The sequence below is a fragment of the Diadema setosum genome, chromosome 4 (assembly GCF_964275005.1).
Source record: "Diadema setosum chromosome 4, eeDiaSeto1, whole genome shotgun sequence".
In the NCBI taxonomy this organism is placed as follows: domain Eukaryota; kingdom Metazoa; phylum Echinodermata; class Echinoidea; order Diadematoida; family Diadematidae; genus Diadema; species Diadema setosum.
The window spans coordinates 397,507-541,685 of NC_092688.1; the positions used below are offsets into that span (position 1 = coordinate 397,507).

Genomic DNA, 144,179 nt, shown 5'->3' on the forward strand with positions numbered 1-144,179 from the left:
ACCCCGCACAACCATAGAATTACTTAGAATTTAACATTTAATATTATTACATCATTGAGAAAAAAATGCCTAAACCATTTTATTAGGTCTTTAAATGTAAGATTCTAAATGACGCACAAAGTTGTCAAAGAATATAAATCATTCATTGTTACTCACATGATCCACTTCTTCATTGTCACTTATATCGTAATCATCGATAGATAAATTGTTTACACTGACTGGTCCCGAGTTGTCCATGTTGACTTCAAGGCACCTTTCACCAGCTAGCAGTAGTAAATAACGTGCCACTACTGGCCGGCGGGGGCCCGGCTGCTGCTGCCGTTCGCGCTTGCACGGCTCGCGTTGGCTACAGTATCTGGGCCTCCAAAAATGTTCTCGCAATCACGCACATGGAAGAGCTCACCTGTGTATGGGGTGCCAAATGTAGTAGCACAGGTTTGCCAGTTGGCAGATGGGATACAATATTGATTGGGATGAAGTTTGATATGGTTTGATATCTCTGCATGACATCGTTTACTATTCTTTTTTTTTTGGCACTATAATCAAACGTGATATATTATATACATATATGCAACGTACAATTTCAACAATATTCATTACACATGCATCGGCGACATAGGCCTGTATGACAGTGTTTTGAATTTCCATACAGAACGGTTGCCAAAAAAAAAAATATATATATATATATATATATATGTTGAATAAGCTATTAAGCTTAAATTGTTAGACCCTTTTACAAAATCTTAGCAGGATTTACTCATCTTATCTCATGCCCCAATTTTCTAACAATTCTGGAAAGAAGGAAATCCCTCAAGCACCATAGTTGGTCCAAAAAGAGCAATCGGTTTTTGCAAACAAACTCTTCAGTTGGAACTACATGTACACGTATAGCGGTATAGGTTGGTGAAGTAAATTTCTTTGTTAAATTTGTGAAATACATGTACTGTTATTTGCATGTAGATTGTCTGTCTATCTTCTCTTTTCATTTTCCTCACGTTTGCATTCTCACAATAGACTATATTATCTTGTATATATTTCTGTGTCATTATGTGTAATCTACAAGAATTGCACTCACTGGTTTGTCATGCTGTTATTTATATTTGAATTTGAAAAACCGATAAGTCCATTTTTGAAGATTTTGAAGTAAGGTCTCTGTCATAAAGAACAAAATAATACCTTTAAAATGATATCTTGGTCACTACATAAAAAGGTATATTTTTGAAGTTATGGTCAAAAGAATCAAACATTTTCTTATTATTCTTTTTATGTTTCCTGACCTTTAATCGCAAATATCTCCATTTGGCAAATATGGACTTATCGGATTTTGTGAACAAACTCTTCATATTTTGTTTGCATACCCTCCGTATACCTCGAGAGGGGGTAAAAAAGTCAATAAAATTCAAATTCAAATTGGTAACCGATGATACAATAAATCAATGCAATAAGAGGTGCTGTCCAACATGATGTATATAATCGATTTCAAGTGTTTCATGCAATCTTTATTTACATGACTATCTACGATCCCGTGATAATTATAATGATAATGGTAATAATGATAATAATAATAATAATAATGATAATAACGATAATAATTCATAGAATGATATGTCAATATTTGTTTGTAACATGCTGTATCAGCCTTATTTTTTCTTTGTTGTTGTATTTCATTGTATTTTACAACTGCTGTTATATATAATGTCTGGATACATATATATACATTAAAAAGCAGGTGCAATACTGGATGTCATGGATGTATATTTTGTTACTGATTGTTAAGTTTCTCTGTGTTACTTTATATGAATTAATAATGAGTGTTGTTATTTTCTGTGCTTCATCCTGAAATGTGTGTTTTATATATGTGTATATCTACATACATTGTATGCCACTTGAATCACAAAAAATTTCCATTTTATGGACAATGAATAAATGATTAAAAATGATCAATAGTAGTAATAATAATAATCATAAACTTAATACTACTAATGACTAATGTCGTATAGCAGTAATAGCACATAGGTTCACCTTTCAGTGCTCGATATCAGTAATAACTCAAAATAACCAAGAATGGGCAAAGAATGGGTATAAGGACTGCCAATGTTTCCATTAAGAAATGCAAACAAAACTAAAAAAAAACTCAACTTTATGTCTATATTCCTTCAGTATAATATACCATATATATATATATATATATATATATATATATATAATATAATATAATATATATATTATATATATATATGTATATATATATATATATATATATATATATATATATATATATAACGATCAAATTTATGGGTGCATGAAAATATGATATGTATGGTTATAGATAAAGAGACAGATAGAGGTGTGTGCAGGAAAAACAGAATATTACACTGTACGACACAGTTTTGTTATATCACGCAGTAAGAGCAGGAAGATTTTGTCAGTAATAGTTAATTTTGGTATATATTATATATGTGTATATTGCATATGTATGTGCTATGTGCCTAGGGACAAGTGGCAACACTGACACACCATCCACTCTTTATCTGTGCCCGGGTTATATGCCTGATATTTTACACTTTGTAAACCAGCTGTATAGGATTTAAAGACCGGCAATGATCACGGGGATGCTCATTGTATAGTATTTTTAAACAATCCTCCACTGACACGCTTGTATGAACACTGAACCTAATTCTTTATAACATCGGACCCTACCCTACTCTTGCCTGACGTGCACCACCGCACACATACCTTCCCTCCCAATATCACATGATCACTCTCATCCTGCCTCAAGACAGCCACAAAACAACCCAAGAAACACACACACACGTCTGTTTAGCAGGTAACTATATTACTGTTTAGTTATGATATGTGTTTGATATCTTTTTATTGTATGATATGCCTGTGTGTTACATGATTATATCCATTAAATATCTACTTACAGTTATACATTGTTGAATATTTTGCAATTGCCAAATACGCTGCCAAGTACCGAGTATATGCTTTGAAGCTGTTAACCCATGCTGTAATGTATTCAATGTATTATGTTCATTACTCTGTAATATGATCTGTCATGCTCAAAACATCTATTTCATTTCATAAAAAGACAATAAAGCTGAAGAAGACCGAAGGTCGAAAGCTTCCCACCAGCCGGCTTCCTGCAACATCTTTTGTCATCCTTACTTTGTCTCAACTGTTATTGTTATTATCATTATTATTGTTATTGTTATTATTATTATTATTATTATTATTATTATTATTATATGTATATATATATATATATATATATATATATATATATATATATATATATATATACATATATAAATACTGATATCAAAGGGCTTAACCACAACATGGTGCAAGGTGCAAGGACAGTAAATCTATGAGACTGACACCCACGAGGATATACAGCCCATTAGCATGAGTAAGTTCGACACCTCGAGTTCGACACCATGCAGGCAATAAGTTAAGACATGTCATTAAGACCGACACTAGGCGAAGAAAGGCCGCGAAACTGTGACACTACAAGACCACACTCAGCACCAACACAGTAAGTTTTGTTTTGAGATTGTGTTTAGTAATAGTATGTCGGTTTGCTTTTTTGTTATAAAATGTGCTGAATTGAGGTATGTTTTATGTTGAGTATATTTTGAAATGTATAAGGTTAGTTAAGTTTAGTATGATTTTATATCTAGGTTGATTTTATTTATACGTTGGTGTCATTGACTGTGTAAATCCTGAAGAAGGGCTTTTCGCCCGAAAGCTCGATGATTAAAGGGGTGCTACCCAACACTAGCCACGTCTATGTATGTGCAAGATTTGCTGTATATATAATGTAATACAAAGGGGTCATCCCACGAGACTGACACCCACGAGTTATACAGCCCATTAGCATGAGTAAGTTCGACACCTCGAGTTCGACATCATACAGGCAATAAGGCAAGACCGACACTAGGCGAAGGAAGGTCGCGAAACTGACACTTGGCAAAGAAGGCCCACGAGACAGACAGGATGAACAGCGCCATCTATAAGCTATGTCATCTACTAGTACACTTGTATCTGTTCAGGGTGTTTCATTAACGTCATAAAAGGGTGGGGAAAATGACGAGAACGATGTGCACCTATAAGCATTGATAAGAGAGTGTGGCTTCAAGTTTAGGTCTTTTATTGTGACACCGTGTTAATTTTGACATTCTTTCCCAATTTCTAGCTAGAAGATAATATGGGCAGGACCTAATACGATTTTCCCCTTTTCTCGTCGCTCCAATAGTTAATTAGATATCCTACTCCACTGCTAAGAAGTTTGAGAGAACCAATTTGTCTCTGTAACTAATTTTTGTAACTGAAATTCAATTGATGAAACTTTGTATATCGCAGCAATGGATCCTCAACTTGTTGACTTGTGTTCGTAGCATTCTCCTCAAAACGGTAAATGTTGAATGTAAATAGCTGTTTTATGAATGCATTGTGGGTAATATGCTGAATCATAACAAATATCTTTATAGACGATTACGTTATTTTCTGTGAATTCATACTAAATGCACACCTTCACTGATTACTACACTGTTTGACACCCCCTCTGGATCATGTGAGCGCTGTAACATAGACCCCATTTACAGTGACTGAATTAAAAGGCCGGGCTCGGCCGCGACCGAGCCCGACCTTTGATTTTTCACTGTAAACGCGCAAAAGGCCAATATGCGGTACGAAACTCGGCCGCGCATTATTTTGGCCAAGCTCTGGAGGTAGTCTCGGCCTTTTATCACTGTAAACCCAAACTGGGCCAAATGCGGCACTAAGTTGTGACCGGCGCGCTCCCAATAATAGTCGTTTGTTTACAAGCAGAGCGCCACTACGACAAAATATTGAAAGGTCAAGTTAAATCAAAAGCCCGGGCCAAGCCCGGCACTGTAAACGGACAAAATTGCGGGGCCGAGTACTGGAGTATACCGCAATTAAGGCTGGGCTCGGCCCGGCCCTGCACGACTGTAAACGGGGTCATAGTGACATCTGGTTGACGGGCACCAGTGAAAGTCATGATTCAGTCAGTATACAAACGCTAGATATAAACAGGCACTTCCTTTTCCACCTTCTCTGATGATGGGCTCTTACACATTGGTTTTCCAACACGAGGGGAGAAGACATAAAGACCAATACAGGTACCACGAGGCAGAAACCTGTACGCCGCATGGAAAGAGGCAGTTCGACGTATTTGTAAACTTAATCTTGTTCAATAAGCCTTTCGTTGAGGAAAACTCTGTTCAGACGGATGTTGATAGTTTATGGCTGATTTCACAGATGAGCTCCATCGAATTCTAGATCAAACACTAGTCCGATACAAGTTTACCTCATGGACACGCTTTGAACAGTCAACAATCCATCAGCAGCCAACAATGAACGTCTATCCCTGTGGTCTATCCTCGCAGAAGGGAGAAGCGAGCCTTCAAGCAAGATCGGAGATTAGGAGACTGGACAGGATACAAGAACGCAAATATGCAGAGGGAGTGTATAAAACCATAAAATTTATTATGCATTCATGAGCAACATGGTCAGTGAGGAACCGGACGGTAAACCTGCAGGATGGTCTTATAGAAAAAAAAAAGCACTGTGAGCAGCCCGCTTTGTGTTGTCTGAATACGGACAGCAAAGTAATAATGTTGGGCCAATGTCGCAGAGGCTCTAATGGCGCCATCACTCAATGAATGCCGTGCCCGCAACAACCATGCTGTATAGGATCATGAACGGCCTTGTGGCTATATCTCAGTAGGCCCATCCTACTTATTCCCAGCTTTAGAAGTCAAGATAGGTCACCATCTACAAACCAGTCACTCGGTACCAGCATTGCAGAATCTTAGCATATCAGTTTCGCTTCTGATCTTTCTCTAGAATGGTCTCCCAGCCGAAGCGGTGTCAGCACCGTGAGGTTTTCAGACCCATCCTGTCATTAGTAACGGAGGCCTAATGTTGATACTTGGACCTCGTTTGCTCTCCTTTCTATTTGTGTGTAAGTTCACATTGCATTCTTCACTGTCCAAAGAATGATGTACTCTTACGTGTCCGCGCCCCCCGATCTCTGCCCTAAGTACGACTGTACTATAGAAGAGGGATCCTCTTTAGAAGTATAGTCTAATAGATGAAGATGAAGAAAAAGAAGAAAAAGAAGAATGGCAGGGCCCTCTGGCAACACTGAAGAGGCTACCCTTGATAAAGAGGATAATAATTTTTATCATTATTATTTTGTTATTATTATCATTGTTATTATTGTTGTTATTATCATTATTATTATCATTATTATCATCATTATTATTATTTCTATTGTCTCTATCGTCACAAGATATCTCTTGGAGATCAATGTCACGTCAAGTTTTTTTCCTGGAACCTTAGACTTCTATTAATTTCTTTTCGTAGGATTCGCACCGTCCCCAGCAATGCTGCCTTTTGGAGCGTTTGCACTCAATCAGGCACACCCACATCGTCCAAGTGCCGTCGCAGCTGCTTTGGCGTTGTTCCGAGTGCTCCAACGACAATAGGGATCACCTTCGTTTTCATATTCCACAGGCGGCGAAGTTCTCTGGCAAGGTCCTGGTATACTTAAAGATCTATCTTTTCCTTCTTCTTCTCGGCTACTCTGGAGCTGTCTCCCGGTACCGCGATATCGACGATCGTGCACATTATCTGTCGAGCCCTTTTTTCTACAACGATGATATCCGGAAGCCTATGCTGGATGACATTGTCAGTTTGAACGTCGAATCCCACAGGATTTTATCTTGGTCATTTTCAGAAACTTTCTGTGGTCCGTGCATATGCCATTTGCTCTCACATGGTATTTTATGCTTTCTTCTCCTAGTGAATGACTTGTGTCAGTTTGTCATGTCGTCTGTTGTACTCTTTTTGGGCCAGTTTACTACAGTCACATACGATAATGTTGCACTGTCTCGTCTCTTTCTCGGCATATCCTGCATGCGGCATCCACAGCTCTCTTGAATCTGTACCTTGGCTTTTAGAGCATTCGTTGACAGTGCTTGCTCTTTGGGCAGCGATTATCAGTCCTTCTGTCTCCTCCTTCAATTCTCCTTTCTTAAGCCATATAATGTGTCATTGTTGCTGATGTTCTCCGTCTCTCTGTAGACAACTGCCTGTGTAGCTGCTTTGCGGATCTTTCTGTTCGTTTCTGGCTTTTGAAAGTATAGTGGATCAATGACGTTTACATTTCCACTTTCAACCAGAATGGATTTTAAGATGAAACTTTTCCTCACTGCTGTTTATGTATTGTTGAGGCTGATTTGCTCCATTTCCACACAATCTGATGCACTCACGAGCCCTCGGCCTCCTTCTTTCCTTGGCATGCAGGTACAATTTAACCTGTCGACACATCAACACTCATCTGGTGGGTTTTGTAGATCGAGAGCATCTTGCTTGTCTTTCGATCCATAACAGCCAGTTCCGCCTTCGTCCATTCCACCACTCCTGTGTATCTCAAATCTGCTACCGCCCAGGTGTTTAGAGCTGTGATCACGGGTCGTGTCCACCATTTAAATGTGATTTTTAATACACTTTTTACTCGTGAGAAGTACCCCTTCGTCACAGACACTTTGATAGCATTGGGATCGAGATATCAGATTCCAACACACCAAGGTATTTGTAATTCTCTCCTTCCTCCAAACTCTGTAATATTTTTCCATCAGGGAGTGATATTCCTGCACTCTTCACTTGTCTCCCTCTCTTCATAACCAGGGTAGCGCACTTATTATGATTATGATTATTATTATCACTATTATTTTTATTATTATTATTATTATTATTATTATTATTATTATTATTATTATTATTATTATTATCGTCGTTGTCATCATCATCATCATCATCTCAATAATTATCATCATTACTTACTGCAAATTACTTCACTTGTGTTACACTTGGCGCCCCATAGGTAATAATACCTGTCCTTTAATTCACCGGGGGGGGGGGGGGCGAGTGCATGCAGCTGCTGTGATCGCTATTACTCAATGTGGATTGAGTGCATGCAGTGATGTTGCAATACAAATTGTTGAAGTCGTGATAGTTAACTAGTGCCAACTTCAGCTAGCATAGCAGCATCATCAATCACGGGGGGAAAGGGGGCAGTGCGCACCAACCAGGGTACTTCCGTCGACGGAATTTTCGGAGGAACTGAAGAACTCTGCCTTTATCTCGCTTCAACTTTGGCGGCACCAACCACTGCACCGATTCACCACACTGTCTTGTGCAGTACAGTGGCACCTCACCTCGGAGTGGCGAACTGGCACAGCCAGGGCTGTGGCTAGGTCGCTGTATGGAAGTCGCATGAAATTGCTGGTAGTAGTAAGGGGGTACCTTCTTGGTAGTAGAGGGGCATCCAACGACACGCCCCTGGCCCATCACCTCACCACGATCTCACCCCACCAAATGCTCGCACGGCCCGTCCGGCGCACCGACCGGCGGCAACCGACCATCATCATCACACACACGAGGCCAAGTGAATGAAGACCCAAGTGTAAGCAAGTGAGGCCAACACATCATGCTGTCTGATTTTTCGTCATCACTGTGGCCTGTGTAATTACTAAGTTTGGCCTTGGCTTGGATTCCATCCCTGCTAGCTGCTAGCTGCTAGCTGCTAGCTGCTGGGCTGGATCAATGTCACATCATTGCCATGTCAAGTTCAGGGGCCGCGGGACGTTTTTCAGTGGGGGGGGGGGGGGGGGGAGGGGGGTGTATCAAGGTCACCCTCGATCCCCTCCTGCTTAGACGCACCGACGTAGCCTGGATAATGATCTTGTAATCTTTGGAGGGCGGCGGCGGTTACTATGTGAGGGAGCCAAGCGACCGACCCCGAGCGAGCGGAGGGAACAAGGAAGAGGGGGGGGGGGGAGGGTGTGGGAGAGGGATGTTCCCCCTCCCACATGGCACAATGAGGAACTTTTTGCATTTTTATGTTGTAAATGATGTAATTTGATGCATGTTTTTGTGTTTTTTATCGACTTGAAACGGCCCCACTTGTTTAAAGTACCGGTAGCAGGATATTTTGATGTGGATTATTATTGAACAATTTGCCTATTTGAGAGGTAGAAAGGATCTAGCATTTGAATAAACTTCTTGTATTGTACTATTAATTTATTGTTACAATAATAATTTCATGAACAGAAAAGGCATGCACACGAAGGTGATTTTACATTTCAGACCTGAAATTCAGCGATCTGGTGCAAACTTTTGGTGCAATACTTTTAATTTTTTTTTTAGCTCCCCCACCCCCCCCCCCCAAAAAATTATGGAAATAATTTGGACTTTTTTAAAGGAAAGTGTTAGTAGCAAAATCACGGCATTTAGCTCTTATTCTGCGTGTGCATCATCTGTGTGTATGTACAACGTCTATTTGAGGTAGAGGGGGAGGAGCTTTTGCATTTTTAAAATCAAGATAAAGCGATCTGAAGTACACTTTTTGTGAGAAATTCGGGTAGTGTGATTTTCCCCCCAATTTTCTCCTTTCTTACTTTATTTTTTTCTTTTCTTTTTTTTCACAATCAAAAAGTGTGTGTGTGTGTGTGTGGGGGGGGGGGGGGGGGGGCTGCAGCCCCCCCCCCCCCCCCCCCCCTGAAGTTGGCAAGACCTGGCGGGCCTGGCTTGGTCACAAGTTGATGATGAGTGTTATACTATAGACATAGTTGAGAAAGTTATACAATAGATCTTTAAGTTAACCGTTAGTTGTAACAATGTTAGTCTAATAAATTCATACAAACATTCAGGTTAAAACTATGGATGGAGCAGGGAGGTGCTAGAGAAGGAGAGGCAACTAAAGCTCTCCTTTGAAGTCATGCGCGGCGCCGCCGAGAAGTTATGCGTTCAACTACAGGTGTTACCCATGTGCTTTGACAAAAGAGAGCATCAATAATCGGGACTAGCGCTCTCACATCTAGAAATATTTGCTCCTGCTGCAATTCGCTCTCTCTTTCAATGTGATGGCAACAATGAGTTTGTGTACCTTGAATTGGAGCAGCGAATCAAAATGCAGTGTAAAACTCACAATTTTAACAGCAAATAGTTTCAAAACACGCTGGAACACGCTTTAACGGAGTACTTTATTTAAAAGATCAAAATATCCCCTTATCAACAGATAGAAAATTAACATGCAAAAATGTGCGCATTATAGAAAAAATTAGGTTTTTGAGAGGGCCTAATTTTCATTTCCTTTCGATTTGCGAATTACGAAGAAACTAGAAATACATGTTAATGATACTGAATTCTTTCCTAAACTATACTTAATCAATTCAAGTATTTCATTTAAAGTTTTGTGGTGAAATAAAGCTTGTAATTCAACGAAAGGTGAAATGCGTTCTTCGTCTCCGAACTTCGTCTTGCAACTAGAGCGGTGCCGAGCATGACTTCAAAGCGTAATAGAATGCTAGACATCCCATTGTAACGCCTTGAACCCAAACATGTGTTTGCATGAATTACGAAGAGTTGCCACTCCATCTCTGTAACACCTCCCTGGATGGAGGTTTGGGAGGCACCAAGGCCTATAGTTTTAACAAGAAGAAACTTGAAATTGTTTTGTTAGAAATTGATACATTTCATACATGTACAGAGTGACGATACGAGCAGTGCACAATGTCAAAGTTGCTTTGTGGCATCACATTCACAATTCTTGGTATCGCCAATACCTAGGTGCCATGCGCAGAGCAGCATTTTAGATGCATTATGGGCTAGCACAAGGGACAAACTTGCCCCAGTTTTGGCTCCCCATGCAGGGAATAATTTTCCAACTCACATTTGATTAGCAATTTCAGATGATGAACAATAATATTTCAAATTGTATCTTGTACACTACTATGGAAGAAAATTGCTTCATACAAAAATTAGTTTGTGTAGCAGTGGTGTAAAAATGCATAGCGAATTGCAATGCTATATACCAGAAAAATTATTCCCTGCCATGCACTCATATCACACTCTGTCTTTGTCCAGGAATATATTTTGTTGAAGATTTCTTCGCTTTCCATCATGTGACCAGCACATTGAAGCCTTGCAGTAGTGAACCATGACTCTAGTGACCCCAAATCAGTAAAATTTAGAAACTTTCAACTCTTTTAAGCTGTATTATAGCCAAGGAAAAAAATAGGCGTAACAACAGAAAAGTAGACAACTAGCTCCATTGATTTGTATAGGAACTGCGACTCGCACAAGACAACTGGAAGCAAACAATGGCACCGAGGAATCCCACAGTGCATCTACTGTATGACAGGGCTCTCCAGCGTGCGCAGAGGTCTTCTGTGCATTGGCGATACCAAGAATTTTTTTGTTAGAAATTGTTACATGTCACAGAATGATAGTACACGGTGCAGTGCGCGATGTCAGAATTGCTACCTTTTATAATTACATGTATAGTCTCAGTAGAGAATATTAATAGACTGACATTGTTCACATTTTGTATAATGTATCTAACAATACTTAACATCGATTATACTGGTTCAAATTTTTACATTGCTTATTTCTCTCCCTACATGCAACTCAAACTTCAGAACTATTTTAAGTTTTTTTTTTTTTTTAGCAGTTAGCAGTCCTTGAAGAGTGAATCGTATTATAAAATGCATTTATGATAGGTTGATGATGTCATCACCTTACAATTTGCCATAGAGTCTGCAAATGTATTTTGATATGGTTTGTAGTAAGTAAATCTTTATATTTTCAGTTTAGGCTACAGTCTCAATCCCTGTCTGATTAATCATTATTTGAAGTTTATTCAAGTCAGGAATAACATGTATCACTATCTAGTGTAAACTTTTATGGCAGGAAAATATTTCTTTGTACATGATTCGTGGAAAATATTGAGATGATGATGACATCATCGATTCACGCATTTGTGTACAAATTGTACTACGGTATTAGACCTAAATGCATTTATATCAGGTGTTTGAGAACTGTTTTGCTAAAAGTAGCGAATCTTTGAAATAGCATAACTTTCTTACCTTTAATCTGATTTTGATCAAATTTTCACAGTTGTTTGTGTAATATTTTTATGCCTCCGCCACGAAGTGGTGCCGGAGGCATTATGTTTTCGGGTTGTCCGTCCGTCCGTCCGTCCGTCCTTCCGTCCGTCCGTAATGAATTTTGTGGACAAGGTAACTATCGAAACCTGTTGAGGTATCCTAATGAAACTTGGCATGTATGTGTATTAGGGGTGAAGTTGTGCCTATCAACTTTTGGGTGCACATGCTCAAGGTCAAAGGTCAAAAGGTCAAGGTCAAATACATAAAATTTCACTATTTCCACCATATCTATTGAATGCCTGAAGATATTTTCTTGAAACTTAGTGTATACATGTTTTACCCAATTAAGATTCTCTGGTGAAAGTTTGGGTCATGAGGTCAAAGGTCAAAAGTCAAAAGGTCAGGGTCAAATACATAAAATTTCACTATTTCCACCATATCTATTGAATGCCTGAAGAGATTTTCTTGAAACTTAGTGTATACATGTATTACCCAATTAAGATTCTCTGGTGAAAGTTTGGGTCATGAGGTCAAAGGTCAAAGGTCAAAAGATCAAGTAAAAATATTAAAACTTCTTTTTTTTTTTCTCCGTACCTTGGAAAATTGTTTAAGGTATCTTCATGGAACATAGTATACACACGTACTGACTGGAAGTGATTATCTAGAGAATGTAGGGTTCATGGGGTCAAAGGTCAGGGGTCAAAGGTCAAGTGCAAGTCTTCAAAATTTTACTATTACCCTCATATTTATGCAATGCCAGCAGGGTTATTTTTTTACACTTGGTGTATGCGTGTGTAACCTAATGGAAATTCTCTGGAAAGTTTTTTTTTTCTCTTTTTGCCTCAAAGGTCAAAAGGTCAAAGATCAAGTGAAAGTGCTGAACTAACTTTTTCCTCCATATCTCGGAAGTGGCTCAAGTTACCTTGAAACTTAGTACATATTATGCATGTTCTACCTGAAAGTAATTATCTTATGAATTTTAGGGTCAAGGGCCAGATGAAAATGGTAACAATTTACTATTCAATTCAGAAATTGCACTTATTCTCCACACCTGTACCTTGAAAATTACTCAATGCCTAAATGTATGAATGGGTCAAAGTCAAGTTAAAGTCCTTAAATCCCTAGATACATGCTCTCCTATTCACCCAATTAAACCTACGTCAAGGAAGGTGAACATTCAACACATTTGTGACAAACTTGTCATTCCAATATTTTGCCAATTTTGTGAAAATGTAATCACAGAGTGTCCACATGTACTATCTAGACCTATTGGGAAAATCATGCATTATGGCGGAGGCATACCAGTCGCCAAAGCGACATTTCTAGTTGTAGTCATTTTTCTCAGACTAACTTGTAACTGGCCTGGAGTTTTTCTTTTAAATTTTATAATAAAAAAATATCATTTTTGAAGTTTCATTAGTTATTTCAAAACACACAAATTCTGTGTATACCTACAAGTGTAGATGTTATTTAGAAAACTTGAAAATGAAAAAAAGATCATTGATCCAAACATTTGTGGCATCATTCTGTCTACATGAGTACCATGTGCTGTATGGGCTTTACATTGCTTTAAATGTCTTTATCTCTAGACTGTCATGTCACTGTTTTAGCTCCCCTCATTCATTAATGACTTTATTTACAAGGACAGAAACCCCTGAAGTCAGTCTTTCTCTGGAAACAAGAAAAATCCATATTTTTCAGTCTCAACAGTATTTGAGTCAGTGTTGTAAAACTTGAGTAAAGAAAAGAATGTTTTGGGAAAGAAATTTATGTAAAATTCTGATAGTTTTAAAACAAGGGGAGAAAACCAATTCTATCAAGTGAACAAACTGAACTAGGGTCACCATGTGAGATGACATGTGACTTACTAATTGATGATGACGAATCTATGTAATAAAGCTCAGTGGGTGGGAGACATTTTGTTACCAATTAAAGCTTCTCTGTTGTATTCAAAGAAAACTTCTTGAAAATATTTCTCTTTTCTTTTTGTTCTTTATTTTTCTCACTGCAGGTTCACCCACTGTAATCAAGGCTGTGAGGCTTCAAGGATTGTATTCTGTGCCAGTCTATTTGAGATAACTGGAATCTTTGTTTCTGTCTTTCTCACACATCGTGTGTGAGGAGAGGTTTATCTGTGGCAGGTTTAGCAGTGTAAGGCATCATAATGCATCCCTACAGGAGTGCCTCTATGACTGTCGCCTTCAGCCTTTGTGATGCTGTGTTAGGCTTTTTGTTTTATATACATGGAACTAACATAGCCTTGTTTGGCAAAGATGTATTCCAGTATGACTTTGCACAGTGCCTTTTTGAGTTCTGGTTGTTTTCTGCCTTGAGATTGGCACTGATGTTGGGAGGCAGCATTGGACTTCTCTGTAACCATAGTGATGCTACAGAGCGCATTCACTCAGGCAAAGTCTTCATAGGAGCCATGACAACGGTGATGTTTGTCGTTGTTATAGCAAAGATCTTACTTTATACTGAATATATAAATGGTGACCATAGCGACGACGTCTGGTTCTGGACATCGGCTGTGTGGTGTGGTATAGCTTCTCTCTGCATGTATGGCTTGTGGGTGTATGTCTTGGGAAGCAAACAGGCTACAGAGAAGAAGAGACTTACCAACAGTCTCATGAACATCTCCCTCAACAGAGAGGAGGAGGAGGAGGAGGACAAGGAAAGTACCGGTAGTGAAAGTGAGAGTGACAACAGCAGTGATGATGATGAGGAAGATTGGGATCGTGAGCTCAAGATTGGTATATTGAAGACTCGAAACAAGAAGAAGAAAAGCAAAGGACAAAAAGGTGGATCTGCCTTCCTGAGGCTTCTATCATACTCCAAACATGACTGGCTCTATCTCCTGTTGGGATTTATAGCTCTTCTCATAGCAGCATCAGGTAAACACCTACTCCTTACACACATCTTGTTGTACCAATTGCATCCCATTCAAATGTAGACATGTACTGTACAGTTTAAAACGTAATGATGTGCATTATCCACGACTGCTTAATTAAATTATTTAATGACATTTCTTTACTGCATGCATTCAAAGTAGTCATCAGACCGATGAGAAGAGAGTGTAGTGATGCGTTGTTTTCTTTTAACAGCAATCACAAGACTTCTAAAGCATGTTTGGATCAGAGAATATTTTAGGTGTTATTTTGTTTATCAGTTGTAATACCGAAATTATAACAACAAGCACTTCATTGCTTACAGATATGGGCAAACTAACATGCGATAGATGGCTTTGTAAGTTTCCTCTAGAAAGGTCTCAAGGCAATGAGGGTAAATTGCCTGTCCTGTCAAAGGTCAGAACCTCTGCTGCTAGTTCACTGAAATGGACCCCAGGATTGAGCTAACGGGACTCTGGTCATAAAATGAGTGACAGTAGCTAAAGAACATAATCCTGGAATACTCATATAATTGTCTGTTATAGTGTGAATGAATGCTGTATTTTTCATGGTTCATGAAGTGTGGATGTATGGAGAGTACTGGAACCGTTTTCCTCGTTTCATATTTCAGGTGAGGTTTTCCTGCCATTGTACACAGGCAAAGTGATCGATGGAATAGTGATCACAGAAGACAGGCCAAATTTCACCAAGTCACTTATTATCATGACGCTCATCAGTGTGGGAGTGTAAGTATACACTTTTATTTTGTAAGATGAAACTGCACTGTGATCATTGACTTGAGTGGAATCAGACATCTTATTCTAGAACATCAAAGAATTCTAGTTTAGTGTGCATGTATGATAAATGAATCAATTTTGTATCAGTGGTATGGGATGCAGTAAAGTTTGAATTGACTTGTATTCCAGTAACAAAAACAAATCAGCATACAAAATAAACAGTATCAGATTTAATCTGTTTGTATCTAGGTCCTTTATAGTGTGAATATTGTGATGGCAATGTTGCCATGAAGTGTCTTAATATTCTCCACTTTTATGGAAATGGTAGAAGTCCTTGAGATGTGGTGTCCACTCTGAGATAGTACCCGATGAGAGATAGAACACACAGTCTATGAGTATTATGTTGACTTTTAAAACATGACAAGAATTGTCTGAAACCTGAGATAGTACCTGATGAGAACTTGGAGATAGAACACAGTCCACGGTTGTATGAGTATTATGTTGATTAATAGCACATTTAACAAGAATTGAATGAAACCTGATAGGGGTCAAGTTAGATGGAGGAGGAGGAAGAGTGAGTTCAATGCTAGTCAAATTGATTAGGGTCTCATACAGGGAGAAATTCAGTCCAAAAAATAGGTGAGTCTGATAAAAAAGAATAAAATCTTATGAGTTCAACAGAAAAAATTTGACTGAAATGGGATGAAAAATTAGAAAGTTGTGGAATTCTGAAGTTTTGCTAATTTCTGCGAAACAATTTTTATATAGTGGATAAGAATACAAGTGTATATGCAAATGAGTGAGCTGACCATGTCACAACCTCACAATTTTCCATTGGTCATATACAAAAAATGACAAAAAATTCAATGTTACTGTCATTGAAGTCTGAAACATTAGTTATTCCTGGTTGAATAACTTAGAATAGTGATCAGTTAGATAGATGATGATTTGAGCCTCAGGTACAATTACAAAGGTTTGAATGAAAAACTGGAAATTTCTGAATTTAATGTACAAACTATATCATGGCAAGTTACGAGGGGATGACATGCTCACTTTCCCATTTGCATAGGCCTATGCCGTTCAAGAACTGTTTCCTCAAAAATGAGGGAGACTTCAAAATGTCATAACTTCCTTATTTATCACCAGATTTCAATCAAAATGTCGCCGTTTAATAAGTATTTTATTCTTTCTTATCAGACTAACTTATATCTGGACTAGATTTCTCCTTTAACATCATGCCATGCTGTACATGTTTGTGTTCATCCAAGGCTAGTGAAGCCCTTTTTCAAACCATGAGTACCAAGGTAGTGCTAATATCATGCTGAATTTCTTTTCTTTTTTATTTATTCTCAACAAGTCGGCTTGCAAGGACATTGTGCAATCATTTGTTGCCAAAACACATCCTGTGTATTGGAATAGCCAGTGGCAGGAGAGTGGAATATGTCTCGCGTTCCATTGTCAATTTACTCGCCCTATGTAAAGAAATCCCAAATTCCATGCTAAAAATAACTAGTGTGTAATACTATACACACAGTGATTCAAAAGCTTGTGAAAGGCAAATTGATACAAAAACTACTGTGCAGTTTCAATGTGCAGTCTGTGGAAATATGTATTTCACACGAGTAATTTTTCGCACGAGGCTCTGTGTGATCTGATGAGTTCATTGCATATTTATAATTCTGTACATGTAATCAAGTTAACTACGGGTGCTGGAACATAATATGGCAAGCAAAAATGTTAGCATGCTCTTGTTTTCATGCAAGTTTCTTCGTGCACAAATTTTAACACCACAAACATTTTTACTTAATGACAACATTTGAGTTTATCACAGAAATATGAGGTTGTTTGATTTATGAATTGCATTGAGAAAAGTACAAATGTACACACAAGTAGTTATGTTGTATGTATCAAGGCTGTATGCATGGTTGTTTTAATGTGTATGTACACAGATGGACCAGAATAATGGAGAACATTCTATATGATATAGATATAGTACATACAGGCTGACCAGATAAGTGGAGAATTTTCTACATAGTATACAATGTAGCTACAGTACATGTATGCATGTGACAGGAAATACATTATAGCTCACTCAATCTAGAATGATTTAACCCATTCCAGAAAATTCTAGGAAGTGCTGGCTGAGTGAGGCACTGCCCTTGTAGCCCAATGTGATTGGTAGTTAATTTTGGCAATGATGTTATGCACATATTAGGCAGTGAGTCATCCAGGATTCCTGGAATTTGGACTTGCTAGTATGTTCAGGTATGTAGCCCCAGGTTGGAGAAAATTACAGAATGTACTAGAAAGGGGTGAATGGATAGTATATAAGCTGGAGAAATTCTGCAGTAGGCAGAGTACCCAACACCTCTGCTCTAAGAGTTACGTCACTTCTGGCTCTGAAGCGACTTGTTATAGTCAGTCCTGTGTTACCTGCTGACCTGCTATACAAACTGTGTTTGTGGAGATAAGGCCTGGGAGACATTTTGCCTGCAGAGAATTAATTTGCCTACATTGGAGAGAGACTCCATATTTTAGTGTCAACGGACATTATTACGGCAAAGCTGTGACGGGCTGGATTCCTTGCTGGACATTATAAAGTGAATCATCATTCAACGCATCAACTGGACGTGGTCGTCATAACGTTTGGATTTTGCACGTTTCGCCGTGGACATACACCTTGTTTATCGTGGACTTTACCCTGGATTTATAAAGTGGATTATTGCAACCAGTGCCTTTGGAGTTACGTCGGAGGAACCATTCATCGGTGCGTCAAGGATCATTCATCGGTGCATCGAACATCGTATCTGGACACTGTCAAAGGATTACTTGCTTTCAAATTTGGCTGTAAGTGATTTCACTACCGATTTATAATTGTTTTATTGATCATTATTGTACTGATGTGAAAACCGATTACGAGTCTGTACCCACAATATCACTGTTAATAAACCGCCTGAACATTAGTTGATTGTTTCTTTTGTGCGATCATTCTCAGAGTGATTTTGGTCGTAACACCAGTAAGTCATAAAATCTTGCCATGTGTTGTATAAGACTGATCATGTTCAACCCTTTTCTCTCTTTCTCTTCATCTTCACCGTTTCCAGGGCGATAGCTGAAGGTATTAGAGGAGGATTCTTCACCCTGGCGATGGCTCGTCTCAATCTTCGCATTACCTCCTTACTCTACCATAGCATTATGGGACAAGACATGGGATTCTTTGACAAAACCAGGACTGGTGAGTCTTTATTTCATTCTTATGATCAGGTGACATGCTGCATTAAGAAATGGAGATTTCACTGCAGATCTTGGGGGCCGTGCAGCTCGTGAGAAGAAAACAAGTCAGAATTGTTGATTCGGACATTATACTGTATGCCTGGTTCTTTCTGTAAACAACCTGTTGCAATGTCATCAAATTTGAACTTTGAGTCTGCTGTTGTTCTTGTGTACACATTCTATTCACATAAAAACGAAAGCAAGTTTTTATTCACATACTCTACATGACTAAGGAAGCATTGAAGTCAGTGGGATGCCTTTAGATAGTCATGATCAGTAATAGTCTTTCCTTCTATAGTGATGTTATAGTACAGCCTTGTTGCAAGCCTCCTGGTTATCTCGAGAATTATCCTCCTTTTATCTTATCTATTTATTTTTTTATTATACCCCTGCCACACGTAGTGTGAAGGGGGTAGGAATCACCGTGATGTTGGTCGGGCGGTCTGGCTGTCGGTCGGTCGGTTGGTCTGTTGCAAGAAAATCTTGCGTCGCGAACTCCTGCAGTTTTAAAGCAATTTAAATGAAACTTAGGGTAAATGATGATATTGAGGTATAGATGTGCAAGACATGTTTTTTGTGTTTGTCGGACAATGCGTTGCCATGGTAACCATAATTTTACCAAAACCTTGTGGATTGAATAACTTCATAGTATTCAAGCAATCAAAAAACATTAAAGGTCTCTCAAGACCTTTAATGTTGCAAGGAAAGATTTGTTAACTGTTTATGCAATTTTTGTTCGACCTTTGCTTGAATATGCCTGCCCTGTCTGGCACAGTGCTTTAACTCAGTCTCAACGAAATAAAATAGAGAAAGTACAAAAACGTTCACTCCGAATAATTCTGTCGTACAATTATCTCTCTTATTCCCAAGCATTAGAACTCGCAGGACTTCAGTCACTTGAGGAAAGACGTCAGTACTTGTGTCTAGAGTTTGCCCGGAAGGTTTTCAAATCAAATATGTCAAATCAATGGTTTTTGCCTGCAAATCTATCGAGGAGTCTAAGAAACAATCGACTGTGTTTTGAACCAAAGTGTCAAACTGACCGCTATCGAAACAGTTGTGTCCCATACCTCACGAGATTGTTGAATATGCACGGTGTATAATTGAATAATTTGTTGTTTATGATGTAATTATCATGTTGTTTGTTCGTCGTCGTCGCCGTCGCAGCATACTCTTGTCAGAGCGTAGCTTCCTTCACGGCAGCATGATACAAACGTCTGTTTTGAGCCATTCTAGTTGCTTTCTCCATAGAACCAAATGTCTCCCTCACCGTTCTGTCCCATCTATATCTGGGTCTCCCTCTACTACGCTTTCCAGGGAATTGGGCCATAAGGACTCTCTTTTTCATCCCACTGTGTCTCATGATATGCCCAAAATATCCCAGCTTCTGTTTCTTTACATACTTCAGTAGCCAGTCATTAGGTATACATTGAGTACCTTTCTGATGTCTTCATTTGTTTAGTTCTTATCGATCATGTTACATCTTATTTCCAGTATGTTCACGTTAATGCTCATTTTATGAATTTATGCCTTTACTGTTTGATGTTTTATGTGAATTAGATGGTGGTATTATGTTGAGATATAATGTGTTTCGCAGTTATGGGATTGGATTGTACATGGAGTTGTATTGTGGAGGAGATAGTAGGGATTATGAAATAGGTGTTTATATGGGGGAAATAGGTGAAATATATTTATTGTGAGATGAGGCTTTGATGGTATGATATGTAGATTTACAGATTGGGTATGCTGTACACATTACATCATAACAAAAACACAGGTGATCAGAGTTTGGTATTCACACTCTCTCTTTCAATACCTCACTTGCACTCCCTCCCCCTCTTTCTTTTTTTTTTTTTGGCATTTTCACTTGCTTTTTCTGTTATGTTCTTTTTTTCATACACACCATTACGCCCACACAACATACTGGTGCATTATTAGTCCTGCTGATTTCCCATTTTTGTTACCCACCAGTGATCACCCTCTATAATGCAAGATAGAGATCGCATTTTGCCATTATATGTACAGGTATCCTATGAGTAGTATACTCACCCTCATGAATTTATATCATACGGTGCTCGTGCAATAAGAAATAATTTATTAGTTTGTGTATTTGTATTGTAAAGTATTCTTTATTTTGTGTTTTCTGTAATAACTGATATGAGTAATTGGATTTGGGGAATTGACGTTAAGTTCAGTTAAAAATGAATGTAAACACAGTTATTTGAGTATTAAAGTGTTAATGGTTAATGAGATTTTTTTTATTTTTTAAAACAGATGATATGTATAATATATTTATTGAATTTTTACATTGCATTGAATCAATCATAGGGAAATGTGGTGTATTTGTTATTGTTACAATGTTTATATAATGTCTGTTGTTTGATGTAATTTACACGTTTTTTATGTGATGCATTATAATTTAGCCTTCGGGCTACTACTTTGCATGTTTGCTCCAATAAACCATTATCAATCAATCAATTTCAAGATTGGTATCTATGATGATCTATTGACCGATTCGGGTTCGTTGAAGGCAGCAGACAATTTGTGGCACTGGGCGCAGCCATTAGCTCAAATTGCGGTGTCCCAGCTTACCCCCCCCCCCCCCCCCCTCTTCTCTCCCACCCCCCGGGCAACATGTTTATCATGCACTTGTACCAAAGGTTCGCGCATTTAGCAAGCATTCGCGCACTCAGTACGAGACGCCTATTGGCTAAAACAACCATGCATCAGTTTTTCATTCCATGCGCGTGCTAATGAAGGGAGGGGGTGGGGGAGAGGGGAGGGGGGGTTGGCTGGGACACTGCAGTAATGGCACTGCCCATGCCGATAATACACAAAGCATGTCACAGAATCGGTCAATAGGTGTAGTTATGCAAGACACTCTTTGTCTTTGTACTTGACAAAGGGTTGCCATGGTAACCGCATGTTTTCTTCAAAATCTTTTGGAGTGAACAACTTCTCCATAGTTTTGAAGCAATTGAAATCAAATTTGGTAGGCATTATCAAATGGCCTTGAGGCATAGATGTGGAACACATAGTTTTTGTGTTTGTCGGACAATGCGTTGCCATGGTAACCATAATTTCACCAAAACCTTGTGGATTTAATAACTTCCACATCATTCAAGCAATTAAGGTCAAATTTAGTATGTATGATGATCGGGAGGTGTAGTCATGCAAGACACCAATGTGTTAATATAAGAAAAATGTGTTGCCATGGTAACCACTCATTTTTGCATCAAAGAGAACCATTTAATCTATAAAGGTGAAATTTGGTGTGTATGATGTTCTTTAAGTGTAGTTTTGCAAAATGTCCTTTGTATTTGTATTGGATAATGCATTGCCATGGTAACCGCATGTTGTTTTTTTTTTAATCCTGTGAAGTGAACTTCTTCCACAGTTTTCAAGCAATTGAAACCAAATTTGGTAGGTATTATGGCCCTGAAGTATAGATGTGGAACTCATAATTTTCCTGTTTGTCACACAAACCGTTGCCGTGGTAACCACAATTTTACCAAAACCTTGCAGATCGAATAACTTCCATCATTCAAGCAATGAAAGTCAAATTTAGTATGTATCATGATCTAGACGACTTATAGTGTAGTTTTGCAAGACACTAATGTGTTAGTGTAAGGAAAATGTGTTGCCATGGTTACCACTCATTTTTGTATCAAAATAAATCATTCAAGCTATGAAGGTCAAATTTGGTGTGTAGTCCCTTGTGTTTGTATCAGACAATGCATTGCCATGGTAACCACACTTTTTACCCAAACCTTGTGGGACTCGGTGTCAACTCTGTGTGTACATTAAACTAAAATTATTCTGTTTCCAATTCGACAAGTGCACAAACTTGGTATTAACGTCATTGCCCTCATGACATCATATACTACAGCTGTATAAAGTAACACTACGGGCGGGGGGTATTAATCACCTTCAGTGATAATTCTAGTTTGTTATTGTCACATTAGCTTGCAAGTTGTAGGTACTTGTCATTAATGTCATTAATCTTGGGTGCTCCCTACCCTCTGTTCTGATTGATATTGTGGAGTGTGTTTGTCACTAAGTCTCAAAAACAATGCATGAATAAAATGGTCTCTGCCAATGTGTTTTCCCAGAACATCTTCCCTGGTGGTTCTACCAGAGCAGCTAATCAAAACAATTTTTGTCAAAAGGATTGAAAGGAATAAGATATGAATATGAAGATAATGATTTGTCAGTTATGTGGTAAGGCTCTGTTGACTGCATAAATGAGTGAACGATTACTTGGACCAAGATGGTAGCTAGGGACCCAATATTTTTTTTTTTTTAAAGAAAGAGAGTAGCCTGCAATCAAGTAACAGATAGTTATTGGATCTATACTTCAAGACTGCTTGTGCCCCATTCTGAGCTAAGCCGTGTGAAACACTCTTTATTTCAAGGTGCCATCACATCACGCCTGACGTCTGATACTTCCACAATGAGCAACACTCTTGCTCTCAATGTCAACATCTGTCTACGAAGCTGTGTCAAGATGATTGGCTATGTCATCTTCATGCTGATTATCTCCTGGAGACTGACCATCGTTACTCTGGTCTCACTTCCTCTGATTGCAGTCATGAGTGATGTCTTTGGATCCTACTATGAGGTGAGGATCACCCTGACCAAGTGAAGGTCAAGCAGTGACATACATTATCTGATCCTTTGCTTATCATCATCCAGTGGTCTATCTGTTACAGACTATGCCAGTCATGTGCTTCCAATGCAGAAATTAATAATGTTTCAACCATGATAATGTAGCATTATGCTCAAGTTTATTCTATTAATTAATCAGGTGTAAAAATCATATCATATGGCAACAACATAGATTCAATACTAAAAGCACAAAAACAAATTAAAAAACGTTATGTGTTGCTTAAAGGTTAAAATGTTCGGCAATATTGCATTTTTTAGATTTTAAGCCTCATTTCTATACCACAACCCTTACTCTTTTTTATAAACTTAATTTCACTGAAACTGCTATTTTTCTCTAGTTTAGGCTGACAATCAGCCAGTTTTCTGGAGGTTTACCATAACTGGAATTCTCACCATCTGACATTCTCTTGACAGAAACTTTCCAAGGCAGTACAGAGCTCCCTTGCTAAAGCCAACATTGTTGCGGAGGAGACGATCTCTAGTATGAAGACTGTACGTAGCTTTGCTAATGAAGCAGGTGAAGAGAAAGAATATCGCAGGAGACTCGGTGTCACGTATCGTCTGCGCAAGAAGGAAGCTGTTGCATATGGTGGCTTTGTATTTCTACAGTCGGTAAGATTCAGTTAATCTGCTGAAGTTCAAGTGAATCTTAACCCTGGAAAAGCCTAACAATATTATGGTTCTTTGTTTTAAAATGGTACAAACCCCCCTTTCAAGCTGTACAAAAAACACATTCACCCCTGTCTGACATTCAGAATGGGAGTATGAAAGGACCATAGTGCTCAAGTATGACCACGCACTAACACTAATATCTTGGACCCTGTTTACAGTGCAGGGCTGTGCTGAGCCCGGCCTCAATTGCGGTACTCAGCCCCGCAGTTCTGTCAGTTTACAGTGGAGGTTTCGGCCCAGGCTTTTAATTCAAACCTTTCTATATTTTGTCGTAGTGATGCTCTGCTTGTAAACAAAGGATTGGTATTGGGAGCGTGCCTGTCGCAATTTGGTACCGCATTTGGCTCAGTTTGCGTTTACAGTGAGAAAAGGCCAGGCCGAGCCTGGGCTGAGCCCGGGCCGAGACTACCCCCAGAGCTTGGCCAAACGTGCGGCCATTTTTGGTAGCGCATTTTGCCTTTGAGTGTTTACAGTGAAAGGAAGGCCAGGCTGAACCTGGCCTTTTGACTCACTGTAAACGGGGTCCTAGATGCTGCAGAAGAATGCATATACCGATAGTGGTCATGAATGGAAGAACAGTATAAGAATGAATGAAAGTGGTACTAGAATTACATTGACTAATCAGCGTTATTTCATGAATGCATAAAAATTAAAGATAGAGAGAAACATTGTGGGGGTATTTTTCTGATAATTTATGAATTTAATTTCCACTTTAAAGCAATTGTCAACTTTGGAAGTTATTCTGCAGAATAGGTATGTGGAGAAATGAAGTAATTCATGAGCTCCCCCTGAATCCATGTGGTTTCATTCTGTAATTCTTATTATCATATACTGGGTATATAATGAACTATGTTGTACCATGGCTGTTCAATTATGAATTAGTAGCTTAGTTGTCATTTTATTCTTCATTTCTTCCAAAGCATTGCATTCAAATTCAAAGCTGATCACAAATACTTTACTGAGACAGTTTCCATGCTCAAGGTGTGTGATCTGTCATTACCAGAAGGTCTCTAATTAAGGTACTATGGCAGTACTCAGAATCAAAATAGGCTGTTTTGACTACCACCTGAAGTTAGTGCAATACTTCATAGCAAGTGATAATATGTCAATGTTGTTTTGACTCTCAGAAGCTTGAGTTATGGCAGAAAAAAAAAAACTCTTCTTTGTTATTACTTCGAAAGCTTCTTTCAGTCCTTTGTCTTATCAAATGCATCAGCTATACTTATGAAAGACAGTTATGAATACATGAAAAATCTCTTGGTTATTGATAATCATTGAGTTGTAAATGTCTCACTGATGTGCTCAAGATGAGACATTGTAAGATACTCCATTTCAATTAATGGAAAGTTGCCTGTTTGAAATGTCCTGGCAAATTATCATTCCATTGTGTTTCAAATATCAGATAACAGCTTGCTGGTAAATCAATAGTGATTTTGGATTGAAATTGTTTGAGGTTTCCATAACAGTAGAAATTTTAAGTGGTAGGTCACCACATATTCTTTCTTGAATTTGTACTGTAAAACAAGGAATGTTCGGGTGCATTTCAATTTCAGGAATTTTGCTAGAGGCACAAGATTCATGAAATTAAAATGCACGTGAAAGTTCCTTGTCTACACTATATGCATTGCACATTAGAGGCAACTTGCGAAAATTTCATGCCTCATAAAAGGCTGCCGGCTCCAAGTCGCAAAAATTTCATGCCGCGAAAAATATTGTGTTTTACTGTACATTGTATGTAGCCCTGAAAAAGGGATACCCCACTCCCGATGGTTCTGCATGCATATTCTTGCCAAAACATTGGGATTTTGGAATGTTAAATGCGCTTTAGGCGCTATGTCATAGGTGCTGGTGTTGATAAAGGCAAAAACTTAATCTGAAATGTGTATCTTTCCTGGTCCAATACACAGACATGTGACCTCCTGATGTTTGTTGTGACTCTCTTCTATGGCGGCCATCTTGTCATGAATAGCCTGATGTCAGGAGGCATGTTGGTTTCTTTCATTCTCTATCAGCTGGAGCTGGGGGAATGTCTAGAGGTGAGTTCTCTCTCTCTCTCTCTCTCTCTCTCCCTTGTCTGTTATGATAAATTGTGACCTGCTACAACAAAAGGATCCTAAAGTCACTGACGGCTGAGCCAAGAAAACCGAGTTTGAAGTCAGATCATCAAAATTGGTCAAAACGATCAGATTTCTATTTTTGGCTTATTTTTGTAGTCTACTGTATTGTCTGTCATCTGCAGAAATTTAGAAGCTAAATGATCAAAGGAAAGGCAAGAAAATAGCGTTTTTCTGGGCCATGAGTTTCTATTTTTCAACGGAACAAAACGCGTCCGAAGATTTTGATTTAGCGCCGCAGCTAGACTTGGCCCCTAGCAATGATGGAGTGGTCTTATTGGTCAGTTTGTGGCATCCTGATTACTGATTGGTTGTTTGTAGACTGCTGGCGCTAATCTTGAATGAACATCGCGGAAGTTCGCTGAGAGCATACCTTCTATTGTCAAGTGGTGAAAACTGTCCTGCCTCCCTTCGATCATGATAGCGTCAGAAGGAAAACTTTGAAGGCGGTTACGGGTTTCCTCGAAATTCTGATTTTCTACACCACTAGACTTGCGCTAATAAAATCATCAATATCTCGCAACCGAGTACTTTCATGTGTCTTGTGGTATACGAGATTAAAGTGGAAGAGTAAGGGAATAATGACGTGTTACTTTCAGAAAATTATCCTCCCATGACTTTTGGATCCTTATGTTGTAGCAGGTCACAATTTATGTCTCCTGGAAGAATTGTGTCTGAAACTGTCTTTGTATAATTAGTGCACTGCGGTGGAAAGAAAAAATATTGTCTACTTTTCAATCAGATTTCAAGAGTGTAGTTTGTTGAATGCCAAATCCAGAGACTGTGTCACGAGTCCTGAAAATGCCAGAAAATGTAGTTTTGAATTCCAACGAGATGGATTCTTCAGGGAAATATACTACCGGTACCGTAAAAGTGGATGTTTTCATATGAGTAATTATTTGGTCATCAGGGTAGAATGAGTTTGCATGTTTTCAATTCCACATAAAGAAGACTTTAACTGCTGTAGTAGTGGATATTTTCGCGCGACTAATTTTTCGCACTTGGCCGGGTAAGAAGAGTTTCGCGTGTTTTTAATTCCGTGGAATCAAGACATCCCACACAGGAACATATGGCAAGCCCAAATATTCGTGCTAGTTTCTGGTTGTGCGAAATACGCGAAAATTTCCACTTTTACAGTACCAATACTGGAACATACGGCAAGCAAGAACATTTGTGTGCTTTTATTTTTGAGCTACTTTCTGATTGCTCATCTGGAGCTGATTGGATCAAAAAAGATTCTACATGAACTCAGCACCTTCCTCCTCTATAGCAACTATGCATTTTGAATTCCAGATTAGTGTTTCAACAGTGGCCAGTCTGGTTGACAGTAAGATTGATTAGAATAGTCAGAATGGAAATATGTTTTTTATTTCCAGGTTGAGTGATATTCAAAAATTACTTCTTTTTGTTTTTGCCACAAATTGTTTGATGATGATGTTACATGTATACATGCCCTTTGGAAGTATTCTACATGAAAACTCATTGTTATGGACTGTGGTCATATTGTTCCAGGACATTGGTGAAGTCTACACATCATTGATGAGTGCTACAGGAGCATCACTGAAGGTCTTCAAATTGATTGACAGAAAACCTGCATTCAAGAATGAGGGCAACCTGAAGCCAGCAGAGTTCAAAGGTCACCTGGAATTCCGAAACGTGACTTTTTATTATCCTACAAGGCCTGATATTCCTGTTCTAAAGGTAGGTGTGCAGACGTAATCTGATACGTATGCAGTCAGACATTAGGATCCTAGGAAAGTTCCCCTTTTAAAAAGTCAAGCTTGAAAGGGAGGATTCCAGTAAAGAAACACTTTAATGAATCAGTTTGTGTTTATTGTGGTGTGAAGATGTACATTAATAATGCTTACTTGAGAAAAAAATGAGGTTAGGACACTAAGGAGTTATGAATGACCCACTGCTCTTAGCGGTTCTAATACAGCAAAGTAACCCTTTCTATGGTAAATTAACACTTTCAAAGATATAATGTCCATTGCCACATGATGGCATTGGCATGTTCATTTGAATCTTCTCTAGTTTGCTAACTTTTCTATTTATTAACAAACTAGGTATTCTTTGAATACCTTTAGCAGTATCACAGGTGCATGTCATTTTATGACTTCAAACATAACATTTGTTGTCTCGCTTCTCCATCAAGCTGGAGTATAATGTATTGGGAAGGTTTGGTGCATCAGGGAGGTTTTATGTATCAGGGAGGTTTGGTATATCAGGGAGGTTTGGTGTATCAGGGAGATTTGATTTGTCAGGAAGGTTTGGTGTATCAGGTAGGTTTGGTGTATCAGGGAGGTTTGATGCATCAGAGAGATTTGGTGTATCAGGGAGGTTTGATATATCAGGGAGGTTTGGTGTATCAGGGAGGTATGGTGTATCAGGGAGGTTTGGTGTATCAGGGAGGTTTGGTGTATCAGGATGGTTTGGGGTATTAACCTATTAACCTAATCCCGCCTGGTTTTTTTGAGGGACTTGAAACCGGAGGTGGGGGCTAAAAAAAGCCTCGATCCTCACGAAAAATTGCACCAAAGTAGAGGCCAACATAATCTACAAGACTGTATAGTTAGATTTTTTAAATTTTAATAAAATGTATTTTATATTAATTTATGCTAATCTAAGCAAAAATAATTTTTTTGCCTATAAATCAAAAAATAAATGCAAAATGCCCGCCCATGCTTCCACAGCTTATATCCAAGCTCATCTTCAGTCAGTTACTGTAAAGCAAGAAATATTCACATGATATTTTGGAATTGGAACTGATGGCCTGTTTTGATGCATGCAATTTTTGCAAATTCCCACTGGCATTCTATGCATATCCTGCAAACAAGAACTTTTGTGTGTATTTTGACTTCACGTATCGTGGCTGCAGTGAATTTCGCAAAATTGAAATGCATGTGAAAATTTCAGGTTTTACAGTAGACCTGACTGTGTATTTGAGTTGTCAGTAGTCTTTATGTGATATATCCCCACAGAATGTGAGCTTTACAGCCCACCCAGGAGAGGTGATAGCCTTGGTGGGTCCCAGTGGAGGAGGGAAGAGTTCCTGTATTAGTCTCCTAGAACACTTCTATGAACCAACGAGTGGTGAGGTGCTGCTTGATGGGATCAATGTCAAGGAGTATGACCACACCTACCTCCACAGCAAGGTGAGTAAAGAGAAAAACAAAATAATAGTAAAGATAAACAAGTGCAGCACCCCGTTTCATTGTTTGTGAGGGGTTGTTCTTGGCACCCCTTTGGTTATTTACTGTCAGAAACCATCAACACTAAACACTCATGTGTTTTTATGGAGGTTTTTTTAGCTCACCTGAGCCAAAGGCTCAAGTGAGCTATTGCGATCGCCCTTCGTCCGGCGTGCGTCGTGCGTCGTGCGTCGTCCGTCGTGCGTCGTCCGTCGTGCGTCGTCCGTCGTGCGTAAACTTTTACATTTTTATCTTCTTCTTGAAAACCCCAAGACCGATTTTCATCAAACTTGGCAGGTAGCATTCCTAGGGGGTTAGGAACTCAATTTGTTAAAATGGGCACCATGCCCCACCCAGGGGGCCCCCAGTGGGGCCCAAACCCCCCAAAATTAAGGAATCTGTAAAAATCTTCTTCTCTAGAACCAGAAGTGATAGAGCTAAGTTAATACTATGAGTTAGTACATTGATGACTGTAGTTTCAAGTTTGTTCATGGCAGAATCAGGGGTGCCCCCCTTGGGACCCAGGGGAGGGGGGTGGGGAGGGGTCCTAATGGGGCCTAAATTATACATTTTCATCTTCTTCTTGAGAACCCCATGACCAATTTTCACCAAACTTGGCAGGTAGTATCCCTAGGGTGTTAGGATCTCAATTTGTTAAAATGGGCACCATGCCCCACCCAGGGGCCCCAGCGGGGCCAAACCCCCCAAAATGAAGGAATCTTTAAAAATCTTCTCTAGAATCAGAAGTTATAGAGCTAAGATAATACTATGAGTGAGTACATTAATGACTGTAGTTTCAAGTTTGTTCATAGCAAATCCAGGGGTGCCCCTCTTGTGGGGGCAGGGGGGGGGGGGGGTTGGGAAGGTCCAAATGGGGGCCTGAATTGTACATTTTCATCTTCTTCCTGAAAACCTCATGATGGATTTTCGTCAAACTTGGCAGGTAGCATCCCTAGGGGGTCAGGATCTCAATTTATCAAAATGGGCACCATGCCCCACCCAGAGGGCCCCAGGGGGCCCCCAATCCCCCCAAATGAAGGAATATTTAAAAATTTCGGCCCTTATTGTACCTTTTCATCTTCTACTTGAGAAGCCTGGTCAAATTTTAGTAGAGCTGTGAATAATTTAGATTAGTGACTGCGTGAAAGGTGAACTTGCGATACTCAGGTGAGCGCTAGACCCGCGGGTCTCTTGTTTTTTTTTTTTCTCAGAATACTTTGACTATTTGTAGATAGCATGTAGACTGACTTCAGCTTTATAAAAAAAAAAATTAAAATAAAAAATGTAGGCATTAATGAAGGGAAGTGCTGTGAAGAATTAATTCATTTTATTCTGTTTTCATGGCAATATATTTATCATGGAGCTCCTTCCAAAAATGATTAACTGAGAAGGAAATTCATCTCATGATCAGTAAAATGACATAAAATCATCCTGCAGTCATCTGAGAGGAAGGGTAGAATTTTAGGTTATGCTTTGTTACTCCAAAGGTTTGTTATTCCAATAGTCCTTCAAAATAATGCCACCTATGTTCAGATTAATGGACCCTATTTTACTTCTGGGCTAAATTACATGTGGCTACACAAACTTTGTGTGTTTTGGAAAAGCAAACCTTTAGAACAAAAAACCTCCAGCATAATGAACATCACCCTAGTTACGGTACTCTTGTTGAATTATATCTGTCTTCGTAAATCATCATGATATGAAATAATGAGGTTACTGTTTGAATAATTCCTTTGCATGGAGTCAATGTGAGTGATAGTATGAAGAGATTTCATGATTTACTGATATCACGTCACTGGGTATTGTTTTACTCTACTCTCAGATAGCCCTCGTAGGCCAGGAACCAGTGTTGTATGCCAGGTCCATTCAAGACAACATTGCCTATGGTATGGAGGAGTGCTCTGAGGAGTGCATACAGAGAGCTGCGGAGCTAGCCAACGCCCACGGCTTCATCACTGACCTGAAGAAAGGCTACAAGACAGAGACAGGAGAGAAAGGCCTACAGATTTCAGGTATGACCAGCTTGGAGTCATGGGAAACCATGCAGTGACTAACATTCACATTGTCATGTTGTTGTGTAAACCAAACTGTTCAGAATGTTTTGAAGAAGAGTTTTAGCTGTGAGATGAATAGTAGTCTCTTTTTGGAACATTGCTGTGACTTTGCTCACTTTGCCATATTCTGTCTTCAGCTGAGTGTAGATGAAAGTCAAGGGAGTGAGGAGGGTACAGTGTATTTAAAGTGAAAAAAGAAATGAAAGACCAGCATATGTGTTCAGTCAACAAGAAGTCTTTTCCTAGTGATAAACAACTTTGCATTCTAGTTGATCTCTGACCATTTATTAAGACTCATTCATAAGGCGTCCTGTGAATCTTTCTCCTTGGTCTCAGGTGGTCAGAAGCAGCGAGTAGCCATTGCCCGAGCACTGGTCAGGGGGCCAAAGATGTTGCTTCTGGATGAGGCGACCAGTGCCCTGGACGCTGAAAGTGAACACCAGGTCTGTAAGCTCGACTGCATGAATTGATGCAAATTTTACTGTTAATTTTCATACAATGGGATATAGATATATGTAGCCTTGTTGAAATATGTTTGTTTTTGTCGAGCCCACCGGAGGTGCAGGGAGACTAAGGGATCGCGTGCGGCGTCTGTCCGTCCGTACGTCCTCTGTCCGTAACGCTACAAAAACTTCAATAACTCTTTACCCTGGGCTTCAATTGCAATCAAACTTCGAGGGAAGAGGTGTCATATAAAGTTTCACATGTTACCATATATGAAGGTCACCTCAAGGTCAAAGCTCACAGGCAGGGGTCAATGAACTTTAGGGCCCAATGTTAAAAGGGCATTGTACCGGTTTTTTATTTTTTTTTATATGTTGTTCTTTTAATTCTAAAAGACCCAGCGGTGCAAACAGAATCAAAGTTTCATTAAGATTTAGCCCGTAATTTCATGTTAAAAATTGAACTTTTTGGGTGAGAATTATGCTAATGAGCTGACAAGCCCGGATGTCGTGACGTCACAGGTGCCAAATATATCACTGATTACAAGCTCTCGCATACGCGTGCGTTAAATCGTACCGAGTAGCAGACGATGCTTGGGCCCAATTTAGCTAGCAGGCGGCACTTGTGTACTGTCTTATTCATGCAGCTGTCTCAAATTTCGCTGAACCAAATCGCACCAAAATTACAGGATATACTTCTAAGCATATTTCGAAATACTGTCTTATATTTGAACGAAATCGGTAATCGAGAAGTATCAATATTGACACCGACTTTCAAGTCGTCACTCAAAAAAAACTCACTCTTCGCGAGAGATCATGGAAAACGCGACATGCACAATCTAGAACTGAAGTTAGCCGACTAGTACTTTGCGAACAGGGAATTTATGGGGAACTAAACTAAAAAATGTCATGATTTTGGCGATTTGTGTGATTTACGAACTATATTTTTCATTCGACTTAGCTCAAATAATTCACAAATTGATTTTTTGCTCCCGATTACTTGAAAGATTTGTCTCATTATATTACATGGCTAACTTCAGTCTGTGCGTGCGCAGGCAGGTAGGGCCTATGCCGCGATCACTCTTGTTTAGTCGTACAGAGCAGATTATTTCTAGCGACGACAGGAAAGTCGACAACTTCACTTACGCTTCCCGACTTGCGATTTGGTTCCAATTAGCGTGAGCAAGTGGACATGAGTCATAAAGTATTTCCTGTGATTTTGGTGCAATTTGGTTAAGTGAATTTTGAGATATCTACATGGATATGGAAGTACGCTAGCACTATAGGGTCTACCTACACCAGCGCTTGGATCGCGAAGCGGCGGCACTGATAGTATCTACGTGGTCAGGCCACTCTTCCGAGGTATGGGTCCTACTAAAACTAAACTAGATCTAGATCTAGTCCTTGGTGTTAATACGACCACCATGAGATTTATCTCGACTACAAAAACATTGAAAATCCATAAAGCAGATACCTTACCAGCAAAATTCAGCACAGAAACAACAGGGCCTGCAGCACAAGGGCCTAGATCTAACGGCAACGCTAGACCTTGGAGTCTGGACTTTCGTCTGGACTTTCTTCAGTTCTGGCAGCAGGGGTATGTATGAACGTTTACGCTGTGCCTATTAGCGCTGTGCACGTACAGCTGTCGACGGGGCGGCAAGTGAGTGTAGGGCCATGACTTGAACTGCCACGTAACGTTAGAATCTACTCAGTCCTTGACTGCTCACTAGTGCTAGTCCTAGTTCTAGTCTAGAGTCTATGTGTACTGGGTGCCGTTTTCTTCTAACTAGGCGTAAACCGTGATTGCCGTTGACTATCACTCAGTCCTCATCTTCGTTAGATAAGTTTGAACTGTCGAACCATTATCGCTCATCATCAGTGCATAGTATAGTTAGTGCAACGTTACTTACACACAGTTTTCTATGGGCAGCACGTTCGGACAATGATGCCAATTTCATTTTGCATATCTGGAATATTCCCCACAAATTCTATCTAAATAAAAAGCTTTTGAAGAGATTCCTTTTAAAAATTAATTAATATTGTTTAACATGCTTATTTCAGCTCCATAATGCAATTTTATTAAATAACAGTTTTTGCAGTACTTCATGTGAGATTTCACCAGTAAATTGACATGTGTAGTTCGTTTTGCTAAAGTCGGAGGGTGGCACCTGTGACGTATGCCAAATTGTGTGGATTGTTCCTTGGCTCGCTCGTTTTCATTTTTTTTTCAAAAAATCATTACAGGCTTATCCTGGGTTTTAGAATCCTCTCTTTCCAGTTGTAGGCATCAAAAAATGTAGATTAGAATTATCAGACAATTAGAAAATGTCAGTACAGTTTGTGACCAAACTTGGATGGTAGATGTCCCTTGGGGAGTGGATGGTCACCACAAGGTCAAAGGTCACAGGCAGGGGTCAACAAACTTTTAGAGCCCAATGTTAAGTTTTTATGGCGCGTTTCTATTGTGGGTCATAACTTTTGATCCATAACTCCATTTGTGACCAAACTTAGATGGTAGATGTCCCTTGGAAAGTGGATGGTCACCACAAGGTCAAAGGTCACAGGCAGGGGTCAACGAACTTTTAGAGCCCAATGTTAAGTTTTTATGGCGCGTTTCTATTATGGGTCATAACTTTTGATCCATAACTCCATTTGTGACCAAACTTGGATGGTAGATGTCCCTTGGGGAGTGGATGGTCACCACAAGGTCAAAGGTCACAGTCAGGGGTCAACAAACTTTAAGAGCCCAATGTTAAGTTTTTATGGCGCGTTTCTATTATGGGTCATAACTTTTGATCCATAGGTCCGTTTGTTACCAAACTTGGATGGTAGATGTCCCTTGGGGAGTGGATGATCACCACAAGGTCAAAGGTCACTGGCAGGGGTCAACAAACTTTAAGAGCCCAATGATAAGTTTTTATGGCGCGTTTCTATTATGGGTCATAACTTTTGATCCATAACTCTATTTGTGACTAAACTTGGATGGTAGATGTCCCTTGGGGAGTGGATGGTCACCAACAAGGTCAATGGTCACAAGCATGGGTCTACAAACTTTTAGAGCCCAATGTTAAGTTTGTATGGCGCGTTTCTATTATGGATCATAACTTTTGATCCATAGTTCCGTTTGTTACCAAACTTTGATGGTAGATGTCTCTTGGGGAGTGGATGGTCACCACAAGGTCAAAGGTCACAGGCAGGGGTCAACAAACTTTAAGGGCTCAATGTTGAGTTTTTATGGCACGTTTCTTTTTTGCCATAAATTTATATATATTTATATCTCTTTTTATCTGTTATATCTCTTTTTTTTATCAGTTATATCCCATTCGCGTACAATTTCTTGTACGCGAATGGGCGAGACACGTTATGGCACTTGCCTTGTTTCTATGGTGTAGCTATTCGATTCAATCTTGAGATCCCATTATTATGTTTCAAAGAATGTAATACTTTCGGTGGTAATAAAATGATAATCATTCGAAGGTAGGCCTAATTTAGATACATAATATTTCCAATGTATTTTTTGCAAGTGAGTTGTCTCCTTGCAACAAGTTAATACCGTATGTCCCCCAAAACAATTACAACGGGACCTTCCACAAAGATTACTTTAAAAATAGCAAATCAATCCAAATACAATTTCAACATATGAAACTATAGCTCATTGCCCACATCCTACAGAAAACCGCATTCGATTTGATTTAGTGGTTAAAGAGAAATGAGGAATTTTGTAGAGCATGTCAGGAATCTCTTCCCTCCAAGTGCTGTCCATTGTGTTCACAGTCAAAGAGCATCCAAGTGCTAAACCTGGAAGAATCAGACTCTTGACGTACTTTACAACAAGCCACATTTCTCTGTGACCGCGTAACCAAATTGCATGAGGTTTTCTGCAAAATAGAGCTAAGATGTTATATTTTAAGACTCTGAAGTAGCATTTAGACAGTTTAATCATATTGGGAGTTTTCAATGCAAAAATCCGATTGTAATTTTTTGGGGGACATACTGTAGAAACCATATATTCACACTATGGTAACCCACTTATTTCCTCCAGGTTCAACAAGCTTTGACGCAAAACTTCCGTGATTACACAGTGGTCATCGTTGCCCATCGCCTTAGCACCATTGAGAGATCGGACCGTATCATAGTCATCGACCAGGGAATGGTGGTTGAGCAGGGCCGACATCAGGAGCTGATCAAAGCTGGAGGACTCTACTCTCAGCTGGTCCAGCGCCAGCTTCTGGGGCAGGATGAAGACAAGGAGAGGGAGCCAAGAAATCCTGACATCACTAGTCACCATGGTAACAAGGTGAAGAGGAAGAGAACATCTGTAGATGAAGCAAACCTTGACCTGAGCTCAGATTCTGAGTCCAGTTCAGGTTCTAGTTCTGATAATTTGAATAGTGAGGGTCATAGGTCACAAGGAATGACAGACGAGATCTCTCAGCAGTCTGTATCAAGAAATGGCTCTCACATATGTTGAGATATATTTATGATGTGATATCTTGAATGTGATGGAATTCAAATGTATGATTAATTTTAGGAGTTTTTTTATTTTCATCAGGTAGCCAGGTAACAACCAATTACTTATGAATATCACAGCTGTTGCTGTACTTGCAGTCAGTGAATATGTCCATGTAGTGGATCATGAAATCGGATGTTTGTATGACAAAGTAATATGACACACATGAGTCTAACAGCCAAGAGATTACAATATGAGTTTTTATTTTTCATCATGTTTTTACTAATGTCATGCACTGACTCGATAATTTCAAACCTCTCTCCTCATGGTGTACTGCCAGTTTGCTAGTGATTTATAATAAACAAGTTCTAAGAGAATTACACTCTTGTTTCTTACTTGAATGTTACCTGGATAAATAAGAATATACATCAATTAGTAATGTTTTGCTTATTTTCAGTCATGGCAAGATTGTAAATCACTTTTTAATTGGTTTGGTTTGTTTAAGCCATGCTTGTTGCAACTCCCTGCCCTAAGGTAATAATGTGACCAGTGCAATTCTCAGTACTTGTGCCGCGTACAGCTCTTTCTCAAACATTGAGGGAATCATATATGAGAGGCTATTCCCAGTTCCTGTTTGGACTGGAACAAATGGTTAATACCTCACAAATTGTGTTTTGTGGGTCTATTTTTATGCCTCCACTATGAAGTGTCTCCGGAGGCATTATGCTTTCGGGTTGTCTGTCCTTCCGTCCGTCCGTAATCAATTTTGTGGACAGCATAACTAAAAAACCGTCTGAGGTATCCCAATGAAACTTTGCAGCTATATGTATGAGGGGGTAAAGTTGTGCCTATCAATTTTTGGGTGCAGATACTCAAGATCAAAGGTCAAGGTCATATCCTCAAAATTTCACTATATCCCCCATATCTATGCAATGCCTGATGGTATTTTCTTGAAACTTAGTGTATGTATACATGTATTACCCAATAGTGAGAGTTTGGGGTCATGAGGTCAAAGGTCAAGTGAAAATGTTGAAATTTCACTTTTTCTCTAAATCTTGGAAATGGTTCAAGGTACACTATCTTCATAGAATGTAGTACATATGTATGTACTGACTGGCAGTGATTGTCTATGGAATTTTGGGGTCATGTGTCAAAGATCAGGGGTCAAAGGTCAAGGTTTAACTCATTAAATTTCACTTTTTCCATCATATTTATGCAATGCCTGCAGATTTTTCTTGAACCTTGGTGTATACCTGTATTACCCAATAGAGTTTCTCTGAGAAGTTTTCGGTCAAAGGTCAAGTGAAACTGCTAGATTTCACTTCTTCCTCCATATTTCGGAAGTGGCTCAAGGTATCATCATGAAACTAATATACATGCATGTTGTGCCTGACAGTGATTCTCTTGGGAATCTTAAGGTCATGGGGTCAAAGGTCAAAGGCCAGGTCAAAATGCTAACAATTTACTATTTAATACAGATATTACACTTTTTTCTGTACCTTGAAATTTACTCAATGCATAGAGACTTATAAAAGGGTCAAAAGTCAAGTAAAAGTCCCCGAATCCCCCAAATATACGGTCTCTTTGAAAATATAGCCATTCATCCAATTAAGCCTAGTTCAAGGAAAGTGAACATTCAACACATGATAACATGTCAACTTAATATTTTGCCATTTAGATGTAACTGTCATCACACATTGTCAAGACCGACTATAGACTTATTAGGAGAATCGTACATTATGGTGGAGGCATACCAGTCGCCATAGCGACATTTCTTGTTGTTTTTAAACTCTTTTTCTAGCACAAGTTCTATATTTACAAAATGTTTTTACTAAACTCTGTTTTTTGAAGTGAAGTTAAGAATAATCAACTTGTGTTCTTTGCATCAAATTTTATTCAAATAGCTTAGAAGTGATGAACTTGGGAAGGAACTACTGGATGTAACAGACCCGTAGAATGATTTTTGTGTTTCAACTCATAGGAGTGTTGTGAGGTGATGCCATTGGCTCATTGTCTTTTTTGCATGTTTGGTTAAAATCAGCTGCAACATTTCATGAAAACACATTTCGTGAAACTCTAAAGATCATGTGACTTTTGTGTTTCTCATCATGAATGAAACTTCCACCATACTCATTCCTATGGAAAGTCCAGTTTAGATAACAAGGTTAGATACGATAAGAATTTGCTTTTGACTGGGTTAATCATCAGATCCCGACTACTCGCTTATGTGTTAACCTATAGGAATTTAAGATAAGAAAAGCAAAGAAAAAAAATCTGTGGCTACAACTTGTCGCTTCAGAGTCAAACAGCAAGGAAAATCACACACCGTGTCAAAATCAGCAAATGAATGTTGAAGAATCACTCAAGATACTCGTGCATTATTGCTGTGTGCTTGCATTGAATGACAAGTGCCTCTGTACATGTGTGTGTGCTCCTTATTGTCTGAGCTCTGATTGGCTTGGAGGGTAAGATTAGTGTGGGTTTGCCAATGCTTGGGAGATATCCCTGTTGTAAAAGTATGATGACTTGTAGTTTCGCCAAAGTTACTTGGCACTGGTGTTTGAAAGATAAGCGTTGGGCTGCTTTCTCTCCATACCCAGTATACTGTGTGTTTATTCACTGAAACTTAATGTCGTATCATCAAATCAGAAACTCAAAAAGGGATTCATTATTCATGAGCAGAAGGAGCTCATTGTCACATACCATTTTTGGAGCTGTGTGTGTTTTAGAGAGAATAGTCTGTATTTTCCCAGTTGGTTTGCCTGTTCATCAGTGTTATGCTGTACTGGTGTGTAATTCCGTCGTAACAAAACATATTCTTAGTGTACATTTTGGATGTGTTCTATTATCGAGTGTACAGATAAAAGGGTTTGGATGTGTGGAGGTAAACCAAACTGACCCATCAACCTTGTTTTGATAGAAGTCTTCTGTAGTACCAGTAGTCTTTCACAGCAAGAATTTACCACATTCTTGCAATATTATGCAGTTGTACTTTGTATTTTAACTTTGATAAATGTTATGCAGGTGTACTGAATATTCTAACTTTGATATACAGTGCACTCCCGTTGTAATGAACATGGTTATAATGAAATAAAAATCCAGGACATAGCATTATCGGCTCTTATGCTTTTTTATTTTTTATTTGTTTGGTCAAAACTAAATTTCGATATAACAAAAGTAAACTGCCGGTCCCGAGGTTTTGTTATAACAGGAGTCCACTGTACAACTTTTTAAAAACATATGCATTTTTTTTTGTTTTTTTTTTTGTGAATTATTTCAGCAAATGAGGTGAGATTCTAAATTATTGCAATATCTTATTATGATCAACAGTACTGCCATGTACATGTGACATTAGAATGTCAATGTGAAATCATCTGGGTAATAAATATGTATGTGGTTGATGAGCACACATTTGTGGTTATTTTCTCTGTTCCCTTTGTGAATATTTGTTTTATTATGTGATAAAGTACTTTGTATAATCTCATTCTCACTTCTAAGCCATGTGTAGAAAAGCATACCCTTCACTCTATTCATCCCTTGAATGCATGTATTCTGCTGAGCTGCTACAGTGCACGTTGATTACTGAGGTAAATTTGATGAGGATGATCTTGGATGAATCGGAATATTAACCCAGGTCATTGTAGGCCCCGTATGTCTCCACACTACAGTGATCATCCCTATGAACACACAATTAAATTTTCCTCACTGAGCAACTTGGAAACATACGCTGGTTCTGACAGAAAATCTACATTTAGGTAATACAGTATGACACATACACACACACACACACACACACACACACACACACGACACATATTGTTTAACCTGCATGAAGATTAATGTATGTACACGTATTTACTAATTTACCGCACAACCTATGTCCAAAGTGTACACATGTGATTACAGAATGCACTCCTCCCTAATTTACAGCCTGCACAGAAAGCTACTTGCATACACACGCATGTTATTTTATCAGCTGTCAAAATGCCTGATTAAGCACATTCGGAATGTGCATGGAAAATCATGAAGATATTTTTGTTGGTTTTAGAATTAGGTAGATTTCTTTTCCCCATAACGGATACTGTGCAATCCTGTTACACAACGTATCGTAGTCTTTTGGACTAGCAGTTTTCTTTTGTTATACTGAAATTTTACTATAACCCAATAGTCAAGTACAGTCAACCATACCAAAGTCAAATTTCTTTGGACTGAAGAAGTAGTTTTGACTAAGAAAAAATTTGACTGAGGGATTAAAATCAATACCGCGTAAAGAGAAGAGGACTCGAAAAGATATTCGACTTAGTGCAGTTCTGGTTGAGGTGAGAATTTAGCTTTTAATGTTTTGCGAGATATTCAGAAACCACTCTATGAGATGTCAAAGAGCATGCAATTCTAATGGGTATCAAAAGTTTATTTGATGAAAATCGGTTTTGAAATGGCCGAGATATCCAAAAACAAGGTGAAACAAAGAGATCCTAATAAAAGGCGTGGCCTGTCACCTTTTATCATTATTTTTTTGGATATCTCAGCCATTTGAAAACCAATTTTCATCAAATAAATGTTGAATCCTTAAAATTACATGCTCTTTAATATTTCATAAGAGGTTTCTCATTCTCTCACTTAAGAATGTTCAAAACATGAATCCCCCTCAACCAGTACTGTACAGTTTATTTAATTTATGAGAGACCAACTTAAGGTTGACTGTACATATAAAAATAAGTACAGTATGTAGATGATAATTCTAGGACCTGTATTTTTACTTCCCTGTAACAAGAATATCATTTTAACCTTGTGTGTTCAACTTGTATAATGGGAGTGAACTGTAGCAAATATCCTTTTAAAAGCCAAGAGGAACACATTTAACTGCTGCCATAAAGACCAAAGTAAACTTCATCAATCACTGGTGTAGGTCCTCTTTCAGCCTTTCATGCAGTCCCAAGTCAAAAAGTACGAGAAAAAAAAAAAATTGTGTCTTTGACTCGTTGAGGACGAGTCCCGAGTATACTCCGGCAAGTGTCTATGGGAAATGCGAGTTGTAGCAAAATCAACCTGTCCTCCGTGGGTTATGGAGAACGTTTCACACAACCTACAAACAAGTGTATTTGTCCAACAAAGTGATGGCATTTACCTGTGGAACCACCAATTGTTATGTGACTTTAATGAAAAATTATGATTAAAGTACACATACTCATGAGCAATGTACAAATTTGTAGTTCCAACATTTATTGATAAAACAAAAACGTATAAAAAAGTAATGATATAATATAACATGTGATATAATATAGTGTAGGTTTAGCACAATCATGAAGGTTTATCAAAATAGCAAGGGTTGTAATCTACCATTAAGTTGCATTACAATGCTTGGACATTGAAATGCAATGAAAATTATTCATGAGAACATGAACCTTTCTAGTACCATACAAACACTATGCACAATGAGAAATAAGTTCAGTTTGTGTGACTTCATACTGTCATGCCATCTTTATTTGCCTGGCCAGTTATCCAGCATAGTATGAGATGATATCAACACCTTCAAGAAACAAAATTCAGTTGAATCCAGTGAGACCATGGACAGGACAGTGAAAACAACCAACCAATCAAAAAATGAACTGAATTCTCTCCGGCTACTGCCATACACGAGGCTGAATTCATGAGACCAGGAAAATGATCACCTCCTGTCATCTGTTAACGTCACTTACATAGCAAATGATAAATAGAATTTTCTATACAGATTTGAACTGGCCTTTAAAACAAAATAATAAATGAAATGAGGATGAAGCCTCTGAGGTATCAAAATTGTGTTTGAACTCGGTGGTAAGGTTAGCTACATGCATATTAAAGCTGAAACATAATGTAGTTCCCAGAACCCAAAAGGGTTTAAATTCATCTTACACCATTTGGACTTTGCTTGCAATATTGCAAAAGGGTCTGCCAGGAAACTTGTCTGACCGACACAATTTGCCAAGATAAGTTGTGTTATGGAGTACAATGTATTTGAAATCAAACATGGAAAATAATTTCAAACGTAAGACATGCACACAAACTTTTATTCCTAGGGTGCCCTGCCCCTTCAGGTTGGTACATGTACATAGAACATTACCAGTATGCGATGACTGACTTGTGCCCAAGCAACAGCATTGAATCAAATGCACCTAACAAGCTGTCTGTGATTCAAGCATATTGCTACCAATATATTGTAATAAAAATGTAACTGAATATAAAACATTACATGGCAACCACAACTAGTATGCTCTGAGATTGTACAACTTATCATCGCTGAGGTGACAAGACCTTGTATCTGAAATTTTGGTGAAAATGACTTTTTTTGATTAATGGTCAAACAATGGGTTATGTGATGTCCTGCCCAAATCCCAACTGCCTTACTCCAAAAATGAAGCCACCACAGCATGTAAAAGGAAAGGCTTTCCCATTTGCTATAGTGCTTTGGCCGCCATGTTTTTTGGCTCTCCTGAACATTGGACATTTTGTAGATATGAGGTCTTGTCACCCCAGCGACATTATGGCATAGCTTTCTTTGGTAATTTTTCACATTCCAGTCATTGCCTAACCGAAAGTGTGGAATCAAAGCATTACTTTGCACATTTCTTATGCATATGCTTTAATTATACAGAAAACCCCACATTTCTGCAGGCATACAACAACTATGTGCCGTCTTCAAACTTCTGATGTAACATATCTTCCAAACATATTGATCTGAATGATATGTGTAAACCTAATGATTCATTCTAGTTTCTCTTGATAAAGTGCCAGAAAAGCTCATAGCTTGTATCATTCTAAAGGCTTGGTTCATTGCTGTCAAGCTCCATATATCACTCTTTTTATGATGTGAGGCTAATTGAATGTTACCAGCAACATCCTGTCTACAGCCAAATGCCCATCTTGACGTATTTGTACCCTGACTGGCAATACACTACTGAACACATTAAAAACATTACTGTAAAAGTGGATATTTTCACAAGTAAGTTGTCACACTCAGTCGGGTATCGGTGAGATTCATGTGTTCTCATTCCGTGAAATCAAGACATGAATTACTTGAACACGTATCAAGCAAGAATATTTACGTGCTTTTATTTTCACACTGGTTTCTCGTTGTGTGAACATCGCAAATATTTCCAATTGTACAGTACACTGTGAACAAGTGGGCATCCTGAAGAGATTAAAATGAAAGTTTTCCTCCTCATGACACATGACTACATAAAAACTGTCAAAGTGTAAATGCAATGTCTTTGAATGTATCACACTTTGCAGCATAAACTTGCAATATTTCAAATCATGGTATCATGATGAAAACTTCACAAGAACTGAAGTTTGAACGCAAGCTCATGAAATCAATACATGTATTCATATGGTCAATGTTTGGCATGCTCTTTCAGTGTTAACCAATTATTCTTAATGTAAGGCAAAGCATGAATAATGCTGAAAAGGATATAATCAAAGTACATATCAGCTTTAACACTGCTACTAAAACATAGTCAACACACAAAATAATTAGCTAAGATATTCAAGAACAGCATTTATCATAAGGAAACCTTGGCTAAGAATACTTGTCTGCTAAATGTTATTTTCCACACTGAGGTCCAAATTCATGATGGAGGTACAATCTTTGTCCATGGTTTAAACCATGGACAAAGACCGTAGTTTTGTGTAAGGCGCCAAGTGTCGCATGGCCTATTTTGTTACAAAATAAGTCAGTTACGAAATGCTAACATTTCGCCGACGAAATGATCATTTCGTTAACAAAATGGTCATTTCATCAATGACTGATTTGTAACGAAATAGGCCATGCGACACTTGACTGTTGTCAATGGTTTAAACCATGGACAAAGATTGTACCACCTTCATGAATTCAGGACTGATTGGCCTCCATCTTATCACACTTACATCAGTGTGCCTACAAAGCATTGTCACCATTTATGACAACTGTGACCTGACACAGCCACTGGCAAGTTAAGTTTTACATTGTCCTTCATAAAAGTCAGCCAGAAAGGAATAATACTTGAGATTTTTAACATTCAAATCAAAGGCTTTCAGGAAACCAGTATCCCATAGTTTAACATGGAGGAAGAGATTTTCCGTTGGCTTTCATTCATCAAACATCACAGGATGAGGCTTACTGCTGACTGACAACTTGGCAGGACTGACAACTTTCATGAAACGGTGCCCTGGTCTGTTTTTATACTTGATTGTCATTGGCAAAATCATTGAACACCTTTGCATGAATAACTGAGATAGCAAAAGATGAACTTAATCTGATGAGTCTTGCTGACATTAGAGACCAGCTGGTCTGAAACCTCAACATGTGTACAGCCGACTTTCATTCAAACAACATTTCTCTGCATGTACACAAATCACTTTCGATGATCCTTGAGCTTTTTGTGGATTCAGCTTTTCTCGTGTTCATTTATTAGTTTTGACTCTCAACTATAGTCCTCAGGTTTGATCTTCATGAGAGTGATGTGAGCGTTTGTTTATTTTCTTTCATTACCACAAAATTTTAACAAAAGAAGTTGATATATTTAATATTTCTTACATTCAATGTTAAAATATCCATATGAAACAAACTATGATGCTGTAGTCAATCGAGATATCAAACACTTCATGAAACATTCTACATCCGGGAATATTCTTCAATTTTAATGAGTTGATTCCATGGAAAAAAAAATACAAAAACAAAAACAACTTGCCCTCCCCCCTCCCCATAAAAAAACAAAACAAAAACAAAAACATGGGAAATGGGCCAATGTGTAATGATGTGTTCGCAGGGGAATAATAACTAAAAATGTGCCCTCTTCTGTTAGCACTTCAACATTTTCTCAATCAGCAGAAGTAAAGCACACATGAAAGATATCTTGCTGATTTTGTTTCCACAAGGTTCCTGGTGGTTAATATCACTTTGGACATGTGGTCATCAACAGTAATTCTGTTCATGATAATTTGAAGGTGAAGTAACCAAGATCGATGTCTTCTTTGCTCCTCACTTTGTAAAGTGGTTGACATCTTTTGGTGCAGTGAACCAGTGACCGTATCCTTTGCTTTCCAAGTGTGAAATAAAGAGTCTCTTAGCTTGCTGGTAGCACCCACACATATCCTGAAAACAACATTTGCAAAACAAACACAAAGAAAAGTATTTCAAAGCTCTGACCTCTGTGTAGACAAAGAGGTAATATCACCATGTTACAACAACATCTACAGCAATCAACATTCCTACTTGCTAATGATTATACGTTTGCTATATATTTTTGTTGCTCTCTTCCTGGATTTCTTTGCATCACTATTATCATAACGATCATCATCATCACCACATCACTACCATCATCATAATTTAATCATTACTGTTAATACTAGGATTATGTCATGAAACTATTAATGAAGGTAAGGGAGAACACACATGAAACTTGACTTAAAGGACAAGTTCACCTTCATAAACACAAGGATTGAGAGAATGCAGCAATATTAGTAGAACACATCAGTGAAAGTTTGAGGAAAACTGGACAATCGATACAAAAGTTATGAATTTTTAAAATTTTTGTGCTAGAACCGCTGGATGAGGAGACTACTAAGGCTTGTGATGTGATATGAGTACAACAGTATAAAGAAAATGTAAAGAAAATTCAACATATTTTCACTTTTTTCGCATAATAAAAGAGCACTTGACTTGCCTCTTTCTAAAGGCAATGGGAATAATATTACCCATAACATATGTCAGTAACGAGTCAAGGGAACGTGTATCTTTTTCAAAAAATGAAATCTTGTGAAATTCTCTTTATATTTTCCTTATATTGTTGTACGCATGTGACATCATACACTGCAGTAGTTTTCTCATCCAGTGGTGACTGCACAAAAACTTCAAAAATTCATAACTTTTGAATGGATTGTCCGATTTTCCTCAAACTTTCAATGATGTGTTCTACTAATATTGCTGCATTCTCTCAATCATTACGTTAATGAAGGTAAACTTGCCCTTTAAGATTACTTTGTATAAATACTGTAAAAGTGGAAATTTTCGCGGTGTTGAAATTTTCGCGCATTTCGCGCAACCATAAACTAGCGCGAAAATAAAAACACGCGAATATTTTTGCTTGCCATACGTTCCTGTACGTGATGTCTTGATTCCGCGGAATTAAAAACACGCGAAACTCTTCTGACCCGGCCTAGCGCGAAAAATTAGTCCCGCGAAAATATCCACTTTTACAGTACTAGTCTTGGAGTAAATTATCACATTGTACTACTACTTTGTAGTACGTCTTTATAAATATGATTTTCTACCACACTGACCACAAAAACAAATGGATGATTGCCTAGTAACAAAAAAAAAAAAGTAAAAGCTCTGATACACATAGCAGATAAATGCAGCCCAGAAACTAGCCAATTATAGGAGCATGGTACTTAAGTGCAGATAAGATACATCCCTTTTAATCTGTTGTGATATAAATCTAAAAGGGGAAAATGCTGATGTGCTCATCTGTGTACATTACATGATTCAAACAGTTAAACAGGCACTATCAAACAAACCTACTGTGACTGCTACAGAAAGAGGTTAGTCAAGTCTGCTCAGCTAATTTGGTTTAGTCCTGGATAGAGGCACAGCACTTCTCTTCAACTCACTTACCTTTGCTTCTTGGTAGGTGGTGGCAAAGAGAAGGTCATCTCTCTTGGCAAGTGATGCTGTGGACCTGAATCGAGAGAAGAACGCTGCCTTGCACAGACGACTAGCTGCTTGACTGCCACTCTTGAACGGAGAGCTGTACGACATGTAAAACAAGGAAAAGTAGAAATTACGCGGTGCGTAATATATGTCCCCGCCGGAAGTAGCATTTAGTAGCAAAATGTACAATATAGGTAAAAAGATCAAGGTCAAAGGTCAAAGAAGTCAAAGGTCAAAATTCTGTGTGGAAGTTTTGAAGCCCTCACCTAGTGCCATCACATAAAGCAAACGGAATCAAAATCGGGTTAGAAATGGCGAAGGAGTAGTATTTGGTAGCAAAATGTACAATACAGGTCAAAAATCAAGGTCAGAGGTCAAAGAAGTCAAAGGTCAAAATTCTGTGTAGAAGTTTTGAAGCCCTCACCTAGTGCCATCACTTAAAGCAAACGGGATTGAAATCGGGTTACAAATGGCGAAGGAGTAGCATTTTGTAGCAAAATGTACAATATAGGTCAAAATTCAAGGTCAAAGGTCAAAATTCTGTGTAGAAGTTTTGAAGCCCTCACCTAGTGCCATCACATAAAGCAAACGGAATCAAAATCGGGTTAGAAATGGCGAAGGAGTAGCATTTTGAAGCAAAATGTACAATATAGGTCAAAGGTCACAACTGAAATTCTGTGTAGAAGTTTCAAAGCTCCCATGTAGTGCTATCATATAAAGCAAACAGAATCAAAATTGGCACATAAATGACAGAGAAGTAGCAAATTGAACATTTTGATCACACACGGACGCACAGACGGACGCACAGACGGACAGACAGACGGACACACAGACACACACACGTAGGCCTACGGAGCCCGTTTCATAGTCCCCTGCTCGAACTCGTTCGGCGGGGACAAAACAAAAACAAAACAAAGAACCCCGTCCCTGACCTGCTGCAGCTAAGCATACACACTCAATATCTTACACCGTACCGCTCCGCACGCATGTCGAATACATACACATGTATCCATGTATACACACAGCACATCGATCCATACTTTATCCATACACACAGCACATCCATACTTTATCCATGTCAAGCCAGAACTCCTTGGTCAACCAATCGCTGCTTTCATATTTTAGTGACAGGCCAAGTGGGCGGAGCTTGTTTGTGCGTGCCCGGCTGGCTGTATACTGTAAAAGTGGAAATTTTCGCGGTGTTGAAATTTTCGCGCATTTCGCGCAACCAGAAACTAGCGCGAAAATAAAAACACGCGAATATTTTTGCTTGCCATACGTTCCTGTGCGTGATGTCTTGATTCCGCGGAATTAAAAACAAGCGAAACTCTTCTGACACGGCCTAGCGCGAAAAATTAGTCGCGCGAAAATATCCACTTTTACAGTAGTTTTGTTCAATGGAGGTGGGATGGGCCTGGGAGAGTGTTTGTCTCAGGGTAGGTTGACAGAGAGGGCTACCGTACCATACCTATGTTGCACCATAGACATAGCACATGCACTAATTGCCACATTAGCGCATACATTCTCAGAACTACGTTTAACTACTAGTATTGATACAAATTCCATGTTCAATTTAGAACAAAATAAGAACATTATCTTCAAGCACAGACAAATTTGAATGTAAACACACACACGCACGCACACACAAACACACACACACACACATGCATGCAAATGTGCTATAATAATGTACATAACTGTGAGTCGAAAAAAAATTGACTCTCGCGAGAGTCGAAGTTCACTTAAGTCGACGCATTTTTGTCAGTCCCGAGAGCTTCGACTCATGCGAGGTTTACTGTATCATTCATCTCAAATTTTGCAGGAAATGGTATGATGCCCACCCATTATCACTTCTAATAAAGTGGACAGAAAGTAAGTTTCCACTAGTTGTGGCTTAAAATCATAGTACCTTAACAGTAATTTCTAACATACAGTCATAACTTTAGTTATCTGCCATGTCAGGCAGCCAGTTGGATACATGATATGGCTGGATAAGTGAGATATACATCAGCAAAACACTTTCTAGCTTTCACGTTGTGCTGGAGGTATTGACATGGCATTCAACAATTTACTACTAGTGTATATTACATAATATATAATATTTGAATGTTTACGATGCAAAGAAGAGGAGTATGAGTAAAAATATCCCTCTATGTGTCTTTGTTTTGGGGCTGACAAACAAAGATAAAAACCTTGGAGGTGGCACTCTCTCTCTCTCTCTCTCTCTATCCCATCTCCCTGATCAAACCACCAGATAAGCAGCATCCTCTTCCTTCTAGCAATAACACTGTGGTATTAGTATTCAAATCATATTTTCTTATTGTCTGGTATAGCTACAGCAAAATATCGCAGTTGGTTTAAAGATTATATTCATGTTCGGACTTTCTTACTGTCTGGTATTTGCTGCGAGAGAATGGTTGCTTTGTTATGATCTAGTTAAGTTTTGCACTAAAAATAGATGAAATGCATAGAAAACTGTATGCTAACCCATGTCCTGACAAAATACAGATTTTGGTAAGTGATGGCTAGATAACTGAGGTCAGACTGTGTCAGCTTGTAAAGACTCTATTGAGTTTCTATTAAATATTATACAAATAGTGAATGGTCACAAGTGAAATGGTACAAGATTTCGCACTAGGTGAAATATAGACGCGCTCTATTCAACGAGGCGAAGCCGAGTTGAATAGTGCGCCTCATCTTTCACCGAGTGCGAAATCTCGTTCCATTGCACGAGTAAAGACCATACACTATTTGTTTTATACAACATCCAAGTAGATCTTTGTTATTTGGTTGGAGGATTGTTGGGTAGGTCTAAGTAGGCCTAGAAGTTTATATATGTATGAAAAATATAGCCATACTTACATGTGGATCCACTGCGATTCTCTTTCTGACAGCTAGCACTCGTACATTAGCACTACGTAGGCCTACATACGCGCATCCGCATGCATGTACCGCACACGTACACTGCGCCGCGCTAGCTGCATGCGATCCTCAATATGCAACACACAGTACATGCAGTACCGTACACTTCTCGAACCGTGGAATAGAGCGAAAAAATCGAACCAAGTTGCACGCAAAAATAGAGTACTTATTGAATGGAGTACTTATTGAATATCACGTCACCAACAATCCTCCAATCAAATTACAAGGATCTACTTGGACGTTGTATAATATGAAGAAATAAGAAGCTGCACTTCACTGTTACGCATTTTCACAAGATCAATGCAAAAATCCTACAACATATCACCGTAATAGTAATGTTGTGTATTGATTTTCAGTCACCCTTGTGATTCACACTGCCTGGTGAAACTGAGGCCAAACTCACGTTTGGTGAGTCCTTCCCTTCTCACAGTCAATGACCTCATACATGCGATCATCGTTAGAGAAGTTAACACTGATCCCTGGCTGGAGGCCATCTTGAATGCTGGCCGGCCGAGTGACTTGCCACACCAGTGGGTGATGGAGAGCAAAGCCTGATGGCAGAGAACCGGTCAAGCTGTCGTCCACTCTGCAACACATGGCTCTTGTCAGGTGACCATGGTCATACATACTTCCTGCAAAATGAATATATGCATTTACACCATTTCATGATGATAGGATTCAATGAAAGACAGATTATACCAAGCTGTGGTAATGCATTCAATTCAAAGATTATGTTTCAAGTAAGTGTTTGTGTTTCCACACTGATTGCTGCAGCTCCTGAAATTCTGAGTTGTGAATGATTACCCATCTATCATGTGGTTTCTTAAAATACACAAATATATAGAGAATAACAAACTATTCATTTAATACAGTCATCAACTATTCTCTTAAGTCATTCAGTGCTTGAATGCTTAGTGCATATAAAGGAAAAACATTTTGACTGCCTCCATTCTTGAATGCCAACACCTATATATTCATTCAGTTATTTCTGAAAATTACCAGTAACTCTAGATTAAATGTTTGTGAAATATTATAATTGTACTAATTTTTATACTGGTTTAATGTTCTGTCCAGTAAATGTTTGCATCCATACATAATGTGTATGTTATGTGTATTAATCATCAAACTACTAATCCTCTTTAGAAAAAAGAAACCTGAAGCAATCAAGGATATTGAAAACAGTCAAATCATATTTCATGTTGGCAACTGGTTTCCTTCAAAACACATTGGTATTAATGAGCATGAGTATTAACACATCAATTTCCATAGAGAGGAATGGATGATGAACCTTGTATCTTACCTAACGTGATTGATTCCAGGTACACTGGGGCAATGAAATGGCTAAGTAAGGCTCCCTGAAGGCCGAGGATATTCCACCTCAACAACTTATCACTTGATGACATGAAATGTATTGCACCCTGCACAGAAAGATGTACAACATTTGATGTGAAAAAAAAAAAAATAAAAAAAAAAATCTTCACTACAATTTGATATGTAATGCAAGAATAATGGCACATGTTTCACCACTGGACAGCACAAAGATAAAAGGAACTCATGAAAAAATGGTGGGGCAGTTTGTGGCAATCTTTGGAGATTAAACTACTGTGACCAAATAATACGATCTATGGACATTGTCAACTACATTGTGGTTATACCCCAGAATGACACTCTTGACAAAATCAGCATGGCCTTTGACCCATCACCATTATTATGTTCATGCAACAAATTACTAATTCATTTCTATGCTACCCTGTTCACAAACTTGCAACATTACTTGATATTTCAAGCTACATAGTAATGACTGGAGATGTTTCTTATTTTAAAGAAATTATTTTCTTTCCATTTCTACCTTTCCTGCTGCATCATACTACAACTGAAAATGCTGTTTTGTTATTGCCAGGTTTGGGGAGTGGACACACCTGGCAAAGCAGGAAAGATGCATTTTTGATGGTACTCCAAAGTGAAGAATACAGTCAATGCTGGAATATGGCTGATAATTTCAGTCTCTTCATAGCTCTTGTTTATATGAAATGTCAAATGCTTTACTTTGTCTTTTTACCCGGTGCAAATTAGATTTATCTCTTACCAGAAGCTTCAAATCCATTAGTCACAAACACAATGTCAATGGTATCCTTTAATCAGCAAAAAAGAAAACCTTGTATTATATTCTGCACTTGTTTGCACACATGTAACACTCCTTACTTTAACTTCATAGAACACTTCAGAACTCTTTATTGCCATAAGATTCAAGCCATTGATGAATGTTAATCTAATCATACAGCATACCTCATTCCTCATCTAATCATAAAGCATACCTCATTCCTCATATATCATGCCAAATGAATAATCATCACTTTGATTGCTTAAACACTCTTGTTGTCCTACACTGGAGTTAGGCCAGAGAATATTCAAAATGATTTTAATACAGCATCATGCAAACTGCTGTTGCAGATTATGGTAAACAATTTCCAAAATTTCCTAGAGCTTCTGTACACAGTACTCACTACTCTTGTCTGACCATCAAGTCCAACATGAGAATCTGAAAAAACATCAGAAATAACAAAACATAATGTGATAAAAACAGATGCCAGCAAACAATAATACATTGTAGTGGTATTGATAAAGAAACTGGTTTTAATAACCCTGAACAGAGGAAATATGTACACATTAAACCATATCCCAACTAAAAGTTGTGAGATAGAGTAATAAAAGGATACCATTCTGAAAGTAACTATGACAACATTGGCAGAAAGCCCTATTTGAGAGTGCAATACACCCAATCTATGCAAGAAATTCAAAAGCAAATACCCATTACTTTTCAATGGAATGTTGTCTCACTTATTAATGGCATCAACAATTCTTGATGAATACTATATTACAGATATACATTATTTAACATTGAGCCCATATAAAGGCTATGAATGACTCTGGTACATAAAGTTTTAAACAGATGAAAATACACATGGTTTCATGCTAAGATGGCATACAAATTTATTTAAGAATGAACTACTAAAACAAAACCAAAAAATATAAAAAAATACACACTGCAATTTACATCTCAGAAAAGGAAGATGCCAGGGCTCTGTTTTAAGAAGAGTTAAAATTGATTATTTATAGTTGATTTCAACTGTAAGTCTATGGCAGCCTGTGTGGTAAAGAAATTTAAAATCGATTTTATCTTTTGATAAAACGGGCCCAGATCTACAAAATGATCTGCCTGGATTCATTTGAAGCAGACTGTGAGAAATGTAAAAGAGTGTTACTAATACCACAGGATACAACAGACTAATTGTAATGGACTGCCATGTAATATACTCACTCAGTGAACACAGACTGCCATGTCCACAATCCACCTTGAATGTTGGATAGTGAGCTCCACCCTGCATCAAATACATATCATCCTCAGACAAAGGGGTGTCATCTTTGGGTCTATAGAAATAATAATAATAATAATAATACATACAATATCTATAGCGCCGTTCTCCACTTTGATTAAATGCTCAAGGCGCTTTACAATAGGTACATCAAATCAAAAGAAAAGAGAAAAAAATGCAGAAACCCAATGCTACAATTTTTGTTACCACTAATACAGCACTACACATACTAATACCAGGCACAACAAACCCATTTGCCTGCTTACCTGCTTACCCGAGAAATATGGCAACATTAAATGCAACTACTCCCAGTCACAAGTGACTTCTAATGCTACTTGTAGGTGGGTTTGTCTGCCATTACAATAAATAATTCAAGTTCAGAAGAATTGTATTAATAAAAAGACAGATATATCCATATAGGAACTTGTCAAATTCACACAAATTTTCCACTTGTTAGCCTCGACTTATTATGCTCACCATTGTTAGCAGAGTTAGATGCCTTATCATATAGAAAGAAACATCAAAATGAAAATAAATGGTGAAATCAGGTTGTAATCTAGCCAAAATCTTGGTTATGTCTACGACAGGAACAAGAAAAGGGGTGTGTCCACAGTGACCAGAGTGTAAGAGACAAAGAGCTTGACTCACTGGTTGAGGAACCTGGCAGCATCTCCTACTGGAGCTTGGTTCAAAAATAGGTGGAATGTCACACCGTCTCGAAGAGCCAACAGAGGGCTCCTTTGATGACCGACAAAAATGGTCTTGGTGAAATCTCCCTCATAGAAGTACTTCAGCTGCTGGTACAGAAATCTTTGTCATAGGTGGATAATGAGATGTGGAAGAATGAAATCTAGATGAAACAGTATTTCTCATTTTTTTCTTCGACTGACATTGTACAGTGTGCTTATAAAATTCATTTCTAATAAATATTCATGACAGACATAATATATAATGATTAATATTGCTGGAGTACATTGTACTTTGAGCATGAAAAGAAACAAATATTATACAAACACACACAAGTATATGGAATGTATAACAAGAAAAACAGAAGTTTACATATGTCTGGAACACAAACTCTCATAAGAATAAATGTATTGGCCTTGGAAATCTTTCATCATCTCTTTCAATGACAAACATAAGTATGCCAATAGTCTTCATCTCAGACCCCTTGTCTCATACAATGGAGGCTTGTTGTTTTGGATAAGACGCTGTGAGATAATAAGTAGCTCTGAAGAAAGTGAGTGGAGGGCATACCACAATACTTGCCTACCTCTGGAAGCCTCTCCGAGCAACAGTCACACCATGACAGTCCAGCAAGGTCCGGCCATCCTGGCTGACCGTTGTCCCCGATGCCACTCCATTTCCAGTTCCTAAGGCGACCAGTTTACCCTTGCCCTGGGCACCTACCATACCATGGTTACACCAAAGCTCTTGCAGTTTTATCCCGTCATTCACTTGTCTTAATCTTTATACCAAAGTTTTTGTTGTTGTAAAGGATTTACAAATCCACATAATCTATCACTATGTATGATATAAAGGGTTGACAGGGCAATTACTTCCCTGAAAAAAAAAGAGTATTAATTGAAATGTTATGGTATAAAATCTGCAGTTGTATGTACTGTGTTTATTGCATCATTTACCACATCAATAATGATTGAATCTGTGTACAGTCAAATCAGCAACATTACTGCGCACTTGTTGACATCCGTTATTGACATTAAACCTTACGTCCATCATGATATATGTCTTGCATCAACAGTATGCAACCTTACATCACAAAAACATGCCATATTGCCAGGTAAAGGTTAGACTCTAAGCGAATTCTCAGTGTTTAACAATATGATGTAAAAGTCATCAAAAATTTGATGTACTGAAAACAGATGTTTGAAGTAGTATTTAAGCTGGATGCTAGACTTTGTACAACTCACCTAACTTCATGACAAAAGCTGCATATGAGGAAGACATGGGAGTAGTTGCAGAGCCTGGGAATGGGGCACCAACACGTGGAATGTTCCTTGCTATGGAAGCTATAATATCAGCTTCTGTGGCAGACACTTTCACTCCACCTGTACTGTTCTGCTGCTGCGGCTGATGTGCTGATTGTTGGCTCACTTGCTGAGGTTGCTGCTGTTGAATGTGTTGTTGGTGTTGTGAAACTTGTTGAGGTTGTTGTGCTGGTACCACAGGTCTGACTTGATGTTGCTGGTTAACAGTTGGAATGGATGGCTGACCTGTTAGCGTACCTGCAGTAGGAGGGTTGTGCATATGGGGCTGTGCTCCCTGGCTGGACCTGGTCCATGCTTTTCCAGCCATAGGAGAACTCTGAGGGACTCTCAAGGATCCAACTGTGTTTACTGCTGGACCAGATTTGGTGCTAGGAGGGGGGTTGGCCTGACTTGCAGGGGTCGTTTTCCCGGGCATTGCATCCTTTGCTTCACCAGCAGCTGTTTACAGGCAAAGTTTCCAATAATGGGAAAGAGCAAAAAAAAAAAATTAATTATGATGATACTAAAAATAACAACATAAAAAATAAGTACAGCTGTACCTTTAAGTTGACCAAATAGAAAACAAAACTAGATACAGGAGTCTGAAAACTTTCTTGTCCACATCTTACTACCATAGTACCTGCAGATGAATAAGCCCAACTATCATGAAGCTACACAAAAAGACTGACATTGTCAAAATAGCGAAATAGGTTGTGAATACTCTGAAAGTGAACCGCTATTCACAATGGGATGTAAATGAGCATTATATCATCCTTTGAATGTCAGAAACTTACAGTTAAAAATAAGCTATAGTCATTATTATGGTGAATTTTGTCAGCTAATCTATCACATAAGAAAAGAAAGGTGAAGGTCAATGGTCTTTGCTTCTTCCTCAACACTTTGAATCTATAATGCCAGGACTTGAGTAATGATTCGCAAAAGTAAAATGTGTTTGAAAGTTTTGTCTACACGATGCATTGAATGCCAGTCACTAATTCACAAGTCTCATACCACAAATGTTTCTTGTTTTAGGGTACTATACTGTTTTGTGTTTTCTATGCCTGTCATGCTGTACATACAGCATACTGAAAGTGTGGAAATAAATGAAATGAAATGTTAGCCAAGTCTTTCCCCTCAGAACAAATAGTTGATGTTGACCCAGAATGATACAATGATGCTTAGTCATACCCATTTGATTTGTGGTTTGAGCTTGTTTTCTCAGCTGATATTCCATATAAGACTCTTGCTTAGGGGCATTCCAGGCATTCTCTGAAGGCACTTTGGTAGGATCATAGCTCAGCTGGAAGTGACCTTGTCCACTTGGCCTAGTGGATGGAGGGCCAAAAGTCCTCATGGTGCTGCTCAGTATGTTCTCATCAAACTAGAAATGGTAAAAAGTCAATTTCATGCACAGTTAAGACACTGAAAAGAGCCATCTATTCAACGATACAAAGAGTATCACTCATTGCAATCAACAAAATAGCCAGTAATTCCATTAGAGCATCTCTCGTACACTCCTATATATTTGAATCTCACCTTAAAAATGGGTTAGTGCAGTCCTGGCTACAGTGACCCGTTTTATTAATCAGCCATTGCTGTGCAAATTCTTTGTAAAGAAAGCAACCATCTGCTTGTGTTGTGGATCATTACGCAAACTACACCGTAGAACAGGATTTTAAATCTCACAGCATAGACAATGCACTGAATGTCAGTACTATCTCCACTGTACCTAGGTACATGCTACACATAGCACAAGCTTATCATATGATATTTCTTGCAACCTGTAAGATACAGTACATGACAATGTGAGGTAAGCAGTGTCAATTTGTGAGTCACGAACAAGCTTCATGCTAGTCCCTTCATGGTGTGTGATCAATAGCTAATAGTTCAGCCTGAGATGTCAAAACAACGTATTTACTTCCATCATCATTTCCAGTAAATTGAGTTTCAAGTTTAGCAAACCTACAGCTCTTTTTCTGTTTCTGTTAAACACTTCCTATCTTACCCTAAAAGGACCAACAATATCAGTAATACAGTGCATGCAAATAAATTTCACTACACCCTTTATTTTTAGAATAATTTGCATTTAATCAAAACATACATTGTTTTGCCATCTCAACATATCCACGCTATTGTTACGGCCAAACAACGTAAGTCTCTATCACTGGCACGCATATAATGTCCAACATCATCAATATGCGCGCGCTTCTGCAGCTGCACGTGGCACAAGGCCTATTACTGCATAAACATGTAGATGGAAAACCAACCTATTGCATGTAGATATGTTGTTTTGCCAAGTTCATACCCGACGTGTGTTGATCAGGGGCAAGCGTATCAACGCTTACGTTGTTTTGCCAACAAAATTTGAACAATTCCCACTGGGACAGGGTATCACATCTCAGTGACGGAATGGGTTCTGGTTTCAAGATTTGGTCAAGAGTTAGATTATACAAAAATATTAAGCTAAAATATGTGACTAAGTCAATTTTCATGAATTTGTGCCATTCATTGTTTTTGCCATCTCACATCCGAGTTACCTGGATGGCGTTTGGTTGCTGAGCTCCTCTTGCATCCCGTTTGTCAGCCTCTTCATCCTCCATCCCTAGAAACGTTCTCATGGCGATCCTTGATGCAGCAGCTTTGGCATCTTTCTTGGTTCTCCCTTTCCCTACATAACGGATGGCCATGGTATCACACAACATGATTGTATTCAGTGTGATTGTCACCATAAAACTATATGAATGTAAGTATCATCTTGAATATGACATTGCTTTGTCAATGGAATACCATATGAATGATTGAACCAAAACAGATAATACCTGTTGCACTAATCTTACCTTGAAATAAAACCTGTACTATTATATAATATGTACAATACAAAAAGATATATATAATATATAAAAATCACTGATTGCATGATGCCAGTGTAGAGGCTATAAATGCAAAGAAAAGCACTGTTAGGATATCTTGATATCACATCAAAATCAAACAAATACTATTAGTTACCCCCTGCTTGTTCACGAAATACGGGCAAATATCTACGGTCTGGTGCCATATTCCATGAGGCCAAAAGCCGGATGGAATATGGCACCAGACCGTAGATATTTCCCGTATTCCGTAAGAACAAGCAGGGGGTAACGATTTTATCATTTTAAGTGTAAGTGCTAACCTTCTCGCTGATTTCCTCTTGTGAATGATGTTGAAATCGCTGGCTGTCAGCCATGTTGATTTACGTCTTGCGAGCTGATCACTGTATGCGCGCATACGTACACGTATCTAGGGGCTATCCAGGATTTGCATACAGGGGAGCTGCCTTTACAAAATTAAAGGGGGGTGCAAGAGTTCCCCTCATGTTTTACTTTTATTTCTTTTGTTTTAACAACAAATAAAGAGTGAGGGCGCATTGCACCCCCTCTGGATCCACCACTGAGTATGGTCACTCACCCTGAGGAAACCTCTGTCCATCCACTATGGCCACCATGGCATAGTTACATGTGATGATTCCCCCTGTGCCCTCTGGTGCTACTTCCTCAAATGTCAGAGTAAGACGCTGAAGCTGGCAGAACTCATTGAAGGCCATGACTGGGTTCTTTTTGCCCGACATAAACTCTTTGACAAGTTCTCTGGGTATATCCTTAGGCTTAGCCTTGGCAATGATGGGGTTAACACCGCCATCTGGGGATGCAGTCGGTTCAGCAGCCCTAGCCTGGAAAAGAAGCATCCAAATATCATATATCAATCAACTACAAATCACTCATACACAGAGTTCATACATTAACATCTGTATATTAAGTGGTTCCTAATTTCACATTCAAATTTCACACGCGTTAGAAGCACAGCATTTCACGACTATTTTACAGTGTTTGCAAGTTCCTGTAGACCCAAAAAATTAACTTTCAAATTACTAGTACCAGTAGTAACTGTCAGTACCCTAAATTCATGTCGTCCACTCTCTTCAACAAAGATTTGCCGTACATTATTGAAACTATTAAGACAGCATCAGTTTGATCTTTACACCTTCCTTTACTCTGGCAGATCAATCCTACTAATGTGTAAGCTACATGTATTTGATAGACAATGGTTATATCATTATAGATTAAATCTAAATGCCAAAATGAAGCAGTAAACAATGAAGTATGTGTGGCAGAAAAGAGATTTGGGATGAATAAATGGTTAGAATTGTTCTAATTTAATTGATAGATATACAGCGTAGGACCAAAAGCTATTTGGGTTTGATAGGGAGATATTGCTTAAGAGTATGTATCATGTATACCACCAAACAATCTTATGCTAGGTTGAGAGACAACTTTGTGAGGAAACTTTCAAACAACTGACTGAGTGAGTCACAGATTTCTGAGGATGAAGAAAATGAGATGGATTGACACTCAGGTAGAGGTCATTTGACTCAGTAGGTAGTGGGTCTACCTCCCACTCCATACAACCCAGGTTTGATTCCAAAGTCTAGCTGAGCAATGTTTTGTGTAATCATACTCTCTACTCTAGAGACAGTCAAAACAATGCCCCTCAGATAGGATATCAAATGGAGACCTGTCCCATGTATGAGAGAATCACAACTCATGTACCAAGTACATTTTGAAGGCTATCCTACTTCAATCGTTCATCGCAAAGAGCAGAGTGCATAACCCAGATATTAAGTAGTCCATCTCGTATCCAACAGGACCCCACGGAAGACCAGTTAGTGCAGTACAATATGGGCTACAAATGTATCCAGCCATCTTTCATTCTATTTCAATTCATTTTATTGTGTCTGCATGGTCCAAGTAATCGACTATGATCTTCTTATGAAAAATTAAACAAAGGGGTGTGTGTGTACATACATTTTAAAACCAAAATAGGCAATTACATAGACTGTTCACAAAATGCCATGATGCACTGAGAGATGGTCTAGACTTACCTGACCAATGACCTGGATCTTTTTAAACTGGTTTCCACTCATTGTTGAATCTCAAGGAACTGTGGAGAAAGCAGGTGCACTTTTTAAACATGACATAAAATTATGTAACATCCTATTATGAAACTCCAGTACAACTGCCCCTTTAGAAACCAACCCAAATTATCCTGAGTAATACACTCTATCACATTTAGTAGTAAAGGATTCACAACCCCATCAATCGGTTCTAAACTCATCAAATGATGTGTAAACATTTTCAAACACTGCAACTGACTGACAGATGCCCTTTATTACCTTAAATATTTAATGATTTTCCAGTGTTTGAGATAAGTCATGATAATGGGCATACCCTGGACGTGTATGGGACACAGACCCACGACCTTGTGATTGCTAGAGAGGCTGTAGCAGTCATATATTCATATCCACTACACAACCAAGCTTACGACCAATAACAAGTGGTGGTTCAGGGGGGTGTTTCACAAAGCCGTTCTTAAAGTTAAGAAGGACTTAAGTGCGACTGGTGATCAGTTCTTCCATGCTATATTTATTAGAATCTCAATAATTCAGCACAAGAACTGATCACCAGTCGCACTTAAGTCCTTCTTAACTTTAAGAACGGCTTTGTGAAACACCCCCCTGATCCCTTTATAGCAGAGCTGCTAGTACTGGCCAGTACTGTGACCTAATTCCTTTGCTGTCCATTTGAAAACCACAAATAGCATCCGGCAGCGAATATATCACAGTGAAGCATTATGCTCACAGGTAACACTGACAATGAATTCCAGTCAAGATTCTTTGAACCAATTAGGTGTGCATACAACTTGTACTCAACATACATTGTATATAGGCCCTAGGCTAGAGATCAATCAGTGCAGCATTGTACGTAAAGCTTGATAATCCATGAGAGCAAAGACAAGCGATTTCATGCAGTGTTCGATGTGTCAAAATCACAGGGAGAGGAGGGCTTTTGCCTTTTAGTGGCATTACCAGTAATCACTTGTCAAACAGTGTTCAATACAGTAAGAGCAGCTCGTCAGCTGCTCAGTGCGCATGGTGGTTCATGGGATATCACCTTGGCACATGCCGACATGGGGAATGAGGTTACAGTATCAATAATATAGGGCCGTCAAGTGCATGATTGCCAATTTACCACCAAACCAGACACCACAAACAGTCAAATGTGATGGTTGTTTTATGAAAGCAAAGACCGTAAAATTCAAATAAAGGGCCCTGGTCTTACATACTCAAGTCAGATGTGCATACTTTACTGCAGCCCGACCAGACGCCGAGCAAAGCACGGTCTGTCATGACACTTGTGATGAGTACAGTGACAGGGCTGTGTAAAGTGTGTATACTCTATGGTGTCCAACACATCAACCGTGTCCATGGAAACCGACCACACACACACATTACGGCATTGCGCATACAGAACGAAAATGTATGCATGGGCTAAGCGCAATGGTGTTCAATTTTTCACTGGGCTACGCTACTGAGTGAAATGGGTCAAAAACAAGTAGAAAATACCTAAATTTAGCAAAATCGAATTAGACCTACTTCTCTAGTGTAAGTCTACCTTTGCTGACTCGTTAAATGTAGAGTATTGATGACTTGATGTGACTCTGTCAAGAGGAACCTGGGAGAGCTACACTGAATTGACGGCCAGCGCATGCGCACACATCACATGCGCACAAATTTCAAATCCATTGACTGGATAAGATGTCTGTGTGCGCATGCGCTGGCCATCAATTCAGTGTAGCTCTCCCAGGTTCCTCTCGACCGAGTCACATAAAGTCATCAATTCGAACAGAAAGGGACTAGATCTAGAGTGTTCTAGATCTAGACTTCTATTGGCAGACCCAAACGCTGCACGAACCCTGGCCCTGCTGTCAATACTTCAACTTCACTGGTAAGTCTTCAAATTGAAGAAATTTTTCGATTATAAGTTGATATTTGTCTGCGATACTACCCTGTCATCTGGTCATGATCCTGAATGCTAGTACAGTAGGCCTACTACTACGTTACTAGTGGTCCGCAGCCCCATTACGCTATGCGTATAGGGGCTGCTGGTCGCAGTTAGCCTGGACCTGGAGTCTCGTGCATGTCTACGTCTGTCATGTGGAAGAGTCCACCAAGTTTGCGAGTAGGGTCTAATTAATTAGACCACTTTACTCTCAGGTCAGGTCAGGAGGTTCTGCACAGTCAGTAGACTATCTACAGGAAGAAGAAGATCTTACAATACACTACTCACTTGCACTAGTTCGCATGGTTAGTGGTGCACCAGCAACCTATCTCTTCCATCCATCACGTATTCAGGGTGCGCGCATATACGTACGTCGCCATATTGATTATGACGTAATCGAACTTGACAACATGAACAATTCGTCGCTGATGAGCTCTGCATTTTTAATTACCCCTGTATTGAATGGCCACTGGAAAAATAAAAACAGAATGAGGGTGGAAAGTATAGGTCTCCTCACTTCATGCATATTCATATGTTCAAAACACTACATTCGTAGTTGCAAGATCTTAATAAAATTTCCATATAAGTGTACATTTTCGTAACCCTAATTTTATGCATGAAATATGACTTTGTGCAAATTATTTATAGCCTATCAATAACATGTCAATAATAATTTTTTGACAATTTTTTGTATCTATTCCTTTTAAATTTGAATGAAAGAGGTCATGTCTACCTGTTTCATGCAGTCGGCTTCCATCCTACAGTTTTATGCTCATTGACCCATCCTCCCGATTTAGGGGTATAATAAGGTTTCGTGAACCCTGTAGGCTACTGAAATATGACCTGTTGCGTTGCCAGCGTCAGATTTTTATTATATTGAGGTGATATATTTATGATCTCGTGTCAAGTTATTGTTTCTGTTATAACGATCAAGTAGACTGCCCTTGGTATTGCATTTTTTCTCTTTAGCGGAAAAAATATTACATTCTTTCCTGACAAAATAGCCGCAGAATTTTATTTCTATCGGTGTGGCACTCGCACTTCCCCCTTGTGCGTAGGCGCAGCGATTTGGTCCCACGTCGTCCATTGTTCGATGCGTGAACGTGCATTTTGGGAGTTGGCGCATGCCTGTGGCCGCTGCATTATGTCGTGCTATTTTGCTGGTTTATAGGCTAGTTTGCATGCAGAATGCATGTTTTACTGCATGGTTCATTGGTCAATAAGTTTTTTATTATTAAAAATAGACCAGAAAGGACTATGTTCCTATGTGTAGCCAGCTAGAGTGCTAACAATCGCTACATTAGTCAGACAGCAGTCTGCCGTTGTTATAGGTCTAGACTTAATTTAAATCAGATCATCAGTAATAAAATAGTCGGCCTACATATCAAACCTATGGTTTTAATTCGTGCATTTACACATTGGCTTTGCAATATCTTGTAATGAGTGTAGCCTGTATATAAACTAGTAATAGTATTTATTTTAATAATAATATATCTACTAGACCCTAACAACACTGATAGATCTACGTGTAGGTTGCTACGGGCAATTTGCAACACATGTCTAATAATATACTTGCCATACATGGTGCATATCAGGTGCCAAAAATAAAATTTAAAAAAAAAAGTACCTGGTACATAATTTCTATATCAAATATACATGATACGTTGCGTGATATATGTGTCTAAAGTGACAGTGCATGCGGCGGTTGTTTACTTTGTATCTTTGTTGATGAATTTGACAAAATGCACAATAATAATGTGACGTGACCTGAAAAAGCACTGGTATTAGCTAAAACTGCTATAGTGATGTATTGACTTTCCATCCAGTGCATGCTCATCAAAGATACTTATTTAAACAGTGTTGCACAGAGAGATGTAATTTCCCGGTTCTTTGTTGAAAGTACAGATTTTCGCGCTGCAAAACCATGCAGTTAATGCAATGAAAGTTGGTCAAGTTTTTTGTTTCTTTTTATTCAGCGACCAAAGTAATGAAAGGTGATGGTGTTCACTATATTATATAGCGGTAGGAAAATAGTGGGGTACCCAGTGTTGAACAAAAGTTGCTTCTAGCAAGCTACTACCACACAAACAATCACAGTCAATGGGTTCAAATAGGTTCAATGTAGCATAGTCAACTGTTCATAAGTTGTTGAGATACTACTACCACACACAAACAATCACGGAATCAATTGGTTCAAATGACATATTCATGATATTTGTAGCATAGCCAACTGTAAAAAGTTGTTGAGATACTACTACCACACAAACAATCACAGAATCAATGGGTTCAAATGACATATTCATGATATTTGTAGCATAGTCAACTGTTCATTCGTTGTTGAGATACTTCTGCCACACAATCACAGAATCAATGGGATCAAATGACATGACATCTGTAGCATACTCAACTGTTCATAGTTGTTGAGTTATGTACGTACAATATAATGTGCAGCAACAAACAAATAATTTGAATTAGGTATACTCGTATGCCAGATGAAATTATATTGCACTGTATCTATTGATAAACAAATTAACCAAATGACAGCTACCAGTATTTTCTGTTTTCCTGTAAATTTTCTGCAGTCTCAATTTGATAGTGATGGTAGTGGTACCTACATATCACTTGTATTGTGATGACAATAATAACAGCATGGCAATAATGAAGTTATGATTTCAAAGTAGATTTCACTTGCATACAGAGTTGTGCAGTCTTGTATAGTGTCATGTGCAATCCAGTCTTTTTTAATTTAAGGAAGTTTGATTGATTGTAAGCTTGTGACGGCAGTAGCACAATATAGGAAGTAGTGTAACAAATATTGACACACTCCTTTGATCCATCCTCCCTCTGCCTGCCTGCGCCCAGCCCGGCCCGGCCGCGCCCAGCCCCGCTCCGCTACCCCGCGGGCCCGCATGATATCTGCACAACCCGTGTCGGGCGTGTGAAGCAGAGCCCGCGCGGTGACCATCTATTTGATTTGCCGTAAGCGTGAATCGATAGCCCTGAGCAGGAACACAAGGTCAAATGCAAGGGGCATAAATGATTAACAAAAAAACTGTAGGATGAACAGAAACCACAGATAATTGTCAGAAATGTCCTAAATGATGTCAAAAAGACGATCACATTTCACAAAAAATTGCAACTTAAGATATGAAAAAGTCAAGAAAATGTGTTGAAATCTGATGCTAATTACGATCCTGTCTGTGTGTCCCATGGGACCGACTCATGCATGATAGCGACACATGGTTAAAATATCGAGCATTGTGAAGTGAATGTTCACCTAGGAACGTTCTGATTTTTGTGAGAGATCGTGTATGTGTTGCTCCTCTGGACTTTAGTTTTAATATGTTTGATAACCACTCTGAACTTTTTTAATGACGTCAGATATTGAGTCATCATCTTCCGTTAGTGAGTAGTTTCGAACGGAGACCGAATCAAAGTATTTTTAATGTAAATGCTGAAGTGAGCCCTCTCTCGACGGATTGCACAATGGCCGCGCTCTACGTACGGCGATGAAGCGCCTATGACGACCCCACATACGTGCCATCATGATTGCCCCATCATCATCATCATCATCACGGATACACACAGGTCACAGCAACAGAATGATAATCACTTCATGTTAACAGAGCTACCAAGTCTCATGCATTCTGCATGAGACTCAAGCAATGATTTAGGGGCCATCTCATGATCTCACGCATTCATGGCACCCATTTTTCTCACGCATCGGGCGAAGTCTGCAACTTGGGCCTAAAATGAGCATAGCTCAAAAGATTAAAGGACAAGTTCACCTTCATAAACATAAGGATTGAGAGAATGTAGCAATACTAGTAGAACACATCATTGAAAGTTTGAGGAAAATCAGACAATCCGTTCAAAAGTTATGAATTTTTGAAGTTTTTGTGCAGTACCCGCTGGATGAGAAGACTACTGCAGTGTATGAATAACTTAGATGTCACATGCGTACAACAATATAAGGAAAATATAAAGAGAATTTCACAAAATTCCATCTTTTGAAAAAAGTACACATTCCCCTGACTCGTTACCGATAAATGTTATGGGTAATATTATTCCCCCTGCCTTTAGAAAGAGGCAAGTCAATTGCTCTTTTATTATGCGAAAAAGTGAAAATATGTTGAATTTTCTTTTATATTTTCTTTATGCACTTGTCAATTGAAGTCCCGGCCCATGGGTACCCGGGGATGGCCGGGACTTGCAACCAAGTTGGACGGGGATTTCAGCATTTTTTTCGCCCGGGTGGGTCGGGAATAGACCGGGCTTTGTAGGGGGAAATTCACTTAATTTGCCCCGGTGGGCCGGGGATGTACCGGGGTGTTGTCGGGGGAAATTCAGTTATTTTGCCCCGGTGGGTCGGGAATGGACCGGGGTTTGTCGGGCGAGATTCACTTATTTTGCCCCGGTGGGTGGGGAATAAACCGGGGTTTGTCGGGGGAAATTCGCTCCAACCAAATGGCAGGCATTTGGGGCGGGAATTTTGGCCGGGATTGAGCCAGATTTTGCTTGAGAGTTGATTATGACTTGTACCATTTCCAGTACGGTAATGTGACCATAAATTATTTCGCTTGACTAGCAATTCCCCGCTATTGAGGACTCCGTAACGTTGCCCAAAAGTTGCGTAAACGCATGAATCACGTAAAGAGCCTAGCGCGAAACATGCGCGATTTGCGCATTTCATGAATTTTTCTGACGTGGAACCTTCGATCGTGTTGTCCGCGGATGTGCGCCGGATCGGCGCTTTACGCGATTCCACGCGGGCGGGCTCGGTCACACTGCCCAAAAGTTGCATAATCGCATAAATCACGTACCGGTAACTAAGAAATTTGGTTTTGTGTGCTTGTCCGTCGAGAATTTTACCATTTTCGCTGATTTACGCAATGAAAAATCACCGATGAATTGCGCAAGAATTACGGAAAGATCACGCAAAAATATAGCGCCAAAATCATACGTGAGTTGTTAGTGATACATTAGTGATTCTTCGATCAGTATTTCGTGAGTATTTACCGTGTTCTGTTAGAGATACATAGGCCTAGGCCTACGCCAATTTTTTTTTCAGTGATTTTCAGTGATACGTAGGTGTTTCAAGCGCGAAACATGCGTCATTATTTATAGTTTGCTTTTTTATCAGTGGAGAGTCGTTGGTGAACGCGATAGCGGCAACATTTTTGCGAACAATCGCTGATATTCCACGCATATTTCGCGCATTGTTCGCGTAAGAACCACGCAAACTACGCAAAAATTACGTAAAACAGCGCAATACTGCGTAAAATTTTTACGCGAAGCCGAGTTTTGAGCTCCTCAAAACATGGAACAGCGTAAAGTGCCGATCCGGCGCACATCGGCTGACAACTACGAAGGTTCAAAATTGTAGACAAACTCATGAAATGCGCAAATCGCGCATCGTATCGCGTAAAATAAGGCTCGAATTTCTTACGTGATTCATGCGTTTACGTGACTTTTGGGCAGTGTGACAGGTCCTCAAAAGCCAGGTTTTTGAGCAGCTCAAAACTCGGCTTCGCGTAAAAGTTTACACACTTCTAGGCAGTATTGCGCTGTTTTAGTTTTTACGTAATTTTTGCGTAGTTTGCGTTGTTCTTACGCGAACAACGCGCGAAATATGTGTGGAATATCAGTGATCGTTTGCGAAAATGTTGCCGCTATCACGTTTATGTGCGATTCATACGCAGTTAATCGTGATAAAGCGCAGATTATGCGTGATTTTCCGTGGACCTCTGTCGTCAGGCGTCGCGCACAATCACGAATTCGCCCTATTTGGGGCCTTTGCGTGCCTATGCGCTGATTAGTGATTTTTGAGTGATATTTCCGTAGTTCTTGCGCAATTCATCGGTGATTTTCATCGCGTAAATCAGCGAAAACTCTCACCGGACAAGCACGCGCAAAACCAAATTTCTTGCGTGATTCACGCAAACTTACGCGACTTTTGGGCAGTGTGACCGGGCCTTGAGGGTCGGGACTTGGCCGGGGATTTCTGCACAAATATTGCCCGGACTGTCGGGGAATTGGCCGGGGATTTCAACTTCAATTTTGCCCGGCCTGCCGGGGACTTAGCGGGGGATTTCCGTGAAAATTTTGCCCGACCTGTCGGAGACTTGGCCGGGACTTGGCCGGGTAGTGTAACATGCAAAATTGCAAGTGGGATGCAAGTCCCGGCCATCCCCGGGTACCCATGGGCCGGGACTACAATTGACAAGTGCATTATACTGTTGTACGCATATGACTCACAAGCTGTAGTAGTCTCCTCATCCAGCGGTTCCAACACAAAAATTTAAAAAATTCATAACTTTTGCATCGATTGTCCAATTTTCCTCAAACTTTCACTGATGTGTACTACTAATATTGTTGCATTTTCTCAATCCTTATGTTTATGAAGGTGAACTTGTCCTTTAAAGTGATCATGGTGATAGTAGCAATTGAAGGTATATTTCCCTTTTGTCTTTCAAAATAAGTAAAAAATAATCACTTAAGTATGCACCTGATCGCACCATTAACTTTAACTAGTATAGTAAGGGTACTAGGTCTCGCGCAGGGACGTAATGATCGCGCATAGCGTAACTGCGTATAGCAAGCATTAATACGCGTAAGACTAAGCGCAAAATTTGCCGATACGCCCATGGAATAAACATACCTGACAACCGCTAAAAATGAGAAGGAAGCAGGTAAGAAATTTAGATTTCAAACAAATTTTTCACTAAATTTCGAATTTTTTTGGAACAAATTTTTCACTAAATGTCTAATTTTTTACGTTATAATTTACCTACCTTAGCTTAAAATCTTTTTTAAGGATGTTGTAGCAAAGACGTGTCGTCTCGCTTGTCTCGTTCGTATGATCGTAGCCGATAGAATTCGTATTTTGTTCGATCGATCGTTTATAATATTCTACGAAAGCCGAAGCACGTTCAGCCGCAGAGAGGGGCAGACACTTTCACGCATGAAACTACATAGGGCAGCTGCGCGATCTTTACATACCCCGAGAAGGTGAACGCATAAAAAAAAGTCCGACATACAAACGGCGACAGCGCACTACTCCGTCATCGTATCGTCAGGAGATTCTGGGAGGTGATTTTTCTGCATTTTCGTGATATTCATTGAGAAATTCAGGTACGATTATGGAATAACTTCTATTATAAGAGCATTTCAAATTTTCGTGCGCGATATCTAGACCCCTCAACCATACTAGTGTTAAGAGCTAAAAGTTGAAAAAGCTCCCTACGGTGGGAGGCCACAGGGGGAAAAACCTCTCCCACACCCTCGCTCGGGCGCACATTCGCATGCCGAGATGCCGGGTCATGAAAATCTCACTCAATTTTTTTTTTTTTAAACTTGGCATCCCTGTGTTAATCATGACGCTAAGCTGAGGTCGGGTGCAGATGCGATCCACTTACCCCTAACAACTCAATCTCATCTCACTCTGAGTCTCAGATACAAAACAGAGTAACTAAGAATGGAAAAAGCTCCCTACCGTGGGAGGACACAGCACGGGGGTAAAAACCCCTCCCACACCCTCGCTCGAGCGCACATTCGCATGCCGAGATGCCGAGTCATGAAAATCTCACTCATAAATTTTTTTTGAACTTGGCATCCCTGCGATATAACTACACGCAGCCGCTGTCGCACAGTGTCTGGTCAGGCTGCGCAGCACAGTGTCTGGTCAGGCTACCCTGCGATACAACCCCAATTGTATAAAATTTAAATAAGGAAAGGAGGGGATCCGTGAAGCCAGACGCAGTCTCCACGGAACATTTCCCCGACGACCAGAGAGAATTTTTTTTTAGACCGATCTTTCGGTCAATCAAATTCAATATAAAATTTATGCCAAGATTCAAAGAACACATAGACTCTAACAAGATAGTCTAGTCTACATAAACATGGCTTGGTCTTGTCTAAAACTAAGTTCTATCTAATTTGAATCGGTCTGTAACAAGTGGGTAGGCCTATCAAGAACAGGTGACACATTGACATGCGATCGCGACTGCTCGAGCCTTTATTAATTGAAAGATGTTACTCCTTGACAATATGCACCACTACTCACCAAGACGTTAGATGGGATCTTCTGTTGTATCGTGGTATGGAAAGAGTTGCGACATTTGCACACACAATCGGACCTCCTTGTGCAATCTCGGGCACAGTACGTGAAAGTGAACTTGTACAGTCGCGCGAACGCCCGTACGGTACCGTGGCCCGTCGTGTGAAGGCGCTAGGCTGTGAAAGTTCGGACCCACGTTGATAACGCATAAAGTACGACGCAACGTGCTTCCATATTAGTGAAGGTATCGATAAACCAAAGATACTAGTAAGCGTCTTTGCGAAACTTACTGTTTCGCCAAACTTAACTAGTCTGAATTCTGAACTGTTTTTCGTCGTAAGATAAAGTAGGCCTAAGCACTCCCTCGGGGTATGAAAGTACAATACTACAAACATACAATATATGAATACAAAAATGTACAGTAATAAAAAAAAAAAAAAAACCAGATATGAACAAACATGTTTACAATATAACATCAAGGGTGTTACCACCGTTCCCAACCCCATTTTTTATTTATTTTTACCTCGGAAATTGCAGTATATTACCATGGAGGTAGATACCTCCATGATATTACAGCTACCGGTTTTGCTTCATATGAATGACGCAATTAAAAACCGGTATTGCTCAGCCCCCCCCCCCCCCCTCTACAGAGGTGGGGGGGGGGGGGCTGAGCAATTGAACAGTGAGCCCTGAAAGTTGTACCAGGAGGATGCAACAAAATCGCTTGTGCCGAAAGGGTGGGTTGGGTGGTGGCGCGTCGCGTTAATGGGAACACCACCCTTCGTCCAAAGCCCCCCCGGTTTTGCCGAAAGGGTGCGTTGGGAGCGTTGGGTCGCGTCGCGTTGACTGGAACCCCACCCTTCGTCCAAAGCTCCCCCGGTTTTGCCGAAAGGGTGCGTTGGTACTTTTTCTCATGTAATATTAAAAGACGAGTTTTGAATTTATATTTAACCTTCAAACAACCATTTCAAAGAGGCTATCGTCCGGATCGGTTTACACTCTATTACCACTTGGTCTACAGCCAGCTGGTCTAATAGACTGTTTAATATCAGTTGGTCTAATAACCAGTTGCTCTAGTCATCATTTCGTCCAATTACTGTTTGGTCTAATTGTTATTTGGTTTAATTACTATTTGGTCTACAGTCAATTCGTCTAATAATACCCATTTGGTCTATTTTTGGTCTAACACCAATTTGTATCATCAAATACCGATTTGTTATGATTGCGGTCAGTATTCTCTCACTTTTCCAAATCCTCAGTTCCTCACTTTTGTCAAAGAAACTAAAAGGGAATTGTTCAGGGATCATCCTCAAAATGCGGACACCAAATACTTTCGCTTTTGCCTGATGGCAGGGATCATCTTCAGTGGTATAAAAGTTTTTCCTGCAACAGATTACATAGAAGTGTTATTGTTTTGTAAAGGGACTACGTATAGAAAAAGGAGGGGGATCCAGAAACGGCCAAAAAAAAACAAAACAAAACAACAGAGATATTACATCTTTGAGATATAAAGGAAATCGAAGAAATAGATTTACTGTAGTTTGGAGCATTCTGTGATAACTGGTTTTTATTTTTGCGTAAAAGGATAGCTGTCAATAAAGGCAATGTCTGTATATTCAGGTCTGAAAGTAGATCAAAGCTAATATTGATTTGCATTTAAATTCACATGTCAGCAATGAAATTAATAGAGTCATGGAGTGTGTGTTACTTGGTCGAATAATTTTAGTGTCATAACAGGAGAATTTCAAGGGTTGAATGTGTGAAATAATTACAATCGAATGCTAACAATTAGATTGCAATTTCGATAACTGAGTGTAATTGAAATCAACATTGTTTGTTACGAGATTCATTGAGTTGTGTAAGTTTCATGTTGAATGAGGCAAATCATTAAGTATAGGCCTTCTGATCTGTGGAGAATCAGGTATTTAGGTCGATATCAGCAATTTGCAGATGTGTCACAAATTGCATTGTTTTTAGGAATTCCTATATAAATTAAGGGATATGGTGTTTGATAAATTCAATTTGATTGTGATTGATATGATCATTGAAAATCAGTGCATAATCGATACTAAAAAAAGATAAAGAGACACACTTTCTCCCCACATCCATCGTGACTGGACATGTCATCTTTCTCCTCTACAGAGCCCACTGGATTGTGAATTCATCTACCGGATCATATTCGCTGTTGATGATTTGTACACTTCTGGACAACATCTCTAGCACTGGTTTCTGTCTTCTTGATCAGGTATTTTGAATAAACTATCAACATACAGCCACGAATGATACCAAAAATATCACTTTTAGGCATATCAAGAGGTGTTAGTATTTCAAAAGTTTGTTAAATACACGTATAATTTCAGCCAGTTTAACTGCATTCATTTAATCGCCAATTATCATTGCATTGAATACGTGATTGAGTTCCGAGTTACAAGCTGTACGGATTGCTGTATACACCTAGTGCGAGCTTGTCTGAATGATCTCACTGATTCATTGATATTGACTTTACATAGAATTCAACGGTAAATTGAATAATAGAATTACCATCAAAACAGTTCAGTGAGAATGATCTCACCGATTCATTTATATTGATTTCATATTGAATTTACCGGTATATTGAATTATAGAATTACCTTAAGTGAATACTGATAATTAATCAAAACAGTTATGGTGTGAGATACCAGTACATCATAATGTGTGTTTGCATAAAAATCTAGGTCTACATAGTTTGTTTTTTACTCAAATTGACAAAGCAGATTTATACATAAGTCTTAATGTTTCATTAGAAACTACATCACTGATTTATTTAGCAGGTACATCATTCTATATTGGATTTGCTTAGCATTGCATATCTTTTCAGTGAATGATACTTGCTGCACGATTAAACTAAGTATTGACCTACAGAGGGAACAGGGGTATCATGGAGGGAATTAAGTCGCGTTGGTCTCTGTGGAGGAAAAGAAAGCGGAAGGTAAAAGAACATATCGATATTATATCAGAACAATCATGTGGCAGTACACGCAGGCCTACTCGTGCAAAATTAACGGCTTCTACTTGTAGTGACAGTTACAGTGGTGATTCTAAGTCTGAAGATCAGCCAATCGGTTACAGTGGTGAATCTGAGTCTGAGGATCACCCAGTGTCGTTGCAGTCTGCAACAAGCCCCTGTGAAGAATCAGATGGCAATTATCACTTCTCTCATACAGAGTCATTACAAGAATCTAGAGATGGTAGTAGTGGCGGTGCAGGTGTAGGAGATGTTTCAGCGTCTGCTCAGTTATCAGATCAAACTTATGTGGATGGTTTTTCTGATGGGTACTACTCCCCTTCGTCTGAAGAAGATACAATCAGTGACAGTGACACAGATGAACAGCTTACCTCTGATCTTGCTGCCTGGGCAGCAAATTCCCAAATCCCACACTCTAAACTTAAAGGGCTCCTCTCTGTTTTGCGCCATTACCATCCCTGTTTACCCAAAGATCCCAGGACCCTCCTTCAGACTAGCACTGCTTACAACATAGTAGATTGTGGTGGTGGAAAATACTATCATTTTGGTCTTGCTTACTGTATTAACAATCTGGTACAATTTCAAGGAGCAGACAGAGGCAGATTTCAGAGAGACATTCAGAGGATACTGATTCAGGTCAACATCGATGGATTGCCACTCTATAAAAGTTCAAAGACACAGTTTTGGCCAATACTTGGTAGAGTTGTTTCTCCATTAGAAAGTGAACCATTTGTCATTGGATTGTACTGTGGAGAGAGCAAGCCTACTGATATCAACCAATATCTGGCACAATTTGTGTTTGAAATGAAAGAGCTTGAGTCAACAGGTGTTCGTATAGATACCTTGAACAAGATGGTTCCTATCTCAGTGGCATGTTTTATTTGTGATGCACCAGCCCGTGCATTTGTAAAACAGACAAAACCCCACAATGCCTACTTTGGATGTGACAAGTGCATTCAGAAAGGTGTCTGGGCAGGAAAGGTCACATTTCCTGAAGTTGATTCTGAACTCCGCAAGGATTCAGATTTCGAGGAAATGGTACATGAAGAACACCACTGTAATCAAACACCCCTTTCTCAATTATCAATTGGATTAGTGTCACAGTTTCCCCTAGACCCAATGCACCTTGTATATTTGGGTGTTGTGAAACGTCTGCTTTGGAGCTGGATCAAGGGTCCCATTGGAAATGGGTGTCGTATCAGTTCAAATATCTGTCGCCAAATTTCAGCATCCCTGACTTCATGTCACCCATATGTTCCCCAGGAATTTCCAAGAAAATGCAGATCTCTCAATGAATTTGAAAGATGGAAAGCCACTGAATTCCGCCAGTTTATCATCTACAGTGGAGCTGTGGTTTTGAAAGGAAAATTGCCAGAATCATTTTACCAACATTTCCTTCTTTTGGCTGTTTCTATCTTCTGCTTGTCCAGTCCAATGTTCTTGTCAACCCATTGTAACTATGCAGACGAGTTACTCAGACTGTTCGTGAAAAATTGGGCAGATTTGTATGGAGTGGACATGTTGGTTTACAATGTACATGGGCTTGTACATTTGGCTGACGATGCAAAATTGTACGGGCCTCTTGATTCATACTCTGCTTTTCCATTTGAAAATTTTCTTGGAAGGTTAAAGAAGATTGTTCGAAAGCCCAATAGATGCCTACCACAGGTTATACGAAGGCTTTCAGAAATGAAAATCAGGGGTGAAACAAGAGTGAATGAAGACATTTCTCTTGGTGCAAAGCATACAGATGGTCCAGTCCTAATACCTTACAGAAGGTTCTCTCAGCATCGGAGTATGCAGACGAAAGGTTTTTATCTTTCTACAAGTGATGGTGATAATTGTGTCCAGACTGGTTCTCACTATGGCTTAATCAGGAATATCATCCAGGACCCACAGGATATGACAGTGTTCTTGATGCTTGAACAATTTGAGGTGATTGAGAATTTCTTCCAGCATCCTCTGAAGTCTTCTGATCTTGGAATTGTGAAAGCTAGTAGACTGTGTGACAATCTTAGAGCTTTGAAGTTGTCTGAAATAGTGTGCAAACTGTATAGGATGCCATACAAAGAGTCATTTGTATTGGTACCTCTTGTTCATCAGCTCTGCTAATTAAATAATAGTATGCATGTGATGTTAACTTATTGAGAAATGCAAGTACAGTTGTACAAATGTAATGGATCTATGCTCAGTTAGACATGGGATCACACTCCGTTACTCAGATGCTCAGTTACGGGTTACGCCATTTCCTGACCCACTTTATCTGACACACTCTTTCTGACACACTTTTTTTGCCATTCACTTTGTACACGGGGCAGTTTTCATGAGAGGGCCTCTGTTATTGGCTACTGTGCTAATGAATATTCAAGACTATGGTATGGCTTGTCGAACGTCGCGCTCAAGGCCGGCCAATAAGAGGCGGCCAGGAGCTGGTGAGCTGGAGGCGCGCGGCAATTTATAACCTCATCCACATGTAGGCCTTGCTACTACGTGCGCTTCCAGTACCCTTTTTTCTTTTTCTTTTTTCAGCTGCTTAACCCATCCACGTACGGGCCTCTGTGTAATCTGTAATTTCGTGCCTGCCTGGTAAGTTGGCAGTGAACTTGGGCGCGTTCTTCCCTACGGCGCGATCTACACGCGAAGGGTATTCATACGTCATTGAAAATACTGCCTGTATCATTCCCACTAGACAGAAGGGATGATGCATGTACACTTGTGGGAATGTGCACTTAGTTGACTCAGTACAGCACTATTCATGTGAATTTTATGAAAAGAAATAATAAACTGTGAAGGAATTATGAAAAGAATATGTTTCTGTGTACTTTATTCATAAATCCTCTTCATTTCAACCCATCTGTAATCACATCGTACCCACTTATAAATCGACGTGTCCATAACATCCTGGAGCCGCCTCCCCCCCCCCCCCCCCCAACCCCGATAGCTCTGGAACATTCCATTCAATGACGGGGGTTTTATTTTGCAATGTTATCAAGTAACTCTCATGTAAGCAAATTCTTGCCATAGCTAATCTATTTTAGAATTAAATCGTAATCTATCTATGCTTAGATAACCTAATTCAAATCGACAGAGACATAGAAAAATATTTGTTTTACAATCGTGATACGTTCAACTACTCATCTGTGCTGAAATCCGCATGTCTGCTCCACACATGTTATCGCTATCGCTCAAACTTCGATCGCGGTGCCGGTGGCTTGTGTGTGTTTACAACATGCGTGCATATGGAGGAAGCATGGGGCTGAAAAAACAGCACCACGTGGTGAGGTAAAAAACAAATCGGACGTAAGAAGTCGTACATTCAAGAGCTAAACAGACAAATAGCGAAATCAAAGTCCACTGAAAAGGTCTTGACACTGTAATGTATGTTCCAAATTCATGTCTGGCTTAGTTTCGAGAGAATTTTCTACACTTGTGAAGGTTTTCTTTGCAAGAGATCAGGAGTGAGATCGGTGAAGTAGCTAAACGTGTACTCTATGTGACTGTTGCATGCATGCAAGCACGTGGCTGGGAGAGTGCGGCAAGAACGCTAGGAATGCACCACCAGCAGGTACGGTGGGCTGCAAATTCTTGGGGCAAAATTGGACTTCAGTGTTCAGCCCGTCTAGTATTTATATATTCATAATAATTCTAATTCTTCATGAAATCACGATAAAAATACTTCATATATTCATAATACATTTTAGAAGCGTAATATGAAATATTTTGACTTTTTTTTTGCAATCCAAAGAAAAAAATATTTTGAATAAAAAATAAATAATAAATAATAGTGCTTGACTCAAGTCTAAACTTCGTGCGTCTTCTTCATCAATGAAAAATATTCATCAATGAATGATACACGCCAAAAAAAAATCAAAATAACAACAACATCTTGCAGTTACCCCGCAGTTGCCCATGGATACGACGCATAAATAATCAGCTGTTTGCTGAGTCATTCCTACCCTACTGCCTCTGTTCAAATTGAGAGCGATTGTGATTTTATCGGTGGCATTTATAGTTTCATGACCTAATCCGATAAAACTAGACAAATTTAAACATCAAACGTTGTGACAGTTTTTCTCAGAATTCCCTATCAATATCACTTGTTGCCACGATAGTTTTCAGATTTCACTAGCTTCATTATCGAAGCTGTTCTGAGCTGTTGGACATTTGAAAGAACTGCTTTGTAAGAAATCACCTTTTATCTATTATTCATTTTCACACACAAGAATTTTGATGACTTACATAATCTTTTAAAACTATTCTAATGTCATTATATTTCATGATGGTATGTGTTCTGTCTTTACATGGCAAGATGGGATTTTTTTTCTTCCATCCAGGATCAAAGAAGGAAGTGACAGGAAGGAAACCAACACGATAGGGAGGAAATGAAAAGGATGCTACGGATAGAATGAAACACCTGCTCAGCGGGCTCTTTTTTATTGATTTTAACAATGGTGAATGCAGTACATCAGAATTTAAGTACAGTTCTAAATAATTTATTATTTGAAAAATGAGCAAAGAAAATAGGATATCATCAAGTTCTAAATGAAAAGTAAATTAGCATCGCCATTTAGATCTAATATCTACTAAAGAATAGCCCTGATGCAACCTTATTGTCAAGCTTTTGGTTGAGTTTCTTTAGAGAAACGAATTTTTGGAGCACTAACCCAAGTGAACAACCAAAAGGTTTTAAAAAAAAAATGATGAAATGCAGGTCTCTAGACCACTCCTGTGCATGAGCGAGCAACAGCTCCCGTGGACAGTGTCACTCTCGTCCTTGGCCTAGGCTAGGCTACTCGTGTCGTTCTCGCCATCATCAACGTCATGGTCACACGAAATAAATTGCATCATCAAAAGGGTTCGTATATCATCACCAGAATCATTATGATCATCATCACTATCATCTCAACCACAGCAAAACCCTGAATATCATTCCCACCATAGTCTAGTCACTCCCAGCTCACAAAAACACATCAGCAAACGTACAGACATCGCAGACTTTGTAGCTAACTACGTTAGACTTTAGAGCAATGTTAGTTGTACACAAAATGAAACGGAGGTGGAAAACTAGTAATGAATACACGGAGATCATCAACGATGGCATTTTACCGTAGAAAAAATACACTGAACATCTTGCACCGCAACAACAAAAAAAAAAAAAAAAAAAATGAGGTAAAAAACTACGTTGAGGAAAACTAGGGTGAAAACCCGCTGCTTGGAAGACGAACGATGAAGACACTGTACGGTAAAAATGCACACGGAAACAAACGAGTGGGTATAAAGTATGAATGTTCTCGCACACACGTAGATAATCTACATCGTGTTCAATCAAAAAACTCAACAAACACTCGAACAAAAACTCACCTCTAAATTGCTGCAAACGAGGTAATCACTTCAAAAAATGGGGGAAAAACACTTGTGGCAATACGATTGTACTCTAAGAATAACAGAGATATGATGATACGAAAGCAAAAGAGAGAAAAAGAGAGAGAAATGGACAGGAAACCTGCAGAAGTTATGCCGCACTCACTGGCACTAAAACGCAATTCGACACACACACGCTCGCTCACAGGTAATGAGATATCGTCATGGACCCCCTTGAGGAGATCGATATCACGATACCACGCGTAAGTCAATAGCTAAAAGCCAATCACAGACACAGAATCAGACCGAGTGACTCATTATGAAAAAAAAAATCGTAAGGCTGTTGAATATTCATTAGCACAGAAGCCAATAACAGAGGCCGTCTCATGAAAACTGCCCCGTGTACAAAATGAATGGCAAAAAAGTGTGTCAGAAAGAGTGTGTCAGATGAAGTGGGTCAGGAAATGGCGTAACCCCTCAGTTACACGACATCACCAGGCATTGGCGTGACACCATGTTGTGTCTTTATGACACCTGAAGCGATAATGACTTTCAAAAAAAATATCAAAAATGTAAAACAAACAAACAAACAAACATTGTATGCTAACACCTCTTCAATATATATGCCACTATCCTGTTTTTAGATGGCATCTTTGAGGTATGTTGTGGTTGAGTTCGAAAAAGAAGCTGGGAGTCATGAAACCAGTGTGGAAGTAGTCCCAGAAACTTGGAAGGACACTGAAGGACATCAATGTTACCTCTACCCGGCCCACTACTCGGATAACAGAATTTTAAAAGCCGCTAAGAAAGGGGAGCCCCCAACAGACCAGTGGACATCCTACCCTGTACGCAGAGAATGGCTTACAACTGGTTAGTTATGCATGCACTCATTTCAATATCTATCATCTAGCAGGAAGCCAATTGCACTGTGCATTGAATATCAATGCAGGCAAGTGCGTGAAGCTTGAATCTAACAAAGTAAGTTAATAATAATTAATTTCCATACTTGGCAAGCGGAAAATAGTTATGGAGGGCCCTCAAGAAATCATTGTGAGCAAAGGTTCAGCTTTTATCATTTCTACCACTTTTTGATTGTTCAATGATCAAGCACAACAATCGTGGCTTTTACTGTTGCTATTTTGATGATGAAAGTATTTTCGTTTTCTCATCATTTATCTTGTTTTAGCATTGTAAATTGCAATACTGGTACCGGAGATACAAAGCAATTTAGAGTGGTTAATATATTATTAAATACTGATATTGAATTAATAATATCCCAACAAAAATTAATTTAAGATGTATTTAGGAATCAATATTTAATATCGATCTTGCCATAAATGCATGCTTAATGATGTTACTGTTACGTATTTTCATGTACATTTATCGTTTAATTTTTGCAGATTCATGGGAGAAAGCAAACCGTCGATGCAACAAAATCGCTGTAACTTCCAACCCAAGTGATAGTGAAGGTGAAGAAGATGTTCCCAAGAAGAGGCGAAGGAGGTAGGTTCACAGTTCAACAATTTGAATCCCAATTAAATTTATAATGCATTAAATAAGCTGACACACGTTAAGTATATCCAGAAAGCAAACATTACGTTGTCATTGGTTTAAATCAAGTTCTTTCGATATCAATTTGCATACTTAGGATTCAGGTTATGACTATAAATGTAAAAGCTTTTGTACATTTTTTTTTTACTTTTTGATTTCTTTCTTGCTCCTCTCTTTCCTCTATGAAGAAGATTTTTGTTTTTTGCCTGGTTGAAATTTCAGAAATTCCAGCAGAAATTAAATGTACATTCCCCCTTATTCCAGACTCCCAGCTAGATATGAAGAAGAGGACTCAGACCAGCACCAACAGTCTGAGATACAACGTGTAGATCAGTCAGATGAAAGCTCGCCAGATGTACAGCCTGTACGCCGTTTTCAAAACTTGCCAGCGCCACCAGCCAGCAGCAATTTCAAGGGTAAGCTGTGGTACAAACATTTGCTACTTCTCCTATTGTCTCAATTTTTTTTAGACTAGATTTAAGGGCCAAAGGAATATATTCATATAACCTACAAACGGGATTCTACATAATGTATTACTCCCCTTGTCCTCCCAAGAAAGAGGGATGGGGTAGAAATGAGAAATTTAAAAGAAAAAATACATGAGGTGAGGCAAAAAAAATATTGTAAATTATTTTCATGTATAAATGAATGTTATTCTGCGTGAAGGAGAGCACCTTTGGGTTAAATACCATTGATTTATGTTATTCTTTGCTTTTTCATTTTTTAGGAAAGACCTTGTTCAGCAAGAAAGCCTCTACACCACCAGGAGCGTCTACAGCAACTACACCAAAGGGAATTTTCCCGAGTAAGTCAGGTTGATGCACAATCAAGGAGTGTTAATTCCAAGAACTCCATTTCCTTCTGCATAGAGTGTGGCTGTCATCAGTTTTCCCCATAAGAGAGTAATAATGTTTTTCCTCATGTGATAAATCTTAAAATTCTTTCTGTAATCGTTCCTTATGTGTGCTTTGCATGGGTTGGGTACCTGTGCTGACCCTTAACGTGATTCAGTCGACAGAGAGAACACATAAGAGAGAACACATAATATAATCCATTTTATTCCGTATGATTTTCCTGTAAATACACGAGTGATATTGATTTGGTATTATGTACAAATCATTTCCAGGAGGAATGCAACAGAAGCAGCTTACACCACCAATTAGAGCTGAGGCAGAGACTGCTTCTCAGGATCACAGAGCAAGTAAGTTTTGGATGTGTCATTATTGTGGTTTAGCACATCGTGGAAAGAAGGTGATGCTTCTCCTTAATACTTTACTTTTAGAATTTTCAGCTCAGACAAATGTAAACTGCCATTTCAAATAAAAAATCAACATTCTTCAGTTCAATTTAAGGTCATACCCATTACTCAATATTGTCATCCACTGTTCAACAAATTGTAACCATACGTAAATACTAATATACAATGTATGTACAAAAATCACTAGAAACGAATAATCTTTACAAATATGTGGCTACCTCAGTCAAGTATAATTCAAATCTTATCCTAAATGCTGGCTTGAATCTGACTTCTGCTTGCAAAGAGAAACAAAATATATTGTCTGTCAAATGAGTACACTACAGTAAGCATTTTGATAAGTTAAAATTATTTTTGACAAGTGTATCACAAAATTTTACATCTTAAGTTACATGTTATTTTTTTGTTGGTTCGTAACGCCATCTCTCTAAAATATATTTATATCTACATGTATATATATATATATATATATATATATATATATTTTTTTTTTTTTTTGGGGGGGGGGAGGGGGAAATCATCCTGTCCTCCATTAGAATTTTGAACATGACTTGAATAGAGTTGTTTGGCGCTTATCTAGATTATGGAATTGCAGTTTATTTACATTTGCATATACTAGTACAGTGTATATGCTTATTTATGTTCACATTTAAGAAAATCTTGTATTTTTGACAATACATGTATTATTTGTAAAGTTTTTATTTCCTAACATATTTTCAGATGAGAGGATGTTCATCCTCCTTGAAAAGGTCATTGAGAGACTGGATCGGCAACAGCAGCTGCTCATGCAGATTGCAGAGCGACAACAGGTTCCATTGCCCGTAGACACTGACGATGGTGAGGATGCACCCGCTCTGCCGCCATTACCTTGCGAAAGCAAGGAGGCTCTGAATGAGCTCAACACTCTATTGGATAGATCTCATACTGCCAGACAGAAATTGGTAAGCAAATACTTGAAAGCTGTATATGTTCCTATCTGTATACTGATTTTTTAAATCAAATCCATTAGATATAATTTACATGCTATTAAGTAATTTTGAATATGACAACATGTGCTGTGAATTAAGAATTCAATAACATAAAACCGAGACTAACGGTATCGATTGAATTAGGGTCCTACAGATAACAACTCAATAATTTGTGGTGTTGATATCTATATATAAAAGCTGTATGTATATTCACATGTACGGTATTGTGCTGATCAGTTCGCATATTTAGGGATGTGATCTTTTTCACCTCTGTTTTAGGCACGCATCATAAGCCTCGTCGGTGGAACTGGCCACGGAGTGTGCTTCAACTCTTTGAAAAGAATTGTTGGCCATGAGGTCAGCAAGACATTTAACTTCAGAGGAACAAAAGGCAAACATTCCTTCGCGGAATTAAAAAATCTCCATGCCGTACTCATCAGTAAGTCCAATATATTCTTTTGACAGAGGGTTTGATTTCATAATCATTTTGCAATTGACATGTCCAACAATATGTTTTCTCTTTGTTTCAGCAGCTATAGATTAAGGACCTAGTGCTGAAACCTTATCGTCAGAAAGAGAGAAATAGATAATTGTTTTAAGAGCTGACCATTATAATGCATGTATAAAAGAAATCCAGCATGATTGGTTTTGAAATCCGACAAGACCGTTTTTATCCCCTAACCACATCATCGCGCCAGATGCAATGTTTTATTTTGTTCATTTTTTGGCATCTTGTTTAACCATTTATCAATTGTAATCCATTAAATATTTTATTGTGCATGTATATTAAGAAAGCTGAGCAAGGGTGCTGTCCGTGAGAAATTGACAGATTGACAGAAATTGACATGCTTCCACTAATAGCTCTTGCTTTGATAGGCCATTTCCAACTTATCCTATATGGGACTTTTTTATTCTTCCTTAGTGAGGCCAAATGCCATTTAAGGTAATTGATAACTACACATTCAATTTTTATACTCCTGGTTTTCATTTCGAGAAAGGCTTGAGATAGACTTTTCCCTCATGAGACACACTCATGAGAAACTTCAATGGATTTTACTTCTCTTACGTCTAATACATATAGGTACTGTATATATGAGCAACATTGGCCATTCTGATATCTATGTCAATCCTTTCATGTGATAGTTTCACGAAAAAGACCCCAGAGTGTAATGTTCTGTACCCTAACAATACGTCATGTCTTTCTTCTTTTCTACATTATTGTAGAGGGAATACGCGCCAACAAAGGCATGAGAGACACCTCAGAGAGAGAGATCGCACTCTGGGCTGGTCGGTGGTTCACCAATGCGCGAGATCGCAGAGGAGAAAGGCATGTTAGGAAGCAGGTTGCAAGGACCATTCAAGAGGCCCCTGCCGCAAGCATCATTCAAGAGGCCCCAGCCGCAAGCATCATTCAAGAGGCCCCTGCCGCAAGGACCACTCAAGAGGCACCTGCCGCAAATGAAGAAAGTGATTGAGTATCTCATAACTTTGTTGTTCCAGACTGTGGTGGTGATGGTATTACTTGTTTTCAGTGATATTAGAAGACCTGAATATAAGAACGACCCAAGTCCAATTTTTGGCCAAATTCAGTTTGACATGGGAAATTGTAGCTTATGTATGGACTCATCTTGTGTGTCTAATGATCACAGTTGTGCTTATTGTATGCTTAATCAACTCACTATATCATGCCCATTTTTAAATTCGATGTTGTGTTTCCAGCTCATTTACGTATTTAGGTATTCAACGGCTCAACTGTGCTTGTGGATTGTCAATGGATGTTTTCTTTTCAACAGTTTTTTTTAATTACAACTGTATTATTATTCTACACTTGTACACATCTTGCCATGAAGGGAAAACACATAAATTGCCATTTCAGTTCCCTTATTATTCATGATTTGTCATTTGAACAGTTAAGAAGGGCAATATGTGTGTGCTTTGACCATTAGTACCATTATTCAAGAGTTAAATTCAATTCATTTTGATACAAATACTTGCATACCAGCTGACATTATAAGGAAAACTGACACTGTAGCTTTTGTAGATATAAATCAAGTCAAGTCAAGTTCTTTTACTTGGCATAAAACATGCAAAGATACATCGCAAAATAAGACATTACAAAGATCATGACACTTGTACAAAAGAATTAAAATTATGCAAGTGTAAGGAATCAGAAGAAAGGCCAAGGCCTAAAAGCTGAGGCCCTGATGCTGACTAAATGCGGACTTTTTAGCAAATAGCAATCAAGCATATTTAGTATTTTCACTTTTTTTTCCAAAATGCATATGTATAATGTGTGCAGTGTATTCAACGTAATAGTATTAGGTTGACTGAGCAAATTTGTATGAAATTAAAAAGGACAACCTTGCATGAGATGTATTTTGCTGCCGTTAAGCAAGAAAAGCAAATCACATATACCGTACATATATCCACAGACACATGAAACTAAGAATTATTTTTCTTGTGAGATATTATAAGACAGAATTATCTTCTATTTCGATCTACACATGTATTATGTAGGAATGTAAGAAGCAGCACAATGATATGATATGTATGTCATCTGAACAGTTAATGCTGCAGGTATTTGGCAATGTATACAGTATGCCCTAGTGCATGTGCTGAAGGATCTTAGCCAACAGAAAGTGTGTGAGACAATTTTTAGTGCGCTCATAGAGCAAAAAGAGGTGTGCTTATCGTATATATTTGCCATATGCATTTTGAAACCATTGTGTGTGACATTTCTGCAATGCACTTTTTTATTACTTACATACCCATGTACTCTGTTGTATTGTAAATATGTTTGCCGGTTTATTTAGCTACTAGTGACCAATTAAACGTTTGTAAAAAAGCGTTTTGCTACATAAATTACTCTACATGTGTACTTCCAATTGGGTTTGAGTCTCGTGTGCACCTATGTTCCCTAGTCTAAATAACATTTATTTTTACCTGGATCAGAAACATCGTAGTACATGTAATGTAGTATTTTGTCCTCATGACGCACCCCTATTTGTACCATCAAGACAGCATGTATTCCTGAAGATGTGTTGACAGGTGGTATAACTGGGTTAATGTGGAAGTTAGTTTTCTGGAGTGGAAGGAGAAATTTTCTTCCATGTAAATGTTTGCAAAGGGATTCAAAACATGTTACAAGCAGAATACATGTTACAGACAAACTAGACGAATATTTTGAAATGTCAGAACTACATAAATGTTTAATTCTTTGTGTGCCAGATATAATCTCAACATTTTAATATGTTTGCAACCATTTACATTGGGGTTATTTATGTTTCCTCTCCAGAAAAAAAGAATTTCCATGACCTAATTATATCCCGTGTGTAAAACCAGTATCTTCCAGACTACATGTTTGCCCTGATGATACCAATATGGGCCCCATATGGTGTATATGGGAGAAATATGGGAATGGGTCGGCAGAACCCATATAAGACCCACACAAAACCCATTTGGCCCATATGGGCCCCAGACGGGCTGTAGACCTACCGTGAAAAACATACATGGGCCCTATATGGGCACCAGATGGGGCGTATTCCAACAGTTCAAAACATACATGGGCCCCATATGGGTCAAATGGGCCATATAATACCATATGGGTCCCATATGGTTCATATGGGGAAAATATGGGTCTGATATGGCAAAGGCCATATTGAGCCCAGACACAACCCATTTGGCCCATATGGGCCCCACACGGTTTGTATGGTGCAAAAGGTATATGGCTCCCAGATGGGCAAGATGGGGCCCATATGGACCCATCTGGTACCCATATGGGAAGCATATATGGGGCCCATGTTCTTGCCCAGATGAGCCCTTATGAATCCCATATGGGCCCCGGATAATTTTGCTAACTGGGTGGTCTTTTATGAGTTGGTCTAATTCCATTTCGTCTAATCATCAAATGGTCTAAAATAAAACCAAATTTGTCCAATATAAATTTGGTGTACACATCATTAATTTTGGTCCATTGCCCAGTTGGTCTAGCCTCTGTCATCATTTAGTCTACACCCATTTAGTCTAATAATCATTGATCTTATTGTCATTTGGTCTAATAGCCAGCCTCCTGGTCTAATCAGGTACCATTTGGTCCAATCATCGTTTCGTCTATATGACCAACTGGGCTATTTTTTTTGGGGGGGTGGGGGTGGGGACCCTTTTTCATTGATATGTACACCAAATTTATATTGGACAAATTTGGTTTTATTTTAGACCATTTGATGATTAGACGAAATGGAATTAGACCAACTCATAATAGACCAAAAATAGACCAAATGGCTATTATTAGACGAATTGACTGTAGACCAAATAGTAATTAAACCAAATAACAATTAGACCAAACAGTAATTGGACGAAATGATGACTAGAGCAACTGGTTATTAGACCAACTGATATTAAACAGTCTATTAGACCAACTGGCTGTAGACCAAGTGGTAATAGAGTGTAAACCGATCCGGACGATAGCCTCTTTGAAATGGTTGTTTGAAGGTTAAATATAAATTCAAAACTCGTCTTTTAATATTACATGAGAAAAAGTACCAACGCACCCTTTCGGCAAAACCGGGGGAGCTTTGGACGAAGGGTGGGGTTCCAGTCAAGGCGACGCGACCCAACGCTCCCAACGCACCCTTTCGGCAAAACCGGGGGGGCTTTGGACGAAGGGTGGTGTTCCCATTAACGCGACGCGCCACCACCCAACCCACCCTTTCGGCACAAGCCCAACAAAATGAAGGTAATCAAACATATCAAAGTATATTTAATCAATGCACACACTAATAATAATAATGTAATGATAATTATAATAACAATAATGATAAACATGGGGTGGGGGACACTGACATGCGAAGGAGAGAAAATTGTATACTCATTGTATGTAGATAAGCAGGCATAGGCATATAAAAAGCACCACTAGGCCTAAAACAAAACCAAGTGTTAGTGCCTATATGTGTAGGTGGGAAAAGGTTGAATTGTATAAAAGAGACTCGGACTAGAGGAAGGAAACAATTAAATTGAGAATAAAAGGGTCTGCAATTGGGATAATATAAGCCACACCCACAAACATACTTATAGTAAACTCTAGACGTTTGTGACAAAAACTACCCTATACTTAGTAAACGATTTAAAGACTAGAACTTAGACTATGTTTGCAGGTCATCTTTAAACAGCAACAACATCATTGAGGGGAGCTGTATAAGCTGTTATTTTCGTGATGTTTAATTTTCGCGAATTTTGCGAATCAAAGTTGGAGCAACTTTGTGTTTCGATGCGCTTGGGCGACTTTAAAGAGTGCATTTAGGCCTCCGTTATTGTTAGCGTCGGTGTCAATCACGAGAGGGAACAGTGGTGCAGAGACTCCAACTCTCCCGTTTTCGACGGGAGATCTCCCGCCGAAAATCCATTTTTGCAAAATCTCCCGTTCTCCCGCTTGAGATTTAATTTCTCCCGCCCTGGCTCTTTGTCTCCCGTTGGAAAGGATTTCTCACTTATTTCTATCGTATGTTGAAAAAAAATAAGCCTTAGATAGCACCAGAGAGCATCTAGAACCCTGGGAATTTCGCGCTTCGCACACATCAACTTGGAATCTCCCGTTTGCTAGGGGTTTCAGGCGGGAGAATCTCCAGATCAGAAGTTGCTTTGGGTTGGAGTCTCTGGTGGTGTCAATTCGCGAAGACTCATCTCGTAAAATGTGGGCCTATGTTATATAGGCCTAGGCCTATGATAGCCTATGACCTCTATTTTTTTTAACGAAAATATTTCTACGCGAAAATACCAATGTAAACAGAGTACTATCAATATTATTGTACTGGTATAAAGAGAGTGTTCGGCTTATGAGTTTTGAAGCCTGTGATTGGTCAAAACCACAGAGGTCTACACAGAGAGTGTGGAGAATTCTTTGGTCAAAACAGGTCCTGCACTGTTCGGAGAGCTATATCGTTACTAAAGTTCCCTCATACGCAGTGCCTATAATTGTTCACTAGCCATATTACTCATATTACGTAGGCCTATTGGCTTGCTTTCATTACTATACGTCTGAGCGTACAGGCTACAGTAATCCTACGATGAGTAACAACAACTGATCAGGGTAACAATATGGCGTCCGAATTAGCAGCTGTCCACATCCCTTTGCTCCACACTCTCTTTGTACAAATGCATGTCAGAACCTTGCTCTGCACTGTTTGGAATGATTAAGATCTATTAAAATTTCTAATAGGTACACTTGTGATTATTTCATGATAAAAATGAGTCATTTCATACGAAAATGTTTCAATTGAAATCAATTGAAATATATATTCAAATAATATAATGGCGAAGGCTCGTCTGCTAAGTCTGCGCATGATCAACATAAGAAAGGGGGATTACCCAACCGTGGAAGTGTTGATGGTCGTACGTCGTGGGTGTGCCTTCCTCCTACAGATTACTAGTAACAACCACAGAAGTAAGAGTTCTGTGGTAACAACACAACCGTAACAGCTGGCAGGCAGTACCGTACAACCGTATGAAGACATTCTGGCTCCACATTCCGATCACCAGAAGCTGATCAAGGCAAGGGTGTTTTTATGGGGAGTATTCAGGAGGAACCCAACCAAGTACCATTACCAGTGCACTGGACAGTGAAGGTCAGTATTAACACTAACAGTAATAACACACAGCCCTGTCGCTGTACACAAGCAAGTACCACAAGTGTCGCATCGCGACAGGCCGTGGCCCGTGCTTCGTTCGCACGGCGTCTGGTCGGTCGGGCATGCAGGTCAGCTAACAGCTAACACTACAGCTAGCTAGCTGAGCTGAGTAGGCCTGTTGAGTACTGTAATACCATATACGTCACAAACGACATCGTACTGCTGTTTTTGCCGCAGCAGTTGTATTGAATGCCGCTTTAAGAAGACTGACAACAGGGCCTGGCTGATGGTTCACACAAAATTATTTCGTTGTTCGTTCAGTCACTTTGAAATTATGCCAGGATATGGTGGCTGTGCTGTGTGTGCCTTCAATATTAAATTACTTAATATTCTATTTTCAACAATCAAGAATGACACTATTGTCACTAATAATAGTTTTGAGACTTTTTCATACATAGGCATTTATAAGCAAAATACAATAGGAACAACATATTTTTTGGGGGTAAATTTTGATAACATTCAGATTCTCAATTTGAGGTTGATTCTGAAAATAGATGAAATTGAAAAGAGAAACTAAACCATGATTTTAATTCATTTGATCTTAACTTTAAAGTTCAACCAACTTAGATAGACGGTCCACATGCTCGCTGATGATGCCATTACAGTGCACTCCCTATAATGAACATGGCTATAAAATAATGAAATTCCGGCTGCAATGAAACAAAAATCCAGGACGCAAAATTATCAGCTCTGTGTTTTGTTATTGTGTATTTGTTTGGTTCTACCGAAATTTCGGTATAAAGAAAGAAACTGAAGGTCCCGAGGACTTCAATATAAGGGGAGTCAACTGTTCAGTGTATCTAGTTTATGATCTACTCAGATGTTGCATTAAGATACTACAAGATCTTGCCATATATGCGATGGCAACATAACAACGTGGCGAATGTTTGGGGGGGGGGGGGGGGGGCTTTCAGTATGTCTGTAACAAGTTGAGGGAAATAATGTGGAGTTCTCTTTCTTAACATCATTGTACCAATCTGCACTGATGTCACAAACTGTAAATTGTAGTCATCTCATCCAGCGATGGCAGCTCTGAAAATTTAAAAGAATCATGGCTTATTTTGAATGGATTGTCCAATTTTCCTCAAACTTTCACTAATGTGTTCTACTAACTATTGTTGTATATGGGCCATTCTCCGATAAAGCGTGCAAAACTGCGATTTTCGTGTCGCCAGCATGTTTATACAGTTTAAATCGATATTTTGTCCCTCAGAAATCTATTTTTTTGCTTAAATTCATCTGAGAGGTCGGACCTGTAAAATGAATACCAATAAAGCTATTGGGACGTCCGCGATAATATTAGAAATACGATCCGAAGTTTGATGTAACCCTAAAAACCCCATGTCGCCAGGACAGGAAGTGTTCATATAACAAGTTGTTACTTGTTAACATATCATTCAGATTGAATCTTTTGTACCTCATTACATTGCCCCTCGAGTGCCTGAATGAAAAATAATAGTACATAACAATATGATGTTTTGATATTTTTCTAAGAGATAATTTATATCATGTCGCCAAATCGCAGTCAGATACGTTACCCTTTTTTCAGACTCTTGAGAGAAGATCAAAGAAATGCCGCATGGCAGTGTAATTTCATGTGTTAAACAAAATCAACCTAACGCATACATGGAACCATGATTTATTCATTGAATCTCTTGTTACAAAATAAATATACTGATCCGAAGCCGCGGAAGCCTCATGTTACGATAAGCTGACATCAGATACGTTACTTAAACTTTGATTCATTTAGAAAAAAGTATGCTGTAAATAAAAACAAAGCTCAGATACTTTTGAATACTTAAGGCAATGATTAATCACACAACAAAATTTTTTTGAGAAAATGAATATTTTAGTAAATAATAGTATGAGAACGGTAACGGCACGTCAGATACGTTGCCATCAAAAGTGTCAGATACGTTACCAACAAAATAAAAGGTTATCCGCGCCGCGCTTTTGCGCGCGGATTTAACCGGTTTTACAACGGGCTCTCTTGTTATGACTTGCTAAAAGGATAGTTCTAAGAGGAATTAGGAGTTTATTTGAAGAAAATCGGTTTTGAAGTGGCCGATATGTCCAATATAAAGTAAAAGAATAAGTTTCAAACAAAATGTGGTGCTGATGGCTCATCTCCTTTTATTTGTACATCGTTCTTGTACTTTATTTTGGACATCTCAATCACTTCGGGGCCGTTTTCATGAAGTAAATACTTAATTCTTCATAGAGTTATATGTTGTAAAGTATTTCGTGTAAGTGGATTTCGATTATCTTGCAAAAGGTTAAAACCTATACTCATCTAAACCAGAAATGTACTATCACTTATTGTGGCATTTACAAAAATTGCCGTCAGACATGTTACAAATTCATTTTCTTTCTGCTTTGTTGTGTTTGTGTGTGTGCCTGAGTGCGTGTTATGTTCCACAATAACATAGAAAGACTTTAGAGGCTGAGTTTTGGTACCCACCTTTTTTTTTCAACCTCACGGCAAACGCAAAAACATGAACGGTCTACCTTTCATTATTACCTTTCATTATAATGTTGCATCTTATTTACATAAAATGGGGTTAGTATTATGGTTAAAGTCAAGATCACTCCCTTCGTTGCAGGTTTATGTTCTGAAAATATCGATAGGATTTGATGTCTAACAATTTCTAACGTTTTGCATCAGGTTTTTGAATCATATGTTTGAGTGATCGGGGTTTGATATAAATTGGTAGTTTATTATGTCAATAAACATAAATACTTTGTCAGATACGTTACCATCGCTTATTGGTTCTTCAGACCTAATTTATTACAGACAGGAAAAAAGGAATTTGAATTTATATTTATCACTTGCTTATATCTTTTCCAATTTCATTCTTACCGTCTTACGTGTATCATAATAACAAAATTTCGGAACTATATCAGAAAAGAAGCATAGTGGAATTGTGCCTGCTTGACTCGTATTTTACGTAAATCTCAAAGTTTTATGGAAGAATGATGTAATCTTCTATCGATGATGAGAACATTTTTTTACGTTTAGAAGTGCGGTGTTTTAACGAAAATAATCATATTGTGATGTTCTTACAAATTAAAATGAATATATTGGCATGATTGGTGTTGGGTTTAAAATTGTATACAAACGGAACGTCTGATGCGTCAGATACGTTACCACACACCGTTCTTCTTTCGATCCGAAATGTATTTAATCTGACAGAGATGTTACCTGGCATTTACTACTTATGAGAGGTATAATACTTGTTCATAAAGTTGCATGTACATAATCAATGAGATTATTGTTGTAATTCAAATGCAGGTAAAAAGTTAGATTAGGGAAACATATTTCAAGCCAAAATATGTACATGTTCTTGATTTTTATTTAGCCTTCATTTTATAGATTACGATCATTCTTATTACAGATTAGATCAAAGCTGACTCCAAAATGTTTCCACGACGCTTGTAGATGTTTAAGCTTGTAATTTTACATTATCATTGCCATTTTAAAGCAAGAAATAGGCAAACAATCAACAGTTTTGTGATGCTACCTCTGGTAACGTATCTGATATTTGGTTTTGATAATAGTGATTATGCAAAAAAAAAGGACTCTACGTTTGGAAATGTTTCTAGGAAAAGTATGGGCTCTCAAAAATCACCCATTGATTGTTTTGTATTCCTAAGGGATTGAAGTTTCTGAAATGGTGAAAAATAAATGAAATCTCTGATGTTGATTTTTTGTCATTTCTACAACGGTAATTGCACGCTTTATCGGAGAATGGCCCATATACTCAATCCACACACTGGATGAACCTGTCCTTTGACACCAATTTCAGAATAAATACCAATACAGATGAGCTTCTACTCCAATGATATTTTTACTGTTTCTAAAACACTATGGCTCCATTTTCTTTTTTGTCTTCAGTATGAATCCATGTACTTTCTCAAGTACTGTAACAACTAGCCCGACCAGACGCTGTGCGAAGCACGATTTATACAGTGACTGGGCTGTGTATAGTTATGTAGTAAACAACATGAAAACTCTGTAAACTAATGGGTTTTTGTCTTCATTTTCCCTCAGTCATGACTCGCAAAGAGAAGATCAAAGAGATTGACAAGGAGCTGGAAAAGACTCTAGAATTATGTCTTTCAGCTGGACTAGACAGAAATGAAATCAAAGCCTGTGCGGAACCACTACTTACCATGCAGGCCAAGTGGAAGCGTCAAGAGCAGTTCAAGTTTTGGCTTCTTGTCTCCATAGTAGTGTCAGTCTGTGCAGTCATGTATCAGTGTCAGGCAACGTCAGAATTCATTTCGGCCATAGCTAAACTTGGAATGGTGAAGCTGGTATGTTTTTTTGTTTGTCTGTTTTTTGTCTTGTTTCCTTTTTTTTTCAAATCGAAATATTATTAAGTTGAAATCCTGCATTATAAAATCCTTCCATATTTTCTATCCCATCCTGACTGGCATATAGCATCATTGTCTATCTTCTCTCAAATTCGTTTCCCCTTTCCTGATCTTGTATATCATATGAACTTGCAACCAGTCTATCATTGATACGAGGAGAAAAATAAAACCCTTATTCTCACCAGTAGTCCTAAAAAAAGAAAATCACACTCTACATTTCATGCAGACAGCAGAACATTTTCAGTAAATGACTACATTTTGTTAGCACTTTGAGACTTTTATAGAGCGTACTTGTGATTATAAACTAATGTTATACCTCTGAATAGATAGGAGTAAATGGATGGATAAATGGCCAGGCAGATGTGTACAGCATGTGACAATTTGCATGAAATTATTTGTCTTACAATTTTTCTCTGATATTATTCATACAATCAATCCAAGTTCCTCACATATTTCCTAAAGAAACATAATTCTATCTGGAAGCTGTTTACATTTGTCTGTTTTGCATACAAGTATAAGGCTAATCTATATACAGTATACACTTGGTGTATCTATGAAATACAAGTACATTGTATTAGAATGCTGAAGGCAAATACTGTACATGTATTTAGAATTTTGAGCTTTGAACAGAGCTAGATATTTTGTAAATATGTTATCCCTCATTTTACAGTATCTACATCTGCTATTAGATCATGAATTGAAGTAGCTAATGTAGCAGATTACCATACTAATTAGTGAAACCAACAATCATCACACTACGTGGCTCCAGGTGGATAGTGTTTGACATCCTAGAACTTTATCTACCACTGACTGTTTCAATAGAAATAGATAAACTCAAACCTTAGATACCATATGTCCCCCCCCCCCCCAAAAAAAAAAAAAAAAAAAAATACAATGGGACCCTCCAATGATATCTTTAAAAATATTGAATCAATCTAAATATAAATTCAAGGTATGAAACTATAACTCATTGCCCACATCTTACAGAAAACCCCATTCGATTTGCTTCAGTGGTCAAAGACAAATGAGGAATTTTGTAGAGGATGTTGGGGAATCTCTTCCCTCCAAGTTCTGTCTAATGTATTCACACATTAGATCATCAAAGTGCTAAACTTGGAAGAATGAAACTCATGACATGCTTTACAACAATCCACATTTCTCTTTGACCACTTAACCAAATCAAATGGGGATTTCTGCAAAATAGAGCTAAAATGTTTAATTTTAAGACCTTGAAGTAGCATTTATAGACAATTTAATCATATTGGGTGTTATAAATGCAAAAATCTGATTGTAATTTTTTTGTGTGTGGACATTTGCAGTATGTTCCAAAAAAATTGCAATCAGATTTTCAAATTGATAACACCCACTATGATTGACCTGTCTAAGTGCTACTTCAGGGTCTTGAAATATAACATCTTAGCTCTATTTTGCGGAAAACCCCATTCAATTTGGTTAAGCTGTCACAAAGAAATGTGAATTGTTGTAAAGCATGCCATGAGCCTGATTCTTCCAAGTTCAGCACTTAGATGATCTTGTGTGCGAATACAATTGACAGAACTTGGAGGGAAGAGATTCCCGACATCCTCCACAAAATTCCTCATTTGTCTTTGACCACTGAAGCAAATCGCATGGGGTTTTCTGTAAGATGTAGGCAATGAGTTATAGTTTCATACCCTGAATTCGTATTTAGTTTGATTCAATATTTTTAAAGATATTGCGGAGGGTCCCGTTGTAATTTTTTTTGGACATACTGTATATCTGTCTTTATTAAGGTACTGCCATACTGGGATTGGACAGGACTCCACCAGCAGGAATGCATCTTTTATAATCCATATGAAGCTGGCAATGAAATCACTGCAGAAGACTGTGAAGTAAGAAAATGTAAACCTGCTAAATGTCTCAGAAGTAAAACAACTTTAACAAGTGTAATAAATGAACCAAGTGTATCAAGATTTGTTTTAAAGTGTCAACAAGAAATGCAGTCTGTATTGTGTGTTTTAATGCATTCCCATGTCTTTTACGCAGGAGTCAATTATTCTTTTCCTGTCCCTCATTTATATTTGTATTTATGAAGACTAAAATGGAGATTGTCGATCATTACCAGAGCTGTGGGGTCTCCCTGATTCTACAAGATGCTCCCAAAAAACTTTGATGTTTCTGTCTTTTGCATTAAGAGAATATGAAGAATCCCAGAGTCTTTTACTATATGTGAAAAAAAAACAAGTACGTGTACCTTTCCGATTGATCTGTGAACTGTGGAGGTATCCCTGCATTTTGTGTTACTGCAGAATTTGGTAAACCCTCCAGATTGGACCTTGGTTTTACCTGAAAGTTGTATCATATTCCTGTGTCATTCAGTAGTTTATGACCTCCAAAGTACTTCATGCAGATATTGGAGAGCCCGTAGTAGCAACTTTGCCATAACCAGCATTAGTACATTGTATCTTTATTTTTTCTGTAGTAACCACAATTGTTATTAGAGTGATTTAATGAAATTTCCAGTCAAAACTTCAAAACTTCAAAACTACCAGTACATTAACTGTAAGAAATGTAAAGTACTTCATTATATCCCATCGTTAATGTAAGTGGTTTCCAGGCATCTCTCTGTAAGGCATACAATGTAGTAGATAAGGATAAGTGAGTCTGCTGCTATTATATCAAGATAATGCCACATGGACATTGCATGTTAAAGGTCAATTAAAGGTGACGCATCAACTGATTTCTGTTAGAAACTGCCATATCCTATTGTAACCAAGTATCTCCTCTTGAAAATAGTTTATAAGTGAAAAGGATCATACTTATCATGTATTCATGTTGTATAAGGCAGCAGATGAAAAATCATAAATGAAGAATGACCTTTCCATCCACACTAACCTACCTCAGTCTTATTCTGACAGCCCCTGAAAGGATTAGAAGTGATCAGCAGAATTCACTCAGTGGACCAAGATGTCATGGCAGAGGACTTCCTTTACTCAGCAGTCCCCATCATCATCACTGATGCCACACAAGACTGGAAGGCTGTCAAGGACCAGGATTTTAACTTCCAGTTCCTTAAAGATGTAGGCTTGAGAATCTCTACACAGGATTGGTTTCACATTAAAGTAACCTGTAGAGTATCTGCTTCTATAACAAGCTGAGATCATGATTCATTTTCATAGGCAGGAACCTCTTTTCAGACAAATGTCATTTGTATCCAAATGCAACATTTTTGATAAGACTCTATGTCTGATGTATATTAACTTTTACAACAAGACAGATATTGTCGAGCAAATTGTTAACCGATCTCATATACTTCAGAGCACAATCCAGGCCCGTAGCCAGGATTTTTCAAGGGGGGGTGCGGTCACTAAAAAAACGGACCTTCGGTACCAATACCAATGATGACACACACACACACACACACACACACACGCTATTATATATATATTTTTTTTTTCTTCTTCTTCTTTGGACGACCGAACTACAAAAGTTGTATAAGAATTTGCGCGCGAAGCGCGCCGCAAGTTGTGAATTTTGACTGTTTTAATGACGTTTTAAAGTCTCGAGGAAATTTGTATTTTTGTCTGTTGCATGCAATCGCGTTACGGTATTTCATCTAGGAAATAGTAAAAACTCATTTTGCCAGGAAGTTGCAAAGTTTAATTGTGTTCGAGACTCTGCGCGCGTAGCGCGCCGCAAAATTGAGAATAGTGATTTTCCTGGTGTTTTAACTTTTATTTTTTCTATTGTATACCCGCGTTAGCAGGCCTGAAGCCTGATATGCGAGTTTGTCAAAAACGAAAATAAATAAGAAAATTTTTAAAACAAAATGAATTGTAAATGTGAACCATTTATATTTTGCCTCCTTGTGGTAGGATATTTCCAGCATTTCCGAACTTTCAAATAATCATTTTAGATTAATAATATTAAAGGTAGTAGATCCGATTCGCAAACATCTCCAATATCAGTCAAATGTCATATTAACCATCATGCTAAGAAGGTTTTCTTTGTGAAATTTGGAGGTCAGTGAAATTCAAAAATTAAACATCCGTTAGCCATTGGAAGAAGTTGAGTGCAAATTCAGACCTCAGGCTTAGTGCTCAGATGTTTTCCTATTTGATTTGATCTGTCTTACTGTGCACACTAAGATACATACTGGAATGGTTATTTCTTATCTATTAAATTATAGTAGGTTATTTGGTTACTAGCTGTCTCTGGGCATTTTCGAATTGGGCTGCAAACAGTGGCGTATCTAGGGAAAACGGCGCCCGGGGCAAGCACGAAAATTGCGCCCCTAATTTCTGAAAAAAAGTGTTCAACCCCTACCCCATCCCGGTAGGGACTTTAAACAAAGTCCGCATGATGCTTTTTCAAGCACTTAAAAGGGATCTTTTTGAGGGTGATTTAAATGTAATGAATTTTGATAGATTTTGGCGAGCGAGCGCAGCGAGCGAGCCGAAAATTTTTGTATTTCAGCTTACAAAACATGGAATTTTTGTCATTTTTTGCTTACCAAATCTTACAATTCTAATCAAGATATAGTGACAGCCTTATAGATATCGATTTATACCAAAAGAACTGAGGACTTAAAAAAGTACTCTAAATTAGTGCGCGCGAGTGTGCTGAAATTTGTAAATGTCCTCGTCATCATCACGTATTGTTCTTATATTTTTTTTTATATGAATTTTGGCGAGCGAGCGCAGCGAGCGAGCCGAAAATTTTTGTATTTCAGCTTACAAAACATGGAATTCTTGTCATTTTTTGCTTATTAAATCTCACAATTATAGTGACGACCTTATAGATAACGATTTATACCAACAAACTGAGGACTTGAAAAAATACTCTAAATTAGTACGAGCGAGTGAGCCGAAATTTGTATATTTCTGCGTCATCATTACGTTTTTTTTTTCTTATCTTTTTTTGATTTTTTTCTTGCGCCCCCCTTCCCCGTATGTTCGAAACCGTTGGCGTCCTCTTTTGATCCAATCGGCGATCGCTTCAGAACGAATGAAATTGCAGTCACTGCTCCGTGTAACATTTTTCCTGCTAAATATAAAATGACATGAGTGAACACAATAGACATTATCATTTTGTCCGCGTCATCGTCACGTTTTGTTCTTATCTTCTTCTCTTTTTTTTAAACAAATTTTGGCGAGCGAGCGCAGCGAGCGAGCAGAAAATTTTTGTATTTCAGCTTACAAATCATGAAACTCTTGTCATTTTTTGCTTATTAAATCTTACAATTCTAATCAAAATATAGTGACGGCCTTATAGATAACGATTTATACCAACAAACTGAGGACTTGAAAAAATACTCTAAATTAGTACGAGCGAGTGAGCCAAAATTTGTATATTTCCGCGTCATCATTACGTTTTGTTCTTATCTTGTTTGATTTGTTGTTTTTTTGCGCCCCCCCCCCCCGTATGTTCGAAACCGTTGACGCCCTCTTTTGATCCAATGGGCGATCGCTTCAGAAGGAATGAAATTGCAGCCGCTGCTCCGTGAAACATTTTGCCTGCTAAATATAAAATGACATGTGTGAACACAATAGAGACTGCCATTTTGTCATCATCACGTTTTGTTCTTACCTTCTTTTTTATACAAATTTTGGCGAGCGAGCGCAGCGAGCGAGCCGAAAATTTTTGTATTTCAGCTCACAGAACATAGAAAGTTTGTGTGAACACAATAAACATTGTCGTTTTGTCCGCGTCATCATCATGTTTTGTTTTTATCTTGTTTGATTTGGTTTTCTGCCCCCCCCCCCCCTTACCATTCTCCCTCCCCCTTCCGGGCGAGTTTTTTTTTTCTTCTTCTTCTTCTTCTTCTTCGTTTTTTTTTTCTTCTTCTTCGTTTTTTTTTTTTCCGTTTTTTTTTGCGCCCCCAAGGAGTGGCGCCCGGGGCACGTGCCCCCCTTGCCCCCCCCCCCCCCTAGATACGCCACTGGCTGCAAAGAGATCCACTACCTTTAAGTTAGAAGAGAGATAAGTAAATAATGATAAAATAAACAAACAAAAAAGAATGAGTTTCTTTTGTAATACTATCTGACAAACTTTTTACTTTACCATTTTACTTCATAGCTCAGCACTTTCCATTCTCTCTCATACCCTCTTACTCATTACATTTAAATGAAATACAACTAAAATGAGTTTGCGTGCCTGCATAATACTCTTTGGAAATTATAAGTGAAAATTTTTTTAGGTTTTGGCTCACTTTAAAATGAGAACCAATAGAACTGTCACAACATGAGAAAATGTATAAGTAATAATCAACACTACATTTCCGAATTTGGCCTGCAAAGAAATCCGCTACCTGTCAGTTAGAAAAGAGATTAGTAAATAATGATAAAATAAAAAAGAAAGAAAAGAATGAGTTTCTACCGCTGTATCCAGAACAGAGCCTGAAACGGTGCAGGCTCAAGAAATCGTTTGTACTATAATACGTCTTGAAGTACTGTGTGATACTGTTGACTCAGACTTCTACAAAGCTGTAAGTGAGAATTGTAATCCAATCCGACTCATTTTGTCTCTCCTGATCGTTCGTAAGAAATGCTAATTCATGACCACCTTTTTCACAATTTGATTGGAGCATGCATTCATAATGGAAAATAGTTGACATAATAATCTATCCCCAGGCATTATCATGCCAACATGTACTTATATACATGTACTATATCTTTGTGAGACGTAGATATAAAATGTCTCAGGTTTGCGATTATAGTTATAATTTCGAGGAAATTTCTTTAATTCTTATCATAATAAAAACATTATACGTAAACTTGAGGCTATTAGATTTTCATCCACTTACCTCTGTTCCTGTGAAAAAATGCAAGTGTCAACCGCAATGTCATCCACGAATCGCACGTACTCGGGCGGCCAGTGGGAAAAAAACACCGGTCACACGCGCCAAGGGCCATGGCATGCAGTGCCAATATAATAATAGCTCGCACAAATTGATACATAACATTTGTGTTTGTGTGCATGGGGACGATCCGATGGTTCATACAACAAAAGGGTTTCGTACAATTATTTTTAACATTGTTAAACGTACTCTTCCACATTTACGTAGCATAATAATGTGTCTTTATATTTATTTGGATTGTTATCTTGAGAATTGCTAAAAACCGTTATTATGAAAAAGTGGACCTTTCAGAATTTGGGGGGGTGCGTACGCACCCGACGCACCCCCCCTGGCTACGGGCCTGCAATCTTCATACATAGTCATACACTGCAGCACAGGAAAACAAGAGCAGTAAGTTCCAACCCTATGCCAATTCGGACAGTCTGTTTCAAATTACCAGCTAAATCTTTCCCCTGCACCTTCCTTGTGGACCATTATCACAACATTCAATGTTAATCTGCTAAAGACTAGTAAATCAAAAAGGTAAGCATCTCCACAATATGCTAGTGAAGACATCCTGCTTACTGTAAACTTAGATTATGATATGCCATTTGCAGTTTGCTCCTTCTGTCTGAAAACTAGGGTGTCCAATGGCAACTGGAAAAAAAAAAATGTCTTATATGGATGACTGTCAAAATCATCAGATTTTGAAAGAACTTGTGACATTAATAAAAGGAAATCTTTGTAACAATATTTCATGAAAAGAACAGCTCTTTTCAATGCATTGATGTAGATCCTCAGTTCGTATTCACCAACATGACAATGATTGGTTTGTTTTGTCTTTCATTACAGTTATACCTCAAGGATCCAATCCTGTCCAACTCATCAGTGTGTTCCTTCTTCAGGCCAGAGTCCAGTCTACAGAGTCTCTTAGAAAATGCTTCATCTTTGGGAAATTTCCAGACATACTGGTAACATTGATTGATAAAATATATAATATTTTCTGTGCAAAAATGATATCACTTCCGTATAGTGTATCATTTCTGAATCCTCTAATTTTGCTCTGAACTGTATTCTTAGCATCACTTTCCCTAAGTCGCCAGTATCTTTTTTTTTCCTATTCTGTCTGTTTCTTTTTTTCTTTTTCAGCCTTATTCTTCTCATCCATCTTGCCTAAAATCCAATTCCTATGTTATCAACTGTCATATCATATCTTCTTAATCTTCACTCTAACTAATTAAAAAAAAAGAAGAAATTTGCAAGATTTTTCCTTTCTTTCCTCCGAAGGGGTAACTGTAAACTACCGTCTGCCAAGGTCTTCAGACGGTTCTACACTCGTCCCTACTTTCTGCCAGGTATGGTTGAGGCTGGATCCAGGAACTATGTCCTCATTGGGAGATTAGAAGACCCAGCCAAGCCTGTAGAGTACACTGTGAGTTAACACTCAAATACAGGATTGCTCCATAGTTACACTCTCATGATGCCATGCAAGAATTTGTATTGTTGACACCTTTTTGATATGGGAAGGATTAAAAAGTCTTACACACAGGATACACATTTAAAAAAAAAATAACCAAAACTGGGACATATTGTTCATATTATCGAAGATGTTTCTTAGTGTGAAAGGATAAAATTATTTGGCTTGTGTCAGAGAGAACAGTTTTGGGTTGTTTTTTCCCATATACACAAACATTGCAGTCAGTATATTAATACCTGCACACTGTGTTTGCTGAGCACTGAAGCATCAAACTAGTGGATTGATTTGTACTCAAAAAGGTGTGGTTACCATAGAACATGGCAGTAACTGTATCTTTTCTTTTGGTTTTTATACTGGTACAGTAAATATTGTTACAGGTATATCAGCTTTTTGTGATATACTTTTTGTTTACCATCAGTTTCATCAGTTTGACTTTTTCAGTTCTAATTCTGACTTTGCCAAACTTGACACTGTTCATTTCTGTGAGGTTTGGACCATGGGGGAGGGTTCTAGTATTATGTGAGAGAGAGTTACTGTATTTACATTTAGTCAAAATGCAGTGGTGCATGTCACAAAACCCGATTCCATCTCGGTTCAATCTATTGACTGGACCTACTCCTGCACAAGTTCAAGCTTTGTAATTATGTGTGCCAATGTGTGCTAGTGCAAAACAAAGAAGTGCTTACTGGAAAATATATGTTACATTATCCTAAGTGGCACTAGTCTGGCAATTTACGTGTAACTTGGAAATTTCCTATTGATGACAGAATTATGACCAGGTTTAATGGAAAATGGCAACTATTTAGATTTCTTTCTTTCTGAAAGATGAGGGTGCTTTCAATGAATGCGGCTGTTCACTTCCCTGTTTAGGTTCTGTTGTATGTCTAGAAATTAGACGTTGATTATGAATATTTTAGATGAACGTACAATGTAGTAAGATTGCACTAATTTTTCACAAGGTCTCTTGTGCAGCATTTTATTATAATAAATCATAAGGTGACATAATATTATGTAAGTATTGGCTCTCAATGTGTGTTTGATCAGTACCAGCATAATGCATAGCCTCAAATTGTTTACTTTGTTACAGCATTTTGATCCATACACTGACCAGATGACCTGGATCAGCCAAGTCAGAGGGAGCTTTAAAATTAAGCTGATTCCTCACAGTGTGTGCCAGGAGGAGTGCAGTGTACTAGAAGACACTCTGGAGAAGGGAGAAACTTGTGAGTACAGGGATTTTTTTTCAAGCATTCCACACAAGACATCTTTCCTCAGTATTTCTACATTTCTATAACTTTAACAGATACAGACCACAGTTTAAACTGAGCAGAGACAATCTGTTCTTTGTGTTTTGATTTCTTGATGTGTGATGTAAAAAAAAAACATGTGCAAGTGCAGATGCAGTAATAGCCAAAACCACATGATTTCTGAAATCTTGTTTAGAAGAATTTACTTTACGAGCATTTACTCTGCAAAAATCTGGAATAAGAAAAACCATAGTTTTTCAATTTACCATTCACACTGTCAGAAAAAGTAGAATTATTCCGTTCTATTTTGGGGCCTCTTTTCGTTGGTTTGTTTTTGTTTATACTTTTCATGAAAATGTGCATGCACAGGAAAAACAGGAATATAATTACAAACTTATATTCAAGTTTTTTTTTGGCATGTAGTGTGCATTCACAATTTGCAGCTGTTGTTGAGTAGAGGCCATTGATCAGTGATGTAGGCAGATGGGTAGGAGATCCCTCACAAAAGTTGGCCGTCACATGACCAAAAATTGCAATAAAACTGGCGAGATGGCGAGGGAGCATTTACATTTGCGAACAAAACAAAACAAGCAAACAAAAACAAAACAAAAAACAAAAAAACCTAAATGAATCTGCCAAGTTTAAAAGAAAAATAATTCCAGAGTAGGGGTTTTCATTCACATACTGGTAGCTACTCGGTAAAAACAGAAGAAAAAAAATATTCAAAAAAATAGAATGTGGGGGAAAAAAACTTGGGGTTGGAAGTGTAATTAATGCTCCTCTTGTGAGCAGTGTGATTTTTATCTGGCATACATTATTGTACTAATGTAATGATTACAGGAAAGCTGAATGTGTCTTCATTTTCTTCGTTCTTTCTGATGCAGTGGTGTATGTCAATGACCTGTGGCAGCTGCAGTATACTGCTGGTACATCAGAGGAGGCTGTAGCCATTAGCAGTGGGGGACTGTGGAATAACTGATTACTGCAAAATGGAACCTCGACTAATAAAAGCGAATTTCATTAGTTCACAATCAAAAATCTTTTACCTTGTGTGGACTGTAACACTGCCGATACCCCATCTACGGCGAGTCACTGCCAGTCTGAAAAAGTCTGCAGAAAACAGTCGGTGAAAGCTCAAACAAGGTAAAAGAGTTTTGAATGTGAACTAATGAAATTTACCACTCAGATGAACCTCTTCCAGGATCTAAGGAACCTCGCCTACTCTAGGCTTCTCACTTTTGACATGTATATGGCTAGGGTAAAGAATCAAGAGCCTTGAAAGTCTTTCATTTAAGTTAATGAGATAAACTGCAATGCTCCTTTCACTGATGACCTTTTGAATGCGGTGTAAATATGCCAAACATAAGATTTTCTTCTGTATTAAGCTTTAACACTTTCCATGTCTCTCTGAGGACCCACATGTGGAGTTTTTCTATTATTGTTCAAAACGTATTGTTACACCATATTGTCAACATTGCTAAAACAACTGTTCATACGTCTGCAGAATATGATTGTTTGTCTGTTTTCACTATCTGTATTTGAGAAGAATCTGTTATTTCCCTGGGTATTCTTACCTGTTCTTTTTTTTTCTATATTTTGGTGCTATGTTGCATCTGTGCTCCTAATCTGGTTCTTTCGGTTCAGAATTGGGACCTAAGCTCAACAAGCTTGCTTTTAAGGAGGTTCCATCATATTTCTTTAGCATTTATACATAGAGTCAAACTTACAAAGATTGACCACCAAGTTCTATGGCTGTATACGTTTACAATAATTTATTGTGAATACTAGCCAGATATTTTGATTCACTTTTATTTACTATATTTGATGTCTTTTACTTCTTTGAGAAATATGAAAATATTAAAATTGAATTTGTACTACATCATACATGTTTTCGGGCAAATGTAATTTGCCTTCTATATCCTTACATTGGACATGCTTAGCTGAAATTATGAAAGGAGTTTTCGTGAAGATGTAATGACCTTCCATAAGAGAGCATTTGGGTAAGAAGCCAGAGTGGCAAAACATGTTTAATGTATGTTTTCGTGTGTTGTGTTAATGCTATTGTGTGTCTAATGAATATATGTTTGGGTTATGGTGTAATGAAAAATTGGCTTCCTGGTGAAATATGGTGATGTTTTAAGTATGTTGTGAATTGAATATTAAAGAATATATCAAGGAAGTCATAAATACAGTACTAGTTTTTACTTAGATAATACATGCTCAAATAAATAAGATGATTTTTTTTTTTTTTTTAAGTCAATACAATTTAATGTTTTATTGGTCAAAATCCTGGAATAATTAGTCAATATCAATATTGCTTCATGAATGTAACACAGGCAAGCAATGACTGTTTAGGTGCATTGGTTATGTGTGAAAGAATTTTACTTATTTCAGTAAAATGTGATATTTTATTGTAACAGATATAGGATTAAAATGCCAAAATATAAAGATTTTTCTTTCTCATTCATATTGATCATTTTAGTTACTGTCAAGAATGTTTGTTACTCTTTGTCAAACAACTTTTGAAATGTTTTGTAATGCTAAATGGGTTAAACAGTGATCAAGTAGCTATACTGTCACATACATGACGAATGATTTCTCTGTACCTTTTCTTCAATGGGGGTTTTAGTTTTGTTTAACTCTTTCAGTTTTTCTATTCTTATAATAAACTCCATTGCATCAAATACCTGTAGTTTCTCTGCTGGCAATGTCCATACCATGACATCATGCATGTGTGTGTGTGTGTGTGCATACATAACATTGAATTGGAAAACACTTGTGAGCTTGGCAGACATTGTTACACCAATACATGCATTTATCTGTCAAGGTTTGTTTAGATTGCAGCAGAATATCAGACATGCAATAAACAAACAACAGAATACATAAATTTGGTACAGTGTAGATAAGAAGAAACTCAATACTGTATAATGAGAGTGGAACCGAGCAAGTTTTCTTTCGATACCCAGTATTTTATTGTACATGTGTACCTTCCAAGATCAGTCTACAAAACAAAACCCTTATACAATATTTTGATCTGTGATCGAATTACCCTCAACAATGTATGCATATATTCTCGCCATTGACCCAATAAGCCATTCTTCCACGATGAAATTAACGTATGATTTACAGAAAGAATGTGTGAAGCATTCATCAATTAATTGATGTTTGCATATAATGGAAAAGGAACTTCATCATCATGAGCATTGAGATTTAGACAAGATAATTGTGTTGTGTGTGTGCAGGTGTATGTATACAGGTAGCCAGTGAAATGCAAGTGATGATGTAGTATGCCTCACTGTTATGCATAGCAAATTTGTGATGTGTTTGTGGGTCTGCGGTTTGCTTGTGACAGCCAGTGGAGTGAGTGTAATTTCTATGACAAATAGCATTTTAGATGCATCTCTGTGGCTTTGATCTGGATCTTTGACTTTGACCTTAACTCAAATAAATCAATATAGTATAATATTTATTTCTATCTTTACCAAATAATATCACCATTGCACATTCATGGCCGTTAAGTTATTATGACTGTAGTAATGACAGTTTGGGCCAAGGTATGGCCTTTGACCACAGCCTATAAATTTAATGCCTTCAGCACCTCTCGGGGCAGGTTCATAAATTATGAATTTGTGTTCCTTTGTACATCAAATGTAACTTCACTGAAGCATTTGGCCATACATTTGACATATAGCATTGACTGCAAAGTACATTGCCAGTGGTGGATCCAGGGGGGAGCGCACCACCTCCCCCCCCCCTTTATTTTTTTGTTAAAATGAATGAAAAAAATGGAGGAGGTACGTGCCTCCCCCTTTATGGAATTCCTGAATCCGCCCCTAATTGCATTAAGGAGAGCTTAAAGGAGAAGTCCGGACGATTTTGAATAAATTTCACCAAAATATACATAAATCAAGGACCATAATAACTGAGTTTCATAGAAATATACCCTCCCAACTTGTCACAATCGATTTTTAGCATCACTAATTTTGAATCTTAACTGTTCGATTTCTGTACACCGGCGAGAAAGATCACGTGACGGCGTGACGTATTAGCCCCACATTGCTTTTTGTTTGGAGCATCAGCTGGCTCGGGAAGCCCTGCTTGAGCAAAGGCGATACGGGCCGAGCAAGCGGTAGCGTACCGCGTGGTTCCAACCACGCAGCGGATGCACGCAGCATGATCTATTGCTTCGCTTAAAAAATGCCGATGTGTCAAGTGTTTGGGTGTTCTAATAAACCAGGCGATGGCCAGAAGAAGAGTTTTTTTTACCATTCCGAACCCAGAAAATGAGCGGGAAAGGTGCACAAGGTGGCTCTCCAATACGAGTTTGTCGTCAAAACTTACAAATACTACTCGATGCAGCCTCGTCATATTCCCCATCGGCGGCGTAACTGCGACCAGCAGCCCCATACGCATAGCGTAATGGGGCTGCGCACTGTAGCATTCAGAATCATGACAAGATTGTATCGCGGATAAATATCAACTTAAAATTCGAAAAATTTCTTCAATATGAAGACTCACAAGTAAAGTTGAAGTATTGACAACAGGCTTCGGGCAATGCTTGGTTCTGCCAATAGTCCCTTTCTGTTCGAATTAATTACTTAATTTGACTCGGTCGAGAAAAACCTGGGAGAGCTACACTGAATTGACGGCCAGCGGTCTCGGACAAGAGAGGCAATAATTCTGAAATTGACAGACTGATTTCAGATTGTTCACACTCAGAAGTAGAAAAAAACGATCGCGGATTGTGATAGCTTTTGGCAGCAGCAGACGTAAATACATGCCTGAGCAGCCTGATCACTCTGATGGCAACAATAGCCAATGAATTGTAAATGATGGGGTGGACACTAAGGCCGCGTTCATGCGAATTTCGTAGCCAGAATCACAAACATGAATCATGATTCAAAACGGCGTTTCAAATCACGGTCTCAGCGGAAGAGCGTTCATGCGGGCTTTCGCAATGCTGATTCTGGCTCAGCTCATCCTTTGCCATTGCGCAGCGCACTGCGCAGTTTGACCTTGTCTCTGCAACTCGAGCCAGACCTCCTTATTTCAACTGTACAGGCCTTACATTTTTTTTTATTTCGGTGAATACTTTCCGATAAGCTGTGGCATTCAGGCTCTGCCCACAGATCGAGGAACAGATCGAGGAATAATCATAATTTTTCGTCTCTCCAATTGTTTCCCTTGGTAGACACAGCGCTGCAACCATTACTTTTATCAACTCAATCGGAGAGTAATTACATGTATTATTATATTAAACAGTTAACGTTAGATACGAGCATAGAATCGGTGTACTTGGTACCCAAACACACGATTCATAAGACGTACACAAGCGCGCGAACAGAAGTAGAAGCTGTGGGATACCCCATGAGACACGCATGCGCACAGCGCACAATGACGTCATAGAATCATGATTGAAATCACGGTTGCGTTCATGCGGTTTCTACGATCGTGATTCTGGCGGAATCATGATTCAAAACGCCCTTTTTTCCGCGTTTCAGATCGGCGTTTTGAAACGCGTTTAAATGGAAAAATCGCATGAACGCAACGCAACTAAACACGTTTAGCGACTAAACGTGTTTAGAAACGCAATTCTAGTTTCGCATGAACGCAGCCTAATAAGTACGGCAGCATTACAATACATAAATATTGCAATTAAATGAAAACGTTATAGCATTGCGACTATTTTACATTAATTTTTGACGGATATTATATAGATATATACCGAAGATAATCTGAATAAAGAAATACAGCATTTGGCAACAGCACTCCTAAATCGGTGTACGGTCTCCTGCGGTAGCGCCAACAAGGCACACCGAGGCAGGCATGCAGACACCGCACACAGTCAGCAGTGCAATGGGAGATCGATGCATAGCTGGGCTTCGCTCGCGGTGCTCTCAGCTGAGGAAACTGCGCCTGATACGTCACGCGCAATGCATCCTGGGACAGATAGTACGAAGGCCTGCTCGCGACGGATTCGAACATGAAGAATTACCTTATTTTAAAAAAAAAAAATAGTAAATGTATCTGATGGTCTTTTCTAGTCGGGAAAAGGGTACGTTTGAAATAGGTTCATGAAATATTGTTCTTTACACAGGAAACGGCTGATAATCGTCCGGACTTCCCCTTTAAAACATTGGATAACGCTCTACAAAGTACATGTACAATGAGTGTTGAATTACTGACCAACATCATAGCATTATCTACAAAATAGACGTTAACAATTGCCTCTTTGCTTCAATAAGATGACGCTTGATGCCATAGCGGCATTCAGACTATCTACACCAAGAGACATGGGAACATACACCATCTTTCCACCACTCTTCTCACACAATTCTCTTGCTTCTAAACTGAGACCTTGTGTCTCACCACCAATGACCAGGGCACTGCTTCCCACTGCCCAGTTCACATCAAAATAAGGAGCAGTTCTCAATCCTGGCCCAAGATCTCCACTACTGCTTTGTGGCCACCTGTCATGGTTGTTGTCATGGCTACATGGTGGTTCACCCTTCCTCCAGTGTCCTGTGTAGGTTTGATTTGATGGACCATTACTGTCTGCAGTGTTTGAATCATGCTGCATGTAGCAGTTTGCAATGTGAACTCTGGTGTCTGGTGTCAAGTAGTTTGGAAGACTGCTCCATGGGATGCTTGAGATGATTGGGATTCTGAAATGTGCACCAGCTCCAGAGCGAAGTACCTTTGGCTCCCAGACATCCACACACCCTAGCCATAAAAAGACAATACATGTTGTTTCACTTTCTCAACAGGAACTCTGAGAAAGAAGGTGGGAATGGAATTAATCCTATCCTCATGGATAAAATACAGGAATACATTTATGATCACCACTTTTCCTTGTATTAAAGTAGCATTGGTAAAAAATCAACTCTAAAATCTACCACCTCCTATATGACTTTACTTTATCTATTACTACCTCACTTTATACAACTTTAATTTGTCAATGTCAAGTTTACAATATCACAGAACTAACCAAGAAGCTATGCCTAATCAAAATCACAGTTTTGCAGTCTTTTGGCATAAAAGTTTGTTCCATATGATTTGGTTGGACACCCGGAAGTCTTTGTCTAATGTCTACTCACAAATCTTTTAAACCATCCCTTCCCAGGCTAATTGCACAGCCTTCTTCAATTACCACAGAATCAAAATATCTTCCTACAACTGTAGATGGTGAAGCTTAATGTATCAATTACAAGGTTCAAGAAGCCTGCTCCTCCCAGAATTTAAACCCCTGTCCAGATTTAGCTTGCTATGCATTTTTGTCAGTGTTTGGTGACATCCCCCCCCCCCCACCCCCAAACAACCTACAGGCTATCTTTAGAACTGATAGAGCAATTCAGCTCTACAGTCCTGTGAAAAAAAAAATAATAATAATCATGATACGATTAAGATTAGGAAGATTAGGCAAAGCTGGGTGAATTAACACTCAAGTTTTATTACATGCCAATAGGAAAAGCTGCTCAGAGGTGAAAAAGTGTTACTGTTTACCCTCAGAAGCTCATTTCTCACTGGCTTTCTTACTCTTTGGGGCTATCCTCATTCCCTTTTCTACCAATTTGTATTCTTAGTCTTGAGCAAATCTGTTCTATAGACGCTTATATTGTTACTCACTTTCAATATCACAATTCTACACCTGATACTAATCTCCATGCATGATGTAACACTGAAACATTTATAAGATAAACAGTCAATAGAGATCATGCAGGTTTTTAACCCAAGCACCCCCTCATCTTCAAGGTGAGACAGGAAATTAATAATGGGTATATATAAAATACATAAAGACAATATAACTGTGTACCAATACTTGTTAACCTAGTGTTCTGTGGTCTGTTCCCATTCTTAGCCCCACCTTTTGTGACTAAGCAACTTTACTGTGGTGACAACCCAATCAAATTGACCTGCCAGATGGTCTTAGATTAATGCCTTGGTAAGACCACTTTCCCAAAGGGCAGTGAGAACAGAAATGGGCCTGAGCTCTGGAAAAAGGGAAAAAAAATTGATGGGACTGGGGAGATTGGGAGGGGGAGGGAATCTCTCCACTTGAAGTTGCTGGCAAAAGCTAAGAAAGCCAATGAGAATGGGCTTTTGTTGTCTACCACAGTGCAAGGATGAAGAGTAAAATACAACACCAATGAATCAGCAGCAAACTTCCAGTGGAATTATTTTCCCCAGACAGACTACAAGGATTGATATGAGCACAACTAAAAACCAACAAATATAGAAGTCAGGCAATCTTGTGAAGGTTACTGGTCACCTTTTGTCAGCAAGACTTTGATGCAAGCTGCAGCCGCCGCAGAGCGAATGATTGTCCCAAGATTGCCAGGGTCCCTGACGTTATCACAAATGAGAACTAGAGGCAGTTTCTCTTCATGCTGACCATCCAGACACAGGTGATCATAGTTTGGTTGATGAAATATCCCTGTGTAAAGAAGGATCACACACGTTAAGTAAAAAAAACAAGCAACTTTTGCAACAAGAAATTTGCATGTCACTTCTTCACAATACTTCAAGACAATGCGAAAAAGAACTTTATTTGCTGTAATCATCTCGACTGATCATAGACAACTGATGTAAAATAGGCTGATACAAAATATGACAAATATAAGAGCTGTAAAACTAGCTGCTGGTACCCTGTAGTCTCCACAATTAAACTGGGATACTGTTCATTAAAACTCACCAATAATCCCCTGTGGGGTGCCTAATTCAGACCATAATGCGATGTCTTTGTAAGAGACCTTTAATAGGTTGATCTTTGACCCTGAGATTGGAAGTCCCTCGATGGCAGACACCTGACTGAAGAAGATGGTCTCTGCCTTGGCACCTGCAGCAAGGGCATCAGAAATGAGTCGCTTTCCCTCAAGGATGACTTTTTTCTTCTGTTCCCTGAATTTCCGAGACTTGGCCAGCATCACTGCCCTCCTGCAGAGAAATGATACCGAGTGTGATTTCAAGGAAGAAATTCCAGTGGTGGATCCAGAGGGGGGTGCACTGGGCGCACGCCCCTTGTTGAAACAAAAAGAAATAACAAGAAAAAAATGGGGGGGGGGGGGGGGGCACCCCCGCCCCCATAAAATTTGTAAAAGCACCTCCCTTTTACAGAATTCCTGGATCCACCCCTGAATCCTTCCTTTGAGTTCAGGGATGAAGAAGCGTGTGTGGCATGGTCAAATCAAAAAAGCTTGGAGAAAAAAACAAGCAATAAAACCTTGGTTGTCTTAATATTGGCATTGAAGTGTTGGTTGTCATGCTCTTAGGTGTTGTGTATGTCATATGGACTCGGCTATGTATAGGCTAAGCTGCTTCCCAGCTACTGTAAGACCTACACAGCCCTGTTGCTATACACCCGTCCCCCGGTGCGATGTGATGTAGACCGATAAATCTGCCCCTCAGAGGAGCCAACCGTATTACTGACCTTACTTTTTTCTTCTTCTTCTTCTTCTTCTTCTTTTTCTTCTTAATTCTTCTTTGTTCTGGGCCCCATTTCATAAAAAGTTGATATGATAGCAACTCTTGCTGGAATAGCAATTGTCATGGCAATGACAAGAATCCAGCTGCCTGATTGGCTGTTGTTATTGGAAGTTGCCATTCCAGCAAGAGTTGCTATCCTACAACCTTTTATGAAATGGGGCCCTGGTTAGCTCTGCTTCTTTCAATAAGATGAACAGATTGTAGACTGTAAGAATCTTGTCACCTTGCAGTTTAATAACAAGATGTCATCGAACAAGAGGCAGATTTATCAATCTAGGCATAATGCAGTGCAAAGCATGGTGTCTGGTTGGGTTAACTTCTCAGGGATTCACACTACAGCAAAGATCCTACACTATGTAGGACCTATGAAGGATCTTTGATTACAGTACAATGCACTCGTGTTATAACAAACACGGTTATAACAAATTCCGGTTACATTGAAATACAGTTTGTAAGAATCCAGGTCGCAAAATTATTGGCTCTTTGTTTTTTTTATTGTTTATATACAGTTATAAGGAAATTTTGATGTATGGTAACGAAAGAAAACTGCCGGTCCCAAGGACATCGTTATAATAACTGGAGTCCACTGTACTATATCGCCATTAACTCATTGTCCATTAAGTTTGGAAGGTGAGCACCTCCCTGATTAGGCCAATTATCCACACCGCCACATCATCACGACTTGCTGTACAGCAGCAGGTACGTACGTTGTGCTAGTTAATTGTGCACAAACTCTACAAGAGACTACACAGTATACATCGTACCGTGCATATTTGTTTGTTTGTTGTTTATTGTTTATCATTAAGCTGACAAGAATCTGAGCGGCTGAGGAATGAGGCAAGTTCATCATTCACTTTGGGATTCACAGACAGACAAGACTTCACACACACTTGAGATTAAAATTAAAATCCAGTGTAAATTTAGATTATCTTGATGTAAAGATGTATTTTAAAAGTTAGTACAGTAGCACAAACAGGGGTGGATCCACTCAGTAAGGAATTCTGTAAAGGGGCGCCTTTACAAAATCAAAGGAGGGGCACACGCCCCCCCCCCCACCATTTTTTTTCTTTTTATTTCTTTTGTTTTAACAAAATAATGAGCGGACGCAAGCCCAACGCAGTGCGCCACTGAATATAAAAATTTGCATATCACAGTAGGCCTACACGATACAAACAATACAAAAGTCAAAACCATACCGGTACTTTGTTTTGTGATCATAATTACCCTAGTCGTTTATCGTCTGGTCTGGCCTTTTCATAACTTGGAACATTGTCTCTCTTGGGTGATGCACGGCTGTTATACTTATAGGAAGTTCTTTCAGCGGTCGGTAGGCGGTTGCTGTCCGCAGCTGGATTTACGTGGTACGGGTCACTACGTGACTTCTGCCGGGAAACTCTACGGGTCGCATCAATCTCACAGCCGGCGGAAGCCGCTGACGGAGTGAATGACGATGGCGAGGTAGTCTCTCGAAACCGAGATGTTCTTGTTTTACGTGGTGTTATTCCCCTCTTTATCCTCGAGAATGAGGGAGGGTTAGTATGGAGCTGAGATGTCTTCATCCGCGTCCCATTGGAGATTTTAAACAGAAGCCGTGTACGTGGATAGAGTTTACACCACCACGTGGTAAACAGACTGTGCGCGGCCATGTTCTGCTGTTCTTTTCGCATGTACAGATATTTTCGCGCATGAGGAGGGAACGGATATTTTCGCGATATGTTGTTTTCGCAGTGCTATGACATCGCGCGGCGGCTGCTGCAAGTACTGAGTACACTATTTCTTCAATAAATGCGAAATTCGCGAAAATTAAACCCGTACGAAAATAACCAGCGGTCCCGTTGCATAAAACATTTTTAGCAACCTTCAAAAATTCAGGTTGGGATTTGCCCAGCATGAATTTTTTAAGGTTGCTAACCTAAGAACGTAAAATCCGTTGCATAAAAACTCTGGTTGGGAGCTTCCAACCGGAAGTTTGTGATTTCAACCGGAAAAAAAAATCCGGTTGGAGTTGGTCCCTCTCCCATCACTTTTCTCCGATTTTGTCTCTGTGTGCAACGTTTATTTCCTGTCGTAAACTTTGTGCACATTTTATTTGACTAGGCCTAAATGGTGCACAAAGAGAGTAAGTGCAGATGTGATATTCCATTTTGTCCAATATTATTGCATTTGGATAATGAATAATTCATTCATTCATTCATTTAATTTTTTCATTCATTCACGTGAACAATAGGCCTATTTTAGTTCTATTGAAGCAAAATTTAAGTCCCCCTCTTTTCTGATCTTTTCTTCTTCTTTTTCTTTTTCTTCTTCTTCTTCTTCTTCTTCTTCTTCTTTTACGTTTTGGAGAAAATGAGAAGTAGGCCCTGTGCAAAAATCTATATAGAGACATACTGTCATGGAGGCCTATATTGCAAACATATAGACAACGCCCGCTAAAACACCGAGGGGCCGTGGTGGGTTATAATTATGTAATGTATATGTAACACAACGTATCATACAGTAAAATTATATGGGAGATTATATACAAAGTACTTTTTTAATATGTTTTGTTTGAAGGTTTGCATGGTGAAGTAATTGAGGGAGAGAGATTTGCGGTGACACCCGGTAAAGTCCTTAACCGGATCGTTGCTTGGCAGAAGAAGAGCCTATGAAAGGGGGGAATTGAAGAGGGAAGCGACATATGGGGTTGTAAGGAGGGCAATAAGTGAAGAGTGGGAGCAGGGAGGTGGAAAGAGACAGTAATGGGCAAGAAGTTGAAGTTGCACTATTAAAAGTGGAGACGGCAGAGAAAAGGAACAGAGAGAGTGGTAAGGAAGAATAGAGTGAGAATCAAGTAAGACGTTCGGACATCGTTGGAAAGAGAAAGATGAAATAGAAGGGAAGAGGAAGAGGGAGGAGTTGAATGTTGGAAAATCATGGAGATCGGAGAGAGAAGTGAAGATTCATGAAACCAAGAGAAGAACGAAGTCGGCGAAGAATGTGGACTATGGAATGCGGAATCAATGGAGAAAGGACGAATAATCCCTCGAAGGAAAGGTAAGTCGAGGAGATGAGACTATATGTTGAGAGAAGGGAGAGAGAGAGAGAGAGGAGGGGGGGGGGGAGAGAAAACAAAGAAAAGAAGAAGAAAAAGAAAATTTAAAATTCAAGAAGTAAAGGAGAGGGGCTTGGGTGGATCCTACAAATAGGCTGCAGAGGGGAGAAAAAAATGGAGAGGAAAATTGATGACTGAAAAGGTTCCTGTGGGAGAAATGCAAAATGAGAGATAAAAATAAGGTTAAAGTGTAGTCCTGAGGCGAGAAGGCAAGAGAAATAACCTGTGAAGAAAACAATAAATCATTAAATACAAGTGGTCCTGAAAAGGACCGTTGGGTTGTATGGAAGGAAGAAATAAAATGAAAAAAAAAATAGGAAAAGAAGAGAACAGAACAGAAAAGAAAATATAAGTAGCGTATGAGAAACAGACAAAAGTGTAGGCGAGAGAGGAAAGAGAAATGAAATACTGAGTAAAAGGTGCTAGTGACGGTAGAGCAATATATCTACTTATAAGAATAACTATAATTATAGGAGAACCGAGGAACTTGACGTTTCGAGCACGTTGACTGTCCTTCGTCAGAAGTGAAGCGTGACCCGAGAAGGGGCGGGCTATTAGTGCGCGGGATTATTCGTCCTTTTGTCTCCATTGATTCCGCATTCCATATAGTCCACATTCTTCGCCGACTTCGTTCTTCTTTTGGTGTCATGAATCTTCACTTCTCTCTCCTATCTCCATGATTTTCCAACATTCAACTCCTCCCTCTTCCTCTTCCCTTCTATTTCATCTTCCTCTTTCCACGATGTCCGAACATTCTCACTCTATTCTTCCTTACCACTCTCTGTTCCTTTCCACTATAGTGCAACTTCAACTTCTAGCCCATTACTGTCTCCCACTCTTCACTTTTTGCCCTCCTTACAATTAACCCCCATAATGTATGTCGCTTCCCTCTTCAATCCTCCCCTTTCTAGGCCCTTCTTTTGCCAAACAACGATCCGGTTAAGGACTACATACACATGGTGTCACCGCAAATCTTTCTCCCTATACTTTTTAACGATTTGTCGCAGTATGCGAGGCGATATCAGACGTAATAAAAGGTTATGCAAATATCAGTGGTGATAAGTCATCATGGTCATGAGATTTGATTATAAATATCACTTCAAATGGCTACTCCCTGTAATGTGATCCTCTGGCCTTTTTGACTCTGACATTTCAGCTTTTGAGTTTATTTTTTTCTTATCCTGTATGTGGCATGTCCTCATCGAAGCCACAATAGGGACCTAAATCATCACTATAGAAAACATCTGACCTCACTGACTGATCTCTATATGATAAGCGTATTTGTAGAGGTCAGTGGATGCGACGTAAATGAATGAAATGCATTACGCTTACTTTTTATTGGTGACAATACAGGAGTAGGCCCTACCTGACTGTTGGGAGAATTTAGCCTCTTTTTGCACGCAAAAATGCTTACACACAATATGAAATCAACGACTCAAGATATTCGATATTCAAGTGAAGATCACCGTCTCGAAGATTTACTTCAAGACGGTCCGTCGCCTATTACCGAGTCTGCCTATATATAACTCTGAGATAATGTAGGCCTATATATAATTATACTGCTAGACAGACATTTATAAGGTCAACAACCAAGAAGACACAAATCATTATGGGAATATAGGAACATTCTCTTTAAAGTTCCCCTTCACTGGTGGAAGTCTTTGTTCTTTGTAATCAGATTACACCCGAAACCCCCCCCCCCAAAAAAAAAGAGTGCATGAGTCTGAGTGTGTAAGTGATAATAAATGCGTATTATAGAATGCATGTGTCGAAGCCCTATTTCTCCCATACACTGGAGTAAATTGTAAGGAGAGAAAGAAAGAGGGTGAGTGGTATCAGGGGCGGATCCAGGAATTCTGTAAGGGGGGGGGCGCAACTAATATTTTCCGGCGACACTTCCGGGTTTCATTTCATTTTTACTTTTTATTTCTTTTGTTTTAACGAAAAATAAAGGGGGACGTGCGCCGGTTACACCCCCTCTGGATCCGCCACTGGATATCATGGTTGGGGGAAAGGCGGGAAGAAAATAACGAAGTTTAATGATATGATTTGTTGTAAACCTAGGACCTACATGTATATATAATATTTGTAAAACATCTCCTATAATAACAACTACTGCTCATGGACTATCTTTGAACTTTTATATGACATAGAATGTAAGGGAACAATAATCTTGTGTCTTGCGAAGAAAATCGTAGAACTTACTACGATTTTCTTCACGATTTTCTACGAGAGACAAAAGATTATTGTACCCCTTATCATTATTGCTCTTCATTTTGTTGGCCAGACTCAAGTTCGTATAAGTGGCGTTTATGGTTTTTATGAATTATGTGCATGTTATTGCGTATTATAGTTTCTCATTTTGTGCGGATTGATAAACAGTGACGAGACAAATTTCAAAATGTACGAAAAGTAAATTTATGTCAACTTTACATGATGACAACCAAATGAAACACAGTAAAGACATATGCAGGGGATAATTCGTCGGCATTACCACGAACCGACGCTATTTCGTTTTTGAGCGAAAATGCAGTTCTGAGAAAATCGCGTTTAAAGATCTCACAAGTTTTAGACAACGTTTTCAATGACTTTTCCTGTCTTGTGTGTGAAAATTTTGACAGGGTGATGAGAGTGGAAGTTATTCTTCCTATCCATAGTGTAATTTTAGTGTGAATTCAAAAAATTTACGATATTTCTGTCTTCAAACTCACTGCGTCGGTTCGTAAATCCATCGTTTCTTGCGCGCACCATAGGTTATGTACTTAAGCGCGGGTCCCACGAACCGACGTAAGTTGTATTACGCCGGTTCGTGAGACCCGCGCTGTAGGGCCTGTACAATAGGTAACGTGCAATACGCGTGTATCTACGAACCGTCGCTATTTCATTTTCGTATGTGTTTACATACAAATACTATAAGGGCTATACCTGCTTATCAACAATAACCTTATTAATTGAAATTAAGTGTCATGTAATGATTGTTGTGATGATTACAATACATTTAGTGATAATTAAGATGATAATACAAGCCAGTTTCTCTTAATTGTTCTAAAAAGAGTGTTGTCATTGTTTTCATCTTCATTTAGTACACGCATGTATTGTTATTATAGCTGTGGTTGATCGTTCCAAAGATTTCTTTGCCCCCCCCCCCTTTTTCTGTGGATATATTATTATTTAACACTTTTGCATTTGGACATCTATGGTAATACATGTATTCGGTATACTGTGTTTCATATTTTTTTACTTTTTACCGTTTTTTTTTTTACTTAATTAACTTACTTTTTCATTTTTTCACATTATTTTTAATTCAAATTCGGTTCACTTCTTTCATAATACACTGTAATTATGAATGTTTGTTCTAAGATGAAGGATACCGCTAAATCTTGGGAAAAAGACGTGCCAGTCAGTAATAATTACTTGTATTTACTCATCTTTCATACTCATGCATGCACTCTGTTATTTCTTTCTCTGAAATAATATATTAATTTCTTTATTTCTTATCATTCCACATATTTGTGACATTTACTTTGTCACAATTTTTATCAGTGTCATTATTGTCATTTGGCTCGCATGCGAATTCACTCATAATTCCTCATTTTCCATCTTTCTCTTTCCTGCTCAACAGATTCTATGATAGCTGCACCTGATCATATAAAGACATAAACTCATCCTGCATGCACTCTTCGAAACTGATAAACTCCTAAAAATACATGAATATCAACACTATCAGAATTTCAAGCTTCATTTTAAATATATAATAATGGTCATGTTTTATTATGCCTTTTGCAGCAATATATTGAAGAGGTACATTATGTAATCGAAGAAACATAGGTCCTCAATAGAATATCAAATTTGACTTATTCAGAGATGAGTAATGACAATGGGAAGGATAACAATTGTGGAAGAGCTCCATAAATCAATACATATCCAATGGCAAATGGAGATGGAATCAAGATTCAAGAATATGTGTAATTCAAGTTCATTATTATATCAGTTCTTGTGTGTTCACAAAAAGAGGAACACAGTTCGAACATGCACACCAAATCTTACATCGTACATTTACATCTATAGAGTGCGGACGGAACATATACAAGAGAAAGAATAACATCCTCAAATTAATATATCAAGCATAACTACATGTATGTATATGACCACTCAAAGATGTTGCTGCATATGCATGAAGCTTGAGAGTGCTGCAACACCCATATGCTCAGATAAAAACTTGATGTATATCATACAAAAGAGAAGAGGTACTGCATGTACATGTAGTTACACTATTCACAGGACAGTAGAGAAAAAGCACGAGAGAGGGAAATGGGTGTCTAAAATAGGTCGATGTAAGGAGTGCCAAGCCAATTAAGTCTCTAATAGAAGTCATACATATATAAGGAAACAAATTAATCACAACATAAATGATCATGCTCATGTTAACCAATAATTAGCATCTAAAAATGTGTGTAGAAAGCCCATAATATCAGCCTTTCGCCCCGAAGGCTTGTATTATGAGAAAAGAGAAATTTTGGCCGACCCCCCCCCCCCTCCCTGTGAATCCTTAATCCACCAGTACTATAAACACATTCTGAGAATGTGTTTTAGTACATGTACTAGCAAATTCACAAGAGGGTTGGGGAAATTCAGCCAAAATTGTGTGTGGCTAAAATAATTAAAAAGAAAGGTCATCAGCAAAACTACGGGGTGGATGCAGACGAATTTTCATGTGATGACTAAAAAATATGCAGCTAAAGGAAAAAAAAAAAAAGACGGCGGAGAGGGGCCAAGGCTAATTTGACTCCCCTCCCCCCCCCCACCAAAAAACAAACAAACAAACAAACACCACTGTTTTACAGCACCTTTCAAGGACTCTTAATTTTTTGTTTGTTAAAAACAAACGTCTCGAAGTAAAGAATTCCATATTGTAGGCGAAATGTAGACCGATACAGTGTATAAAGTGTACATCCCAAGCTATTAAAGAAAAAAAAAACAGATTATGAATATCATTTAAAGTAAGAATTTCAGTGTGTTTAATCATCTTTAGTTGAGTTGCAAATGACATGTACATATTTAATAAGAGCAGTAAACTTCGAAGCGCCCCCAAGCCCTTCTATACTTAATTATTCATGTGTAAAGGTAGCGCCAGGGCACTCTGGTGGTCTAGTGGTTATGACGCTGGTCTAGTAATCCAGAGGTCGTGGGTTCGAATCCTGCTTGGGCTGCCTGTGATTTTTTTTTTTTCACAGCAGCCTACAAACTGCACACTGCAGTTGCGTGCGTTACTACGGATGGAGACAAATGAATAATCTATTATTTTAATATACGATGTTTGACATCCTTATTGCAGTCACTTTCTTTAATCGTGAATTTAGAGACATAATGAATTATTATTAAAAGAACTCAAATTTCTGTATTTTGTTGTGAGTTTGCATGGGAACATACACGTATCATAATTTACAATTTTAGTTAGATAAAGAACATCTTAGAACAGTCTAGTGATGGTTGAATAATTATGTCAATTTGTGAAAAGTCCTATCATTTACATGGAGTGCATGTTCCCATGTTTATAAGAATCATACGTGACACATTCAAAGTGGGTTGAAGACAACAAAATAATAAATAAAAGAATAAAGGAGAATAGAACTTAATCTGATTACAGCATCATCTAAATATTGCCAATGTGCACTTAGAAATCTATCAAGATTTATCACAAGGTTATGATTACCACACAAAACCTTCCAAGATTTATTATCATGAAATACATACCAATGAACACTTAAAAAAATCTAACATTCCACATCCACATGAAGCTTTCCTTGATATAAATGTCTCTCTGTAGTGTTATTAAAGTGTAGCAAACTTGTAATTATGACTTCACAGAATGGAATGCATTGTTTTCACCTTCAATCTTAGGATCTCCTTTCATGTTTCCACTTTACAATCACATTTCACTGTAGATATACCGTCCTTATGTTGTCGCCCTTCATCCCAATTTCTCCCTTCTATCCTATCTGTAGATTGTCTTCTTTCCTAAGCCATTGTATTCACATTCCTTGATGATCAGCACGATGCTGTATTTTTTTCTTCTTCTCTGAAACAGTCCAGCTCTTCGCTACTGCATGGCATCAGTCATCTGAAAGAAAAGACAGAAATTAAGAACTTTCGATTAAAATCAAACATCATGATACAAGATACAACTTTCATTTTGAGAAAAAGAAATCAGCCAACTAAACTGTAGTTGAAATTATTTTGCTCTATTTATTTAAACATATAACAAAACGGTATACAGGATCAAAGAATGTCAAAAAAAATACTGCTGTTTTTGATGCATATTCAAATTGTCTCGCCTTTTACATATTTTAATGATGCAAGATCTTATGTCTAGCACTTAGTAAGTCTCATGTAGAATTTAAATTATTATTCACATGAATAAATCTGCATGTCCTTGTAAACAAGGCATTGCTTTGAAAAAGCTGAATATTACTAATTGCATCTGGGAAAGAGTCTACGACAATCAAACTTGTTTATTATCAGAGACTTTAACATCTTAATAAGACCTAGACTCTACATTACCATTGTATTCACATCCGTTGGTGATATACACGACCCTGTACTTTTCCTTTTCTTTTCTGAGACAGTCCAGTTCTTCACTACTACATGGCACCAGTCATCTGAAAGAAAAGAAAGAAATTAAGAACTTTTGATTAAAATCAAACATCATGGCACAAGATACAACTTTAATTTTGAGAAGAAAAAAAAATCAGCCAACAAAACTGAAGTTGAAATTATTTTGCTCTATTTATATTAAACATAAAACAAAATGGTAGGCCTATGCAGGATCAAAGAATGTCAAAAAATGCTGCTGTTCGTATTTGATGCATATTCAAATTGTCTCTTCATTTACACATTTTACTGATGCAAGATATTATGTTTAGCACTTGGTATGTCTCATGTAGAAATTGAATCATCATTCACATGAATATAAATCTACATGTATTTGTAAACAAGGCATTGCATTGAAATAGCTGAATATTACTACATGTACCTGCATTTGGGAAACAGTCTATGACAATCAAACCTGTTTCTTATCAGAGACTGTAACATCTTAATTAGACCTAGACTCTACATTATCATTCAGCTTTTAAAGGTATTAACCATTCACCTATAAAACACTGGCATTGTCATGTGCATCATATTTCTTTGATACTGCACATATTTTCATGAAGTCTGCACAAGAATGCAAATGAAACACGTCTGCTGTTTGGTATTTATGAAAAAAAAAAATCACTAACCTGGAAGTCCTTGGCCTTAGAAATAACACGTGGCGAGTTAGTAGGAATTGACGTTAAAATAGAATAAGAATAGATCTACTAAATAGGCCTTTGCCTCGTGAATGTCTGGTCTAATTATAGACTAAGTGAAGTCTAGACCTTTCACTTTTAAGTTACCAGTGGTTCACAAAATTTATATTATAGATCTAGACTACATCTAGATCTAGACATCTAATACTATTAGATCTTGGCAACTTTTGTCTTTGTGACACGAAATTAACACAGTCACGGATGATATTGCGGCGATATCCAACAGGATGACAGTACCACTATTACTGACTCAGTAAGTTGACATAGATAACTAACATCAACTTGTTAACGTACGTTAGAGATGGCACCATATACAAAAGCCGGTGACACTGACACTGACAGATCGAACGACTACGTTTAGACTAACGTTAAAGAGTTAGACTCGCCATCTCAGTAAGTCGGCCAAAGACAAAGTCAATACAGGGCTAAGTCAGTGTTACTGTTATGTTAGGCCTAACAAATGTTAACGGTTACTCGGTTAGGTTAGGTTTACCAGAACTCAAGAGTCCTGGTTAAATCAGTCGAGGGACATTTCTTAGAAGTCCTTCGATTCCAAGAATAAAAAGTGTGAAAGAACAAAGGGAAATAAGGAAAGAAGAAAGGACAAAAGATTATGTATGGCTGCTGTGGAAATCGACAGCGCCACTGTATCACTATCAATCAAGCGTAAATATATAAACGCCATTTGGTTGGGCCACATTCACAAGTTTTAGGGGAAAAAAGCCCCACCGCTGTGCTTAGGTACTCCACTCGAACTAACGTTAGACATACACTACACACAGTACGGTACTAGGGCTGAATTCACAAGTATACTTTAACACTGCACTGTACAGGAAAGCCACCTAACCTGTAGAGTACTCGTAGTGTTTAGGTAGTATCACTAGACCACATACTGTCATAGATGACATCTACACCAACGCTGCACACTGGCACTGGTCCGACGGTCCCTGACCAGGAAAAATCACTGTTGGACACTGACCAGTAACTTTTTCAGGAATGGACCAGTAAAGATTGGGGGAAAAATGGGTGGACTCTACCTACTATTACCACTAGTCTAGATGTAGATCTAGAGCTAGACTACCGTGTACCGGTATGGCTCTGAACTGTGTTAATTTGACTTGGTCTTAGACTTCAGCTGATCTTAGTTTTAGTAACTGGTACCGGTATTACAAGTAAAGTCTTAACTTAGACTTAATAGTTAGACTTGAAAGTAAAAGTCTAACATGTCTAACTTTATTCTTTACTCTTCCTTTGAGTTTTACTGTTAGACTTTTTTTTTTTTTGTTTAGTACGCCTACTTTGTCAATCTCATGATTTCATTTTCAACTCAAAAGTCAAGGCTTTAAATAGTGTCTTCGAGACTTTGAAATCTTGCAATCTGCATGTCTTGCACACAGACGTTACGACTACAGTACTCAGTAGTCTCAGAAGTAACGACATAGTTGAAAAGAAACGATAAATAATATGATTTGGGATCTAATTTGAAATTGTATGGCGTTTACAGACTAGGCTTCATAAGCATCACGCGATTGAATACATGGGACTACACACTACCGCAATTAATGGTTATGGTAGTCCAACTGAAACTGTTATTTTGAGCATGATTTTAATAGGATTATAGCTTACCATTCACTTCACTCGTGGACAGTGGGCTGGCTTAGGCCGTCATTCATCTTTCAGAAGGTTTGGTTCTCACTCTGAGATCTGGATTAGGGCCAAAACCTAATTCTAGGCCAGTAAGTTGAACAAAGCTCAAAGTAACGCAACTGCGACAGTTCGTGAAACCCGCATTGCTCTTCACCGTAGCAATTCGGGTTTTACGAACCGGCGTATCTTTCGTGCGTCGGTTCGTGAAACTCCTTTTTCTCAATTTCTCGATATTTCGAGTACCGTCGTTTTTTTCTTTCTTTGATAAAATTAAGAATAATTAATTTTGTGATCTAAAATTTTGGGATTCGGTAGAGTTTTGAAAGCACTTTCATTTGGTACCAATATCTCGATTTTGAAAATTTTGACCAAAATCGAAATAGCGTCAGTTCGTGAAAACGCCGACGAATTATGACACCAGCAAGTACGTTTTTATTTGATTAGACTCTACACTATTGTCATGCAGAGATGCCGAGTTTGTTTAAAAGTCGCTGGGATCGAGTGAGAAAATGTAATTTAGAGAAGTAATAGAAGGGGCGGGGGAAGGGGTGGACCGGATTGTCCTCCCCCCCCCCCCCCATTGAGCTTTTTATATTGTGGAATGAGAAATAAAATTGTGAAATTTGGCGCACACTAATTTTATATGATTAATTTTTACTTGTTTGAATTCTCATCTATTTGTTATAGAAGATGCTGCAAGACATCATTTGGCGCATTTTTTGCCCAAATTTAGGTGAAGGATGAATGAGTCTAAAATGTATATCTGGCATGACTTAGTATAAATAAATGGCAGATTATAATGATACCACTTTGGGTCGGTTATTTAACAAGAAAGAAAAAAATGACTGTAAGATACAGCCATCGTATAGCCATCAAGCGTATAAGTCAAGAAAAAGTTTACGGCATGCAGTCGACTCAGCATCGGGCTTCTCATCCATGCAGGGTCAATTAATGATCTCTCCAACCTGCCATATATTTTTTTTTTCTCTCTCTCCTTCTCTCTCTCTCCCTCTGTGAGGCGTGAGAAAATGATAGCTAGGCCTATCTTGGCGGGTGAGCGTGAGGGGTTGCAGAGGAGTGAGACTTGAGATCTGCATTATAATAGGTGAGATCATGAATAAGTAATATTTTATTTCATTCTTAATGAATAATTGCCGCAATTTTTTTTTTTAATTCAAATGATTCGACTTCTGGGACACTTGATGACTGACTATATAATTTCAAGTAATGTAGAGGTCTGAACCACATGCAGTGACATGTTACTTTCCTTGCGAGTAATGTACTTCTTTATTATGATAGAAATAGTGAAAGTTTGAGGGTAACGTTTGAAAATCACAACACATTGTTGTGTCCTAAAACAAACATTTGTAAAGCATACTAATATAATCATAAGATTGAGGATCTCTGGGTTCAACATTCAGCATAATCCTTGGGGAAGCATTAATCTGCAATGATAGTGTTGATGCCGATCTTCATTGCGGAGCTGTTGAAAATGTTACCATAGCATTAAGTAAAATTATAGTAATGATAATAATTCTTTATATCAACTATAATGTTGTGTATCTTTTATTACAACTTTTCCTCACCATTTCCTGTTTTTCTTCCTCTAGACAGTCCTAATTGTGGGCACCACGACATTCAAGCACGTATAACGGTATGCAGAAATTGACACTCTCAACAATATCTCAATATATTACATTAGTATCGTCAAACACACACTGATGGGTCATAGTGGAAAGCACGTACATTATACAAAGTGTATCATGTTCTCAATTTGAAACACTCCGTAGTTTTAGTAGAGTATTGTACAGTTTGCCAAATTTGACTTCCCTGGAGATACCATTTCTCGTTTTGTCCTGTTTTTAATACCCCTGATTGAAAAGTCATTAAATAAGTCACAATGCGAATGCACAATGAAACAACCAAACAGACAAACTTTTGTTCAATCTGTTCTTCATCTATATCAATGGCATATCTAGTGGGGGTATCATGTTCACATCAGCACACTTCATAGTCATGGTTTATTCTATCTGTTTTTATTCTATCTGCGAATGAATGCAATTTTCATCTTTAAAAAAAATATTATTCCTTCACTTTTAGACACTCTCCAGGGAGGTTCCCTTGACTGTCGTATTTTGTCTCACCTCCCTGATTGAACGTAATGTCGGCATTCGTGATAAGTGAATACTACCCCGACTTATCATAGGATTTGCACGTAAATATAACCATTATCATACATAATGTATACTGCTTTGTCTACTTACATCGTAGATTAAAACATCTTTTTTTTTCTCTCTCTCTAATCAATTCTTTCATGTTGTCTGATATGGATGGATTAACACCCTGTATACATCAACTTTTTTTTTTTTCTGCGACATGCTATTTGTGATATAGATGCATGAGATGGGACGTGTCACTTCATTATACGGTATTAAATATCTGCGCAACATAACCACAGTTATCTTCTCCACTGGATACATCCATCGCGGAGCGTGCTCCTGAAGGTATCATTAACAGCGAAATAGACGAAGACGTTAATGACGTGATTGGTGAGGCGAAGGGAGTTGAGTATGCTGATAGCTGTTTGCAATGAACGATTTCTGGTGATCTTAGAGATGACGTTTGTTGGTAAAACAGAGAGAGTGATATGAGGCATCCAAGTGAGGAAGAAGTACACAGTAATGATGAGTAGCATCCTAGTCGTCTTCTGGCTTCGTTCAAACTTGTTCTTCCTTTCTTCACGAGGTTGATCTTGTTTAGCCATTATGGAACGAGATGTTGATTCCAGCGACGAAATAATGTGTGCTAGGCGATCCCTGTCTCCCCTCCGGTAGTTGTAGTCTTCTTTTGGCTGTTGAATGGGACGCGATTCAATGTCTTCCATCTGATTTATCTCTACTACCTCTGTGTGAAAACTTTGGGAGATCAGTTCAGGCTCTACCAATATTGGAGTCGATGTTCCTTTCTTGCAGTACTGCCATGCTGTCGATCTATTTTCTTCACAACTATTTCGTGGTGTCTGCGCATTATCAAGATTTGGCTCTACAACGACTGTAGATTGAAAGGGTTGAATGTGAGTAGAGGTTACCGTGGCGGGTCGAATAGCTTTGGCGATTAGCTTTGAAGATGTCTTTGATCTCCTGCGTAGAAAGATATAGATGCTGGTATAAAGCGCCGCACTTGTCGACAAAGCAACGATAAATATGAAGGTTTTTGCAATGGAATAAGCAAGAACAAAGCTGGAAGAAGCTAGAGATAGACAAAGAATCCTTGGGCCCGGTCCATGGACCTCGGCAGACAGAAAATACGTGGGCGGTATGTTCACACCAAGAGCAATGAAGATGCAGAAGCAGATGATGACATAGGACAGACGAGGTGTTATTCGTCGCCTTAATGGCCGACAAACTGCCATGAATCTGTCCACACTGATGGCAACGGTCAGAAAAAGGGTGGTGAAAGCACAAGTTTCTTCAGTAATACCAGACAGGCGACACAACCAGGTTGTGTTGAGCTCAGAGAAGGCACTGCGAACAATGAAGGCAGGAGTAAAGATGCACGCCACCAAGTCAATGACACCCTGTGCGACGATCAGTACATCCGTGCTCGTCTTCCGTTTCCTCTTGCCGTACACCCAGAGAACAATGGCATTGCCTGGCAAGCCAAGGAGAAGCACGAGAGCATAGTATGTCAGATTGACTGCTTCGTCAGTGGTATCGTCTATGTGATGAAAACTTTCGTTGACTTTCTCATGTCGTAACATCATGCTCTTTTCATGATGTGAATTCATGTCAGCCATCCTCCCTTGAACTAAAGCAAACTACTCAAGCCTTAAATCAGTCAAACAGTTTCTGTATTATTCGGTGCTGTTAATGACTTCGCTGACACTTTTGTAGTGTTTAAGCTAATGATTTCCTTCACTCATGCTAAAGGGCTATATTTTGTTTGGAACGGGTCTCTTATCCTGAAGAATGCTGATTGCACATGTCCTGATTTTCCATCAGTTAGAAGAATCAAAATGTAATACTGCAGCTGATCGTAAGCTAATAAAACTGCAAGTGGTGTGACACACCCCGGCCAATCCATGACAGTGTCGAAAGTGAAGACTTTATCAACTCGGCATCATTATATTCATTGCCACCAGAGCAAACATCAAGCGCTCACTTGATGTCCACGCGTGAGATGGCACTTAGCTCTTTCCTATGTATTTTTGCATAGATTATCTGCGTGATGTGCTTCACAAAATCAACCGCGTTGGCAATCTTGCGCAGATGTGAAAACATGGCCAAGCTAAGAGAGGAAAACAGGAAGAGAGAGGGGGTGGGAGGTATCAGAGGCCGGGGGAGAGGGAAGAGAGAGGTCTGGGGGTGGGAGGGATCAGAGAGAGAGAGGGAGAGAGAGGGAGAGGGAGGTGGGGGGAGAGAGAGAGAGGAAGGAAAGAGATTGACAATACGAGCGGTGAGTGCCGCACGCCTCTGTCCATGCAATACCACTGATATCGTATGAATTAATGATATTGGATGTCATGATTTCCTCGCTCGGAGAGACACCTCGCTCGTGACAAATTAGGCCGAGTCCATTATGATCGTACCACAGTCCATTGATCATTATCTGTGTCAATGATTGCTCTGCTGACACTTGTTCTTCATCATATTTAGTGACGTCACGTTATTACTGATGCATAGATGATCACAAATACAAATCATGTCATCCGTCAATAAGTATTTATTAACATCCGATTGATAATCATCAATATGACATGTCTAAGTATGAGATTCAGGTATACGTTACCTATACATGACGATTGTAATACATTGTACAACAAGAAGATCGGTGCCGTGTAGGCCTATACAACATTCTGTCTACTGTTCATTTGACTGTAGTTGAAGATGACACTATTTGAAAGCTTTCACCCATTTGAAATCAAACATTATAGTACTGAAGCAATTTTGTTCACAAAACTAGAATTGGTTTTTGGAATGAATAGGGCCTATGACTACAGACATTACGTCTCTCCAAAGGAATAGTATTAATGTTTTAACCCAGTACCGTTGTTGAATGAGCACCCCTTATAGGTGGGCCCTAATTGTATCTATTGAAAACAACGTCATTAAATAAAACAAAAACTATGTTGAATGAAACAATTTTTTTTTGTTTTTGGTTTTAGTTATAATGTGAAGTCTCAGTCGTCCAAAATAATGTCGTGCTTATTATAATTGCTGATTGAATGGGTGGACTAAAATATCACATCTACGATGCAAGATATTCATCAACTAGGAATACACACATATCAATTTTGCGTGATGTTCATCACGTCACTTAGAGAGATTTCCCTACTAGCTTCAAAATGTTGTCTCGATACCAACTAATCATCAATAATGACTCGCGCTCATAGCTTTCAAGCAATCTAATGTGATTAAACCTCGATGCTGCTAAACTTCCGGACCAAAGTAGCTTTTACTCATGGACGCTGTGCATTGACAGTTGTGTCAGGAAGCTGGGGAAATAACACCAAGCCTAGTTTTGACAGTTCAAATATTTGCACAATATTCTGAAGGTAGTCTTTGAATCAGACATTAAACCTGAATGAATATGCTATATAATTATATATGTTAAAGGAGATGAATTGATTTTGCTTTCCCTTATAAGTTATAGGCCTACTTGTAACATGAGTTAAGCATAGCCCAATAATAACTTTAGGTATATAGGTCCTAAATAGGTTGTATCCAGTCTTTCTCTGATTTCTTTTAATTGAACTCCAGGTTTTATGTCTTTGTTATTGTGTGTGAGTGTGTGCTGTGTGCAATGTGTGTATGTGTGTTTCTTCTTAAATGTGTGCTTTGGAAGGAGAGCATTCTCCATGGAGATTGAGTGGTTGTGCTGCAGTTTACTCACCAACCCATGACTTATTCTATCTAAATCGACAAATGCTTTTCTGTCTGTCGAGACACTTAGAAATACTACCCTGCCCCTTTTCCCATTGATATCATTACTCTGAAATGTTTGCATGTGATTGTGATGTCATTAAATAGTTTAAGAGTTTGTTCGCAAAAACCGATAAGTCCATAATGTGCCAAATGGAGATATTTGCGATTAAAAGTCAAGAAAAATAAAGAGAATATTTGAAGAAAATTTTTGCTTCTTTTGACTATAACTTAAAAAATGTACCTTTTGTAGTGACCAATGTATCATTTAAAAGGTATTATTTTGTACTTAATGACAGAGACCGTACTTCAAAATCTTCAAAAATGGACTTATCGGTTTTTTGCGAACAAACTCTTCAGTTAGACCCTCTAAGTGATCAATATGCTAATAGCGAATCGTGTGGTCGAGTTAAAATGTCAGCATTATTAATGGTGCTCTGTATAGTAGGTGAGCGCACTGTAAATTGGCTTTAATGATAGTGCCAACAAGGTCGCCGACGTACCGGTCCCACACCATGATTGTTGTCTGGCTAGACTATTGTACAGAATGCTGCACTAGATATCACCCGACCAAGGCATCATACAACAAAGGATCTACAATATCATCTCTACAACACGGAATGATTTGAAAAAAAATGGTCATATTGTATATTTACACGTATTCATCAATGAATATACCAGTCTACTCCATTCCTTTTTTTTTTTCATTTATCCTTCGAAATCCACAGTGATCAATACAAGGTTAGGGCCTATGTTATAAATCACACCCAGTCATCTCAGTGGAGTGCATGTGTGTAGGCCTATGTATGTATGTATAAGAGGGGCAATAGAAACCCATAAGGGAAGGTTTATAAAATGAACATCAAAAGTGACCTGTGCTCGATTGAAAATCACATTCAATTCAAGAAAGAGATGCCTCATCAAGAACTAGTCAGTTCTTTCCCACCCTGCCTCGTCTCCCTCCCTCATAAAGGGTCCCAACTTTCATTAGGATCACTTTGTTAGTTATTTTTTTTTTTGGATGTCTCAGCCATTTGAAAACGAATTTTCATCAAATAGCCTTTCTATTTTTCTTTGAATTGTACGTTCAATAGTTCTGATTTGTATCTAATATTATTTAACAATAAAGTCAACATCTGAATCGGGCATCTCAACCCAAATTATAGGCCTACCATCCCTTTAAGATACTAACATAACGCGTGATTTGTACCACAGTCTCAAGAGAGTCTAACTGTCTACCTTTTGATCTTTGGCAGGGCCGGCGGAGCGTTTTCAAAAGTGTGTGTGTGTGTGTGGGGGGGGGGGGGGCACTTCCGGGTTTCATGAGTCAACAACAACAACAAAAAAGGTCTTGAGCTCATGGTTCTCCTCCCACTTCCGGGTTTCTTCAGCTGACAAGCAAAAAAAAAAAAAAAAAAGTCTTCAGCGGAAAAACTTACACCGCGTACTTCAAAATCTCTATCTATTTGTGTGTGTGTGTGTGTGTGGGTGTGTGTGTGTGTGTGTGTGTGTGTGTCACTTTCATACGTACTTCCGGGTTAAAAAAATAAGTGGGGGCGGGGGAGCCGAATGTGATAGATGACACCTTATGTATTCCAATGTATAATGTATGGTGCACAAGAAGTGGGGAGGGGGGGGGGGGGGCAAGGCTTAGCCCCCCCCCCCCCCGTTCCGTCGGCCATGTTTGGTCACTTCTTTGTGTTCTGTTCTTCTTCCCTTAATCCAACCCAGAATCAAAATTAGGCCCAAGGTCACTACTGTCTTGATCAGCCCCGTCTTATAAAGACTTTGATTGATTCAAATCAATCGCAACTTTACAATTGAATGCAAATCCACATTAAAAAAAAGTTATGATTGAAATTAAGATGTATAACTGCAATCAATCAATCACAAGTTGCGATTGATTGCAGCTTTCAAGAGATTTGTGATTGATTGATTTCTATCACAAGTTTTATAAGACAGGCTAGGGCCTTTGACATCGAAGTAAAAAGTTAGAGAGCCCTCTACGTCATTATCAAAGAAAGGATAAAATTAAACGCACGTCGCGCACGCCACCCACCAGCGCCAGCGCAGAGTTCGAGCACTGACAAACGCCAATATTTTAAGTTTATCCTTTAGTTTTCAACCATGAGTTCTCCAACCTTAGATGCTCTTCGATTGACGAAGAAAGGAGGCCTCATTTATGACAAACACTGGCTGGAGGATGGTCGCATTGAGGTGAGGGGCCAATCATAAGATAATCCTCTGTGCTAACTTAAAGTTGTTTGCTTCAGTCCCATAGCTAGAGTTCGGTGTGACTACATCGACCGTCTGTAAGTTTATAAAAACGAACGATAAGTAGCCTAACGTTAGATCTATATATATTTAGCCTACTCCTATAGTCTATAGCATTTCCTAAATTTACCTATGAATATGATCGGTCGGGAGTCAATGTGCTGTGTCCACGGAATGGTAAATTTTTGGAATCTGGATGAGATCTAAGAGTGCAGTGTTGAAAGAAATAAATCTATTTAGGCCTAACGTTAGATGGTTTATGCAGATCAGATGCATGGTTGTAAATAAATTAATAGATCTGCAACTGATTCTGTTTCTGTTCAAGTTGCCTGCACGGCGGCGGCACACACGGCCCCAGCATAATGCCAGTCAAATTGAGTCTGGGTAAGAGTACCAGTAGTATTCGATCACCTACCGGTATTCGTTCACTTTTCACTGCACCAGCTAGTACCGGTAATTTAAGTTCTACTGTCACAACTCACGCAAATCACATCAATTCACATACTTGCACACTCATAATTCACAACAGGAAACTCCCTTAGCTTAGCCTCCTCCAAAAATCCATTCAAAATCCCAAATTTCACCATCAAAAGTGCAGAATCGGTGCGACTTTCCAAAAGCGCGTGCGAATTAAATAAACCCAGTTTTAAGCGTACAAGCCGCTGAAAAAGCCGCTAAAAATCGAGAAATATGCTGTTCTCTTGCTGGTTTTTTGACTTATCATGCTTATTGCAAGCTTGGAGTATGATGATATCCTCAACAGCGCAAAAGAAAAACAACATTTCCGTACGTGCCGATACTGTGTCTCAATGTACAAGGGTTGAATGAAAGTGCTGATCCCCAGTATTTGGTCACCAACGGGCGCCGCAATGTCGCCAATGCAATTTTGCGCCAACAAGGTAGTGACGGGTGCCCAGCGCATTTTTCAGCTGCCTTGAACACGCATTGACTTTGGACGCGCATATCGTGTGACCGAATACTGGTCGCGGTGACAGTATTCTGGGGAATTTTCAAGGTGACATATTTGGGGATTTTGTGAAATTCTGTGAGATGTTTAACAAAATGAAAATTGAGATTGAAGAAATTTGATATACTTGTATTTCACATACATTGCTGTAGATATGATGTTATTTTAGTTTGAAAAATATTGCAGAAAAGCTTAAATGACCGAATGCTGCGGGTTTTACCCTCGGTGATCATTGTCAGCTTTTCCATAGAGACTTGGACTTGAAGGCATTTAGCTGATGTTGCCTCGACAGTGTCAGCACAAAGGCTATTCAAGATTCACTGTTCTCTGGCTGAAAGAGTTTCTTCATACAACTTAAATGAACATATTTCGCATGTATCGCATGTAAAACCTGATCCTTGATAACAAAGAGAACAAGTAAACCTTTAACAGCTATCTCATGTAGTGTCTGTACAGTCTAGTTGTAAACCTCTAACTGTACGAGCTGAAATTTTCGCGTACAGATATTTTCGCGAATTACTACTTGGAGGGCATTTTCGCATATTGTTAATTTCGCGGTTGCAAGGGTCTAACTGAACTTACTTATTCACAAGTTTTTATTTTCGCGTGTTGTTATTTTCGCGCTTCAAAGGCGATTCGCGAAATTCGCGAAAATAAAACCACCACGAAAATTTCAGCTCGTACAGTGATTTGTGACGGACAACAGTAATTTGGCCACCCACAGGGTGGGCCGGCTGATGCATGTATACACATAGTAATGTGATAATCATGATACTAATTATATGTTAAAAGTGAGTGCAACAGAAATAAATCTGTGATAATGTATGAATATGATCTTGGCATTCTTGTTGCTACATGTTGGCTTTATTGACGTCTGACTACATTGCACTGTATGCTATGGACAGTGAGTATGGTCAGTACAGTGTGGATTTTACAGAATGCAGGCCGATCTACTTCAGTCCTTGAGAAGATTCTTACAAATAACTCCTACTTTTGTGTGTGTGGGATGTGTGTCAGTGTGTGTGTGTGAGTGTGTGTGTGTGTGTGTGTTTGACCACTTCAATGAAATTTCATCCTGCTCTTTATGAGAAGTAAAGTGGGTTCTACAGACTACATTTATGTACATGTAGTTCTTTTACATGCTTTCTTCATATTCTGCCAGTTTTGATGAGTTTGCATCCTTCAAACTTGAAGATTCTAGTAAACCTCTTTGGTATGTGTATTGTACACCGCAGTCACACAGGAGAGGTACAAGGTGCATTGTATTACATTCAGTGCAAGTATAGGATCTGATGTATGCTGCATGACAGCATGCATCAGATGACAGTAACCATGCACATTATGATGCATGGCTAATAATAGATATTAACTCACTGAAAGCAGAATGGATTCCTAGTTGAAGAAGAATGCATGTACACTGTGAGAGTAATTTGATTAGAGTTTCATCAATTATCATTCAGACAGAGAGATATGTGATTGATGCTTCAATCATGTGCTGAGTGCTCTATGTTAAGAAACAAGTTTATAATAATGCAGGTGATGTTACAAGCAACAACCTCCTTTACATTTTTATTCACAGGAAGTGATAGAGTACTGTTCTTCACCACCACAAATTTCTTTGGACTTGTTGGCAGCAACTTTCAATAGGCTGAATTTCTCACAGCAAGATGTAGATGAAGAGACAAACCAAGCAGACACAGAGCGGACAGAAAGAAACTCCTCAGCTACATCAGATCACTCCTATGCCAAAGGGTAAGTCTCTCACGCTCCTCCCTGTCCAAGCCACATTTCTCTTTGTCAATGTCAGAATTTATACCCATTTTTAGGATGCCAGGCATTTGATGTGTATTTTGGCCTTTGTGTTAGTAGCCTCCTTTATGCAATCACTCTCAATTTTGAGCAAATGCCATCTTAGACTCAGAGGGCAGTAAGAGAGTGGCATGTGTTAGATTAAAGGGGAAGGCTAGTAACTGATCAGTGGGAATCAGTGGAAATGCTGGAGATGATTGTTCCAATCCTTATGGGATTCATTCAAGAGTTCATTGTATATCTATTGTTGTGTGAAAATGATTTGCTTCAGAACGGTCTCATATTCAAGTAATGTGCAGATTAATGCTCCGTCACTGACCAGGGACGCTAACCTGGAAGCATTAAACTGCACATTACTTGAATATGAGACCATTCTGAAGCAAATTATTTTCACACAACAATAGATATACAATGAACTCTTGAATGAATCCCATAAGGATTGGAACAATCATCTCCCAGCATTTCCACTGATTCCCACTGATCAGTTACTAGCCTTCCCCTTTAAGGCTCAAGCTGTTTTCAGGGCCCCGTTTCATAAAAGATGTTAGGATGGCAACTCTTGCTCGAATGGCAACTTCCCATAGCAGCAGCCAATCAGGAAGCTGGATTCTTTTCGTTACTTTTTTGTGAAATGGGGCCCTGGGCCCCCATTTCATAAAAAGTTGATAAAAAGTATGAAATATTATTCTTAAATGTTCTTGATTGAATTTCCAGATGTGTTCTAGAATTCTTGTGTTGTTTTGAGTGTAATCTTTGAAGAGGAACACTGATAAGATTTCCATTTTTACAATTTTTGTTATGTCTTAAAAAAATGGACTTTATACCATTATCCTTTGAATGCTATTGGGATAAGTCAGTTACTGTACATCAATTGCACACTGATATCTTGCTGAGCCTTCATGATTTTAGAAATTTGTCAGAGATGCAGCTTATTCTAAGAAACATAATAACTACCCATTTAATTCCAGTTTGATATCTACGTGACCATGTACAATGAAATAAGTACAACACACAATGGTTGTAAACCATGTACGTCTGTATGATGACACACAGTGTGATGATGGTTCTGTTCCAATTAGAACATTAGAAAGTGCTGGTCACCATCAATCAAACCAAAGCAGCTATGTGGACAGAGCTCTGCTTCAGTGTGAACAGGAGTGGGAAGACCTTGTCAAGGTAAGATTTACCCAATACTTACCTCATGTCAGTCCAGTAAAGTCCCATACATAAACTTCTAAAGGTAATGCATTAAGTAGATCCTTTCCTAGTCCTCCTATTAACTTGTCTTCTGAGTATGAATTGAATATTTTTGATATTCTTTTTATTTCAACCATCTTACACTTTGTAAATTTATTGTTTTAGGGTAAATCGCCCATGATATATTATACAGACAGTTAGATTTATCAACGCAATCACTAGGCAACATTCCAAGCTTTCTCATGTGAATTTCCTCTGTAAATTTAATGATTTAGATGTATACTGAACAAGTGTTCTTTGTAATGAATTATAATCATAATGTGTATCTTGGAAGACCAGTGTGTAAAGTGACAGACATGATGACGTATGAATGATGTGTTGTAGTTTGCTAGATAGTAGTAAATTCTGAGATCAGTTCTTGCTATTTTTTTTTTCTGAATCCTTCATCATTTTGCCAATGTTTTGTCCAGACCCAAAGCTTTGCAATGAGGTATGAAAACCCTCGACACACTGTACATTGTACTGTAAGTCCCTGTGTTTTGTTCATGAGGCACATGTAACATGTTAAAAATTTTATATTTCTTTATGATGAATAATTTCTGTAAAAAGTTTTAAACACTTAAAATGATGCATATTATGAATCAATTCTTGTGTTTACCATGTTTGCATGCTTTTGAAAAGGGGAGACATCTTAGCACACATCTCTGTCTGAGAATTACGGAGGAATAGATGTACAGTGTACTTGTTCTCTTTGGTTTAGTGTTGCTTTCTGTCATGTGTAAAGATAGGCTTTCATTAATTCTAATATCAATGACTTTTGTTTTTTTTTTAAATTGTGATATCCTTGACACAAGTAGAGAGGGTCCATTCCCCATTATCCATGTATATCCCACATTCAATGATGATTTGAGAATGTATCTGTCTTTAGAGTTTGTCCATGTAAAATGTGCGAATTTGTTCAAATTTGGGAAGCATAGAATTATTCCCACTCAAGATATCATTACATTTTTTTCCCTCTCTCTCTCTCCCAAGGCATCCAAGTTTACATCTTCAAAGAAAATGATGACAGGTTATATAAAACACAAGACAGAATCACATACGATAATAGGCTGACATAGCTGCAAAATGAGTTTATTGCCACACAGTGAATGAAATAATCTGTGATATTATGAACATGAATTAATATTCAGTAACAACATATATTCTCTGAAGTGTGTTATAATTATAGCGTTATATGATAGCAGCAGACTGCTTTGTTTCATTTTCAAGGAGCGTGTTAGAGAGAGACAGTGGCAGCTACAGGAGCACTCCCGGCAGGTTCAGGAACAAGCTGAGCAGAATGTGACCCTCCTTGCCCAACAGAGGGAGCTAAAGCAGCAAGCTCTGGTCCAGATGATGAGACAGACTCAACGAGAGATGGATGAGAAGAGAGAGAAGAGGTTACAACACCAGCAGGAGAGACACAGACTACACCTCAAGGTGGGATTGGTTTTAGGGACTGCTTTGAAGACTACATTCTACAGTATAACCCTGCCCTTTGTGACAGTGTGTTTTTGGCATCTTATTGTCATAGATCTATACATCTAGCTGTGGTTTTGTGATGGAGAATGAAATTGGTTCATTCACACTGCCCCCCTCCTCCCGGTATCTTTAAAGTTCATTTAAAGGATATTGCAATCCAGCAGCTCAGCAAGAGTGAAAACATTTGAAATCCATTTTGAATACATTTTTCATTGGTGATTCATTGCTACTCCAAAGCTGCAAATATATTTTACGTAGCTTTTTTTTTTTTTGAGAAAGTTTCTTATTCCTATATGTTTGAGCAAGTAATGATAGGCTTCTAATGGTATTGTATCACTAAATAAACACTTTTATGAACTGACAATAATCAGTTGAAAATATTGTCTGTATGTGGTAGAGTTGGAATGTGATGTGGTGATGTGCTTCCTGATGGCATATAATCCCAGTAATATGGTAGCATAGATGTACACAATTCTCTACATAGTCATGCAATTGAAGTTTTTTGGTTGTTTGAAAAAAAACGTATGAACAAACAAACATGGGAAGTCATTTTTGACAAGGCATGGAAAGCTTCATAGCTTCAAAAAGTGTATAGAGAATGTTACCAAGATTGAGTAGGACCTTTGTATTTCAGGGAGTTACAATTCTTTGTGTTAGTTACTACCCTAGTACCTCCTGGGATACCACATAAAAATGCCGTCTGCTGTATTTCTTATTCTGACAGAGACTAGATGCCAAAATGAAAGCTGCAGTGCTTCAGAGAGAGGCTGATGAGATGGTTAGGAAAAAACGGTAAGTAAAGCTGACATCAAAAGGCATCATTAATTCAACATAGTATGTGAACCATGGCCAGTGATGAGGAATAGTTAAACAGAGTTCTGTAACCTTTGTCAATTGAAAACAAATACTCATTCCTGGATCAAATAGTATGCAATGTTTGCTTGGTATATCTTGTATTATGAAAAGATTCACCTTAAACCCTGACAACTCTTTCATTGCTCTTTTTGCAGTAACACATCTTCTGCTTTACTAAAAATATGTTCTGTGGATACATTCTCAAGTCATTCATTTACATTTCAGTATGTATACATTTCATTATGAAAAGTAATACATATTTTGCAGATGGCAACCTCAAAATAGGGGATGGGGTTATATAGATGAAATAGCAAATAGATGAAATAGCAAACTTGTGCTCACAAAAGAAGACGAAATAAAAACAGTCTTCTTATAAAGCAGATTATGCTAATGTGTGTTCTGTTTACAGGAATTGAACAAATTGTGAACTGGGGCTTGTTACATGTAGGTGCTATATCAATTGATATTTCTGAATTTAAGAGGGCTTAGAGTGGCAGGTCACATTTCACTTTCTAGGAAGCTCTTGACCACTGTGTGGGATACCAAATCTCTCCAATGACTTTATTAACTAGTGTTAAACTAACACAAAATACATGTGGATGGGACTGTATAATTCACCAGCTAGTTCTGCGAGGTTATATCATCCTTTTGTAGGCTGGACCCACATTTAGGATATTTGACAAGCAGGAACATGATATCTTAGGTAATTTAGTGTGTGGGTCTGTTCTTGTAATCTTTTATTTTATATCTGAGAAGGCAAGATTGTGATTGCACAACAATACAGTGTGCTGCTTGTTCATACTAGCAATTGAAAATGATCACACCACAGAATAATATGGGTGAACTGTAGTTCAATGAAGCACACATGCTAGAATGAGCCCAGTAATGATATGCTGCCCACTGCAGACTTTGTTAGTACTGTCATCAATAAAAAGTCTCCAAAACCAGTGGATATTTGAGGGGTTTGTCAGGTAATACCAAGTACTTGTATTTATTCCTGTTACTTATAATGCATAAGCATTTCTTCTGTGTATGCAAGTTGGAATATAATGATGAAGAGAATTGTATGTGCTTGAGCACTGAATTTGTATGTATATCTCTTTTTCTCCACTGACCATATTGGGAGTGCAGTTTACATGCAGAAAAATACAGCAACTAGTATGTTTTTGTCAACATTCTTGATTTAATTTTGACCCCCCCCCCCCCAAAAAAAAAAGGGAATTGAGGAATAAATTGTATCTATTAAACCTTAATTTCTAGGGAGAAGGAGAGGCAAGACTTTCTACGCAGCCTGACCGCTGTCAAGAATCAGGTGGATGAAACAGCTCGGAGAATTATGCAGTTATTAATTTCTTGCCCACACAAAGAGCACCTGTCAAAAGAGTCTACTAACATTGGCAAGAGTATCCAGACACTGAGTGCCAAGGCTGGTGAGTAAGACTAACATCCTTTCATGAACAGATTAATTTGTGGTTGGCTTTTATTTTGGGTATATGTTTTTTTTTTTATTTGTTTTTTTTTCACTTGTTATTGAAGCAAGCCATGTTTAAAATACACCACTAACACTAAGACAGAAGTAAATATGATTTGAGGGGTTACAAAGACATTGCTAAAGATTGCTAATCTTACTTCCTCAGTCATTGTAATATCTTGGCTTGTTGTATGCTGAAAATCAAGAGAAGACAGTCATTAGAATCATGACATGCGATTTTGAGAAGTGCTGGTCTATGGCCACCAGTGTTACACAGCAAGTCACATGGTTGATCAAAACATTTTGATAAATAGCTTTCACAGGATTAGTAGAAAAGTTCCAAATGACAGATTTAACAGCATGACTTTGTACTCTGCATCGGATGCACCCAGCTGTACCAAATTTCCCATTTGTACCCTTTGACAATAAATGATATGAATGCAAGATTTTCCATAAATAGCTGAGAGTGCCTGACGGCAGTACTGAAATCTTATCCATCTAAGGAGTAATAAATTGAGGATAAGGAATAACGGAACCTACATTAATAGCAACCATGTCATTACATGTGTTTCTAAATACGAGTCTAAAGAAGAGCCGGTCAGTCCGGTCAGGCATTAGTGGAAACAAATCTACAAAATTGCTGTATACTGTATACACCATATATTTCGTGAGTCTAAATCTTGTCGAATTGGGAATTCCTGACGATTTCGCGAGTGGTTAAATTCGCGATCGTGGAGTACTGTACTGAATGGAGAAATGTACACGCGTACGTCACATCCACATTGGGTTCAGAGTCAATATTTTCGCATGTTTTTAATTTCACAAATAGCACCTGACTTGCGAAATTTGCGAAAATAAAAACCTCACGAAATGTTCGGCGTATACAGTATTTCATGGTTCTAATGAATTATATCTTTCATACCGTTTCAAAAATAAAAGAACAGTCACATGATTACAGGAAGTGCAAGTGCATTGAAAATCGCATGACTTGTATAAACCTTGCAACCTGACTGAAAATGCTATGCTTCACCAAAGTGATACTGCAGGTCAATAATGACACACAGCCTATTGATCTGATCCTAGCTCATTGACTGTATTGAGGTTTCTGTATTTGATTTTCCTGTAGGGAGCCTTGTGGAGGAAGCTGGGCAGTCTGAGATGAGTAGAGACTTGGGAAAGACCATGCAGGGAGTGTTGGAAAGTTTGAGACAGAAACAAGAAGAGGCCATCAAGGCTGTTGGTTAGTACTTAGTGTCTCATAATGTACATCATAATCTAATTTCACAAAAACTGACTGTGATAGCAAATCTTGCTGGAGTGGCAAGAGTCAGTTTGAATTAACAAGGATCCTGTTTCCTGATTGGCTATTTCTTCAAGAAATTGTTATCATTTTCCAGCAAGAGTTGCTGTCCTAACATCTTATATGAAATAGGACCCAGATGTCACAGATACAGTGTTAATACACTGTAGGACACACAGAAAAGATTTAAATATCACAGTAATGGATATGAATGGAAAAAAAGAAGAAGGGAGAAAGAGGAACAAATGTGATCATTTTCCTCAGATCATCAGTTTGAATCCATGTCTTTCAAAAAGACATTGTATTATGATCTTCATAAAAGTGGTTTAAAGGTTACTCTAAATGATTGTCTAGCTGATAGATACATTGATAGAAGATGGATGGATGAATAAAAATAGATAACAAAATAGAAAGATGAAAAGATGGATAGATATATAGAAGATGAATAGATAAAAGATGGATAGACAGATGAATAGATAGTTTGTTAGAAAGATAAGAGAGATATACAATGTGTGTGATAACAGTAATATCTCCCTTACCTATCAGCTGAAGCAGAGAAAAATTTCCAAGAGGAAGTCGCTCGTAAAGAGAAGGAGAAGGAGAAAGAGCAGGCTGAGAAGGAAAAGGCCAAGAAAGAAGAAGAGAGTCAGGCATCTAACCAGGCAACCACAAGTAATGGAGCCAGGGGTAAGTATACATTGCATTCAGCAAAGTTTGTCTTCCTTGGCAGCTAAACATTTACTTTGGTTTTCCCCTGCAATCCTTGGTTTTCAATGCAATTCAAGTTTATTTCCACAAAGTCAGTTAAAAAACATACAGAGAGACAATCAATCAAAATATGTACTAACCAAAATTATTTCAGGTATGTACATAGTCATAATTAAAAAAGTGTGTGAAGATTGACGTAACAGTTTGAGTAATAGTGGTGGAAATCAGCAGTAGGCCATTGGCCTTTTGAGGCTGATCCCTTGAACAAATTTAAAATGTTGAAGCTGTACGTCATTATATCATAGATTGCGAATCACATAAAAAAAAAAAACCAACAACAACAGATTTGCAATGAATAGGGACAGGGGAAAGAATATCCAAAAGAAAGGGACCCAGACGTACCAAAATCAACTATAGGGGAGTGGGACGAATGGGCAAATTATAATTTTAAAATGTAATTAAAAGAAAAAGACAATTTGTGCATACAGTATTCTGTAATAGTCTGCTGAAGGGCAAGCAAATTTATACATGTCATAACAATAGTGAATACCAGTGGAAATACTATACAATCGTTTGTTGTCATTATTGAAACACAGACCAGGAACCTGCTTTGAACATCATCAGAGAGTGGAGAGACATGATAAATGGCATTCATTTAATGTCTAACCAATAACATTCTCTGGTTCTAGCAAACAATTTATTGCATTTTATTGGATGGATGTCTATGGCTTATTGTTTATCTAATCATATGTGGAAGTCTTAAGTTTTGATTGTAAGTGTCATTCATACCTGTAAATCAAATCACTTTGCAGATTCTATAGTGACTAAAAGAGTGTCACATTATTTGCTTAGGTGTTTCTCTGGCATCAAGTGTTAGTCCTGAGGCACTAACAGAGTACACCAGTCTGGATGAAAGGCATAAAGCACTGGAGGAAGTCTTCAAGGGTCTCACCAGTACCACAGACAAAGATGTAAGTAGAAAATGGTGACAGTCATTTGTAAGTCTTCAATGCATGTATGTACGTGTGTTAATGGCTGGAATCATTAGGCTTTTGATATTCACAAGTATAGCACAGTATATGCTTCCAGAATTTGATACTGATTGTTACATAACCAATGTATTTGACTACATTATCTCATTGAGTCACTTTTCGATGCTGTCTCTGTTATTAATTATGGTCAGTGATTGAACACAGCTTTTCAGCTTTTGCACAATTTGTTCTGTAAACATCTTTTCTTTGTCTGCTTTTCACTCTTGTAGTTGAAGAAGTATCGCTTTGACCTTCAGAAGGCAGTGAACACACCAATCAATGCAGTGTCTGTCCAGTCAGCCAGTCATCTCTTGGACAAGTTGGGCAAACTACGGGCCCTGCTGTCAGGGAGAGAGGTTGAGATGGGCACACGGCGAGTCTTGGCCACTAAGCCTGCTGGTATCACATACTGCAAGGATCTTGCTGCTAAAAAACTTGTGGTATGACACCCCAGAGT

At 38.6% G+C, this 144,179-nt stretch overlaps 7 protein-coding genes across 7 annotated transcripts in view; 4 read left to right on the forward strand and 3 right to left on the reverse strand.

The window, feature by feature from the left end:
- LOC140227497 (inactive peptidyl-prolyl cis-trans isomerase FKBP6-like) overlaps nucleotides 1–247 on the reverse strand; it is a 19,126-nt gene extending 18,879 nt beyond the window's left edge. The window contains exon 1 of the mRNA XM_072307897.1: nucleotides 157–247. Coding sequence (XP_072163998.1) covers nucleotides 157–237 — 81 coding nt within the window. The 5' untranslated portion in view covers nucleotides 238–247. The remainder of the gene's footprint in view (nucleotides 1–156) is intronic.
- Nucleotides 248–14,148: 13,901 nt separating this feature from the next.
- LOC140227502 (ABC-type oligopeptide transporter ABCB9-like) lies at nucleotides 14,149–36,552 on the forward strand. Its single transcript, XM_072307901.1, has 11 exons — nucleotides 14,149–14,878; nucleotides 15,504–15,618; nucleotides 18,714–18,844; nucleotides 23,298–23,503; nucleotides 23,965–24,162; nucleotides 26,130–26,258; nucleotides 27,849–28,037; nucleotides 29,318–29,491; nucleotides 31,350–31,539; nucleotides 31,918–32,024; nucleotides 36,070–36,552. Exons 1-11 carry the CDS (start codon nucleotides 14,149–14,151, stop codon nucleotides 36,496–36,498), a joined length of 2,598 nt encoding a protein of 865 aa, XP_072164002.1. The 3' UTR covers nucleotides 36,499–36,552.
- An 8,639-nt stretch (nucleotides 36,553–45,191) lies between these two features.
- LOC140227503 (uncharacterized) lies at nucleotides 45,192–70,466 on the reverse strand. The gene is made up of 14 exons (XM_072307902.1): nucleotides 70,365–70,466; nucleotides 60,343–60,401; nucleotides 58,872–59,133; nucleotides 57,965–58,095; nucleotides 56,616–56,808; nucleotides 55,371–55,886; nucleotides 54,713–54,845; nucleotides 54,088–54,249; nucleotides 53,385–53,494; nucleotides 52,570–52,604; nucleotides 51,366–51,483; nucleotides 50,469–50,697; nucleotides 47,108–47,240; nucleotides 45,192–45,586 (listed from the first exon to the last, which is right to left on the reverse strand). Exons 2-14 carry the CDS (start codon nucleotides 60,382–60,384, stop codon nucleotides 45,473–45,475), a joined length of 2,178 nt encoding a protein of 725 aa, XP_072164003.1. The 5' UTR covers nucleotides 60,385–60,401; nucleotides 70,365–70,466; the 3' UTR covers nucleotides 45,192–45,472.
- An 8,901-nt stretch (nucleotides 70,467–79,367) lies between these two features.
- Nucleotides 79,368–84,000, forward strand: LOC140227107 (uncharacterized). The gene is made up of 6 exons (XM_072307538.1): nucleotides 79,368–79,593; nucleotides 80,124–80,226; nucleotides 80,539–80,690; nucleotides 82,250–82,470; nucleotides 82,777–82,936; nucleotides 83,722–84,000. Exons 1-6 carry the CDS (start codon nucleotides 79,368–79,370, stop codon nucleotides 83,970–83,972), a joined length of 1,113 nt encoding a protein of 370 aa, XP_072163639.1. The 3' UTR covers nucleotides 83,973–84,000.
- A 4,890-nt stretch (nucleotides 84,001–88,890) lies between these two features.
- LOC140227498 (uncharacterized) lies at nucleotides 88,891–105,546 on the forward strand. Its single transcript, XM_072307899.1, has 8 exons — nucleotides 88,891–89,117; nucleotides 93,232–93,497; nucleotides 95,330–95,428; nucleotides 96,455–96,616; nucleotides 101,227–101,345; nucleotides 101,662–101,806; nucleotides 102,939–103,074; nucleotides 103,983–105,546. Exons 2-8 carry the CDS (start codon nucleotides 93,234–93,236, stop codon nucleotides 104,075–104,077), a joined length of 1,020 nt encoding a protein of 339 aa, XP_072164000.1. The 5' UTR covers nucleotides 88,891–89,117; nucleotides 93,232–93,233; the 3' UTR covers nucleotides 104,078–105,546.
- A 500-nt stretch (nucleotides 105,547–106,046) lies between these two features.
- LOC140227499 (rRNA methyltransferase 3, mitochondrial-like) lies at nucleotides 106,047–113,914 on the reverse strand. The gene is made up of 5 exons (XM_072307900.1): nucleotides 113,806–113,914; nucleotides 111,791–112,032; nucleotides 111,368–111,532; nucleotides 108,714–109,821; nucleotides 106,047–107,942 (listed from the first exon to the last, which is right to left on the reverse strand). Exons 2-4 carry the CDS (start codon nucleotides 112,020–112,022, stop codon nucleotides 109,316–109,318), a joined length of 903 nt encoding a protein of 300 aa, XP_072164001.1. The 5' UTR covers nucleotides 112,023–112,032; nucleotides 113,806–113,914; the 3' UTR covers nucleotides 106,047–107,942; nucleotides 108,714–109,315.
- Nucleotides 113,915–132,683: 18,769 nt separating this feature from the next.
- The window catches only part of LOC140226733 (mRNA export factor GLE1-like), an 18,624-nt gene continuing 7,128 nt past the window's right edge, over nucleotides 132,684–144,179 (forward strand). Inside the window, exons 1-10 of the mRNA XM_072307161.1 lie at nucleotides 132,684–132,806; nucleotides 135,410–135,582; nucleotides 136,719–136,815; nucleotides 138,106–138,315; nucleotides 139,082–139,149; nucleotides 140,473–140,642; nucleotides 141,810–141,923; nucleotides 142,530–142,670; nucleotides 143,544–143,662; nucleotides 143,953–144,162. Coding sequence (XP_072163262.1) covers nucleotides 132,717–132,806; nucleotides 135,410–135,582; nucleotides 136,719–136,815; nucleotides 138,106–138,315; nucleotides 139,082–139,149; nucleotides 140,473–140,642; nucleotides 141,810–141,923; nucleotides 142,530–142,670; nucleotides 143,544–143,662; nucleotides 143,953–144,162 — 1,392 coding nt within the window. The 5' untranslated portion in view covers nucleotides 132,684–132,716. The remainder of the gene's footprint in view (nucleotides 132,807–135,409; nucleotides 135,583–136,718; nucleotides 136,816–138,105; nucleotides 138,316–139,081; nucleotides 139,150–140,472; nucleotides 140,643–141,809; nucleotides 141,924–142,529; nucleotides 142,671–143,543; nucleotides 143,663–143,952; nucleotides 144,163–144,179) is intronic.

Excerpts from the sequence above, each read along its gene's own strand:
- LOC140227498 (XM_072307899.1), top strand. The coding sequence starts at position 93,234 with ATGACTCGCAAAGAGAAGATCAAAGAGATTGACAAGGAGCTGGAAAAG. Across the intron at positions 101,346-101,661 it reads GGAAATTTCCAGACATACTG|GGGTAACTGTAAACTACCGT; the intron begins GTAACATTGATT and ends TTTCCTCCGAAG. Across the intron at positions 101,807-102,938 it reads CCAAGCCTGTAGAGTACACT|CATTTTGATCCATACACTGA; the intron begins GTGAGTTAACAC and ends ACTTTGTTACAG.
- LOC140227499 (XM_072307900.1), bottom strand. The coding sequence starts at position 112,022 with ATGCTGGCCAAGTCTCGGAAATTCAGGGAACAGAAGAAAAAAGTCATC. Across the intron at positions 111,533-111,790 it reads CACCCCACAGGGGATTATTG|GGATATTTCATCAACCAAAC; the intron begins GTGAGTTTTAAT and ends TTCTTTACACAG. Across the intron at positions 109,822-111,367 it reads CAAAGTCTTGCTGACAAAAG|GGTGTGTGGATGTCTGGGAG; the intron begins GTGACCAGTAAC and ends TTTTATGGCTAG.
- LOC140227107 (XM_072307538.1), top strand. The coding sequence starts at position 79,368 with ATGGCATCTTTGAGGTATGTTGTGGTTGAGTTCGAAAAAGAAGCTGGG. Across the intron at positions 80,227-80,538 it reads CCCAAGAAGAGGCGAAGGAG|ACTCCCAGCTAGATATGAAG; the intron begins GTAGGTTCACAG and ends CCCTTATTCCAG. Across the intron at positions 80,691-82,249 it reads AGCCAGCAGCAATTTCAAGG|ATGAGAGGATGTTCATCCTC; the intron begins GTAAGCTGTGGT and ends ACATATTTTCAG.
- LOC140227502 (XM_072307901.1), top strand. The coding sequence starts at position 14,149 with ATGCATCCCTACAGGAGTGCCTCTATGACTGTCGCCTTCAGCCTTTGT. Across the intron at positions 18,845-23,297 it reads CTTTGACAAAACCAGGACTG|GTGCCATCACATCACGCCTG; the intron begins GTGAGTCTTTAT and ends CTTTATTTCAAG. Across the intron at positions 29,492-31,349 it reads ACACCTACCTCCACAGCAAG|ATAGCCCTCGTAGGCCAGGA; the intron begins GTGAGTAAAGAG and ends CTCTACTCTCAG.
- LOC140227503 (XM_072307902.1), bottom strand. The coding sequence starts at position 60,384 with ATGAGTGGAAACCAGTTTAAAAAGATCCAGGTCATTGGTCAG. Across the intron at positions 58,096-58,871 it reads TGGACAGAGGTTTCCTCAGG|GGAAAGGGAGAACCAAGAAA; the intron begins GTGAGTGACCAT and ends TCCGTTATGTAG. Across the intron at positions 56,809-57,964 it reads AGCAACCAAACGCCATCCAG|TTTGATGAGAACATACTGAG; the intron begins GTAACTCGGATG and ends TACCATTTCTAG.